Genomic DNA, 144,179 nt, shown 5'->3' with positions numbered 1-144,179 from the left:
TGCAATATAATGTGACTTTTTAAAACATACTTCAAATAAATAAAAATAATGTATTTAAATGTTTTATCACGGCGACAATGTCCTTATCCCATCGAAAATCGCTTGACTTAGCAAATGAAACTTTACGATATTCGAGCACTAGTATTTATTACTAACTATACAATTTAATTAAATTATAATATGTCACCTCATTCCAAATCCCCTTGTTATAACCCATTGCTGCCTTTGATTTGTATATTTTCTCTTAATTTCCAATCATCCCAACTATTACTATGACGAAGCAATTTTTGAGAAGTAAACTCGGTATGCACTGTTAAAATAGCTTAAATTGGGTTCATTACATTTAATTTTATGTTTTGTGAATTAGGCTTAATTGGTGGTGTAGTGATGAAGCAACTAGACACAAAAAAGGATTTCTTTGCACAAGAACTTCCATAAAAATTAGAGTGCCATTTTAAACCTCTGCGCCTATCCTTAAAGGCTGAGTTGAATGGAATCAATGGTATCTTCCGTGTATATTTTTACCTTCAATTGCGCGGGAGGTTTAAAAATGACACCGAGGGTAGACAAACTCATCAAAGACGCGCAACAGCCATGAAAAGCATTTAATCGATGAGTTTGTTTGGTTCACTAAGAGGTGTCTTCCTATCTTCCAAGCAGTACAACTTCCTTCTACTTAAGTTTGAAAGACGCTTTAGCGATAGCTTCCACCAAGTTTTTAATAATGAGGTGTTTTAAATGCAATAGAAGTCGACACCTAAAAACATGACGGCAGTTTCCAAATGGCTGAACTCAAAATGCTAACCCATTGTGAAAAGCGATTGTAGTGTACGATAATTGCGTGCTTATTCAAAATCATAGATTGCCTTTCACAGGCCCAGAAAAACAAAATGTGTATAATTTTTGTTACGCTGTGCACCCGACAAATTTTTTTGCTTTGCAGTAAAAGCAGGTACTAATTCCCCATTACTTTATCACATATATTAGCATAACAAAAAACGCCTTTAAAGTGTCACAAATTAGGTTGATTATGCAAAGCGTTTGTAGAAATGTCCTTGAAACGCTTTTAAATGAATTTATTTAAAGGCCAGAAGGTGTGTTTGCTAGCAGGGTTGGCTTTATGCTGAAATTAAAAGTCTTGATAAATAACACAGAGGTATCATTTGTCCGGAAAAATATACCTCATTGTATTGTCTAAGGGAGAACATGCTTACTAGATCAATAAATGTTCCAGGTCCTCTAAAAAAATGTTAATTGCTCCAATTTTTCCAAGTAAATAAAATTGTTGTCCTTAAGCAACAATTATGATTGCAGGATCACCGGGCACGATCAGGTTTTAGCTAATGTATATTCCTCCAAAGTGAGGATAAAGAGAGTTTGAAATCTTTCCGAAAATTATAACGTTACCTCAGGACACATAAGTTAATATCGAGTAAAAAGCACGTCATATAATAACTACGAGGCGGGATTTTGATGGAGTGCGTGTGTGTCAACCTTCCATCAAAAATTGAACATTAACAAAACAAGGTCCCATCGCTTTCTTGTTTATAGTCTACGTCCATATATGAGGCGTGGAGAGTGGTGATCATGGCATTCAGGTAGCCAATAATTCCTATCTACAAAAAACTATACACAGCAATAAACAAATGCTTACAGTACGAGAGATTAACGAAAAACTGACAAAAAACCGTATGCATGAGTGGCTGTGCCGCCAACTCCAGCATCTATTTGTAAAATTCTGTTTTCCGTATTGAATCATATGCTACACAAAACAATAAGAGTAAAGTTAAAGCTCCATTAAATAACCCTATTGGCCTCTGTTATTTTACATAGGCAGAAAGTAGGTGTCTTTTCCAACTATCTTCCCAATGTTTTCATATGCATTGCTCTCAAGGCTTTGTTAAGATTTTTATCATAGCACAATTGCTCCGGACTAAAATCGCTCAGAAATGCTAACAACACAAAAACTACTAATAAAATAATAGTATTTGCGGGTTTCGCTGAATAAAAGCATTTCAAATTTTTCGGAATAAAAACACAATGCACTTTATTTGGAATGAATGCCTTTACACCAAGAACACGTGAAATTTTTCCGTATAACTAGAGTGCGCAATCACGATAATTTTCATACTTTAGGGCGATGACAACTATTCAAAGTTGATTTTTTAGTATAAACAGGGCTCCTAAAATGTGCACCAATGTATATGTCAATGTTACTGTAAAATAAAATCTGCAGTCTCCCTACTGATGTAGAAAGCCTTGTCGAAGTGCCAAAAATTCCTGAATGTGCTCTACCTGATTAGGCAATCAATAAAGGAAATAGGTGGGAATACTGTGGTTTTACCTCACAGATTGGAATGGAACTTTTAAAGGATGTATGCAAATTCTTTAATACTTTAAAATTGTGAACTAGACAGAATTAATCTGATGTTATATAGGCCCCGAGTCCTTCCTGAAAATATAAGGAAAGAAAATGTTTTACGCATCCTTTTTACCAGGCACCTTTTGGTCAAAATGTCTACCCTTGTTATATGTATGAATAATTGAACGAAGGAGATTCCTTCAGCAACCAGAAGGTACTTCCACAGTCCTCATTTTATAGGCAGGAATATCTCCTCTTTATTTGAGTAAGCTTGAGAATGCAGTGAAATATTTTAAAAAGAGTCAAAATCCAAGTGACTGACTGGGTAAAATTTTAAGCATCATAATTCGCTGACTCCCTTTTGCTTTGTGCAACCTTGGCTTCTGCCCATTAGAAGTCTACTAGGTTCATATCTAATCTTCAAAAGTTTTTTTTCAAAAGACCGAAGTAATAAGAACCTTATGCCTAAATCTCCTGGATATTTTTGCAAATTACTTTCGATGCGCCATTTTCACCACAAAATTTTGCTCCCTTGACGCCTTCATTGAGCGCCAAAGCATTGCGCATCCTTGCGTATTGTTCCATTTTATTGTACAATTATTTAAATCTATTGGCTACCTACAATGCTACCTATTCGACTTCTTGACTTTTTTCACGGTTACAAGATCAGGTTGATCCTTATATGAAACATTTTCAGTTTTATTTTGAAGGCAAATTTAGACGATTCGGTGTCAAATCAAACCTTTAGCATTCCAGGGGTTTGATTTGACAGCTGAAACTTGAATACGTAATGTTCTTATTGATGCATTCGAACTGTAGAGTGATGTTTAGCATGACTAAGCATGTCGTAATTCCATTAGGATAGAGTTTCTGAGTGTGCCCGCTTTCAAGAAGTGATTAAGTGCAATGTACTTTTCGAAATAATGAAATACATCTTAGTCATAATTGTTCTGTTTTACTAATATTTAGCATAGGAACACATTTAAAAAAATCAGGCTTGGTCAAGTAGTTGGGGTTCTTTCAAGTGTAACAAAATAAAAGTTAATAGTGCATGAGCTGGCTTTATGTTCTTCCATTTCCTGCTAATGTGGTTGCATTGTATCGAATCATGTAATATTGGTATTATGAAGCTCAAATGCTCACAGCGGGATAATTTGTTATTTTAATATGCATGAATGACTTTTGGATCAAAAGGCTGTATCTTTTAAGTGAAAGCTTTGAAAAGTATTCTAGAACAACCCGCTACTACGATTGTTACCTATATGGACATACGCGGATTTCCGTCATCATTTTCACAGTAAAGAAAAATTATGAGTCTTGAATAAGCTTATTAGCATTCTCCTTTTCTATTTTAATTTAGATAGTAGCATTAATTTCCGTAACCTTCATTCTTCTATCAACAATTGGATTGTCGCTGAATTCACTAGCAATGACTCAAGAATTCCAAAACTACACAGTGGCGGCACCTATTATCACAAACAGGACATGCTGCTTAAAAGAACATCAGCATAGCATCCTTGAGGCTAATGGGAACACCCAATACCATTTGGACAATCTGGAGCTGGTCTGTATTATCTGGTTCACTATTGAATATCTTGTTCGATTCATTGTGGCCCCCTACAAATACCGCTTCTTAAAAAGTCCTATGAACATAATAGACATGATTGCCATTCTTCCCTACTACGTTTCAAAAGCTTTGGACTCCCTCACTGCCATCAGCAAGGTTGTTCAAGTCTTTCGACTGCTGCGCGTCCTCAGAGTTCTCAAACTGGCACGACATTCTATTGGCTTGCAGGCACTAGGATATACCGTTCGTAGATCCTACAAAGAACTTGGCCTCCTGATGATGTTCGTAGCCATGGGTGTTCTCATATTCTCTAGTCTTGCCTACTTTGCCGAGAAAGACGAACGGGAGACCAAGTTTGAAAGCATTCCAGCCACATTTTGGTGGGCAATAATCACCATGACAACAGTTGGATATGGCGATATGAGTCCAACAACCACATGGGGCAAAGTAATTGGTTCCGGTTGTGCTCTTTGTGGAGTGCTTGTGCTCGCCATGCCGATTCCCATAATTGTGAACAACTTTGCCGAATTCTACAAGGACCAGATGCGGCGAGAGAAGGCGGTTCGTCGACAGGAGGAAATGCAACGGGCTCGACAATGCGGAAGTTTAGGTTCGGACAGTCTAGAAATGGAACGAAGTTTAATGGAAGATGGTGCATCGAGAAATATGGGCGAAAACACGATGAGGAACTATAAAACCGCCGTATTTCACGGCGGTTCGGAAAAACGACACAGAGAATGCCATGTCGACATGGAACGGACCTTGAGTGAACCGTTGGATCTTGGAGGTTCATTCAACCATCCTGTAATGAAAAGTCTTACCTCCTCCTTTGATGACTTAAACATTCGAAAGCATTTTTTGGACGTTGCAGTACAGGTTCACAGTTATACAGAACCTAGCGCACCAACTTAGGATGGTTAGTTCGACACATTAGCCAATTTAAAAAACCGGCAAATGCTACAGAGCACTCAGTGCCATTTTATTGCCTTTTTAGTACCTATTCGTGGATCACAACATCAGTCAAATCTATTTTTGATAGAGTCAAACAACCATCAGAGTCCAGTGAATTCGCACTGAGGCTGAGTACTTATGCATCTGTGGTATGCGGTGAAGGTGATTAAAGTTTGTTTTGGTCTGCAAAGTGAATACATCTAGTCATTTCCTTATGATGCTGCATTTATTAACAAAGAATTATTTTGCGCATACGTATTTTTTCGAGGGCTTCCACATATCCGCGCAAAGTATGAGCTTCCGTTTATTCTGTTAACAAAGTATGCGCTAGAGACCAGCAAATGTGCGGCAAGAAGCTAGTGAGTCTAAATTTGACGTCCGCCACGTCCCACCAAATAAGAGGTTTTATTTATAACGCATTTAAGCGCTACTTTGTGATCATTATCAGCATTGATTTAAAAACAAAATGTTAGTTTTTTTCCTAGCCACGCAGCAGCGCTTTATTCGCACTATCAAGTAAGCGTTTTGAAATAATATGAAGGCCCGATTTCCTTATTTAGTGTACCAAGGCAATTCAAACAAATAAAAGTATACGAGTCCGATCTAAAATCAATACAAATTTCCGGTTCAACAATATTTGAGTGGATCATAGCTGCATCTGAAGTAGAAACTAATTATCTATTAAAGTTTTTATAAAAGTGCGTGTGGTTAAATGAAATTCATTCATTTGCTTATTCTCAAGAACGTCTATTTCTGGGAGTAACTAATTTTTTGTTGAATTGTGCGTTAACAAAATACCCAGGTAAATTTTGCGATTCGCGGTTTTCTAAATAAATAAGAGTTGCTGGCCACTCCCGAACTTGAAAAATCTATCTTAAATAATGCTGCAAATCATCAGGTTTCAGTGTGACTACAAAAGAGTAATAGCTAAACTTATTTGATTTAATCCGACTAATTTTAGGTAGGAAGATGATAATATGCCTCACCTATACATGAAACTTCTCATAGAAGTTTTGAGTAAGTCCGGTTTTAACATAAAATAATAAGTACTTGTAAATCTGCTTAATTTTGGAGAGTGTTTGAGCAACCGAAAATATATAAATTTAAGCAAATACTGGCATAAAAATCATGAAGTCATTTCACTTAAGTTTATTTGTAAATCAAGCACTTACACGCATTGTACATACATTTGCAAATACGCTCCATTTCCATGTTTATGTGAGCAATTTACTTTAAGCTTGAATGAACACTGCGAATCTCTCATTAAGTCACTGATCTGGCCACCATTGTTGCCTACATAACATGTACTTGTTTCAGTGATCTGTAACATGAGTAGCGATGATTGTCAAGCAAAATTTAGAACCCTTCTTTTCAATAAAATCGTTACTTAAATAGCTAACCTTTAACAACCCTTGATTCGGCGGTTTCGGTATAATAAGTATTACAAAAAGGCACACCTCGCCCACCAAAGCAAAGGCAAGTACACAAGAAAAGGTTGTGAAAATTTAAAGTTTTTTCAATAGCTTAGAGACTTTTATTCGGACCTACTTCCATAGCAGCTACAAAGCGCCATCTTAAACGAGTTTTTCAACAAAAGCTGAAATTTTTTGACTGTCGAAATGTAAGCTGAGAACAGAATTTGTCAAAATCTGTGCTTCTCATTTACTTTTGCATTAAAAGTGACTACTAAAACATGTAAAAATAGGCAAACAACCGAAATGTTTTTAAAATGTCAAAATGTCATAATACAGCTACATTACCGACGCCATGAATGATTAGCAGCTGTTGATAAAAAGTCATATAGATATTGACACCGCAACAGTTTGACAAATTGCTAGACATTTTGTGCGAAAAATACTTCAGGCATATGGTAAAGAGCATCCACGCCCTGAATTCTGGCTCTTAACAAAGATAAGAATAGTAGCGTTCCGGGCGGCTGTTTCAAAAGTGACCAACTTTCAGTGCCTATATAATAGATCCACTTGATTCCATGAAATTGGTCGCCGAATTTGAATGCAGCGGTGTACAACCAATCGTAAATTTGAATGTTTAAGCAATTCCTTCATTTATCTGAAATGTTAGTGCATTGCAGTTTGCAAATCAGTTTTTTAGTCTAGAAAGACAAATGTGGCCATTTATAGCAGAATCGCAGTCTGAAAGATTTGTAGAATTAGGCAATAAAGGTTATGCTTCATTTTAAAAGAGTCTGGCAAGCTATTTAAAAATAAGGCGGAAGCAAGGCTTAAATCGCCATTTGCCCTCACCAAACACATTTTTGCAATATTTTCTTAAATTGTGACATTCAATTTATGCTAATATTTAACGTACAAAAAGTATAGCCAAGAAAAGTTATCACAACAAAGCGTACTTGTAATGCATTGGTTGTTTAACTCTCGGTTTTGTTAAAAGGCCACTTTGGGTTTCCGCCATTGTACCTTCGTCGGGTGGTCTGGATTCCGCGCCAAGCCGGCGGCTCCAAGCCCTTCTGGGGACCGAATATATACATATTTAAGCCAAATATTGTGCCTTTTTTGTCTTCAGGGCGGTATTAGGGTACTACAAACTCGATTGATAAACCAGAAAATGATTTAAATAGTTTAAAATCCAAAGGAAAATTGCAAACCTAGATTTCTTTTTGTGCGTTTAACTTCGTTCATGTCGCGTAATGTTCGCCTAGTTGTTTAAAATCAGGTGTTCCGTTAAGGCACTTAATTTCTGGCATGCTTTCCTTTTGTCTCGTGGGAGTGTTTTCCACTGTTATTAATAGTGTATGGCACATTTTTCATGTAGATTATAAACTGCTTTATGGAATTTGGGAAGCACTTTCATCAGTTTTGGAGGTCTGAATGGGAATTGCCTAAGTGTTTTGAAGACCATAGTTCGCTAGTCATACTGTAAAAGAGAGGTTTAAGTGCTATTCAGTAAGGGTTGCGCAATTTCATATTGCCTTACATAGTAGCCATGTTTATAATCTCTTCTACCTTAATTTGGTCTAGCGTAGCATTTGGTGAAAAGGATTAAGCCAGCTTTTGAAAAACAAATGAGATATATTCTAGCAGACCAATTTGCAGGAACTAGATTTTAGGCACCGTTCCATGCAATTTGAATTTAACTCTTGAAGCATTACACTTTGCGTACACTTTGGATTGTCGTTAGAATTGTCCTATCTGCACTAAATGCTTTACACCACTAGCGCAAGCTTCTGATATGATGCATGCAGAAATGAAAGCGAACAATAGCTTTTATGCCGAATTCGCAAAAGTCATAGCTAATTTACACGTTGAAATAGGTTGAACTTTTTGTATTACCAAAACCACTAATTTTTTATTGTGAAACTTTGTACTGCAAAATTTATCAGGGTTCTTCTATTCTCGAATAAAAAATGCTTATTACTTATGCATCTTTTTCGTCTATTTGTCAGCAAAATCACTTAATGGTTTGTAATGCGAGATTTGGATAAGCCGAATTCCCACACGAAACGGTTTTGTTGCGGATTCTTGGTGTGTATGAACATGTAGTAGAAGTCGTCTTTGTCTGTTCTCGACTGCTTTTCATTGCCCCTTTTTCATTGTTGTGATGAGACCGTTCTCTCAAAAATTTGAGAGGACATATTGAACTCAATGTTCTTCCCGGTGATCTTTATTTTATTTGGTCTAACCTTTTGAATCGACGTGGTGAATCAATTGGTCAGTTTCTTGCGACTTAAGCTTTTATTTATCGGTTTTAACGTTACAGTGGATCATTAAGTATTCGTGCATCACCGATGTCGGGTAAAGCGCTGGCATGCTTTACCCTCCCCCCCCATGCTCAAAATGTGTTTATTGAAGGCGAATACGATATGGCAATCTTATTTAAGTGGAGGCACGATAAAATTCACTGATGGTTTGTCCGGAATCGTCGCTATTTTGCCTATCAGTCTCTTTTGGGGGGTGGTTTCGATGTTGCTGATGTATATTGTGTTCCGGTGCTTTTTGCGTACGTTCTTTGTGTCTAGGAAGATTGTGTATTCGGTCGATGGCGGTATGCAAGTTTCTAATCGTGAGGCACTTTTGCACAGCGGATCTTCCCTATCTCCTCTCCTTCTAGTTAATATTGATACTTACTAATTTCATTAAGCCATACAGCACCTAATCCTAACGTCCCGAATCTCAATACTCTGCATAGGTAATGTACTGGTTTTGACTACTTCACACATCTGTCAACAATAAATTTAATGTGTTACTTTATCTTGACCTTCTTTTGCATGCAACATAGACCACCTTGACTGATAATTGGAGATTTATGACTAATGAGCTGATAAAAGTGGGGAAGCACTGCTAATATTTGTGCTGTGAATGCGCACCTATTATTCTTGAAAACCATATATCTCATTTTACACCATAAAGAGACGTTGTCTACATGCAGGCAGATTCCACTCTGATTCCGCACTTGGAGACGATCAGGTGATCAAAATCAATATTCATTAAGCGGCAGTCTACGCGTCTCGGTACTAACAGCAAGTTCCAATTTTTATATGCAGTTCCTTGACAATCTTTGGCACCTTGTTCTCTTGGGTCTCTGTGTCGCTGGTACCCTGATTCTTCTCTCAGTGGACAGAATCGAGAAGAGCGGTATCTTTGGCAGCAAACTCGAGGTTGTCGATGAGGTTTTTAACGGTGGACGACGCTGGATCACTCGTAACGTTATTACCGTCGCCCTAGCGACGTCGTGTACATTGTCACCGAGCATCATCTCCGAGGCTATTTACCTCTGCAGTGTTAATTCGCTTTGTTTATTCGCCGCAAGGACAGCTAGCTTGCTGCTATGCGTTTGGCTGTGGCACAAAATTGCCCAGCTGGGCCTGGGTAGCATGACTGCTTTTATGGCCTTTCGTTTTAACAATAAGTTAGCCCTATTCCTATACCACATCAATTCTATCTTTGGATTTATCTACATCCTACTCATCTACAACGGAACTCTACTTTATAGTCAGCTGGAGTATTTTAAGCTGAATGTAGATGGATTCCTACTGTTCATCGGCTTCATGCTGTTATGCAGCTTTGGTGGGATGCGTATCGTCCTACCGTTGTGCTCTATTCTCAGTGTAATGGAAATCTGCGGAGGCATCATGCTCCTGGCAAGGATTGAAGGATTCAACAAGACCATGAAAGAGGCGGGCCGCAACCACTGCAGCAGTCACAACCCCCTTCACCTACTGGGCACAGTCTTCCCCCTCCTCCTGACAGCACAGCCACTATACCAACTCTACTACCACATCGGTCCCCAGTGGAGGGCAACGACAGCTATAACCATAGGATACTGCGTTTTTATCCTAAAGTTCCTCCTCGCCTTCTTTGCTGCACAACCCATTAGGATACACGGAAGGAACCTAAGTATACCAATTGGTCGAGACTTCCATACAACCTTCTTCGGTACCACAGAACAGCACAACCTAAAGCGCCAGTTGGAAGGTATCCTTCATGGTGGGGATCTAAGCGACTATGCAATCCGAGTCAGTGTTCTCAGTAAATTGGACGGCTTTACGCTCAACTGTCTTGTCTATGGTCCCATGGCCGCTTTCTACAGTCTCCGACTTTGCCAAATTGTAGGTGAACTGAGCGAAAAATTTATCTCACACCTCCAGATAACGTCGGTAAAACTGACCGGAGGTGAGATGCAGCATATCTATTGTTCTCTCTATAGCCTCATAGCCTGTTTCGTGTTTGTGAGCCTGCTTAGCGCAGATAGAAATATCCTAATGCCTGAATACCGCCATGTCTCTCTGTATGTCCCTCATATTACGAACTTCTTCATGCTCAGCGTCACGACGATGATTGTGTTCGGCGCAGTGGCGCCTCTTGTGCGACTCGTCCACATTCTCTCTGCATGGGGCCTGACTACCCTCCTTACCGCCGTGCCAATGTGCACAATCCTCTGGAGTGGTTACAGTGCGACCATCAGTGAGGCAGTGGTTGATTGGGAGATGCCCATCGACGACATCTGGCTATGCCTCGGTGTGTGGACTAACTTTGGGTGTTTCCTGATCAACATCCTCCTTGTTGTACTACTAGTGTGCCATTTCAAGGAAAGGGGGACATCGATTTCCGAAGAAAACATTCATCAGGCCCAACGCACCAACCGGGTTTCTCCAGGCCACTCACGAGCAGATCACTTACCCGCAGAAATTCGGTCTTGAGTCGGAGTCAAAGAGCCTAACGTTGACAATAATATACATAGCGTCCTCGATGAAAAAGAAATAAAACAACAACGACGGACATTCGGGCCAGTGTGGATAAAGGGCATACTAACCATCGCGTGCTAATTTGTCGCACAGAAGCAAATTTCCAAAATAAACTGACAATCACAAATGTGCGGAACAAATGTATGAAACACTAAGGAACGTTATTTAATTAAACCAAAAAGTGGTTTCAGATTCTAAGCTTCCGAAAATCGAAAATCAAACTAGCTTTAAAATGCTTTTATCATTAGTATACTTTTTCGGCAAAGGTTCAAAACATGGTAATATACAGAAACGAAAAACCACTCAACGTCGAGAACCACGAGCTTTTGGCGACCTGGATCTGCGGTGACCTCCAGAACGGGACCGAGACCTTCTGCGTCTAGAACTTCCACCGTAACGACGTTTACTGCGATTGTAGAGTTTGCGACATAGTTCACGGGATATGGGCTTCAAATGCATAAAGTTGCAGAAACCACCACGCGTGCATTCCCTAACCACAAGATAAAACATAGCAACCAGCGAAAATAGACAACTCATGCTACAAAAGCGTGATGGGTTGTAAAGATCGTGTAAAAGTCATGAATTCGACTATTTAAACATACCACAATTTGCTGAATAATCATTTGACAAACAAAAAACAGCCCGCGTAACAGTAGGCAACAGCTGAATTAACGCAGTGAAAGCTAGTATCCAGAATAAATTTAGCCGGTCATCAGAAATGACTAGAATCATTCTAATAAGACCAGTAAAACAACCACAGCCATCACGAGAGGGAAATGGGGGGGGGGGGTGAAAGAGGCATCCGACGCACCCCAGCTCGTATTGTCGGCAACAAGCCTCGCGAAAATCAGTGACGGGAGAAAGTTCCGCGTGAACAGGTCTTCCACCAAACCAACGTTGGTTTAACATTTTAACCGCCTTTTCAGCGTCTTCTTCTCTACGAAACTTATAAAATTTGTGCTAATTTACGGTAGCCAACCTTAATATATACATTGCCGACCAGATGATCGCCCAGATTATCACAAACATTCATTTCTTCAATCTCACCGTACTTTGATTCGCATTCAACAAAAACCTCCTCAAAGAATTCATCGAAGATTTCCTGAGCTTGAACTTCAGTCATGTTTGCAACATTCTAGGAATGCACTCAAAAGACGGAGAAAACTTGCCTGATTGGCATTGTTATGCGGAGCGATATATAGGTTTTGAAGCAATATCGTCTAAACACACTCAAAGAAAGAAGAACCATCTACCTGGCTGAATGTAGGCTTATTGTGCAGCCTCGAGCATTGTTCTCCATGTCGACATGCGCCGATCTTGAAATAAAAGGAGCAATTAACTCTGGAAATCATGCAACATGACTAAAAATTACTTGTCCTTCTCAGTTCCGAAAATTGATGCTAGGTACTCAGCCATCACCAGACATGTAAGCGACCGCACGTACCGCACTAGGGTGGCCTAGTAAAACAAATACATTAGTAGCATCAAAGAAGGAGATTGAAGTAAGTATTCTGCTTCTTAAAAAATAATAATTTTTTATTTAATTTTGTTGATTTAAAAGCTGTTACTTTTTGCAACCACACTGCATGAGCCTACTAATGTAATTAGGTAAGTTGCTATTTCAGTGAAATTTTAGAAAAGTATTTCCCTTTATTGCAATGAATTTTCAGTAAGCAACAGTGGCAGAGTAACAAGTGCAATCCTTTAAAATACAAGTAGTTATAAACCAGTGAATTAATTAATGAGTAAATGGTCCATTCTTGCAAAGTACTGAGATGCAGTAGCTAATCTCTAAGTTGATTAAACCTACATTAATGGTGCATGCCAAGAGATTTTTTGCATGATATCATTGAGTTTTTTATGTCTTCAAACAAGGAAAACTTTGTTATATTCCACATAATTTATTTAATGAAAAATTGCATGTAACGCAAAAATGCTTTAGTGGAATCATTTCAGACGGGCCACCATTTGCTTGACCTGTTCGATGTGTGGGCCAACGACAGAATCAACCATTTCTCCGTTTTTAAACGCCATGAATGTGGGCATAGCGACGATCGAATAATCAGATGGAGCGTCCTACGGGCAACAAAATCATAAATGCATTTGCTATAGTGTAAATCGTCTTAAAATAACAGGGCTAAAATGGAATTGTACTTATAAAGAGCAGTAAAAAGCTGGAAAATTTTGGTCTAAAAATGTTATTATTTTTAATTGGTGCTTTAACAGCGAAAATTGTGATGTGTTTATCAATAGTTTGCTAGGACCTGGTCATCAAAATGATTTCCTAGTTGCCCGCGATTCAAAAATTTTCAGCCCATTGCTTTAATCAATTGATTTTGGAATAATTTCAGTTAGCCTGTAGTATTACGGTCATATCTTCCCCCAACTTTAAATAATTTTGAATTTCCTGAGTTTCATTAACCTCATAAACATCGATGTCAAGCTTCGCGAACTTGACACTGGTTTCATGTTCGGCGAGTTTCTCGTAGGCGACTTTCACGGATTTGCAAGGACCACACCAGGTTGCGAAGAAGTCGACGATCACCAGGCACTTGTGGCTCATTTCCTTTAGGCTTTCCATATCATTCTACGACCAAGGGAGATCACAGTTTACAAAAAAATTGACATTAATAGGTAAACGTGCACCATACTTTAATAGAATGGCATAGAATAGGATTTAGTACAATTTAAATCGCAGCAATGATAAGAGCATATTGCTGCCACGTACATAGGCGTGAATGCGATATTATGGAATATATAACATCAAAGATTCCCTTGTTTAATTGAGCAACCTTATAACACGCGAATTTTGCGAATAATGCTTACTCTAGTAAGTAAGTAATAATTAAGTTACTGCAGTAAAAACAACAGAATGAAATAAATATATATCGGGAATTCTCTTCATAGTCTGACAGGAATTAATCTCATTAGCTAAACATAAATTTTCCAGTCGAATAGCGCGTCGTATGTAATAATCTAGACCGCCATACAATCCGGAATACCCCTCTTTTTTATTCACACTGATGCTTCGGTAGAATTCTGTCGCAGGATTGGAGATTTCAAAGTATTTGTCAAATTTTGGCTAAAAAAATAACGGTCTTAAAAGGTGTTAATAGAAATTTGCTTGTAACCGCTTTGTGTACTCATTCAGTTACTTCAGAACTGTAGCGTTGTCTGCACTTTGAGTGGCTAAATATTTTCCACATTTACTTTTCTGCCATGAAAATATTGCATTTACTGCCATCTTTTTAATCTGTTTAAGGGAAAATCGTAGTAAACGCCAGTAATCCAGCGAATTCGAATGCAAGAACAGTGTAGTGGAGAGGATTATTGTGATTTGGTCGATAAGTACGGCAAAACAAAGTGTCATGATTACATTTTACAATTTAATAGCGTCGTTATTGCGTAAAGGGCAATACCTTCGGTATTTTTGGGTGAAACACTAAAATACATTGAATTCCTTGCATTGCTTAGAATGAGTAGATCACAAGTAAGGTTAGTCTATGAGTTGCATCACTGAAGAGCCCATGACAGTTACAGCCAAATTTTGAATAACATTGCAAATAGTGATAAACCTAATGGGAAAGCAATTTTCAACAAATAACATATTTAAAATATCAAATTCTCCACTTGGCAGCATTTAAATCCTGCTTACCTCATCGTTTATTACCGTGATCAGAGGTGGTACCTCAGCATCCTTCGCTTCCATCTCGTTTCCACTGCAGCTTCAAATGAAGATGCATCTAATTCGACCTAATCCCTTAATACATAACGTCAACGCCCCTGCAACTAAAACATTGGACGAGTAATTAGACCTGCCTTGGAAATGAAATGGGTGATTAAATGTCGGACTAATGCTTCGGTTACTTTATCTTAAGGTGTGGTGAAGTTAAGCCCCCGTGTATTTTCAACTGCCTGCTTAAATGGAAATTGTGACTTCGCCCTGGGCATTAGGAGTGGTCGCGGGAGTGTCTACCCAGTAACTTTACTTTACTGTTTGTAAATCCATTAAAAGCTAGTCTTATCAATTAAGAAGTGAATGAAACAGTTGGACTTTCCGTGATGTAAACACACGTATCTTGAGGCGTGAGAAATGAATTTTTCGTTCTATTAAAAACTATAGAAGAGCCTAAGGGTAGAAATTCCTTCAAAAGTCTGGTTAGTTATATCAAAGCATATACACGACCTTTTTTACTGAGCTAAAATACAAATAAAAAACGTTCTATTACTTCGATCAAAGTAAAAGCATTTCTACGAAGTCCATTGGGCATTGTTAAATCTATATGACAAATTATTCAGCGTTACCTGTTTACAAAAAGTTAAAACATTGCATAAATTCTGATGTGTTTAAAATATGTTTCATTCAAACGGTCGGAAACAAATCGAACAAAAACACAGCCGGTGGTGCAAAAGTAGTATCAGACTACTACCACTACTTCTGTTGTTTATAGTGTTGACTATGTAGAAACCTTTTATATAATCCTACTTTAATAAGGGATGCAAATAATATGTCGCTTTAAAATATATTCGTTAGACGCGGTGGATCGTTAGTTCGATTCTGCAAATGGGTAAATGCGGGCGTTGTAAACATTGGAAGGTATTTAACACTTAAGATGTTTCACATACAAAATCCATATTTTATATTGGGTTTCCATTGGCTCGCTTTCATCTTAGACGAAGCATAGTTTTAGAATCATTATTCTTTACCCTGAAGACCCGTCGTATCTATCGGATCCCATCTTCGTTTTACAAAAGCCCTTATATGTCTAAGTAAATAAATTGAAACGAATTGAAATCAATTATTCATAAAGAAAATACCAAATTTTGTTGTTAATACAAACCGTAATACTCTAAATAACATCGACTGAGTGATTACTGTAAAATACATGAGTCAGTTTAAAAACGCCTAAACAGGATGCTTTGTAAAAACAAAGATGACATTTTTGACCCACACACATTAATATGCTGCAGTGTTTAAGGATAGAGGATGAATTTGAAGACGGTCATAAAGACAAGTAGTGCTTTGATAGATAGTTTAACTCTGAGTTTGATTACGCAATCCCAGGGCATGGCCTGAGGGCATGCAGTAACCTCAGCTCTTTTGGAAAAACTAAAGTGTACACGTGCATTTTGAAGATGCAACGAAACACAAAAAAATCGAAAGAACAAATAACTTTTCATGGTATATTTCATTGTGCGACCGCTTTAACGCAAACACATACATAATTGAACAACGAAGAGGAGTTCACTTGTTGACCTTACTTTATGACGGGAGATCAGAAATGTCAATAATGCGAATAAGGAAAAGAAACACTGCCTTGATGCCATCTATTCAATTTCTTTCATACGCTTAAATTTGCGAATGCAAGTGCGCAATTTGGCATAGTCACCTCCAACTTGCGTTCCGATTTCCTCATGGTTCTTGAAGAAATAGAAGGAAGGAACAGCGTACAGGCTGTAGAAGGGTATCAAATCCTGTAAATAATGCCATCACACGGTTAATGTTAAAATTGAAAATGAACAACTAATGGGCTGAACAGATGACAAATAACCAGTGCTACTTTAATAGTAAAAGTAACGAAATTGCTCAAACAAAGATTTCCACACGCTACGTAAATTTGTCAGATCTCGCGCCGTTAACTGGCAGCTTCTTAGGGACTTTTTTAAAAAGCAAACCTATGATTATTTCTTTTAGTATTTCCACTTAATACTGACGCTCTTTTGAGGTACAACTACAGTTGGATGTAGAATCAAAGTCAGAACACACTTGGGCATCATCGATGTCAATAATGACAAGAACAACATGCTGATCCTCTTTTGCTAGCGATTCCAGATGCGCTTTGAGTTCTAGGGAATGTGGGCACCATTCGGCTATAAAAATGAAGACAACCAACTTTTTTGCATGCGCTCCTAAGAGAGTGTGGCATTCTTCCTAAAACCAGATGGAAATCTAATTTACATTTTGAATTTCAAATAAGCTTAATAAACATCTTATGTGCACAAGTAAAATGTTCCATGTAGAGAAAATGTGGACTTCGGTCTTGCATTAATAAGCAATAAAATTAAAAGCAACTTGTTATTTGACGCAGGTTTTGCTTCAGTCAAAAAATAGGAATTATCGAGCATATCCACTAATGCTCTATTTAATTTGTGAAAAACTGAGGACCGTAAATAACTTAGCAGCAAAAATATTCAGCAGCTAGATATTTTTAAGTTTTACTTTGTTAAGTCCTTCATTGTTGGAGGTTAATTGCAGAATTACCATGCTCTATTGAGAACTATCGCATATCTCTTAGGTCCCACACTAAGCGCAGTAGTTTTGTGACGATTTTGAATGTAACGACGAAAGAAAATCTTTAGTTGCCTAGAGTCATATACAAAAAGCGATATATTTGTCATCCTGCTGCAAAAGTAAAAAACTTTCAATTTTTTGAGTAATGCCTATTTACTTTTACTATAAGAGAACGGGGAAATCAATGTATTGGCTGACGGATTAATTAATACACGCCAAATTGAGTTTCATTTGCAAAATGTGTTCCTGATTCAGCGTAACTGAGAGGAATATGTCAATTTCTCGTATAATGCCTTAGCTAATTTTACGTTTTTATTATTTCAAATAAATCATTAAATTGGTGAAGAACCCACATAAATGAACAATTGATTATTGGCGTACTCTTGAAATTAGTTAAGACAAATATTCTGAGCAATTGTGAAAGCTTATGACTAAATATTCAACATTCCCTTTTGTTGTATTATAAATATCAGATTGAACAATATGTGCTGATATAAGGAACCGTTTGGAACTTATTCATCTCTATCACCTGAATAAGACTAATATTTTTAGGGCATGGTTAAGACGTCTAATCAACAAAAACTAAGACTTGAGGAAAATTTAAATACGCTTCAACTATGCAAATACATTTCCACAAGCTTATGACAGTACATTGATGCAAAATTTTAAGTTGTAAAAGCCATTGATCAAAGCAATTTATTTGTAGAAAGGAAAATGACCATCTCTATACGTACTTTTGTGGAGGCATAGTGAAGTTGATGCTGTAGATTAAGACTGCTTCGTCTAGGGCTTCTTTTTGGGGGCATGCCCGACTTTTACAGAACAAACTGTGTAGTTGCAAGAGCTTAAATAAGGAACCTTCCAATCCATATTCGGTAACCATTGGATGGCGCCTGTTTTGTTGACGTCGTTCTAGTAACTCTCGTATTTTTGTCCCATTAAGCTTTGAAACTACTTAATGGCATTAATGCAACAAACTTTAAAGCCAAATAAACAATATTTCAGTTTTGGGATATGACAATTCAGCTACACTTTAACATTTCAAATCAACCTGCGTGTCAGATTACGTCAGTACTACCACACATCTTAATGAACAGTTTGAACAGGCAAGAGTGATGATTTTGCATCTAGGTAATGTTTTACTGCATATGTTTGTGTATTTTTAAGCCCTTCCTGCACTAGCGGATTTCAAATTTGGTTGGTTTTCGATACCAAATCACCTTTGTGCTTCCATCTTTAAACAAATATTCGCAGTGATAAAAATAACCCTGCCTTACCATAGACCATAAGTTGTGTCTCGTACAAGTTATTCGATTTTATTACATCATCTAGAAATTCGAAGATTTGCTAACAATTAATTAGTTCCTGTAAGTGAATAATTTGTGCATCAACGATTAGCAACAAGATACTGTCTATATCAATTTTAAATGGCAACATTGTTTTCGATCCATTTATTCGGCTTTTGAATAAAGTTTGATGCTATGGGTAAGTAATCAAAGTCCACAATTCTTTAGCGTTTAAGCCATTCAAAGATATGCGGGAGAATAGAACCTTGGGGCGTGAAAGTACCTATTTTCTGTCGGTCAAGCACTTAATCTGACATAAAATTAAAGACTTTAACTATTTGATGCATTTGTACTTTTGGCGTACATTTTTAACATCACACTTGCTCTTCAATTCTTATTTGAGCGTACTTTGCTGGGGGCTTGCAATTGTTTAAGCACATGATTGCTTCTTACATAAAGTATGCAATGCCGTATTTGCTATTCGGGAATCACTACTTTCACAAGCACAACTGGTAATTTAGAAACGTGACAGGCCAACATTAATTGCATTTATGCTAAAAAAAACGCAAATAACACCCTGTCTAATATATTGAAATGCTGTGGATCTTTTAATCATAAAATAAAGGTTTAACCTTATTTATTTAATAGCAAAATAGCTAATTAGGGAACATAAACCATGATTCGAACTTTTACATGGTAAAGAGGCAGTATAATGCTGCCAAAATTAATTCGCACAATTTATGCAGATGGTTGTTGCCACGCTTTAGTAATAATTCAAAAAACGTGTAAATCGTAAGATTTTGTACACACTTTTTGATAATTTAGACTTCACTGTCCTCCTGTTTTATTAAGTAGATGAAGTTATTTCACTTTTTAAAAAGGGAGGCCTAATATTTTCTTTTACAATAGATCCTCATGTTTTCGACGTCTTGGAAGCAGTTTAGAAGGCGATAAAATTACTCCAATAACATAAATTAGTGCTCCACAAACCAAACATGACATTGATTACCACTCCAGGAGGCCTCGATGGGCGTCCCAACCTCATCATGTTTATTCATAGGTAACCTTTTCATTGGGATTTATTCACCAGTCAAATGTACACTTTTACAGAACTTGACTTATATTTTTAAGGCTCAAACAAGGTAAATAAATAAAAATTAAGTTAACTTTTTGTTTAATTTTATTAACACAGGAAATTACTAGCTTTAACACAGATGGCTATAGTGCTAAGGACCAAGTGCTACTACTGTCATTGTTTATTTTAGAAGATTTTTTTCTTGCATTTGTTTGACAGATTAAATGTGCGTTATTGTATTCCTACAGAAAGGAGTAGTCCCCTTTTGATTCAAGCCGTTCATTGTTATAAACGTCAATCATTTGGTGCCTGCAGCTTTACCTTTACTAAAAACATGTTTTAACGCAATTACGGGCCCAAAGTGAAACCACTAAGATGTTGTGCAGCCCAAAGTGCGCAGAAAGCCAAAGGGTTTAAATTACAAAGGGTTTAAATTAATTAGGAAATTTGCAGAAGATCAATTGTTGAGCTGGATCTCTTCTTGCTTCTAAGTCATTTATTTGCAAAAATCCCTATGGATGGTTGCATTGAATGGATGTACAAAAATGAGACCGGCGGGAGAGCTTGTGAGTCATGGGACCTCTTAACACAAACACACTCACAGACAAATCAAAGTGACAAGCTCATTCGCGCTCCTGAGGGCAGGCGATGAAGGTTTTCGAATACTTCTCAACATCCTTCTTGAGCTTGGTCGGCTTGGTGGTCACGCGTCTACCGAGCTGTGACAACAAAACAACATGATTAATTCCATTACCAGGCTTAATTTTGCATTATATACGAGGACCTTGGTACCTAAGCTACTTACAAGAGTACGCTTTCGGAAGAAGAGAAATGTCGGACAGGCGGTAACGTTTAGATCACGCGCAAGTTGCTGGAGAAGAAGGAATAGAAGAACGACGATTTTTCTTCATATTCGAGGAAACCAATGAAGGGCATGTAAAGAGAAGTAACTCACAAGATTTCTTGTAGCGTCGACTGCGAGGATAATGAGCTTTTTGAAGTCCTTGCTAATTTCCTGAAGTGTGGCCATAAGGTTCTCGAAATCCTCATCGTTAAATTTTACGAAAGCCACCATGATTAGTCTCGCCTTGGCCTCATCAAGACACTCGTCAAATGACATGTTAATCTAAAGAAGTTTGGAAGAAAATTTGATGTTTAGCCGTGAAAATTGAAATGGATATATATAGTCACCAGTGTACCTCACAAAGACCGGACATTATTTTTTCCTAAGAAGAAAAAAAACAAATACATTATTAGAATTCCTGTGGAAATGGAGTGTGAAGTTGTCTGCTCTAGGTTGCAAATACTTACAGTTAATACAGTTGTTAGGTAATCCAACAAACTGGCGCTCTCAAATGATTGACTTTGTGAATCCGTAAGTATTTAAGTCGCTGAAAGGTAGTTGAATGCACACCGCTAGGGGCAATCTGATTGGGTTCTCAACTTCACCTCACCTATCTAAACACTTACCACCTACGTGATGGAGAAAATGCCTAGGTAGTGTCAGCGGAATTTAGACTCTATTCTTGGCTCACGGTGCCCGCTATTTCAGAGTCTTAGTCATCCACTCACGAGGCAATCTATGGCGTAGTCGAAGAACCTAAGAACTACGGTCGCAGAAATTAATTTAAATATGTCACCTGATGTTTAAAAAGTCATGTTAGTCAGTACCTCAATAATCATGATGATCTGAATTCAATAGAAGAATCACTTTAAAACCTCTCCTTTAAATATATATTTATGGACAAAAAGCTACCTCCAAAAATTAGTGATGTATTTTGATGCAGACACTACTTTCTTACACCCTACAGGTCTTTAAAATTTCTATTAGTCAGCCATACAACCTTAATGACCCAGATTATTAGTAAATATCACTGGATGCTATGAGAAAGAACATTCAAGAAGCATATTGAGAGTAATAGATAATTAGCTGTGTTTAAAACAAAACTTCGGTAAATAAAGTGAAACGCACCAACTATGTAAAGCAGGGCTTCGTGCGTAGTAATAAGGTGCTGAAGAGATCGCAAACACCTTATCAGATCTGATGAATAAGACGGAATAGTCAGCACAGTTAATTAAGCTAATTTAAAAGTTGCTGTGTAAGCAGTTATAAAAGGCAAACTTGTTAAGAATGAGGAAGAAAAATGATTTTCTACATCGATTCCCTGTCGGCCTTTACGAATGATGTAGGTATCTACAAGATTTGAGGCAAATAGATGATTTGCTCCACTTGGATCGCAAATTTTAATTGCTACTTTATGTTCGCTTTTAATAGATCATATTGTTTTCATAAGTTATTTTCAGTTTTTCCATGAAAAGGGAGTAAAATTAACCTAATTTGTGATCTCTTTCCAACAGTCGCTTGCAATGATTCGTTTCTTAATTGCAATGTCTGTAGCTTTCACACTGACAAATTCAAAGCTTAAACTGAGGAAAGGTTTGGAATCAATATTTTCCAGCATTTCGATACTTCAAATGCCCCTACGATTAAAAAAGAGGATTGGTTTTGTTCGTTTAACCGGAAGGTCACAGTTCAGGTGTTGGCGTTCGATGTGAGAGGCATTTGTGTAGAAGCAGTGAGAGTACATTGCGTCACAACATTATTCACTCTCTGTGAGTTGCAACTGCTTACATAAGCTCCTTTAAGTCACATTGAATAGGAAAATCTGGGTGTGACAATTACACCCGAAGAATTATCTTGCCAATTTCATCCTGACTTTTTGAATCCTTGGTGGGAAAACAGTAGAAAGCAAATAACACCTGCTAGTACAGGGCAAAGTTAAATGTTAAATGCAAAATTCCTCTCTGGTTAAGCCCAAAAACATTGCAAAATATAAAGCAAGGATGATTAATGCGAGCCAACGCATACAAACTTGGCTAAAGGGGTCAATAATTCTGGTTGACACAGAACTGATACATTTATTCATTGTTTTGTTGGAAGGCCCAACACGATAAATGTGCCATTAGTAAAACACGTGAAAGTGTTATCCACGATATGATTCTAGTATAAATTTGCCAAGTTGCGCTATTCATTAAATTCGAGCGTGCACCAAAAATTACATACGCTTAAAAATTTTAGCTCGTGTTTTTGGTTAAGTAATCTCTTAAATTATCCATTTTGAATAACCTTATTAGGAGGAAATTATGTGAACCAAAATAATCACCAAATCATTAAGCAGATGTTACATCTTAATAGGTGTATACAACTTGTGGATTAAAACTCGTGTATGGTACGTCAGTATAAATCTTCAAGTTCTAATGACACAATAACCTGTTAAGTAGCTCTTATTTAGGTCAATTTTACGATTTAAAACACTGTTCAACGTTATATCACCCTACTTTTCTCCGTGAGAGTGCGCAAGTTTTTTTGGCGATGTAGTATTTTTTTGTCTCCGTCGACTAGCATCAATTGCACACAAGGTCGGTGCCAATGCGAAGTGATGTCTGGCAGAGTATGAGTGCTTCGGTGATGAATAATTTGAATTGCGACAGGGGTGTGGGCCTCGACTGATCTTCTCATCACTAATAGCACGCAAGCACAAAGACAATGCCATGCTGGCATTGGTTAAAAAAGGCAAAATAAGAAAAGTACGTTGATTTGATTATTGAAAATGCATTCTAGTGTTAGACATCGGAGAATGAGTTTAACCCAATCAATGGAAGGAATACCACACTATTTGTAACAAGTTCGTCCGATATCACAGAATAATTTATTCCTTGGTAAATTTTGTTTTCAGAATGCAGTTCCAACTGTATCAGCACATTACTTCTTAAAACTTCTGATATATTTGAAAGTGAGGTGTCACGCAATTACAACCGGTAGACGAATGCTCCACAATAGTGAAAAGCACTAGAACTTTGCAAATAGAAACATGATAAGGTGATAAGTGATACGTAATTATAGACAATTAATATGAGGTTAGTTTAAAGCCGGATGTTTCTAAGTGTATCTCAAGTGTCACTGGAGCAATAAAATCCTAGCATTTATAGTTTTGTAAAATATATTTTTAGATTTAGAATATTTCTTGGGATAACAGGGATTTACGTTTAATCCACTTTCCTTCCGAGGTTTTATTTCGCGTTTCCGGCATCAACAATGATATTTATGCAGAGGGTTCAAAAAGCTCATATAATTTAACAATAAAGGAAAAATAGTTATAATAAGTCATTAGTAGAGGTCCAGCTACTAGAAATGGTAAAATATTTACGCTTTGGCTATCTGAATTTTTAGCTGCTACAAAGTATTTTGAAACTTCGTTTAACACCGCGTTTGATGATGTAGGCACTGAAGTCTGGGTAAATTGTACCTCCACTCAGCGGCATGGCCTCAGGACCATTCCAGTAGTCCCGACTCTTCTATGGGTCAGTAATTTATCTTCTTACGAATTCAGAAAAGACGCGGAACGCTAAACTGGTGACAGTGGCAAGTGAATCCGATCCTAAAAGTCAACTACCTTTAATCCTATTGTTGATAGACAAACCTTTGCGTTACGAAAGAAGGGCAGTTGTCAACAATGGTAGAACCTGTATAGACTTTTAACAGAAGATTTAAAACCAACTTCAACCTTCGATAACTATCCCAGTCCCGTGTTCTGCGAGAATGTCTTTAAAATCTGAAGCGATATTAGAAGTGAACCATTTAGAAAGTTTCGTTCAGGGGCTCTCCACGGTACCTCTCTAAAGATGTCGCTTAAGTGAACACGCGATACCTCCTCCACCTCTTTACTGTCTAAGTAGAAGCCAAAGAGGTGGGGCTAGACAGCACTGAAGAGAGAACAAAATGGTAAGGGGGAGTGGAGGCGGAAAATTATCCTCCTAAATCTATTTTGAACTAGGTCTTTTATTAAACGATTCCGCTTTTAGGGCACTGTTCGTAAGACTGGAGATGGGTAGAGTGTCTAACCAGTCTCCAGTGGTATGAGGATAGTGCATTCCTTTGCTCCCCATTACAGTTCTCAAATAAAACGAAACTTTAAAACTAATGGAATTGTCAAGATGGATTAGTGCCATTGGTATCGAGTAAACCCTCTTTTGCACTCAAATTTGAAGACCAGCGCTGCTGGTTTGTGGGTTTTTTAAAGCACCGAGTGTGTTTTGATGACTGAAGTGGGAAGTTGACTAAAGGGTGCACTATACTAAATGATCTAACTCAGTTCTTCTGTACTTCACTAGTAGATAGTCTGCCTTACTGCCCACGACTTCTCACGACTTCTGTGACAAATTAGAACGCGGCATAAAAAGGAAGTAAAATTCAAACGATTTTTAAGTAGATTTCCTATTACAAAAAATACTAATCCTACAATTTAAAAGAAATACTTAAACTAGTGTAAAGGATAAATGTCTGAGAAAGGCAATTAAATCATTTGTGGATTTTTATCATAACCATGCTTTTATAATAATGAATAAACTTTTCGGTGCTTTAAAGTCAATTATTCTATGTATATTGCGTCGAATCGATGTCAGCAAATAATGCTTCAAGGTATTAAGTAGTGATCACGTCAGCTAACCTCCTTGACTGGAACCCGATTCAACGGCGTAACTTCACTTAAATTGTAACTGCTGCTGCCATTCAAAATCATCCAGAATTACACGGATAAGTTAAATGGTAACTAAATTGACAGTAAAATTGACTACAATTGGATGACTCTACTCTAACTAAAGTGACTTTCTATAAGTCACCACTACTACAAGCTAGAGGATTTTTATTTACAATGATATTCATAACTTAAATTTCCTCGACTCTAGAAGCATTGTTGATGTCTTACAGACCTGATGCGTTTAATCTCTAGGTGTTCTGTGATATTTGAGGTGGATTTAGCCCAACATGCACTTACATTTACTACTTTTGCTACTCAGAACAATCAATCGAGAATGCCATTTTTCATATGGAGTACAATTAGCTGCAATTTTTAGTGAAATTGGGTGAGGTGACTAACGAATCAGGAGCTCTTCTGAGTCACGATTGCAAGCACCGCGTGGATGTTGCTGCGGTAATTGATTTGCGTAATCTGCACAATTCTCGGTTTACCTCTTTTTGCTAAGTTCAAAGCGGCATTTAAAAAAATTACCTAACCTGATCATAATCATATATATATATATATATATATATATATGCTCCTTTTTATTCAACACTTTGCTTACGCTGAAAGACAATCTATCAAAGAGCGAAATTTGTTTATTCGTCTTACTGACAGCGTTTAAATAAATTTGATTTAATGTCTTATTTATTCTGGAATATATGATTGCAAACTTCATTGGCATACCTCCAATTACACTATGACATTTGTAATGTACATACCGACACATCTTGCATGTTGCGTTAGTGTGTTGGCTTATTATTTTCACATGAGATACTTTCATTCTCATAGTTCCTCTCTCTATGGAAAGCATCAAGCGCCACGGCACATAAGCATCCTTCAAAATATCATAAGGAGTTCCATTTGCGCATACCAGGCCCTGAATGGTTATTGTGATATGGCTCCAAAAGCGAAAATGGCACTCAGATTGCTTAATTTGTAAAGGGGTAAGACTTATACCAAATTGCCCAAATAATTTAGAAATTTAACTAAGAAACCCCTGTTAGGGAGTTGCCTTTATAATATATAACAACAGCAACCTAGTCTCAGCTATCAAAAACGGAGATATCACCAGCTAGATTGCCGGTTTTTTGAAGCAGTCTAATTTTAGTGAGCTTGATCACTCTCGTTAAGGTCCCTTTAATATCACAGTTGTTTTAGGTGTTAAAAAAGTTCATTCTTTGGTAATGCTGTTTGCACTACAGCTTCCTAGTTTTTTTTATGCAGTATAACAATTGTTTTTCTCAAGGGTATCATATCGGCGTAGACGATGAATCAGTCTGGTTCATCTTCAAAATATCTTGACACATTTGCGGAAGGTTCCAACGATAACCGTCCTGAAAGTGGCCCTTATCCGTCTTCCTGTTTTATAGATTACATGGTCTCTCATAAGGTGACTGCAATGATAATATTCATCCTAAGTTAATCCAACTAAACATTAAACGCTTATTCGGAATTATGGAGGATATTGTCAAAGTACTTTTTACAGTTTAGCCGGATGTTAGCAATTTTATAGAGGAAGTCAAGGATATATTATTAAAGTCATTAATTCTATATTTTACAGGATATACTGAGCCAGTGGCTAATTTCCAAGTAAATTTAAAAAAGAATACATAAAGCGTACACTCCTAACGCAATAAAATTATTGTTCTATCACATAACGATACGAACAGATTCATTTTTACGATAGAAGTGCGTTATTTTAGAGCTCCAATGTTTCCCTGAAAACGTGCCAACACAGAGGAGTGTTGTTGGTGTACAAAAGGGCCGGGAAGTTTAGCCTGCGCAGATTGAAGAGCCAGGTGGTTTATTGTGAGCTAAAACAAATATTAAACTACTGAGCTCGGGTGATTTTCATATTTATGGGTTCAAAAAATTACTCATGTAATTTGGTTTTTGGAAGCAAAGAAAACTGAAATTCGAGCGGAAGAAACCAAATTTCTTATGCAGTTCAAACGATTCTGGAAAAATAACTTCAGAATATTTCAAATATTTTCGCTTAATATATTTCTAGTAGAGTTCAAAACTCACACAAGTAACCTACCTATTTTCAATTTCACAAAAAATTAAAGATGGTATATTGTGTTGGGAATTTCTGACCAAAACGTTATTGTTAATTAACAGGAATATTCTCCCACCTATTGTTGAGTCAATTTTTAATGATGCGAAGATTTTTGTGATTTCCAAAAAATATCCTTTATTTTGATTCGGAGAACTCCAAATTATAAACTCGACCCGTAAAATTGGGTCACTGAGGATTTTAAAATGTTACTCTTTTTATTCAAGTGGTGAAAAACCAAATAACAGCTCTATTTATGCCCTAATTTTTAGCAATTTAACGTGTAATATGTGTCGCCTTAAGACTTCCCTTAGAACGAAAGAAGACATAACATTTTAACAGATTGTGTATTGTCGACGTACAGCAGGGCTTGCAGCTACTAGCACAGCCAAGAGGCATTTTAATTATAAAAATCATGTTCAGTAGATTTCAAAATTGGGATCCCACTAGACCCTTTATCTCAATTGGTTCATGTCGCATAAAATACAGCAGCCGAATGAAATTTTAAAATTGCGAAAATAGTTGCCGAATAGTCTCGATTCATCGTTGAAACTCAGGCGCCTTCACACAAGCGCCTCGCGCATCAGTGCTTATTCGTGCCAGCCCATGCACACGTAAATCATTGCACCACATTTTTTGTGGTTCTGGTATACTCCTTTATCTAAAGTGTGCCCTAATGCCAAGGGTGCATCATGCGCCTTAATGTACACCTAACTGTCATCTTGATGATAGCCATACAGACTTACTACTTTACTCATACTAACTAGCAATTATTTGTTAATATTAACATGACTTTTAAGATGATTTTTAAGTCAACGGAGTCCACTATTAGCTAGTTAATGATGATTTTTCCCCTAAACTTTTGTCCTTTTATTCGTATTTTCCTTTATTTACATGAAGACACTTAATTGGTTTGCACTGATTTTTATAACCAGATGTGTTGGTGCTTAATGAGCAAAATAGTATTTGGCCATCAATCCATTATTGTGAACAACTGCAAACTTTAAAAAGGATGCAGTTTATCGCTCTGTTGGCCTTGAATTTAATGTTTAAGTGACGATTGGAGATGTCCCACTACGCATAAAAATAGCAACAGTGACTTGGGAAATGAGAAGGTAATATAAGAACATTCCAGGTTTTTCATTTTACTTTTGCTCATAAACAACAAAAAATTTAAATATCACTTCAAGCCGGAAAGGTATTAGCAATAAATACATTTATTTGAAATATATAATGAGTAACTCCAGATTTTCATCAGTTATGCACAAATGAGATTGTAACTCAAGCTTGCAAATCAAGTAGTTGGACATAACTGCAGCGCCCCGAGGCATTCCTGAATTCATAAGAAGTCATAGCAGGGTGGGAGAGGATATACCACTGACGTACAGAAGAGACGAGTTTACCAGGGTGACTCGAAGGTCATGACACCGAGGAGAAGTACACTGTGCGGGGACTTAAGTGTTCACGTAGTCAAACTGAGTGTTAACCAAGCTATCAAACGCTGCATTCAATCCTGAGTGGATTTTTTAAAAAAGCATTTCCAGAGAAGAATGAAGTGAAGGATTGGCTACACCCAATAAAAAATTCAATGTGTATTAATATTTAATCCAGTTACATTTTCATATTATATATTTTGATCAAGATCTCATTTTATATAACAAGACTCACATTTTTGATGCTTCTCTGAGAATCAGTCTATGAGTGATTTGGGTAAAATTCATGATAACACTAATTAAATTATTAAAGTGAGATTCTTAGAAATTGAAAATTATGCGGGAATAATGGGATCACTTAGACCATATAACGGAAATATAATGATAATGATGCTTCTTTTCCGACCTTGGAATTACCAGTCAACCTGGACTGCCACGATAACTGCTGTTAAATGCATTCCGTATGCCAAGTACTCTTCATTTGAACTAGGAAACCACACTGGTAGTAACCATATAGAAATGCAAACCGTTATAATGTTATTAGAGGTTCAAATGCCATGGGTAATCAGGAAAATAGCGCTTCTGAGTATTTGAATATTTTTTGTTGCATACACTGCGTATTGTGCGGCTGCGGTGCACCAGATCGGGGTTTTAGAATCAATAACTTTGGTTTGATTTGTAGGCGTAAGCTTGAGTCTGGCATTTTTCAGTGGGAATGGTCCTGATATCTGCATTATTTTTTTGCCTGTTTTACACTACTAATGCACTTAAAATGGGTTAAGTGAGATCGCTGTTTCCACGGCGTACCCCCACCCCCCCACGCTTATTAATGGGGCTGTCGAAAGCCTTGTTTGTCGTTGTCAGAGCTTGCATGATTCAAGGGAAAATTTGTGGAAGTTGCTCTTGCAATTCAATGCAGTCTTGCACTGCTGTGAGCCGAACGACCTAAGAGTTGATGCGAGTTTGGAGGGCGAGAGTTCATTCTTAATCTGAAGTCGGTATCTTAGAGCACTAGGGTCGCAAATGTCGTTTTAATAAATAATATTAAGAAAGCAACTGGGTATACTCATGGCGAATTGAACTGTCAGACAGTAGGATGTTAGCAGTGATCTTGCCATGACTCATGAATGCTTCCTATTTACAGTCAAAAGTCTTCTGCGTAGTTGTCATAGTTACTCCATTTAATTAATTGGAAGTGCGATGAGTTCATTGTGTAGCTCATGGTTTTGGTAAAGAGGCCATTTTGGGCCTCCTTTATCGTGCCTTCTCCGTATGGGCCGGCCTCCAGGTCATGCCAGTAGCCCCAAGTCCTACTGTATGCTGAGAATTCATATTTCGTTCGAATAGTACGCCTTCTTTTCGTCTTCTGTTAAGTCTCGGGGCACTACAGAGTAAATGTATTTGCAAAAATCAAGGCTGATTAATAGCCATTAAAATCGATGGGGAATTGAGGTGGAGCACTTTGTAGGTTACTTATACTATGTAAAGACGAAGTTATCACCTATTAATAATGCACAATCATCTAGCTCTACGTAAGTTAGCATTTTTTAAGAAATAACAAGAAAAGGTACACTTACTTCACTTACAAATGAAAATAGAGTGCTGTTATACGTTAATAATTTGTTTAACCCTTGGTTTCGGTAACGGGCCCACTTAGAGACTTCATCGTCGTACCGTTGCGGGGCGGCTCGGCCTCTGGGTCATAGCGATAGCATAATCCATTCTGCACTTCGACAATGCATGTTCTACCTAGGTGTTATTTCTTCCTTTATCTTCAGGGAGGTTTTTCCGGCGCTACGGTGCTCCATGTAACTTAGGCAATCAACAAATTATTTATAATACGAAATAATCTAGTATAATCCAAATATGTCAATATCGCATCATTGCTTTACCTTATATTGTGCAGTTAATTGTGTGTTTTTTAAAACGATTTTTAAGTGTACGCCTAAATTTGAGCTTGTTTCGGTACCAATATGAAGATTTGGTGTTTGCCTCAACGTGTGTTTAGCTGTGGCATGATATTTCAGTTATGTCTAGAGCTTCAGGTTTCTATTATAAGTTAGTAATCTCTTCCATACTGGCATGGCTTTTACAACATCAAAGGACGGCTAGAGACTCCACACTATGATACTGATTAAAAACTCATGCCCCTCTTAAAGATGTTTATCAGAACACTTCGTTTTCAACTAGTTGGTGAAAGTATCTGAAGCGCAGTATCTATCTGACCGAAAAATTGAAGAAAATTAGACTTTATGATATCTAAAAAAGCCAATGGACCACTAGTCGAGGTGGTAGAAATGGAGAGGCAAATCACTGCACTGTGGAAAAAAATCACCTCTATGCAAACAAATAAAATAGTGCAGGTATTTATTTTTTCCAACGTATGCTCGGGTTTTATTGTATAAATGATGTATAGACTATATCATTTATGCTATCTAAGAAATTCAGTGGCAAAGCCGCGACTGCTATGGATGATTCATAGGGTTTGCTGTAGCGAGTAGTTTTTAAAGATCTGTTTGGAACAATTTTAAACAGAAACATCGTATTAGCGTTTTATATTTTGACTTAAAATGAACTTAACAATTTTAAAATGAATTTAGTAGAAGGTACTCCTCGTGGTCGCATTTTGATATTAGATTACAATTCACGCTAAGTCGAATGCCACTTGCAGTTAAGGGTAGGTAAGCAAGAGCGCTTTCAAGCTTATCAAGATCTATTAAGTCACCCCTGATTTTGCTTATTTCCATAAAATTCTTCTACGAAGACATTCAGATTTATTTTACTTTTAATGATCCGGCCTTTGTATTTCGCATACTTAATTGTTGACAGTCATGGATCAAAACCCACTTAAAGGTGGGGAGTCACCACTGGAGCTCCAACCTTCTCTACCTTCCTCTACATCTTCCTCCTCGCCGTCATCATCATCATCTTCTTCTTCGAATTCCTCAACTTTGAGGCCATCTCGCTTATCAAGGATTGGAGAGTAGTAAACTCACACAGGCGACAAAGTAACGGGTCTAGTTTTAACTGGTAAATTCTGTTTCAGATGTTTTTTAAATAGCTAATTTTACCTACTAAATAATTTCTAGCCTATTTTAAAATTACCGTATGTTTGCACGATTATTATGCTTAGGAGTACATGGTAATCTATCACCTTGTATTTAAATAATTACTAAATATCGGAACTCTGGTAATTAATTTCTAATTCTAGTTCTTAATTTGCTGTTCTAATTTTGAAATACACATTAAACGATGCGTCTTAAATCCCAGCCTTAAATCCCAGTTTACCCACTTATGGCTACTTTAGCCAAAACGATGCACCAAAGCTCGCGAAAGGGTGAGCAGCAACAGCAGCAGAAAGGAACCTTACAACGAAGACGTCCAGGCGAGAAGAAAGAGAAAGGCCAATCATCGGGGTCGAATGCAAACACGCGCAATGATTTCTCCGATCGAAGCAGAATATGTCGCATTTGTCCGATCTTACGACTCCATGCACCAAGTGATACTTTAAAACCTATTTTAAGTCATCAATTGTACGCAGAAGAAGCTGCTTAAGAGCACTAGTTGTCAAGCCTTATCTCTAGTCTGATACCGTGAACTTTAATATTAGCGACTGTTTCCAAATTGTGGCAGAAATTTGCTGGTTGGTATTAAAAGGCGGCTTTGTACTAGAGTACGATTCTAATATGATAATGACTTCAATCTAGGGCGCGAAATACTGATTTGCTTTGATATTAATATTAAAATGTATTTTTTAGCGCTTCGTAGTCCCAGACGTCAGCAAACACCATTAACAACAGAGCAAATGGAAGACTTGAAGGAAGCTTTTTTTGCAAGCTGGCTCAGACACAACGATTATCTATGATTCATGTCAGAATGCAGTTCCGTCGGGCTCGGAAAGAAGAAAATGAATAGTAGATGAAATGGCGTTTTTTCAACCAATGTAGAAAAATTTTATTAATTTGTTAATATACTTTGTGAAGTGAAGAAAAATAAGCAATAAGCTAAGGACCTTGTCCTCGTACCTCAGAAGCATCACAATTCGGGGATACAAAAATAGGTCATTATTGAAAAGTGGCAGCTTTGCCTCTATCCCAAGAAGTGTACTGGCAAAAGTGGTTTATCTAAACAAAACATTGAGTAATTTATTCTAGATCAGAGTATATTCTTATAAATCCGATACAGGCAACGAGTCACGTTTTCCATACTTTTTTGTTTTAGCGGTGTAACAAAGAACAGTAGCATTTTATGTGAATAAACTCATTTTGAAACCTCATTACATTCATTTCTGCTTATCACATATACGTATTCCTTAGTTCACTTTTAAACTATCTGTTCATATTCAGAACATTTGTCAAAGTAACGTTGGACAAACTGCAAACGCAAACTCCAATGAAAATGGTTTAATTTCTTCTATGAGCTCAACGTGGAGACGCAATTTGGTTAATGCGGAGACAAAAAATGTGAACGCCGCTTGATACCATCTTGTCCAATACGTAAGAGGTTCTCGCCTTCTCGGTGATGTACTTTGTCACGATCTGTTTGGACCGTATTACATAGCCATCAGTAGATAATTGTTAATTTTTGATCCTTTCCACCTTGAACGTCGGTATTTGCACGTGACGAAATAATGAAATAAAGTACAGTATGCTAACATTGCTAAATTTGTCCCATGCATTCATTCTTGGCCGGCATAGATTGCCATTCAGTCTAAGATAGTGGAATAAGTGAAGAATCATTACTGCTATCCCAGCTAACAGATACTGAACTTATTGTTACCCTACCATATGGAGAATAAATGGTATGATCATTTGTTCGGCTCCGACACGAGACGTTAATAATTCAGAGAAAGGATGAACTCAGTATAGTTGCCGTAAAACTCGTTTGAGACACTTTTGTTGAATATTCTTTACCTAGAAGAAGGATTTAACCATTTCTCTGAAGGTTCTTGCCAGTAATCAGTCGTAAACCATATTATTTTACCAAAAACTACTTAATTTTTAGCATTTTTGTAACTGACTAGGGATCTGCCCAAGATTATTTGGATAGTACGAGGCACATTCCTCAGTCTGGTTCTTATGTTTTCTATCCCACCATATTATTTATTGCTGTATTTCAGTTAAGCATTTCCCTTTTATTGTTCAACTAACCCCGATTTTATTAGCTATCTTACGCTTGACTGCGGTATCTGCATCAATAAAAAAGAATGAGGCTTAGGAGCATGTGAAGTTAGGGCTGAACTCAATGCAACTCATTTTGAGATCTGTCTTCGTCCAACTTAAAGGAATATGAAGCGGACAATTTTCCTTAGCCTGTTGTATGAATTGAGCCGAAAATGATCACAAGTTAGCTCCCAGTTTCATCAAAGTAAGCAGATTAAAGTGTAGTTCTTCTAGGATTATGAGCCGAGTAAGCAGTTAGCTTTCGACATAACTTAAAGCTATAAATTTACTACATATTATGCTAGTAGTGGTAGCTTTCATTGTTCTTGTCTGCCGGCGTACTTGTGAGTATCCCTAAAGTTACCGAGAACTTTGAACACAACTACGAAGCCCCATGGGGCGTTGATTTTATACGTTTCATTTACTTCCTGTCGGAGGCTCTGATTTTCTATTTCCCATATCATCATAACGATAACTCATTCGATATTACACATTTCCACTTTGTACGGAACCGAAGAGTGGATGAAGTATGCTCGTACCCATTCAAAGTCGGACTTAGTAATTACACTACACTGAAATTTACAAGTAAAATGCTTTATATTTTCATTTTAATCCGATTGATCCTTCCCTTATTTGCCTCAATGCAGGCAACATAGGATCGGTATGAGTCTAAGTAGGCTCTAATTGGTTGAACCGTCGAGCCACCAGAGTGATTTGTTGGTCGTAAACCGCGCCTGCGGGCCTAACCTGCAGCCAATAGGGTACACTCAAGTGTGTATATCGCCTCATCACTAAACATAGCCATTCACTGACGGCCCTGTCATGGCTACGCGACCTGGTGTGTGAATCCTGTTCTCTTTTCTATAGGTGTTACGTAATTATCGCTTTCATTTCTAGCATAGCTTGGCTTGTAAGTGCCAAGTATAGTCCCTAAATCCATGTTAATCGTTATAATTTTTAACATTTGTACGGATTTTAGGCAGATTTTTCGACTACTACACCAATTCGAATGTAAATGAAAATGGTAAAACTTCCGTCCAAACGAATCAGTCGTACTTAACGAGTAGCGAAGATCATCGAATTGTACCTTGTACCGGTGACTCACATTCTGATTACCGTCATGAGGTGAGTATAACTGACTCTTGGACGCAGAGAGCTGACATTGTCAACGACGTGAGGCCCTTCAACACTGCGCACCAAATTGAAGAGATTTGTACGCACCAGACCACGAAAAAATGTGATCTCTATGATCATTTGCGGTCATCACCTGACGATCACAATAACAGATGCTTCCCCAAGTTTCTCCAGCCGAATGAAGCGAAAAGTAGTCAAGGCGAACCTAGCAACACGCAAGCGCTTTCGTATGGCCTAGACCAATCCCCCTGCTACGTAAGGTACATGCTCTACGTGTTGGAGCACAATCCATCCGACCCCCATAACACAGAAGCAAACCAAATGACTCGACCAGAAGACACGCAAGCGCTGTCCCTACTGGAAACCACTGGCGACGTTCGTGCAGTCGATTTTGAACAACTTAACAGAGAAATCTGTTTTCAAAAAGGATGAAATTTTCTAAGGACATTAATGTGTGTAAATACATTTTTAAAATAAAGCACACTTTTCCAACAAACGTCTCGAATACTTAGTCGGGTGCTACAGTCCTAGACTTGTCTCATAGTCCGAAGCAGCGAGAAGACGTCTCAACAGTAAAGTAACGTGTTATTGATTGACCAATAGATGCTACCGATGTGGCAGAATTTTTCCTATGTTTTAAGTAGTAATAAGGTCAAATGTAAGCACAGAGTGGACGCATTTATTTGACGAGGAGATTTACAAAGATATCACGAAACCAGATTCATCGAAGCACATTTCTTCGCTGTTGACTTTCGCCGCTTCTTTCGATTTCGCAATACCTTCAGCTTCCGTTTTTTCGAGGCTGACATCGGTGTTGCCACTGAAGTTTTGTGACCTGTACTAAAATTCATTGTCGTAGATTTCTGTTTGCCTTTTTCTAAGGAGGGCACAAACTGAGTTTTTTCTAATTCTAGCAGGCTTGTAGGATCGGCCAGGTTTGCAGGGGTTGGGGCAATGGTGATGCTATATGTCTTTGCGATGCTATCGAGGTGGGCTGCATCGTCGCCACCAGCCACAAAGCTAATGGCCAAGCCGCGACGACCGAAACGACCAGACCGGCCGATCCGATGGAGGTAGACTGCTGCTGTCTGCGGCAGATCATAATTCACCACCAGGCCTACCGTCTGTACATCAATTCCACGCGCCCAGATGTCCGTGGTGACGAGAACACGACTGAAAATGGGGATTTATTTGCAAAAAGTAAAAATTCCATTATAAAAATTAGAAAAATGGGCGCGACGAAGTTGAAAATCGAACCGTGGGCGCAAACTAAACAGAATTTAGCACTGACAATAACAAACGTTACCTTTGAGCCTAAACTGATAACGCATACGTCTAAACCCTCTGTGCTTCAATAAGAGGATTAATGATACTTTATACTTTTGCAAGTAACTTAATTGATTACTTTGAGACTGGGCATTAACGAAAAATAACTTATGAGTTAGGGATAGTGTGACGTTAATAAAAGATTTGGCAATTCCGATTATGCAATGGCAATTACAAGCCATCGCTTGCCTATAAGCTGTCTAATTTAACGCCGTAAAGACTGCAAATAATTCTTATTTATTTAAGCACCAAATTCAAGGTTAGCGAGACTGGGAATCCATTTGCGACTTGTTTGGCCCTCGAAGAATTCGTAAACTTGAAATATTTTTATAATGTTCGGTGAAAGGTATTTCTGATCAACGATGATTAATCAAATTTTCACCACTCAAAAAACTTCCTTCAAATTGCATTGGTAGTCAGTAACGCAAGAGTATCAGGGAGAAAGATACATTTCAAACTTTCTGCTTTGTTACTGACATTAAAACAGGGGTTTGAATTCGATGCAACTTCGGATCAACAGTGAGAATGAAGCTTAGTGGTGGTGGAAATCATCTTAAAACCGAAAATAGGTAGTAGTTGTTACAAGAACACATTCAAGATTGAAATTGCTTCAATTGTTGATAGTCTGAAGATAATGGATTCGTTATATCGCTGAAGTAAGCAACCGTTGTTTCGATAAATTCATTGCATTTTTTGATAATCGCAGCAATGCAACCAGATAATTCAGGGAACACAACCCTGAAGAAAAACACCAAGTGATTTTAAAACTAGGCTTAAATGACTTGGGAAAAATAGCACTGCAGTTAAGTGAAGCACTGTGAATGAATATCAAGATCATCTAAGTATATACGTCCACGGTATTACGCGTTTCAAGGCCCCAAGTACCAAGATTGACCCAGATCAAATGATTTTACAACTTTTATGGCTATGGGTGGCGTGCCCCACTAAGAACACGAAGTTGACGAAAAGATAAGGCCACTAGTTGGACCTGCTGAGCGTCTGCGGGTGGGTGGATGCGAGATAACGATATGCATGTATATGCAGTCAAAAGTCCCACCCACATATTCGCCACACCCCTGACTATCGCTGACCTCGAATGCTGGCGCCAGGTGTCCTGAGGACACCAGGATAGGTAAAGACAATAATGTATAAACTCCCCTTTACATGGCCTCAGACATACACACGCGACATTTGACCTTTGGGGCTATCTCGCCTGAGTAAACAGATGTATGAGTGAACGAGACTCATTATGAGTCATCATCAAACCAACTCCGCACCTGGGTTTAGCCTGACGGTGTGAACAGTGCCTGGCGCGGATACATCCTCATCCTATTTAAAATTGGGATGACATATAACATTAATGAAAAGAAATAATTCGTTCTCGGTTGACTAGTTCAGAAAAAAACAAGCAGAAGTTGGTCTATCACGTAAACACGTAGTGTTAATGGCTTTTGGTGTTTTTTGAGCACCAATACATCGCGCAGGTGACCTACTTTAATGATTGATAAAGTCAGTGAATCAATTCCACCTAAATCCATTTCGAATTTTTGCCTATTTTCGTTTCTCATCCGAACCACATAACACAACACAATCTAACTTGACAGTGTGAAAAAGGACGCTGCGTAGATGTCGTATGACCACAATGGAGGGAAAAAAGATTGGACAAAGGAGGAAACCACCATGCGCTAGTTTGAGCTGGTGCTGGTATCTTATTCGGGCGTAATCGTCATGGTAACGCCCTATGGTACTGGAACTTACTGGAACATTAGGGCAGGTAGAAACGAACTTAGAAGGGGGATCCGGCTTAACGATCAAAACGGATGGCCGTTGATGATGCGAGAGTTTGATGACAACTTACTTATCATCTGATCAATTTTTAACAAATGAAATATTTCCTCAACGTCCTTCTAATACTAATTTTTTTTAGAATCTAAATAGGATTCAGCGCGTTCAGTTGAAGAGTGGGCACATACATTTCTTGAACAGCTTAAAGATTAAAGTTTGAATGAATACGAATTAACAGCTTCCCCAAAGTAGAAATAATGTTTCATCGACATTGTTTGAAGTACTTTTAATCGGATGACATCAAAATGATGCATGCATTTTTGCAAATGGAGGGGCAGGCTTTTAAGATCACTTTATCGCATATGGTGCCCTTTTGGGTGGATACTCAAAACATCTATTTATATACATCCCAGGTTCGTTAATCACTCTAATCCCTTTAAACATACCATGCAGAAAATGAGTAATCAGGCAGGAATAAACACTTGGTTCGATTGTGAGTCAAATCTTTGTAGAATTTCAGATGATATGCATAGCCGGTTGGTTTGCCCAACCAAAAGCGAGCTGCAACTTTTATGATCAGTGTGGGAAACTCTACTGTCACAAAACAGGTAAAAGCAACCGTATCATAGATTAAGGTCGATCTTATCCCATAGAATTAGGCATTTTATTGCTCAAGTCATGCCATTCAAAAGAAGTGCAAGAACCCAAAGTCAAATCATTTGACTTTCCACTTGATCGATAAAATGGGGAATCTAGAACATACTATTAAACCCCAATGCTGTGATAGGGGGAACTTTTGATGGAGTAACCAACGATGATAAATACATATAACAAAAAAGGAACTATGTGGATGCCCAATAGCAGCTGCACATGATTAACCAAGTAATTTTGAACGGACAAACAAACACTGCATTGTTTGCCATAAACGAAGACAGGCACGAACCTTCTACCTGCCCGAAACGCATTCATTACACGATCTCTTGTTGCCTGATCGAGATCGCCGTGAGCAGCAGTCGCCGTAAAGCCGTCTACGCACAGTCGCCCCGATAACCAGTCCGCCTTATGTCGGGTGTTCACAAAAATTACTGTCTGCGGGACGCATATTGAGGCGAAGATGTCGGTAAGTGTCTCGAATTTCCACTCCTCACTAGCTGTGTCGATGTAATACTGCGTTATGCCCGACAGACTCAACTCATCCCTAAAAAGCATGGCCATTTTCAAACATGGACGTCTATAAAACAATAATTTCTATTTATAGTAAGTGCAAAATACTGAGGGACGAGTAAGCAGACGGGGTTTCCGAGGAAATGTTCCATCACATCTCGACACCCAGATGTCCATGTAGCAGAAACCACGACTCTTTGCATTGGAGACTTCACAACACCCTGAGAAGGCTCCACTTCCGCGTTCCTTGTCTTAGCGGGAAGATACTTGAAAATCAGCTCGAGTTGCTCTCGAAGACCCCGGTTTAGCATCTCATCTGCTTCATCTATAACAGTGATCCGCAGATTGGACGGTTTCAGAAAGCCACTTCGAAGGAGATCTACCCAGCGGAAGCACACAGTGCAATTAAATTGATAATTATTCAAAATAAACTCATCAGTTTAGCGGATTAAATTAGCATAATGTGTGGAAGAACAGAGATATAAATATGGCTCTATTATTGAAAAATGAAGACAAATTTTACTTCGAGTTATTGAAATCGCTGTTACATCAAAACAGAAATTTGCCGAAATGCGGGGAATTACAGACCAAAATGCTCATCTTTTACTTTTAAACACGAAACACAGCCTCACCGATGAAGAACTAAAATGAACAACCTGCACAAATCCTACTAAAACGAAATAAAAACACCAAAAAGTTGAAAACTTGCACCTTTGCTGATGAACGAGAACGTTAATCCCTTACACAGTATACATATTAGAAAGGAGACAAATAAATAGTTAAAGGAATGCTGAAATAACACCAGCCAAACTGCTGTAAAAATTGTTCGAAAGATAATTTAGTCGAGTCTCCATTCGGCAAGCACAAACTGACAATTGTCATAATATTATTTCTACTTAGCTTTATTAGTAAAAATGTTTATAATTTAGGCATTCAGAAAAGGTCTACGCGGATCACCAAACTGCTGTGACCGTGATTGTTCAAATGACAAAATCACACAAGAAGCCATCCCTACATTCACTAGTACACACCTTATTTACAGTAAATCATCATATGTTATCAGAACAATGTAAAAATTCGTTCACATCGGTGCCTACCCAGGTCAAATTGGACCCGTTGAGATCTGCGGTAGAGCAGAACAAACTTAGGGTACGTAGGCATGAAAAAGGGTTGGATGGCTCAGTGAACAATCTCGACGTGTAAGTCGGATAAAATACTCATAGGATTAAGAGCCTAATGCTTTATTAATATCCCAATTTTTCAGATATGTACTCACTCAACGAATGCGCTGCGAATTAAAAAATGCTAGTTCTATGCTTCTTCTATCAGTAAACTTAAATTTACAAATATGGAGCATTGAATAAACCGCAATGAAATCCACTGGGCATGTGGTAAATTACTCATGATATTCCAACTTTAATCTTGGCACGTTTAGATTTAATGAGTCAATCAATAGAAATAGTTGTTGTTCGATTGATATTTAATAAGTACGTAAATATTTATCTGCTTCATTAACGACTTTATCAACGATTTCGTACCTTACAATACCACCAGCCTTAATGAGCAGGGAAAATGTAACCCTAGCACAAACTAACAGGGCTGCTAGATGCGAGAAAGAACGGTGAAACATCACCTCGGATACAAGTGAAGAGTATGGTTCCATTATTAGAGGGATTTACACCCTATCTGGTAAGCATAATCTGACCTTAATTATTTAAACTGATGATATTTGAATAAGTATTCAACGAAAGTCAAAATTCCGTGTGTCAGCATTTACAAAAAACATAACCCAGTGCAGACTAATGCTGATGTTTAAGGTCGAGATTTAATGTTAAAATCTGTCGATTCAATGACAATTTAATTTGGGATAATACCGAAAAGGGACCATTTGGTGTCTGCATCAGTGACAAGGGATAACTGTTAGATTAAAAAAATAACAAGATGCCGATGAAATTTGAAGCAAAACCTTTTATCACTTAAATATGACCAATAGGCAAAAAATATTTACAGGACATCACACATGTATGAAGAAAATATGAATTTTGCTCTTCGAGTAAACGAAATTAAAGACGCAAACTATACCCAAAATACGACCGGGGGTACCGACAACAATCTGATAGCCCAGGCCCAGACTTTTGCTCATCTGACCGACATTATTCCTCCCACCGCAACATAGCACGCATTTGATAGAGAGGTGGTCTGCCAGTGCCGTGACTACCTTGAGGTACAGGGAGAAAAATTATTTAAATGGGGATGTTCGACGACTCAAGAGAAAATGTCGAAAACATCTTATAGATCATCAACATCACGCTTTTAAAAAGGCGTGTCCAAGAGATTCGCCAGTTGAAAAATAAACAATTGCACAATCATAAAATACACTCTCCAAGTCAATGTTACAAATTTTAATTAGGAAGGTTCAATTTATTGATTTCCTTGTCATTTTATGAAAAATAAACATAAACCCTAATGTAATGGTCGTGTGCTGTCGAACTCATACCATAACCAAAAGGATAAGCAAAATACACAACTTATTAAGCAAAATGAAGTCACGTAAGCGCAACTGACAAACCCGATGAACTTGTGAGGCCAATTCCCGAGTAGGAGCGAGAAACAAGGCTTGCGTTTCCCTTCGAGAGGGATCCAGCAGTTGAAGCGTGCCAATGCAAAAAGTTGCCGTCTTACCAGTTCCGCTCTGGGCTTGAACCACGACGTCACGACCTCGTATGATTTGACTGATGGCGCGTTGTTGAACTAAAGACGGTCTCTCGTAACCTAAATTTATTAACCGAAGTGTAAAACAGTATAGTTTTTGGTCTGTCTATCCATGGGTAATGTTGAATACAAAGAGCAATAAGAAACGAAAACCCGACAAATCCGCACAGCCCATGTAACAAACAGCAAGGATGATGGGCAAAATTTTGCGAAAATTATACAACGATAAACAGTGATACCATAGTCGTAGATTCCACGGAGAAGATCTGATTTGAGACCCATCTCCTTAAAAGAAGTTATAACCGGAACATTTTCAGAAAGTGCTATATCCTCACGGTTCTCAGAACTGGCTTTCAGATTTTCAAGCATTTCTAAAAGTAGAAAGTAGAAGAAACCAAGGTTTACCCAAAAGTAACTAAATGTCGTACATAGCTGAGTCCAGATTCCAGCATGACGATGGAAACCGTACGAGTTGCGACAAAAAACTTAATGGTCAAGAATGTGAAACGATAACACTAAAAAACCGTAAAGAAAGGAGTTTGCATCAAGCTTTGGTGGACTAAAACCCTGCATAACTCGAAGAACTAACCGCAAACACCACGATGCGTGCGAACACCGCGAAGGTTAAAAAAAAGCGCTGTGGTTGCGAATTAGTGTTAACACGATTCCATTTCAATCATTGTTATTAAAGGCATAAAATGGCAAGAAAAAGCTACTTATGGCAGCAGTAGACAGTATATTTAAAAAGGGTCTAAGCAGTCTACGTTTAACGAACATTCCATCATTATTTATTTAGACTAATCTGATTCCTGAAAATCAGGTACATGGCTAGACTCAAGAGGATTAATGGAGCTCTTCCTTTACTTTAATATGCAAAACTACCTAGTATTAAAATTGGTAGAGTAAATAGTGTTAAATATTTTGTTTGGATGGCCCCAGACAGTGAGCAAATTTCACTTTGAGTTAGGTCCATTGCCTATCAGCTATTTTATAATGGATGACCTTGGGGTGGCTTTAAACTACTCAATAAATAGCGCTTTAGGCAAAGTATTCCGTCTATATCAGTTTATGGCCTTTACGTTTGCTTTGCATGCTTGCACAAGAACTGCTCGCCTATGTTATTAAATTCATTCGTTCTTCTATTTTTCCGTGAGTTTGTTACTCTTCTCTCCCAGAGTTGTAGCTGCCTTACCTTTCCCTTCTGTCATCATTGTTATCAAGTAATTTGAATATGTTAAGTAAACCAGTGCACAGTTATGTGGTTCTTTTACGCCTAAAACATGTATTAGAATGCAGTGTATTAATTTGTGGGTTCTGATTGCACAACAGGATACTCGAGTACATTTACCTATTCAATAGCTTATGAATAACAAGATGGTAATGAGAACCTACAGATTGAGATTTTACGCAGTAATTTAAGTGCTACAATGCATAGATTTTGTGACACGGATTCGCTGATATGCCATGCGTTAAGTTCTCTGAACCCCTTAGATTCTTTTTGTAGCTTACTTTGCCAGAGGCCTCAACTGTTATGTATGTAACTCCTCCGTTGATCCTGGATGTCTCGACAGCGGATTTCAAGCTCATATAATTAACTCAGACGTGCAACCTTTGCCGTGCAACGTTCGTGACGCCCAGTTCTGCATAAAAACTACTACCGTATACGGAGGCAAATCTCTCTTGCATACAAAAGGTTCTGCTCGTTTTGAGTTATGCACTGACTTAATTAATTTTCTTTTAGCTATCATGGGTACAACGCGATTCTGCAGCAGCAAGTCTCTCGGTGACCAATGTCAATATGTCGACTTTCCCGATCACGATAGAATTTATCAAGCGTGTGTTTTTACCTGTGAAGAGGATGCCTGTAACACATCAAGTAGTCGCTTCCAAGATTTAGACGTTTGCTCAATGTTTTTCATTATTATGGTACCTTTGTTAGACGCAGGGCTCCTCCTTTTATAGAACAAAAGCGGATTTTTATTTACTATCTGCATACATATGCCACAGTATTGATCGCTGTACTAGTACTGTTGGGTCACGTTGTTCAACCTGCAATACCGAAAGAGAAAATAAATATGTTAATAAATCTGTGACTATGGTTTGCTAAAAAGACAGTAGACTATCCTTAAAGATATACCATAGCATGGCTATTGTGTCGGATGTAAGGCTGACGTGTGAACATGCAATCAGGTAAACTTAATACATAAGTCTTACTAATAAACGCATAAGAAAAAGGCAAATTCCTAAACAGAAATGGGTGAATCTTGGTACCAGTAGGCAACCAATCACCATTTGACCCAAGGCAAAATTGACGTTCCAAAGTTATATGTCTTCCATACTTACTCTAGTCGCTTACGTGGGATTTTCAGCCGTAGTCTCTTCCAGTCGATGTACTAACACCTGGTGCTTTAGAACAGCCATTTCATCTGCGAACTCCTAAGAAATTAGAGGTTATTTATGGAAGTGATGTCAAAATAATACTGTCCTTAAATATAGTTGGTGAAATTTGAGCTTCAACACCTAAGTGGACAGGTGTTTAATGCTTCACCAACTGAAATAAGCATTGAGGAATTTGTACAAATGCGTTTGAAGATATCCCTAAGCAGCTAATTTAAATATTGCATATTTTTGGCCATTAACTTACCATACATCACGCTCAATATAGCGGTGTGATTACTTTAATCCAAATTATTTGTGTATTTTAAAGGCACTGTAGTTTCTAATCCCACTTTCGATAGACATGTTTTAATGCATAACTAACAGGTAAAAGCAATCCTACTTTGAAGCAGTAGTGGCAAATTTTTGCAACTGTGCTCCTGTCAAGCGCCACGGCAACATGAGGTGGCAGGAGTCGTTGCAACGGGTGGTCGTAGAGTATTACTGGAGTAGTAGAATTCGGCGAATATCTGTTGACTAGGGCAGATAACTGTGGATGCTGTTGTTGCTGCTGTTGTGCGTGCACATTTGAGTGTGTCTTTGTCGTCGCCATTCTTACGTCCCTTGTTTGAGATTTCGATTCAGCAATGGCCTGTATAGGAGGATGAAACACAACTGGGAGAGGATTTTTAATTGGGCAGATGCGCATTTGGAACGAGGTGGGAAGATCAAAATTTTTTACCTCGATTCAGACTCACTAAATAAGAACCGCTTGGCACAAATACGTGCTTAAATATGCCGAAGACATTACAATTTTTTAACACAAAGCTTAGCTGATGCCGTAAGTAATATGCAGACCCTAATATTTAACTTGAATTTTTTAATCGCCGTTGTTTTTACCATTTTCTAAAGTCACCTCGTTATTGCTTGACACATTTGGAAAACATCTAATAATATTCATTATTTGGATTGGTCTGGTTAGTTGGAGCTGCTTTACAACGCGTGTATCGCTTTGTTTTGGCCTTTACAACTATATGAAATCAATGGTTCTTAACCGGATTAAAACTGCCATCATTTCATTACGCGCATCAATGATTCATGGCGGTACTGTAATGTTCACGAAAATCAGACTTCAGAAAAAATTCATTTCTGATTTTTGTTAAATTTTTGCCGCAAAATCCACTTCAAAGGCATATTTTTTCATACCTATTGATAGAAATATTAACGAAGGGAACTTTTTGACAAAATTTATTCTTAAACAAAAACATTTCATTAACGATAAAATCTTAAAAGTTGGCATTAAAAGTGCACTTGAAACACTATTGATGCGCCTTCACATAAAAGAAATAAACAACAACCGAAAAACAATACAAATTTTGTAAAGTTGGACGCGCAATATCCCTTAAAAGCTGGAGAATCCATACATAAAGTCCTGATCGATAAGCTGTCTATATGTGAACAGTTGTTGTGTTTAAGTTATTCTGCAATTATTAACCTGAGACAATTTTTCGCCACCGTCGTTGCCTACGAATTCCTTGTAGTCCATGACTTTCCAATTCTGTGAAGCAGAACCGGGGAAGAGTGTCGAGTGAGTGGAGAGAAGGAGGTCGCTGACGAGAATAGATGCAATCACTGGATCGATAAGCTGTTGAGGACTCTTGAAGTTCCCTGTTGTTGTTGCTAATGCCGTCGCTGATGGCGGTGGTGATGGCAATAAGGGCTGCGGTAGGGAGGGGAAGACTACATTTCCCGGACACCTTTGTAGATGAACCACAGCTACGTGCGAAGCAAATATGGTCTGGTTGCTGAACCACATGCCACAAATGTTGCACACCACAATAATTTGCATATGAAAATTCTCAAAGTGGTTCTGTTAATAAAGAAAAAAGGAAATCATTAATAGATCGGATGAGTGGGGGGATGTGTAAACGACATATTCCCTTTATGTAACTCATTCAAGGTGAACAGATTTGCACTAAGGCACCTAGATAAATCTAGGTGTAAATACATTACTCGAGGATATTCTTTTCATTACATACATTATTAAACTAGCTGTTTCTTATCCCCTCCTCTTCTAATCGCATTTTTGCAGCAAAAATGTTTTCCTTAAAAATCAGTGATATACTTTCATTTGCATTCATATGTTTACCTGTTAACTACCTATCGTAAGGGAAGAATGGTGAAAATGGTCTTGGTAGCTAAGATGAAATTCCGGTGAAAATAGGAAACAAATTCTGCACCAGTAAAATCGATAGCAGTAAAAATAAACATAGCTTGCATCCGTATCAACGTTTATCAGCCTTAGGATATGCTTTCTATTTGAGTAAAATGAGCGGCAAAGCCCCTACTGCAAGAAATAACTGATGTACAAAAGTGCAGTGATACATTAAGCAGATCATTCTTGACATCAAGGAGAAAAGAATGAGTGGTTGAGGTGTTACTTCGATAATTCCAATAACTCAAAATCCTCTTTTAATTTCTTGTATTCTAATATTTTTAGCAAAAATTAATCAGGTTATCGTAAAAATCATTTTCCCCTCCCTTTATTTAACTTTTGGAAGTCCATCTGGCGTATTACAGTCATATAGTTGCAATTTTTACTGGATATCTGCTTGGGAAATTTCGAATTTTATGCTTAGCATGCATAAGTGATTTTGACTGGTAGGCATGAATTTCAATTACATATACTATAAAACGCTTTAGCTTAACATTTAGGCTCAGCCCAAAGGCCTCAAATAATCTAAAGACTCCATTTTCCTGTACGCAACAAGGGGAAGCGGATACACCCTAGGTATCTTTTGATTTTATGTTGTCTCTTTCCGTCAACTTTTTAAAATATCCGTGATTGATGTGTTTATGATAAACAAATTATCACTGCAGATTTCTTCAGCGTCAGAAAACCGCGCGACTAACGTTCCTTCCGCTTGGTTCATTTTCGAATAATCTAGAAACATTCGCCGTCCACGCTCTAGTTGACTTCCTGTCTGGCCAGCATTGCTTCCGGGTGTACTTTACATGCGTTAGTACTCCCTTTTGCCCTAAGGTCATTCAAAGAGAAAAATATGCTGGAGCTGTGGACTCTGTTTACCTCAATATCTCAGGAGTATACGTGCTGTACTACATGTAGGATATTGGGTTGTGGTAGTACAGACCTCTACTTTGAAGTTCTTGTCTACTTAGGTCCTCCAACGTACATTAGCCGATCACATTCGTTCTCACATATTAGCAGTTCATAACATTTATTAAATAATGATTCATACGAATCAACCTGTGTACCACCGCAAGTTTTTGTTGTTCTGAACTTAACCAGTAGTTCAGCAAGAGAAGCTAGAAAAGCTCACCACCGCCGCTTGGATGCCAGAAATCCGTTGGAATGCCGGACATGCCGGACAGTGAAAGCTAACCTGTCCCTCCTCTTCCACGGAACCAGTTGCAGCTGGTTGTTCATCACTACGTGTTGTGGCTATAGAAGAAACTCGTTTCGAATCGCGGTGTCGCTTTCGACCACTTCGGAGGAGTTTTAAACGACGACTACTTTTGAGAAGAGAGGATCTTGCCAATAAAAGGCAGGAACGATCACACGATGCTAATGGTGATTTCCTCCACCGATGCGTTGTCATGTGGTCTAAAAAGTGGTCAAGGGTGAGCTGCTCTTCGCTGCAGACCGGGCAGATGTAGATACTAGCCGAAGGTGGTGTCTGCATACTGGGTGGAAGAGACTTTCGTTGAAGAGTCAGATCGATGGGAAGGACGTCTTCGTCTATCATGACCTTCTCGCTGCTGGCATTTCGAGATGAATCTGCCAAAATTTTGACAATGAATTATAACTAGGACTGTTTTGCGCCTAAGTCAATTTAAATGAGGCTAGTCATAAAAATGACTTCAACATAGGTTTCAATGAATTGTGACAACATATCACAATTCATATAGGCAATGTTATTTTTTGTACTAAAATTAAGTCATACATGATCTAAAAATCAGCATTGAATTATCGGAATGTATAGCATCAGAAAAATAGTTAATAGATATTTAAATTTGTAATTAGAACACAAGCTAACCGGTAAGTTTAGTAAATTGCAGTCAAAGGAAAACATGAGTATCAGCGTAGGCTGTGTGAGAAATTTGCGCCTTAACCACCAACGATAGGACCGCTCTTCCTAATCTTAAGACCAGAAAATCAGAGTTTTCTATCTCGCTCTCAAGCAGTATCACGATTTCCCCAGAGATGGTGAGAGAGGAAGGAGAGAGGAAGAAACAAGCCTTTATGAGGGAACGGAAAGATGCTGAAATTGTGCTTCCCTTAAAGATCTGTTCTTTACTCAGATTCCCATTTACACTTAGCCGGAACTAGAGAAGAGAGGCAAGGTGTGCAGTCTATGGTGTGAACCAAAACCACAGCACCAACGACAAGTACTAACGCCACTACGTCTAATACTGCTGCTTTGATCCCTAGGGAAATCTTCACTCACGCTAACGCATCTCCACTCCAACTTTCTCGCTATCCCAGGGGAGCACCCATGTTCACCTTCGCGAGTTGTCTTTTCCCTCTCCTCCCTTTCCCTTCATCCCCCCACCACTACCACCACCTCCTTACCGTCCCCATGAGAATTTAGGTGTTTCCAAAGGGCTTCGCTCCACCGCTCGATAATCCAAAACCACCATACTTTCTCGATTTTCTTTCACTTCCAGTTGGATCTTACAATACATTAGAAAGCACTCTTAAACCCCTATTATCCTGCATTTCTTTCAGCCAAACTCAGATGCATCGATTGCATACGCGTCACTAACAAACACCATTACAAACTGTCTGCACTAATAATAACAATAAACAGGAATTTTCCGTTAATCTGCGTGAACTCTGATAAATAGAGTTATTTACATAAGATAGTAATAAACCGATATTCATACATTTTTACACTACTGATATATTTCCCCAAAATTTAACATTAAACAAACGATTTTCATCCACTTAATGCTTCGAAGTTTCATGATTTATAAATTAGCATTCTAGCAAATTGCCTTTGTCTGGATCTGTGCATCCTACGTTTAATAAACTGCCAAACATTTATGAGTGATGTGTAGTAAGAGCAAACAATGGGTTTACCTCATTAAGCAAACATAATTTTGTTTAACATAAAGCATTTTACAGTAAATTTCTGTTGGAATTTGTAAAAGTGCTCATAGTTGTAACATTTTACTAAAAGTTCCACTGAGTGACAGGCAGAGGTTGACAATATCAATGGTTTCAAAGTGTTTTCATTTTACTGATCGTCATGATTACTTTTAAGTGCAATCCAAAACTATCCGAGGTAATTTGCGCAGATTAAAAAGTAATTTTAGTCTGAAGAATAAATGTCACACACATCATTAACAATAGTTTTCAGAAGGCTGGGGTTTGCTAATATGCATCTCGAAGACGGAAGTTTCGGTGTTAGTAACGTATTCACAGAAATTTGTCACTGAAGACTCATCCTCTAATCATATTACCATCTGCGAGGAATTTGTGAAAGTAATTAAATAATAGAATAAAGGGATTTTGCATGAAATCTCTGAGGGGTGCTCTCATGGGGAACAAGTATGGTATGGTTTCATGTGAAGCTTTAGTAAACAACACTCTCTCATGGAATGTAAGGCATTGCTTTACAAACAATAAGCATGTAGACCTTCATTTATCGGGAGTAGGGCCTAAAAATAAGCAGACCAGTTTTTATAACATAGTACATAATAAAGCATTAAAGTGCCACTATTTTTAATCAATCTCTATTGATTAAACGAACGAACTTAGGAAAGTCTTGCCAACGATTGTGTCCCATTGGGAAAATTACAATGAAAAGCGCAACATCTAACAAAGCTTTTAAGTTATCCTTGGTAAATGATGCTTATCTGTGGCGTGAGTTCCAGGCTTCAAATCTTTTCCTGTGAACAAGCAGTTGACAGTAAAAAAGCAAAAATAGGAAAAAAATTTACACGAGTCAAAATAGTGAGAATTTTGCCCTTTAGATTAATCATTGCTTAACTTTATGTGTTTCAAAGTGTGATAACTTCTGCAGACTTTCCACAATGGTTATACACTTTGAACCAATGGATTAAAGAGATATCGTGTATATAAACAACAAATCAATTGATTTTACTCAGCAAAAAAAGCTATTAATTTACTAGCATCTCTTCTTGGACATGACTAAAAATGGAGATCAGAAGCAGGAAAATTGTCACCTGTGAAGAAAAAGTGCTGCTGCTGATTTAAAATTCTATGTTCAGTCGTTTGTTGCTAGAGCAACTGGTACTAGGACGAGTTGCAGTTAATCCCTCAATGATACCCATTGTCACATTTTTAAAAACCTTTACACAATTTCCAAATTTTGTTCAAACAACCTTCAATGATACCATCAAAGTAAGGATCATTACAAAATACCATAAAACTATGCAGATTTTGCAAACTATTTAATGAAATCAACGCATTATGAAAAACAGTGTCCAAAAGATAAATTTAAAGGAATAAATCCACTGAGAAAAAAAGCAATCAATATAGTTGTGACAGCAGGCGCAAGCTGTTCAGAATTAAATGCCTACCACTTTTGCTGGCACATACATACCACTAGATTTATCTGAAACGTTTTATTTACTCTAAATTTTTGAATCCTATAAGCCAGTACATATTATCCAATATTACAGGCAAATCCTATGTAAAACGTAATCGCCTGCTGCTTCTGCTTGGAAAAATATAGTCAATTAAAGTTTCCACTCAAATGATTATTATTTACATTAATATTTACCCAATTATACAAAGCAGGTGTACTGCGGTTGGATTTGCATTCGGACTTCTAAAATATATTTCATACAATCCTATGATCATATCTGACACACCAGAACCGATGCTGAATTCATGATCGAAATTTGTGCTGTGCTTTTTACTTAGAATGATCGCGAATTTTGCGAACAAGTGTGGTTAAATCTTAAATTAACTTATGGAAAAATCTAATATATCATGTAAAAATAATTCGCGTGGGACGAAATTTGCTATTTTCTTTGCAAATGGTAGCATGAAAGTAGTCAACTACATAAATCCGCAAGTTTCATAGGTGAATTATCATCTAACGATAATATTGTCTCACTTATCAACATTTGTTTGGCTGCTGGTAGTTGAATATCCTCAAGTGGTTCAGCTGGAATTTCGCGTATTTCCAGCACAGACCACAAGCCATCGTTCAAAGCCCAGTGCAAAAAAACTGCATTTCAAGTTTTCGAAGTTGCAAAATTCTACAGCATTAAAACTATCTTGTTGCTAAACAAATTGCTTCGTTTGAGAATCCAATTTAACTGAAAAGTCGAAACGATTCATAGGATATTTTAGAAAGAACCCTGATTATAATCGGTGAGGCAACCACAGATGACTTACATTGGGTAGAGTCGGATAAAACCGCTCGTTGGGGCACTCTTCTCTCAACCGAGGCCATGGAAGGCAATCTATGATGACTGTATGCTCGAGTGAGTAGCCTTCAGTGTTTACACATCCCCCAGCATGGGCTTCCGCGCGCATGTATGCGGGAATGTGGTTGGACAGGCATCAGGTGATGCAACAGCCAATGATGACGTGCCTAGAGCAAAATTTTCGAGTGATCAGAACGCTGAGTTCGCATCTTCGGTTTTATTAAAATATGCTATTTTCGTCATAATGTAGCTAAAATTCGATTAAACAAATAAACTTCGAAGAGTGAGTTGCACGACCACTTAAAATTTGCATTATGAAGGAACGAATGGCAGTCAAATAACAAAAATTAAATAATTTTTGACCTTCATTTTTCTTAAAGGGTTAAGATGATTTCCGTAGGGTAGAAGTAGAACAACTTCAGAGGCTTTTCGAGGCTTCTCTTGTTAATCCCCGACTTCGACCAAATGGATTGAAAAGCTGCTTGGTAGAAAGCGCAGCGTATTATGTAAGGAAGTACTGATTTGCAGAAAAGGGAATAAAGTTTGCAAGAAACTGAGCTTGAGGGAAAGACAGCACCAATGAAATCATGGGATTTTTCAGGCTGGTAGAATTGTAATCTAGAAGAATAGCAAAATAGGGATGCATAAAATTTTACAGCTTGCTCGCATTGACGAAATACTAAAGTACTTTTAAAATAGTGTAGGATTCCTAATTAGTCCAAATTAAAGGCTAACTTGTATTCCTCTGCACTAATCAACATCCTTTTATTGAATCTGTTCAGCGCAGTGCTCATTCATGCAAATTCTTGAAGTTCTTCCAATGTAATAAGCAAGTTAGTTAAGCTCATAGGTGGGGATACCTAAATAGCCAACTGCTGTATAGATATTTAATTTTGGAGATTCCTGATCAAAATGAGGTTTTTCGTACCCACAAAAGTTAAATTAATGATCATCTCATAATCTGCTCTCTCGTTCAATCTCTACAGTAGGTGTAAACCGACTCGATTCATGTGCGGCTAATTGATAAGAATACCAAAATTAGATTGTGTCAGGGTAAGGGAAGTCGATTTGTAATATGGGAATTAGCCGAGCGTTGCGGCCTCGAGCGAATCAGCTCGGCACAAACCTCTTTTAGGGCTTGACGACCATCAATTTCCCAGAGGGTTTGCCTGAACCGATACCCATGGGACGGGTCGGGTACTCCCTCGTTGATTATACGCCGGCGTAGGTGGCGCAAGGAACCAGCTGAACATCACTGCAACTCCTAGGGGTGTGTGCGGGTCAGGCAAGGGGAGAAATGGGGTAAAAGCTAGGGGATACGCAAACGGACGGAAGATCACTCGTCTTTCTCGTACCCCAGAGAATTCGGTCTTAAAATTAAGCACAATTTACCTCACGTACCCACTCCGCACGATCTCAGAGCCGCTCTGTCTGCAAATGGTTGGAAATAAAGTGACTACTGAAATGATACTCTAGAGTGCTCTGTCCATTTGTAAATTACAAAGGCAAATCTTTAAGTGTTGCTCAACGGCTTGTATGCAGGATGTCGTAACGAAGGTTGCGTAAAAAGGTACAGCTACGAAGTAAGAGCTAATGAAATGGGCCATAACTACATTTTACGAGGGAGTTAGACAACCTTGGTAACTCTAACATTGGAAATATAAGCAGAATTGGTGAATTCTTAGAGGAAATTTAAGTGACTAAATCACTTATTTTGTTAGGTACTTAAAGCAAAAATCAACTAAAAGTCGTTATAACAATTTAAAGGGTGACATGTTTTGATGATTGAAAAACAACTCTATGGGCTTAAGGAAGTTAAGAGCTATTAGAATTAACATGGTGGAATAAAACAGATATTCAGTAATAGAACTACTAGATAGACAGCAAAACGATAAGGAGTGGTTAGCACTTAGTGTAAATGCACTAATGAATTTGAGATGTTTGCCCTAAGTGGCAAAATCCTAGTCATAAAAGGAAAAAGAGTTGCATATATGAAGTAGTACATACCAATTCCACCTATTTTTTCATGCGTGATTTTATTTGCAAATTATAGTTACTAAAACAGTTTAAGCAGCTTTACATTTCCTTTTGTCATTGCTACAAAGTTGAAGACTCGTAAACAATATGGGATGTTCCACTTTATAATTCACTCCAACACGCTCAGAGTACCAGTTGCAAATGCAACATACCAGTACGTAACTTACTATCACAACTCAAAATGCAGAATAACCTCACTCGGGTACGATAAAATGGTTAGTTTTGTAAGGTAGTGTAACACGCTTAGCAGAAATTGTTTCCAGTTAAAATTTCTGTGGTTTCCGAAACTAGTTATGGCGCTGCAGCGTTGCCATGTTTATTGTACGTGCTTAGGATGGGGGACCATGAGTTCCAGAGATTGCAATTCTGCTAGGGACGCTGCCATCCGGCCGTGACCATAGTTCTCCTCTTTTATGTGGTAATAACTGGCCTATTTCCATACCCTTAGGGCCTACTACGACTTCAGTGAGGACTCGTGATGCTGCATTGGTGGCAGCAGTAACAGGAAGCGATTGATGTTGAGTACAATTCTAATTTTTTTAGTCGGTCACCGTATGAGCGTTACAGGCGAAAGGTATTTACTGTGATGATCCGAAGCTCAGAAGCCTCACTACAGAAGGGTCAAAAATCTCACTTATGATCAATCAACACTTCTTTTGTCAGATCTAACAATCATCGTGTGGGGCAAAATTTCAACAAATTGCAAATTGTCTCAAAAAAAGGGCTGGCTCTACATCATTTTTCAAAATGGTTTTTTTTTAGGATCTGTAGCCACCGACAGCTAAATGTTCGTTGTAAACAACACCCAGCATTTAGGATCATCACCGAGTAAATTTTCTCCCAATAGAATTCGCTCAGCTGGCTAGGCGTTACTTAAAAACCTAGACGGCCAGATGTACAGTGCGTACTACGGCGAATAACATTCTCCCTCCGTTGCGAATTCAATACTCCATCTTTGACCCTGTCTACTTAGTTGCAATCCACTTTAAAATTAGTTACAGCCACGGGGCGTGACGAGCTATGTTCGAACTGATGTGCAGTGGTGTCACACATTATGAAACCGTATGGTTAAGTAGGCGGACACTTCAAAATCCACGGATTTTAATTCTACTCGCAGCCTGTCTCAACAGGAGTGCTGCAAAGGCCATCTAGCTGAATATACAGCCAAACAAAATATAAATTTAAAATAAAATTTTTGATTTAAAAATTATCTGTGCGTCAGCAATAAACTGTTCAGTTTATAGAATAAGCTCACACAAAATATGTCCTGGTATTTACAAATTTGGATCTCAAGGCCACCATCATAGATGCCGGAAATTTATTTGGGTGTGTATGGTACGATTTCTCCGTGCATATTTGTTTTTATTTCTTTCTTAGATAGGAGATCTGAAAAATGTGGGGTTTTTACCACTAAAATAAACGTTTACGTGTTACCGCTTTGTGTCCTGTCATACGTGTGACGATTTGGATCGTTTAATTACTTCTTGCTAGTCTATCTACGTCGTGTACGTATTTCGTAGCATTTAAAATAATTTAAATTGTGCTTTTAAATGACACTCACCATGTAATATTATTAGGATGGTACGAATTTAGCAGATACTAAGTTTACCACAACTTACTAGCACCATATTTATCCAATGCGCTTTTGTTTGTTCATCCCCGCTTGATCATGTTTGTTTATTCGAACTTCAACTGTTACCAAACTTTTTTATCTAGATATTAGCATGATTGCTTCAAAGTCATCTTGTGGTATCGCGACATCTTTCATTCGTTCCAACTTGTTGCGCCTTCGTTGCTTCGATCCGTCTTACTCAACCAATTCTTCGTTAAACATGCAAGTGTACACCAATCCTGTCTCGAACCTTGTTGTGGGTGTTAAATTATTTTCTCTTACATCGAGTGGCCTCGTTCTTGCTGCTCAACCTTTCCTCTTTTCAAAGTTTGCTACCATGGCAAGTTTCGCACCGTTTCTCATTTCTAGTCTCTCATTTGCTGCCCTTACCCCTGCCATTCTTCACGTATTAACTCGTTCCTGTGTTTTCAAAATCAACTACAATTCTCAAACAGGCCGATTCACGGCTTACACGAAGACCATTTTCCTTCGGCCCAAAAAGGTTGAATTCAGTCTGGAAGAGGTCTCCTATTCTGTCGCCAGTCTGTGCTTTGCCAATATGACTGTAAATAAGAAGACTACCCTCCTAGTACTTGAATCTGGTTTCAGTGACCCTGAAATGAAGAACCAACTTTTTGGTCTTGACAGACCCATCAAGTTCCAATAAACTGTTTTACGAACTCTTGCCATTTTCTACTTGTGTTTCTGAAAGCAGTTATCAGATTAAACGTATGCTTTGTTTACCTTCTAGAGCACATGGTTCTGCTTGCATACACTTTGGTACTCTCTCGCTCCTTATCAACGGCCGGTGTTAGTGTTTATTTGAAGGCGAAAGCACGAGCTTCGGGATATACGGTTTGCAAATTTTCTTGATCTTTATATGAGCCACTGCTTTAGCTGCGTCCCTTTGTCGATATGAAACAGGTTGTAGTGCACGCGGGTAAGGGGGGTGATGGTTGTATTGCCTTTGATCGTTACTTCTGCAACCCTTACAGCGGTCCGAGTGGTGGAGATGGTGGAAACGGAGGTCATGTGATATTTCAAGGTTGCTACTTATTAAAAGCTTAGTAGAAAGTATATTCGATAGCTGCGCTATAAACATTTCCCTTTTCATCTTTGCAGCTGACCCAGAAGTGGTCGACTTCTCCAACGTGAATTCGGTACTTAGGGCTGCTAATGGAAGCAAAGGGTTGGGGGGCAATCGTCATGGTTCCAATGGCAAAAATCTCGTTGTTAAAGTTAGTTGGATTCCCGTTGTCGTCCGAGGTACCTGCATATCAGATATGTCAAATGTCACCAACAGACGATTTTTCCAATCCAGCATTCATTGGAACTGTTTTTAATCCAGACTTAAACCTGCCGCATTTATAAGACAAGATTTCTTCCCGCTTTTTGTTCATGCTTTGAGTTTTAACGCATTTGTCTGTTAGTCTAAGATATGTCATTTATTATTTCTGAATCCGTTCAAATTAGCGAGTTACTATAAAATTTAACACTGTAATTTCTTTTCTTGAGTCACTTTTCGTGGTGCGTTTTTTGCCATGCTCTCTTAAACGACACTGCTAAACTATATGAAAGTGCGAGTGCTATTAATATTTGTCATCCTGTCTGGAATTGAGTTGCATCGTCAACATAAATGTGATTTGTGGCTTCGGATTTTCTAAAAAAACGCACAGAAACATGAAGTTACTTTGACTACTGAATTGAGGAGGGACATTTTCGACATTATGGCTGTTCTCAGATTTTGAGTTTGAAAATTTCTTAATTAACTACTCTGCACGTCCTCTCCTCAAAATATGAACATAGAGGAAATTTTTGCATTTGTTAAGATAATGTACGCTGTAGAATCAGTTTATCAGTGTGCAAAGGTGCGTTTGTTGGAAATGTGAATAGTAAATTCATAATACGTTTGTTGATGGTCAGAACAGTTTGATTTCCTCCATTCCGAGCTTTGTGGATACCGTTGGGCTATAGTGGAAATGGGTACAGCTCCACTTGCGAAAGCTAGAATACGACATTGATAGGTAGAGAGGTTTGAATGGATTCTGTCTGGATCGAATTGGTGATCGCTTCTTGCTGTCGCACTTTTGTTGCATATGGTTTAAATTTTGTTTAGTTTTCATGGTGTTTTAGTGGGTTATTATTTGTTGGCCACTTAAAATGTAATTGAAGGCCGGAGTACGTATCAGACATAATGGCGGTAAAATACCTGGCTGTCATTGGTAATTTCGGCTCAATAGTTTGTTCTTTCTACTTTCCAAACTCTGCTTAAACCTTCCGATTTGGCCATGTCTACTGACCTAATACATCAATACCTCATACCTGTACTACTGCATGAAAATTTGATTGGCTCCAATTTGTAGATTTAATTCAATTTTCTGAACCAATTAAACTTCTTTGGATTCATTTTATGATTTTTAAACAAGTAAGTTGTTCTAGATTTGTAGTGTTCTGCCCAATTGTGGTATTGGATGCTTAGCTGTTGATTTGGATACTGAAAAATAAATTCACTTTTTATTTGTGTGCTTTTTACGTTTTCCTCTCTCGACCAGATGGGTATGAACCGATCACATATTCTCGAATCGAAAAGTCTTTTAAGCCTAGAAGCTTTCTGTGCTTCAATCAGGTGTGATTTTTTCCTTCTTTAGTACAAAAATTTATTTTTTTATGTCTTCTAAAGAGCGGGAATTGTATATCTGGATTGCCGTTAAAACCAATCAAACTTTCCTCCTCGCAGTAAATAGACTTGATGTTAAGGGTTAGATTTTATTGCTGTGACCTCAGGTGAGCAGTTTTCTTCTAAAATGCACCGTTCACTTCTTTAAGGCGAAATTTGGAATTCACTTCTGACAGCCTCTGAAAACTATAGTGAATGAAATTATACCTGTATTTTCTGAAGTTTAGTTACTGTTATGACCTCTATTAATCATATTGCAAAATAAACGTCAAAATTACGCTTGCATTAAATGTTTTCGTTCTTTTTAAAATTGGGAATACTTTCTTGTCAATATTTAAGGTGGGGTAAAATCGGTACTGCTAAGAGAAGTTAGTCTCTTCCTGCATCGTTGCTTTTTGGAATATTGGAATACCGTTTGGACAATCTTGAGGCCACGTAATTTGCAAAATACTATTCAGGCCTTATTGATGACTAGATTAAGTGGACTTTTATCGATAAACACTGAAAAAGTAAATTGATGATGTACAAATTATCAATACATGTCCGAAACCAAGTGAAATTTACCAAATTCGCCTGATAAACTAAATGTAAGAAATTCATCCCCTTAGGTAGCCGTGACTTGAATTTGTAATGCAAGGAAACCTAGTAAGTCATCCTTAAACCGTGGGCTTTGGTCGAATATACCCAAATTCTTACTTTCTTAGGTGCCTTTAGACACGCAGGTCCATTTGTTAGCCTCGAAGGAAGACTCAACCATATCTGCCCACCGTACCGATACTTCGAGTCTTCTGTGGACCCTCGTTGCACCCTCTGAGACTCTGATTGCCGCTCGTGGTGGTGCAGGTGGTCGTGGCAACGCATTTCTTGCTTCCGCCAACCAAAGTAGGAGTGTAGAGGTCCTGCCACGAATTGGCGAGGCTGCCCTGCGGTTTGCTGAGCGCGGTGCTATGGGCCAGTCACGACGGTTGCTGCTACGACTCACCAATTTCACTGACGTAGGGTTGGTGGGTGGTCCTAACTCGGGCAAGTCGACCCTCCTGCGCCGTCTGACTCGAGCTCGACCTCGAGTCGCGCCACATCCCTTCACCACCCTCCAACCACACGTCGGCACTCTCAAAATCCTTCATCGAAATAATGACAAAGGCGGCAACGACAGTGTCAAACTGTTGAGTGCGTTTCTCGTGCTGAACCTTGTTAAGTGACTACCCTGGTTACTAAATGTGGGAAATGATATGGAGCCAAAATCATCTCTGAAAATTCAATGAGGCATACTCATCTGGCGACAAGCACACTGCTGGTGTACTGCTAGATCCGGAGACCACAAGTGTCAAAAACAAAACGAGCTATTTGAATGAAGTTCCCTGAATATGAGCCCTATGCGACCATCGCTGGATAAAAGGGCATTTATGCATGTATGGAACTGTATATTTCGCCACACAGGTGTAATTTAGGGACCACAGACGTGTTACCATTTTTGGGCTCTTCATGAACGTACCTGTAAAATAAGCACATTGACCTTCACAATACACGGCAGTCTACTAAGAAGCTGTTTTGTTGGATTTGGCTCAAAACCGATATAAGGAGGCTGAGTTAGGTACCTGTCAGTCGTTATATTCTAAATTTATACAGAACAATTTCTAGCAGTTCGAGTACAACGTGTATTTTGACACAATTTAGTAGAAAGAGCAAGAAATTCGAGGATAACATCATAAACAGGGCACAATGCTGACACCAAAAGCTTATGACTGGCATGACTAAGAGAAAAGCTGTAGTGCCAAATTCTTTTACTGGTGATGAAATTCAGGTCCGGGTTGTACCACCCAAACGGATCCCAAATGAAATGATATTGGCTAATGGGGGCTGTCGGATAAAGAGCTGAATTGGAATTGGGGACATTGAATGAAATAGGTGTTCATTTGACATTTTTACCATGCGGTGACGCAGTTCCAACTGTGAGTGGATAATAGGAATGCTAAAACATGGTTCATCGCGTCATTTTCACTTTTGCAGTAATATCATTCTAGAATCTTGGTGGGAATGGAACTGTAGTGTCCTATTTTTTATGCAAGATTAATTAAATTAACTTTAAATTAAAATCTCTAAAATGAAATGGGGTTGTGCAAGACGTTTCGTCATTTTTAGTGAACTTGGGCAGCTAATAACTATAAAATTTGAGGTGTTATTACTGATCTACTTCATGTTTGTTATGACTGCTTTTTATTAGAAATTTCGAGGAACCTAATTGTATACTCAAAAGTTCTTAGCAAGACGTATTGAGTTCTAGTTTATTCCGCACATTTCCAACATCCTCGATATTTTTTAGTTTATTCTTAAAGGGCTCATATGATACCTTGTATGCGTTCCACCTGTACTACACCTTGACAGCTTATTTCTCCTCATTAGGATGTACCAAACTGATGACTTAATTAAAGACTCAAACCGTCCATCACTTACTCAGTATTTCCTTCTTTCCTTACAATCATATTTTTTATTTCCAGTTGCAGATTTGCCCGGTCTTATTGAGGGCGCAGCAGAACGCAACGCGGGTTTAGGTGCTCAGTTTCTCAGTCTCATCGAGGGCTGTCGCGTTCTTGTCTATCTAGTCGATGTTGGTACTTTTCTAACTAACGGTTCAAGAGCCTTCTCATTAGCTGAGATCACGGCTCACTTTGCTTGCCAACTGGAAGTGCTCTACCATGAGTTGAAGCTATTTAATCCTCGTCTTGTGAATGATACTGGGAGAACTTCTCTCGTCATTGGCACAAAAATCGATCTCGTCGTTCCGCCTTCATCGGGACAAGAGACTCTCCACAAACTCTCCACCTGTCTATCCGATGCTGCTACACAGGCGGGTTTGCTGTCTCCAAAAGTGCTGCTTATCTCGGCACGGCGAGGTGACAATGTTGAGCAGTTGGTAGAGATACTTGGAAATATGGGATTTGATGATAAATAGAAGCGCTCATAGGGATTCCGTGGTTTCTGGGTTTCATTAGGTTTAAAAACTATCCGATTAATTTAAGTATTTAAGGGTCGGCAAGTAATGATCACTAGATGTTTTGCTTTTTTTCTGGGATTTTGTGGGCTTGATTATAAATAGTGGAATGCCAGTTAAGCATGTGATGGGTTAAGTTTAGCGTAGATCTGTCCTTTCACATAAGTTTGTAAAATATGTTAGTACCATCGCAGTTCAACTTTCGAGTAAACGGCATATCATTTTGGGAAAAAGAAGCTTAATTTTTACCTGCTGCTGTAGATTACCGAGTTTACATATTTATCATATACTCGGAAACACGTTAGTTGTGAAAATGTTTTTAAAACTTATGGAGCAGATTCCTGGCACCTAATTTTCCGAGTTTGCCGAAATCCAGCCTTTACTGACCGAGTGAAGTGCTGCACAAGCAGATGATTTAAGGCCGACACTAATCTTTTTATTGGAACAACGTGAATTTCGATAGTCAAGGGAGAGGTTTGGAATGGTTAGGGGGCCAGCGAAATTACTATTATATGTAGGAGCTGGCAAGTATTTTACGTTCTTTGGTGTTTGATTTTGTTTGTTGATTCTTTTCACTTGTAGCAGTACTAAGATGGAAAGCATCTTACAAGTTTCTTAAGAGTCCCTCGGAGAAAGTATCAGATTTGACCTCTTGGCCATTGGCTGAAAGTAAGGCTTTGATCGGCCATACATGACCACATGCAATAAGTTTAAGTGAAAAGAATGGTTACTTATGCTTTGTTGAAGTATTGAGCTTAGAGGTTAGGTATTTAGCTTAATAACTCAATTATTTGATTTCTTTTGTATAGAAAACGATTTTGACGAAAGTCTTACTTATGGTTTATGCATAATCATTTTTTAATAATTTTGCAGTTATGCGGTAACGGCTTCATAGTGCTGAAATGCCTTGAGAACAACGTAAAGTGATGAGTGGGCAGCAACCACATGAGGTTTGTATAAATAATTAACTCAGAATAATTGGGCTTATCGAAATTTGACAAAAACTTAGGTGGATCAATGGATCCATTTAACCAATGCGTCCTCAGCTATTGTAGAATACAAGTGCTCCAAAAGTATAAGCTTCGAATGGAAGGAGGTCATAGCAGAAGAGTGCTTATTGATATGTGTTTCCCTATTATTGATCCGGAGTGGAGATAGGCATCTACTAAGCAAAGTTGGAAAAAAAATTGCAAAAAAGTTACGGTGGATATAGATATTTAATACGATGAAGAACTTCCGCAGAGTGGAGAATCGTATTCGTCTTAAACCATAGGAGACAAAATTTGCCCTATTGATTTTTTTTTTGGACGACCTTGCATTTACTGCATTGGGAATCTATCATTTATTGTTACATAAAAGCAGCAGAGTCGACATTCGCATTTTTGGGTCGATCAGCTAATTCTGCTTTCGCCCTATTTGACCTCTGGTTTTAATTGGAGCCGCAAATTTTTCGGTTTTCGAACAAAATTCGGGGATTTGCGCTTCAAAAAATAATATTGTGCTGGGTATTTCCTTCCGACTAGAATATACGATTTTTAACCAAGTCCTGAAGAGATTACACATTTGTGTACTACTTTATGACTTTGAAAAGCATTGTCTTAGGTGGTTTGCATAAATATGATTGGATTGAGGTGTTCTTGCGAAACCCAATTCACCTTCAGGTACAATTTCTGCGACTATATGTAGTTTCTTCAAAATTTTAAACTCCTATGAAGGTTGCAATGGGATATTTACAATAAATTGCGAGGAAAAACCAGACTTCAAAAAATACTCACCCAGGGCTGCTCTTGGAGTGAAGATGGGGTCGAAATAACAGGAGGCTCTGCTCATCTCGTTACGGCTCCTGTTCCTCATTTTGACGATGCAAGCTTCGACAAGTAATCATAGTCCAAAAAACAACACACCGGAAATAAAATATTTAGTTAGAATCAAGGACTGGGTTTGACAGGCGTTTGGGGTCGTTTGGCCCTCATAAAGGCCTTTTGGTTAGAGCCGTCCTCTATTATCGCCTAATCAACACTAAAATTTTCTAGTTTCTACATTAACTTTGGGTTTTTGGCACAAAGTTGATTTTACAAACCTTATCAAGTTTAGGATCTAGTTTGATAGGGGGGAATGTCGATAAAATGGAGTGCACTAGTTTAAACAAATACTGTTGTAAGTCCGTATTAGCTACCGGGAGTGTTTTTACAATGGTAGAATTATTTCCTAACACCGCTAAGGCTCAAATGAAACGCTTTTTACGTTAATAATTTTAGACTCAAAACTCCCTATTTTTAGAACATTTGCCTTCAAAATCAACAGAATCATAATTTACATGTTCTTGAAGCTTATCTTTGATTAATTTCTAATAATTCTAATAAGTTATCATTCTCTTTAACAACCCCACGAAAATCCCTCTTAGAGACTACTCCCACCTTGATGCAAGAGCTACACTTTGTAGAGTTGGTAGCGGTTGGCTAAACTTGCATCCCCATTAATAATGCTGTCACTTCAGTACGTGGGGAGGCGCCACCATTACACTTTGGGCAAGAGATAGTGAGCAATTAGCCTTGTTATGTCTAGTCTTACATGCATAATAAATTTTATCTAAAAAACTTGCATTTCAGTTTCAATAAAAGTTTAGTGAAAAAATTGTACCAAAAAACGACTGTAAAAGAGGGGAAAAGTTCTGCGAAATAAATCGTAGAATTTACTAGAAGAATGTTAGACTAAGTCGCTGTTTAATTTTGCATTCGAAATTTATGAAACCCTTTGTATTTAAAATTTAAATTCGAATCAAAATTGCTAAAATCTCGCTTGAACACACCTGGGTAATTCATGTTTGTGTGGTAATCAGGGGAAATATGCGCGTATTTCTCATTATTAGAAAATTACTTTGGAGCTTTGACCAAAATTAAAAAGAAATGAAACACCTGACAGTGAATTTACAAAACTCTCGCCTTGACTTGATACATTGACCGTGAAGCTAAATCGTGCCCAAACCCATGAAGAAATCGGAACCTTAAACAAAACAAGATTTTATAACTGCCTAGAGAAATGTTTGAAAGGCAAAAAATAGCTGAACTCTCTGCTTCAGTTGTGTTTAATTGTGTAACACTTTAACCTATTAAATTTAAGTGTAAACAGTTCAAGCTTGCCCCCAAATCCTTCATAAATGTTGCATTGAATTTTGCCATTTTTACAGAAAATCTGAATTTTTTGCAACAGTTGGCGGATCCTTCACGGATTGTAGATGAATATGAGATACTCTCGTGAAATATTATTCTAGATTTGTGTTCTCTATCAGTCGAAATAAATGCAGTCTACTAAGCATTAAGAAGTGCAGGTGGGAACCGGGCAGCAAAGTTGGGCTCATGTTGTAATTGACACGTTACGATGATAAGCCACTTATATTCTTTAAAGAGGTTAAATTATCCATATATATGTAGTTATAAATAATAGCTTTCTTTTAAGTATTCTTTCAGTGTCAATGGTGGAAGCAATAACACTAACCACTGCCAAGTTAAAGAATTTCTTTTTCGGATGATTTTCACTTTAACGTGCCAGACATTCACCACAATTACACGGAGTTAATAATTCAGTTGGCGTTATCTCCTACCGCTGCAGTCGTACTTGACCAATAGCGAGGTCAGAAAACATTGTGGTTGGCCGCTCTACAGGCATATAAACAATAAGGTGAGAGGCGAGGAAGTCAGACAGGTTTCTTGCTTACTATGGAGGACAGCATGCGTACATGCAAGCCAACACTGCTCTTCATGGCTTTCGTCTGTGCCATCGCATTCGTGGCTATGCCTGCTAGATCAGCCAGTGTCTATGTAAATATCCCCGTTTAGCCCATTTTTCTTTTAACTGAGATATTTCCCAGTTCAGAGAAGGATTATTTTCTATTTCCTTATGTGATAAAATGTTTGCATTTAGTTTTGGTTCACTTTCCTTACTAGGTTTCTGACTATTTTATGTTGTATCTTAGGAGGGCAGAAACATAGATGAGGTGTCTAATAAAAGGTTTTAAAAATGCCACTCAGGTAAAATAAAGCTACTGAGAGGCTTTCTCATTATTTTCAACAGGAAGGCACCGAACAAATTTTTGAGAATGATGAGATGATGGAGATCCCTTACAGGCTGATGAAAAAGTGGACGGATTTCAAAAAGCGTTCAATCCCAAGGCGAACTCTTATACCTCATTTTGAGTAATCAAATTACAATGTAATGCATCGAACAGCAAAAGGTTTTCATTCACTTGACGTACTTGGCATCACCTATTCATCAGTAAATAACTTCTGTCTGCCAATGTTTGCATCTTATGGGACATATATCCTGGACCACTCTATTTGCATTTCAAATAATTTACGGGTGAGCGGTGCATCGGCAAGCAATATGTAGTCAACTCAAGCCCAAGTGACATAGTGCAAAGGATTAGACCTAGTGTTGACTGCTGCATTTACATTAGTTTATCTAGGCTTACAATGATTATAAATGGTTGTGAAACCTATTTTACCTATAAGTGGAGAATTTGCAGAGTGGATCGAACGGAACTAAGTAGTCTGTTTGTAATATACAATGTTCCAATCAACGAATGTACAATTTGCCTAAAATTTAAGCGATCTTAACGATTTCACAATGATTTTCACATAATATACTGAGGAATTCAATTTCCATTAAAGGTGGTAATTTGTCGAAAACCGGGAAATGATCAAAGAAGCAACATTTTGAAAGTAATTGTCATTGCTTCAAGCGGACCAAAAACAGTAATAGTACCTTTAAGCCGGTTATTATAAACTCCAATGTACTGTTGTGAGCAATGTATACATAAATCACACTAGTTTCTACTTTCGTCATTTAAAAGCCGAATCCGCCTTAAACCAAAATACTTAGTCGTTAACTGTGCTTTGTTTGCTTTAACAAGTCCGTTCTCAAACCCGAAGAAATTTTCACTCTGAGAAAAACCGGCTGATGGAACTTCGTGATGCGCGAACATCAAGTAGCAATAGGATCTAAGTACTACGCAGACGATTCAAATTTAAATTGTGCTATTATTTTGGTTAAAGTTATACCCACATCAATTTGTCATCTAGTGCGTGCGCGCTGAAAATCGTATATAGGCTTCAGATGAATAACAATCGGGCTTTAGAAAATCCCTCAAAATTGTTTCCTGCTAAATGATTTTAAGTCTGCTTAACCTATAAATAACTATGGGTCCAGAACCACTAAAAAGTGTTGTATGAGGCCATTAATTTCTACCACGCTGTAAAAAGACCATTTAGAACATTCCCCTTTTCTAAGGTAATTCACGAGTTCTTTTTATTAGGTTAAAATATAGCATCAAGAGTGAGCACCTCTTGAAGACTAATGCTGAACTAGTTTATTCAGATCAACTTAACCGTTATTTTTACCAAAGACGTACTTATTAGAAACTCCCTACTGAGTTGTTAGATTGTAGATAGTAAAGGTTCATAGTTCTTTAGAAATTTCCACGCTGAAAAATAAGTCATTTTAAAACCAAGACCCAAAGCAGAAATGAGAACTACATTCGCACGAATCAGTGAATGACTTTTTTGAATAAAGCAGTTTTCGCGAAGACGTAAAAGGTCATGCTAATGGGGTGATTTCAGGTAAAGCATGAAAAGGAAACCGGGTAGCGAACCGGTCTCTTTGACGTGAACTCTTGCCTCAAGAAGGAAGACCAAAAAGTGCCAATTATGTGTAAAAGTTACCAAAGGAGACGAGTTTAGTGCTGCTTCTCAGATATGCTGAAAATGTCTATTAAAAAGCAGTGGTAGCGAAAGTAAAAGAAGCGTGCATGGCAAGTAATTACGCAGGTAAGTGAAAAGAGTTTCCACGTTGTTGCATTCGGACTATTGCAACCGAATTCGGTCGGGATCATCAGTGTGTTAGTTGGGATATAGCTAATATTTCAGATGTATTTAAGGTACCCAAATAATCCAGTGATGATTATTTCAAACTGAATCTAAATCAAATTTTCCCAAAGACGCAAATTTTCATCACTGAAAACGGAGTACGATTTTATGCTCATCTTCTAAAACTTAGTCCACCACTTTTTTCGAAGAATTCCTTTTCCTGTGGACGAACACCCATAAAATATTCCAAATAAAGAAAGGTCAAAACGGAAAAAGATGTGAACTTGTATATTGAATAACGAGGGTTCAGAGCCTAACTATCCTTGAACCATGCCCATTGCTATTTTTTATTTTATGTTCATTTCGAAAAACAAGGACCAAAGAATACTAAGATGTTTTACCATAGTGTCTAAATGCCGTATACAATACGTTGATAATTCATTCTAGCCGCTGATTTTCTTGAGCAAAATCTTTTTAAAATTCTGCCAACTTACGTTATTATTAAGTTTTAAATATCTGTAGAATTCACTGGTAAGTTCGTATATCATTAGTTAAACTTCTTTAACCCAAAAATTCAGGATGGATTAAAAGAATTTCCGCTAATGCTAACTATAGAAAAAGGTGTTACTGCTTAGCCATTTGGAGGTACATAGCAAAGAACACTGCAAAGGACACTGGGAGTTTCGACAAATCATATCCAGCCCGTGGAAATCGCAGGCTCAAATTAGAAATAGGTTTTCCCAATAAAAGTTGATACACTAATGAAATTACAAGAGTGAAAAGAGACCAAACTTTGAAAAGTTTATCTCAGTAAAGCCTTGCAAACAAAAATGTTGGTGGGTTAGACATCTAGTAGCTGGATTTCAGAACCCAAATTTGCATTTTTTGGTTATTAAGGTTAGCTAAGTTACGAATTGAGCAAGTATATGTCGGCCTTTCGAGAAAAGGGATTTAACAGTTCATAAAAATCAACCTACTCTTTTAACGGGAATGTGGCATAATTTGGATTACAGTTACTAGCAAAACTTTTCCTTTAACTCCTATCAGATTGGAGAAGTTTGAATGTAATCCTACTTTACACACCTTTCTTAAAAAAATTAAACAGGCAAACAGTGCATGTACATGAAAGTCAGTTTCCCAACAATCATGTACATTATGTTTGCATGTTTGCACCTAGATCGGTATTTAAAAAAAAAAACAATTACCTTCTTCCCGCTCCCCACCCCTTAAGTTGGTGTAAGCATGCTGGGTCATCAAGGTTTTGATGCCGATACAGGTAGATTACATCCACGTCAAGTGACCACAACTGGAATAGCACAGCAGCTATGTGGGATAAAATGACAGTTCCGGTTGGTAACAACAGCATTGAAAGGATTGAAAACATTGCAAGTGATTTCGTTTAACGTTTAAAAGGGATAGATACAAACGAATTGCAAAAATCGTTTTAATAACCAAAAAACAATCCACAAAAGATGCTCAGAGCGGTTGTAACCTAAAAAACACTCATTTTCGACTGTTTTAAGTAAAAATAATAAATTCACAATTGGTAGCATACACAAACCCGTTTGGTCTCAGATTTAAATGGCAATGTTCCAAGTAGAACAAAGTGGGGTCACCCTCTTTAAAAAGCCTTAAGGAAATAACTATTTCCCACTGAGCCACTCAGGCAAGTCCCAGCGTTTGCTAACCTCAAATTAAAGTATACCCTAATTTACCAAAAAAATGAAGCTTAACAAATCCTTCTACAGAGGGACATCGAGTAAACGAGTGCCCTTACTAAAATACTTACGACAAAGCACAAAGCACACAAGCCATTGTAAACACTTGAAGAGCGCAAGTACAAAATTTGGTATCCCAGCTTTTCGGCAGCCTTCCAGGCTTCCAGAACGCAATATATACAGCTACTTCATATCACAATGCCTCAAGAAGGCTGAGGAGAAGTCTCAAGAAGCGTCAGTTCCCATAGTTTTGCAGTAGTTTATTACTTGTTTAACTCTTGGTTTTGGGTACGCGGAGCTTAGGCCTCCGGTTTTTCCATCCAGTAGTTGACATGGTCTCCAGGACATGCTAGTAGCTCCTTCAGCCCTTTTTTGTTCCCTGTTCTAGAATTAAGGCTATTTTCGTTTTCACAGAAGGCTTGGAGCACTACAGGCATTGCTCTGTTCGTTGAACCAATAGTATTTAATAAGGCTTCAGCATAAAAAATCTCAAACCAAAACCAACAGACAAAATAGCATTGGATCTATTTTCAATTCTGCCTGTTCTCTTGCTTTAAATGGTATACCGACTCGCTGTTACTAGTCGGTTTGTACTAATGGTTACTCTATTTTTCGGATTATATCCCACTATATTACTTTAAATAGTTGGTGGCATTAACATCAAACAATTGCCTTATTTTTAGGCAAAAAATTTTGCTTTTGAATTTGGGATGATTTTGCTAAAGCTTTACAGCTTGCTGTGGTCTGATTTTAATCATTTAACCAAGCAAATTTGTTTTAGTGAGCTGTCCGGGTAGTCCTTTACTGTTTTTCGCCATTTTTCGTTGGGTATGAGTAAGCGAGCTTATCTGTGCATCACCGATGGGAGTGGTACGCGTAGCCATTGTAAGTGATGGCTTTTAGAGTCAAAAACTAACGATCCGAGCGCATGGGCCATCGTTAGGCCTCGAAAGCGTCGTAGCCGCTGGTCCAACGCAAATGATGACAAAACGTACGTACCTGGGATGCCTACACAATTGCCTCCAAACCTGACTCCAGCTCAAGAGAAAATGTATATCTGTAAGTAGAACTTTATCCACATTCTTCCTTCAAGTGCAACTTCAAATAGAAGATATTACAAGACGCCTAAAGACTGGTGATTTGGGCATTCCGGCAAATCCTGAGGATAGGTACGTTGTTAGTTCCGTTTGCTTTTAGTATATAATCTTTTATCGACAGCAATGCGTTAAACTAATTTGTCTTTTCACGTATAGGCGAGCGATAAGATATGGGACGTTAGCTTTTTTGGGTAAACTCTTATACTAATACCTAATCCTATTTTAGTAGAGCTCCATCTGTTAGATCAAAGCGCTGGTAGATTTCACACGAGATTGCATTTGCGTAAGGTATGGAATTTAACGCATTGCTTTTCAGGAATCCCATTTAGCACTTGCTCTATCCACTTTTTTATTTTAAGGTCCCCCTCACCTGAGCCGGTTTACAGCAGTGATGGGAAACGGTTAAACACCCGTGAATATAGAACCCGTAAAACAATGGAGGAGAATCGGCACAATTTTATTCAGCAAATGTTGGAGCTAAATCCCGATTACAAACCCCCAATAGACTACAGGTGCTTCCTCGTTTTGTGTTTCATTTCTAGAGCGCCACAAAACAAAATCACGGACAAGATATTCATACCGCAAGAAGATCACCCCCACATTAATTTCGTGGGATTGCTTATTGGACCGCGAGGGAATACGCTTAAAGCTTTAGAAAAGGAGGTAGCGTCCCGTTTATTATCATTAATTTAGATGAGGCGTTGTAGGCGCTCGTTTGCGTCCAATGAGCCTTATTAGTCGTTCTTGGTGTGTAGTTTGCTCTCTTAGTTGAGTAGTCTTAGAAACACTAATCAAGCATTCCTGGTTTCACAAAGGCTTTGATTATTGCTCGCCAAATGTCGACTTTTATAAGCTTATTCATTTTTGTTTACGCTATATTTGCAATTATCGTTTTGACGTAAAACTATTTCTCAACAAATTTGTGCGCAGACTGGAGCGAAGATTATTATTCGTGGTAAAGGTTCCGTCAAAGACGGGAAATTGATTCGCCGAGATGGAATGCCTATTCCCGGTGAAGATGAACCTCTTCATGCTTTCGTTTCTGCTGCTACTCCAGAGTCGTGCCAAAAGGCTGTGGAGAAGATTCAAAGCATCATCCGCCAGGGTATTGAGGTTCCTGAGGGTGAAAATGACCTGCGAAAGTCGCAGCTTCGTGAGCTGGCACTCCTCAACGGCACTCTGCGTGAACACGAGGGTTTAGCGCGTCTGAGGGCAATGGCGGAGGCGCAGAATATTGCTACGAATAAGATCCAGTGCTCCATGTGTGGTGGTAGGTCACTGTCTCTGACATTTGTGACTTGCTGCCTGGCATCTGTGAACGTCTGTGCTCTGTTGTGCGTTGTCAGGTTTCGGTCATCTTGCGTCAGACTGTAAACTACGCGATCCTTCGGTCACCATGGAACATATGGGCATCAATCCGATGGAAAGGGCTAAAATGGACAGTGAATATACTGCGCTTATGGCGGAGTTAGGCGTTGGTTATGGTGGTGGTGCCGCCACTTTGCCCCCAGGAGTTGGTAGGTCCTTATAAGTTTGTTTGGAACCACTTTGTTTTGTCTCAGTGTTCAAACAGGTAGGATCATCGCCACTGTTTATATCGTGTAGAATTTTCACGGGGATTAACTGCATCTTGACATGACGTCTACACCTGTGGTTGTTAATTTAGCTATACGAACATTGCATTCCTATTAAAAAAGCGGATATAATTTTAGCGCCCGGCATGCGATCCGCACGATCAGGCCCACCGAAGCAGCCTCCCCCACCGGGCGTAGCTCCCGCGCCAGAAGAGGAGGGAGAGGACAAAAGTAGTGGAACTCCTACTTCGACAGCTGCGTCGGTACTCCCGCCGCCTCCACAAATGCCATCTCATCCAGCCGCCTGGGGATACATGGGAGTCCCAAACCCCGGTGCTGCCTACCCTCCTGCCATGCCACCGACTGGGCCGCCCGCCACTTACGTGGCTGGTCACTACCCCCCACCCCCGCCGCCCCCACCACCTCCGGGGCATCGTGGATACCAAGGCTGGTACGGACCTGGCCCAACTGGGCCTTGGCCTCATCCCGGCGGTCCAGGTAAACTTTGGTGTTCGGGTCTACTTCCGAAATCTTGATACAGTTTTCGGGATCGTTATACTGCCTGGTAAGTCCTACGTGAACACGTAGATCAGAACGTGTACTCCTTCCTTAGGAATGCCGCCGCGCCATATGGGCTATAGTGGTGATGGGAATGGTGGTGACTACTGCGCACCAGGATATTATGCAGCTGTGCGATGATTACAATATCGACACTAATGAGTACTTTTTTGATCGACATCCGCAGACCTTCGGTTGTATCCTAAATATGTATCGGACGGGCCGTCTTCATACGATGGATGATATTTGTATCCTTGCATACCGCAGCGATCTTATCTACTGGGGCATCGAAGACCACAACATGGACCCCTGCTGCTTAAGCAGGTACTATCAGAAGAAGGAGCATGTTGAGGATGAGATGAAAAAGGTGAACGAGATTTTTATGCAGGAGATGGACGAAGAGTATTTTGGAAATGATAAATGCGCTGTTTATCGTAAGAAGTTATGGGACATTCTTGAAAAGCCTCAAACTTCTTCAGCCGCTAGAGTAAGCCAGTATTTTTGCACGGCCTCTCTTATTTTATTTAAACAAACCCTTTGAAACTAATGCTAGGTAAATGAACAACTCCTTAATTATTGCTTTTTAAATTGTACACTCACTCTGCATCTTTTTGTCATGATCATTAACAAATAAGCAATAAGCGAACTTCAAACGAGGCCTAATTACCCTCACAAAATTCTACACATGATTGAGTGTTATCTCACGTTAGATTGCTTTAGGCATTGGTTCGAATGTAAACTTTGATTAAATATTTAAAACGCTATTACTTTTAAAACACAATAAAATTACATAATTCTTGTATGCGCTTAGCACTTTAAAAGGAGCCTGGTTTTTACCATGCTAGACCTAGAGAACATGGTTGGAGTCGTAGCTATTTTGAATTAGACTTATACTCACAGCTGTGTCTTGTGAAGTTCGCGTAGGCATTAATTTCATTATTGAATTTGTACTATTTTTAAACAGTACGAATTTACCTTTTTACTGTCATTTGAGAGAAGAGTTCTGGATTTCCACTACTCGAAAACCAGTGAAGTTGAGGGCTGGAAGAAATAGAGCAAAAAGCGAGTGTTATTAGATGCGTCTTGATGCCAAACATCATTGACGTTTGTGTAAGAGTCCATTATTCGTGAATTAGGTTACGAGAAGCTCACTCATTATATAGGCTTATGGGATCAAAATAAATATTCTAATTTGCCCATAATGGTACAGAAAGGCTTAATTAGTGAATAATTAGGCCGATTTAGACTAGGCTTAATTTGGTAAAGCCCCAAATGAAAACCAGCAGTTAGTACATTTTTTTACGTGAGAAAATACATTCGGGCATGTAGCCCTAGCCATCTGCTCGACAGGTGTTCATATCGATAAGCATTCACCAATCATTCGTTGAATTTTGTCATTCAACGCATTTTTACTTCAAAAGTGGCATTATAAGTGGTTCAGTACTTCTCACTTTCACTTCCAATTTTGGCCTTTCAAACAGAAAGTGTGTAAAAGATGGCATTTATATTTGATAAGTGATATGGAGTTCTGCATGTTATCAAAGTTATCGAGGCTCGTTTATTTTGGGGTTAAAAGCGTCCACTCCATTACATGGCTAACTCAAAGCAACCGCTTCTCATCTGATAGAGACACTCAAACAAACACGTATTACAGCATAAAGTAGTCACTAAATATAATTATAAAGTGTAGTCATATATTTCTTAACAAACCATGCTTTCTGTTAAAAAAATATCACTATTTTTACTCGTCACTTAAGGATAGCTACTTTCTCCGTGGAGTTTAAATCCACTTTTAGAAAACACGTCAATATTCAAAAAGTTGCATGCGTTAAAACCAATCACATTATTCAGCCTATGCGTCAATTTCTTGCTGTGGTAAGCTTAGGACTTTCCGAAAGACGGCTTTTTATACATGATTATGCAGTGCCTATTAGTGTTTTATCGATGATAAGATTAATTGAAATATTTAACAAACTGGAATTGTTTAGTAAGGCGCACTTTCATTACTCAACCTGATCGTTTCGAAAAATGCATGTAATCCAGTGTGAACTTGATAAACCTGGTCGAATACTGGTTAATTAAAAGAGATGCACTTTATCCATAATATATCAAGAAATTACCTGCAAACAGTAGTGAATGCTGAATTAATCCATGATATTCCAGCTCTTATTTGCCGTATTTTTACACAGTTAAGTGCTTTAGTGCAATATAATGTGACTTTTTAAAACATACTTCAAATAAATAAAAATAATGTATTTAAATGTTTTATCACGGCGACAATGTCCTTATCCCATCGAAAATCGCTTGACTTAGCAAATGAAACTTTACGATATTCGAGCACTAGTATTTATTACTAACTATACAATTTAATTAAATTATAATATGTCACCTCATTCCAAATCCCCTTGTTATAACCCATTGCTGCCTTTGATTTGTATATTTTCTCTTAATTTCCAATCATCCCAACTATTACTATGACGAAGCAATTTTTGAGAAGTAAACTCGGTATGCACTGTTAAAATAGCTTAAATTGGGTTCATTACATTTAATTTTATGTTTTGTGAATTAGGCTTAATTGGTGGTGTAGTGATGAAGCAACTAGACACAAAAAAGGATTTCTTTGCACAAGAACTTCCATAAAAATTAGAGTGCCATTTTAAACCTCTGCGCCTATCCTTAAAGGCTGAGTTGAATGGAATCAATGGTATCTTCCGTGTATATTTTTACCTTCAATTGCGCGGGAGGTTTAAAAATGACACCGAGGGTAGACAAACTCATCAAAGACGCGCAACAGCCATGAAAAGCATTTAATCGATGAGTTTGTTTGGTTCACTAAGAGGTGTCTTCCTATCTTCCAAGCAGTACAACTTCCTTCTACTTAAGTTTGAAAGACGCTTTAGCGATAGCTTCCACCAAGTTTTTAATAATGAGGTGTTTTAAATGCAATAGAAGTCGACACCTAAAAACATGACGGCAGTTTCCAAATGGCTGAACTCAAAATGCTAACCCATTGTGAAAAGCGATTGTAGTGTACGATAATTGCGTGCTTATTCAAAATCATAGATTGCCTTTCACAGGCCCAGAAAAACAAAATGTGTATAATTTTTGTTACGCTGTGCACCCGACAAATTTTTTTGCTTTGCAGTAAAAGCAGGTACTAATTCCCCATTACTTTATCACATATATTAGCATAACAAAAAACGCCTTTAAAGTGTCACAAATTAGGTTGATTATGCAAAGCGTTTGTAGAAATGTCCTTGAAACGCTTTTAAATGAATTTATTTAAAGGCCAGAAGGTGTGTTTGCTAGCAGGGTTGGCTTTATGCTGAAATTAAAAGTCTTGATAAATAACACAGAGGTATCATTTGTCCGGAAAAATATACCTCATTGTATTGTCTAAGGGAGAACATGCTTACTAGATCAATAAATGTTCCAGGTCCTCTAAAAAAATGTTAATTGCTCCAATTTTTCCAAGTAAATAAAATTGTTGTCCTTAAGCAACAATTATGATTGCAGGATCACCGGGCACGATCAGGTTTTAGCTAATGTATATTCCTCCAAAGTGAGGATAAAGAGAGTTTGAAATCTTTCCGAAAATTATAACGTTACCTCAGGACACATAAGTTAATATCGAGTAAAAAGCACGTCATATAATAACTACGAGGCGGGATTTTGATGGAGTGCGTGTGTGTCAACCTTCCATCAAAAATTGAACATTAACAAAACAAGGTCCCATCGCTTTCTTGTTTATAGTCTACGTCCATATATGAGGCGTGGAGAGTGGTGATCATGGCATTCAGGTAGCCAATAATTCCTATCTACAAAAAACTATACACAGCAATAAACAAATGCTTACAGTACGAGAGATTAACGAAAAACTGACAAAAAACCGTATGCATGAGTGGCTGTGCCGCCAACTCCAGCATCTATTTGTAAAATTCTGTTTTCCGTATTGAATCATATGCTACACAAAACAATAAGAGTAAAGTTAAAGCTCCATTAAATAACCCTATTGGCCTCTGTTATTTTACATAGGCAGAAAGTAGGTGTCTTTTCCAACTATCTTCCCAATGTTTTCATATGCATTGCTCTCAAGGCTTTGTTAAGATTTTTATCATAGCACAATTGCTCCGGACTAAAATCGCTCAGAAATGCTAACAACACAAAAACTACTAATAAAATAATAGTATTTGCGGGTTTCGCTGAATAAAAGCATTTCAAATTTTTCGGAATAAAAACACAATGCACTTTATTTGGAATGAATGCCTTTACACCAAGAACACGTGAAATTTTTCCGTATAACTAGAGTGCGCAATCACGATAATTTTCATACTTTAGGGCGATGACAACTATTCAAAGTTGATTTTTTAGTATAAACAGGGCTCCTAAAATGTGCACCAATGTATATGTCAATGTTACTGTAAAATAAAATCTGCAGTCTCCCTACTGATGTAGAAAGCCTTGTCGAAGTGCCAAAAATTCCTGAATGTGCTCTACCTGATTAGGCAATCAATAAAGGAAATAGGTGGGAATACTGTGGTTTTACCTCACAGATTGGAATGGAACTTTTAAAGGATGTATGCAAATTCTTTAATACTTTAAAATTGTGAACTAGACAGAATTAATCTGATGTTATATAGGCCCCGAGTCCTTCCTGAAAATATAAGGAAAGAAAATGTTTTACGCATCCTTTTTACCAGGCACCTTTTGGTCAAAATGTCTACCCTTGTTATATGTATGAATAATTGAACGAAGGAGATTCCTTCAGCAACCAGAAGGTACTTCCACAGTCCTCATTTTATAGGCAGGAATATCTCCTCTTTATTTGAGTAAGCTTGAGAATGCAGTGAAATATTTTAAAAAGAGTCAAAATCCAAGTGACTGACTGGGTAAAATTTTAAGCATCATAATTCGCTGACTCCCTTTTGCTTTGTGCAACCTTGGCTTCTGCCCATTAGAAGTCTACTAGGTTCATATCTAATCTTCAAAAGTTTTTTTTCAAAAGACCGAAGTAATAAGAACCTTATGCCTAAATCTCCTGGATATTTTTGCAAATTACTTTCGATGCGCCATTTTCACCACAAAATTTTGCTCCCTTGACGCCTTCATTGAGCGCCAAAGCATTGCGCATCCTTGCGTATTGTTCCATTTTATTGTACAATTATTTAAATCTATTGGCTACCTACAATGCTACCTATTCGACTTCTTGACTTTTTTCACGGTTACAAGATCAGGTTGATCCTTATATGAAACATTTTCAGTTTTATTTTGAAGGCAAATTTAGACGATTCGGTGTCAAATCAAACCTTTAGCATTCCAGGGGTTTGATTTGACAGCTGAAACTTGAATACGTAATGTTCTTATTGATGCATTCGAACTGTAGAGTGATGTTTAGCATGACTAAGCATGTCGTAATTCCATTAGGATAGAGTTTCTGAGTGTGCCCGCTTTCAAGAAGTGATTAAGTGCAATGTACTTTTCGAAATAATGAAATACATCTTAGTCATAATTGTTCTGTTTTACTAATATTTAGCATAGGAACACATTTAAAAAAATCAGGCTTGGTCAAGTAGTTGGGGTTCTTTCAAGTGTAACAAAATAAAAGTTAATAGTGCATGAGCTGGCTTTATGTTCTTCCATTTCCTGCTAATGTGGTTGCATTGTATCGAATCATGTAATATTGGTATTATGAAGCTCAAATGCTCACAGCGGGATAATTTGTTATTTTAATATGCATGAATGACTTTTGGATCAAAAGGCTGTATCTTTTAAGTGAAAGCTTTGAAAAGTATTCTAGAACAACCCGCTACTACGATTGTTACCTATATGGACATACGCGGATTTCCGTCATCATTTTCACAGTAAAGAAAAATTATGAGTCTTGAATAAGCTTATTAGCATTCTCCTTTTCTATTTTAATTTAGATAGTAGCATTAATTTCCGTAACCTTCATTCTTCTATCAACAATTGGATTGTCGCTGAATTCACTAGCAATGACTCAAGAATTCCAAAACTACACAGTGGCGGCACCTATTATCACAAACAGGACATGCTGCTTAAAAGAACATCAGCATAGCATCCTTGAGGCTAATGGGAACACCCAATACCATTTGGACAATCTGGAGCTGGTCTGTATTATCTGGTTCACTATTGAATATCTTGTTCGATTCATTGTGGCCCCCTACAAATACCGCTTCTTAAAAAGTCCTATGAACATAATAGACATGATTGCCATTCTTCCCTACTACGTTTCAAAAGCTTTGGACTCCCTCACTGCCATCAGCAAGGTTGTTCAAGTCTTTCGACTGCTGCGCGTCCTCAGAGTTCTCAAACTGGCACGACATTCTATTGGCTTGCAGGCACTAGGATATACCGTTCGTAGATCCTACAAAGAACTTGGCCTCCTGATGATGTTCGTAGCCATGGGTGTTCTCATATTCTCTAGTCTTGCCTACTTTGCCGAGAAAGACGAACGGGAGACCAAGTTTGAAAGCATTCCAGCCACATTTTGGTGGGCAATAATCACCATGACAACAGTTGGATATGGCGATATGAGTCCAACAACCACATGGGGCAAAGTAATTGGTTCCGGTTGTGCTCTTTGTGGAGTGCTTGTGCTCGCCATGCCGATTCCCATAATTGTGAACAACTTTGCCGAATTCTACAAGGACCAGATGCGGCGAGAGAAGGCGGTTCGTCGACAGGAGGAAATGCAACGGGCTCGACAATGCGGAAGTTTAGGTTCGGACAGTCTAGAAATGGAACGAAGTTTAATGGAAGATGGTGCATCGAGAAATATGGGCGAAAACACGATGAGGAACTATAAAACCGCCGTATTTCACGGCGGTTCGGAAAAACGACACAGAGAATGCCATGTCGACATGGAACGGACCTTGAGTGAACCGTTGGATCTTGGAGGTTCATTCAACCATCCTGTAATGAAAAGTCTTACCTCCTCCTTTGATGACTTAAACATTCGAAAGCATTTTTTGGACGTTGCAGTACAGGTTCACAGTTATACAGAACCTAGCGCACCAACTTAGGATGGTTAGTTCGACACATTAGCCAATTTAAAAAACCGGCAAATGCTACAGAGCACTCAGTGCCATTTTATTGCCTTTTTAGTACCTATTCGTGGATCACAACATCAGTCAAATCTATTTTTGATAGAGTCAAACAACCATCAGAGTCCAGTGAATTCGCACTGAGGCTGAGTACTTATGCATCTGTGGTATGCGGTGAAGGTGATTAAAGTTTGTTTTGGTCTGCAAAGTGAATACATCTAGTCATTTCCTTATGATGCTGCATTTATTAACAAAGAATTATTTTGCGCATACGTATTTTTTCGAGGGCTTCCACATATCCGCGCAAAGTATGAGCTTCCGTTTATTCTGTTAACAAAGTATGCGCTAGAGACCAGCAAATGTGCGGCAAGAAGCTAGTGAGTCTAAATTTGACGTCCGCCACGTCCCACCAAATAAGAGGTTTTATTTATAACGCATTTAAGCGCTACTTTGTGATCATTATCAGCATTGATTTAAAAACAAAATGTTAGTTTTTTTCCTAGCCACGCAGCAGCGCTTTATTCGCACTATCAAGTAAGCGTTTTGAAATAATATGAAGGCCCGATTTCCTTATTTAGTGTACCAAGGCAATTCAAACAAATAAAAGTATACGAGTCCGATCTAAAATCAATACAAATTTCCGGTTCAACAATATTTGAGTGGATCATAGCTGCATCTGAAGTAGAAACTAATTATCTATTAAAGTTTTTATAAAAGTGCGTGTGGTTAAATGAAATTCATTCATTTGCTTATTCTCAAGAACGTCTATTTCTGGGAGTAACTAATTTTTTGTTGAATTGTGCGTTAACAAAATACCCAGGTAAATTTTGCGATTCGCGGTTTTCTAAATAAATAAGAGTTGCTGGCCACTCCCGAACTTGAAAAATCTATCTTAAATAATGCTGCAAATCATCAGGTTTCAGTGTGACTACAAAAGAGTAATAGCTAAACTTATTTGATTTAATCCGACTAATTTTAGGTAGGAAGATGATAATATGCCTCACCTATACATGAAACTTCTCATAGAAGTTTTGAGTAAGTCCGGTTTTAACATAAAATAATAAGTACTTGTAAATCTGCTTAATTTTGGAGAGTGTTTGAGCAACCGAAAATATATAAATTTAAGCAAATACTGGCATAAAAATCATGAAGTCATTTCACTTAAGTTTATTTGTAAATCAAGCACTTACACGCATTGTACATACATTTGCAAATACGCTCCATTTCCATGTTTATGTGAGCAATTTACTTTAAGCTTGAATGAACACTGCGAATCTCTCATTAAGTCACTGATCTGGCCACCATTGTTGCCTACATAACATGTACTTGTTTCAGTGATCTGTAACATGAGTAGCGATGATTGTCAAGCAAAATTTAGAACCCTTCTTTTCAATAAAATCGTTACTTAAATAGCTAACCTTTAACAACCCTTGATTCGGCGGTTTCGGTATAATAAGTATTACAAAAAGGCACACCTCGCCCACCAAAGCAAAGGCAAGTACACAAGAAAAGGTTGTGAAAATTTAAAGTTTTTTCAATAGCTTAGAGACTTTTATTCGGACCTACTTCCATAGCAGCTACAAAGCGCCATCTTAAACGAGTTTTTCAACAAAAGCTGAAATTTTTTGACTGTCGAAATGTAAGCTGAGAACAGAATTTGTCAAAATCTGTGCTTCTCATTTACTTTTGCATTAAAAGTGACTACTAAAACATGTAAAAATAGGCAAACAACCGAAATGTTTTTAAAATGTCAAAATGTCATAATACAGCTACATTACCGACGCCATGAATGATTAGCAGCTGTTGATAAAAAGTCATATAGATATTGACACCGCAACAGTTTGACAAATTGCTAGACATTTTGTGCGAAAAATACTTCAGGCATATGGTAAAGAGCATCCACGCCCTGAATTCTGGCTCTTAACAAAGATAAGAATAGTAGCGTTCCGGGCGGCTGTTTCAAAAGTGACCAACTTTCAGTGCCTATATAATAGATCCACTTGATTCCATGAAATTGGTCGCCGAATTTGAATGCAGCGGTGTACAACCAATCGTAAATTTGAATGTTTAAGCAATTCCTTCATTTATCTGAAATGTTAGTGCATTGCAGTTTGCAAATCAGTTTTTTAGTCTAGAAAGACAAATGTGGCCATTTATAGCAGAATCGCAGTCTGAAAGATTTGTAGAATTAGGCAATAAAGGTTATGCTTCATTTTAAAAGAGTCTGGCAAGCTATTTAAAAATAAGGCGGAAGCAAGGCTTAAATCGCCATTTGCCCTCACCAAACACATTTTTGCAATATTTTCTTAAATTGTGACATTCAATTTATGCTAATATTTAACGTACAAAAAGTATAGCCAAGAAAAGTTATCACAACAAAGCGTACTTGTAATGCATTGGTTGTTTAACTCTCGGTTTTGTTAAAAGGCCACTTTGGGTTTCCGCCATTGTACCTTCGTCGGGTGGTCTGGATTCCGCGCCAAGCCGGCGGCTCCAAGCCCTTCTGGGGACCGAATATATACATATTTAAGCCAAATATTGTGCCTTTTTTGTCTTCAGGGCGGTATTAGGGTACTACAAACTCGATTGATAAACCAGAAAATGATTTAAATAGTTTAAAATCCAAAGGAAAATTGCAAACCTAGATTTCTTTTTGTGCGTTTAACTTCGTTCATGTCGCGTAATGTTCGCCTAGTTGTTTAAAATCAGGTGTTCCGTTAAGGCACTTAATTTCTGGCATGCTTTCCTTTTGTCTCGTGGGAGTGTTTTCCACTGTTATTAATAGTGTATGGCACATTTTTCATGTAGATTATAAACTGCTTTATGGAATTTGGGAAGCACTTTCATCAGTTTTGGAGGTCTGAATGGGAATTGCCTAAGTGTTTTGAAGACCATAGTTCGCTAGTCATACTGTAAAAGAGAGGTTTAAGTGCTATTCAGTAAGGGTTGCGCAATTTCATATTGCCTTACATAGTAGCCATGTTTATAATCTCTTCTACCTTAATTTGGTCTAGCGTAGCATTTGGTGAAAAGGATTAAGCCAGCTTTTGAAAAACAAATGAGATATATTCTAGCAGACCAATTTGCAGGAACTAGATTTTAGGCACCGTTCCATGCAATTTGAATTTAACTCTTGAAGCATTACACTTTGCGTACACTTTGGATTGTCGTTAGAATTGTCCTATCTGCACTAAATGCTTTACACCACTAGCGCAAGCTTCTGATATGATGCATGCAGAAATGAAAGCGAACAATAGCTTTTATGCCGAATTCGCAAAAGTCATAGCTAATTTACACGTTGAAATAGGTTGAACTTTTTGTATTACCAAAACCACTAATTTTTTATTGTGAAACTTTGTACTGCAAAATTTATCAGGGTTCTTCTATTCTCGAATAAAAAATGCTTATTACTTATGCATCTTTTTCGTCTATTTGTCAGCAAAATCACTTAATGGTTTGTAATGCGAGATTTGGATAAGCCGAATTCCCACACGAAACGGTTTTGTTGCGGATTCTTGGTGTGTATGAACATGTAGTAGAAGTCGTCTTTGTCTGTTCTCGACTGCTTTTCATTGCCCCTTTTTCATTGTTGTGATGAGACCGTTCTCTCAAAAATTTGAGAGGACATATTGAACTCAATGTTCTTCCCGGTGATCTTTATTTTATTTGGTCTAACCTTTTGAATCGACGTGGTGAATCAATTGGTCAGTTTCTTGCGACTTAAGCTTTTATTTATCGGTTTTAACGTTACAGTGGATCATTAAGTATTCGTGCATCACCGATGTCGGGTAAAGCGCTGGCATGCTTTACCCTCCCCCCCCATGCTCAAAATGTGTTTATTGAAGGCGAATACGATATGGCAATCTTATTTAAGTGGAGGCACGATAAAATTCACTGATGGTTTGTCCGGAATCGTCGCTATTTTGCCTATCAGTCTCTTTTGGGGGGTGGTTTCGATGTTGCTGATGTATATTGTGTTCCGGTGCTTTTTGCGTACGTTCTTTGTGTCTAGGAAGATTGTGTATTCGGTCGATGGCGGTATGCAAGTTTCTAATCGTGAGGCACTTTTGCACAGCGGATCTTCCCTATCTCCTCTCCTTCTAGTTAATATTGATACTTACTAATTTCATTAAGCCATACAGCACCTAATCCTAACGTCCCGAATCTCAATACTCTGCATAGGTAATGTACTGGTTTTGACTACTTCACACATCTGTCAACAATAAATTTAATGTGTTACTTTATCTTGACCTTCTTTTGCATGCAACATAGACCACCTTGACTGATAATTGGAGATTTATGACTAATGAGCTGATAAAAGTGGGGAAGCACTGCTAATATTTGTGCTGTGAATGCGCACCTATTATTCTTGAAAACCATATATCTCATTTTACACCATAAAGAGACGTTGTCTACATGCAGGCAGATTCCACTCTGATTCCGCACTTGGAGACGATCAGGTGATCAAAATCAATATTCATTAAGCGGCAGTCTACGCGTCTCGGTACTAACAGCAAGTTCCAATTTTTATATGCAGTTCCTTGACAATCTTTGGCACCTTGTTCTCTTGGGTCTCTGTGTCGCTGGTACCCTGATTCTTCTCTCAGTGGACAGAATCGAGAAGAGCGGTATCTTTGGCAGCAAACTCGAGGTTGTCGATGAGGTTTTTAACGGTGGACGACGCTGGATCACTCGTAACGTTATTACCGTCGCCCTAGCGACGTCGTGTACATTGTCACCGAGCATCATCTCCGAGGCTATTTACCTCTGCAGTGTTAATTCGCTTTGTTTATTCGCCGCAAGGACAGCTAGCTTGCTGCTATGCGTTTGGCTGTGGCACAAAATTGCCCAGCTGGGCCTGGGTAGCATGACTGCTTTTATGGCCTTTCGTTTTAACAATAAGTTAGCCCTATTCCTATACCACATCAATTCTATCTTTGGATTTATCTACATCCTACTCATCTACAACGGAACTCTACTTTATAGTCAGCTGGAGTATTTTAAGCTGAATGTAGATGGATTCCTACTGTTCATCGGCTTCATGCTGTTATGCAGCTTTGGTGGGATGCGTATCGTCCTACCGTTGTGCTCTATTCTCAGTGTAATGGAAATCTGCGGAGGCATCATGCTCCTGGCAAGGATTGAAGGATTCAACAAGACCATGAAAGAGGCGGGCCGCAACCACTGCAGCAGTCACAACCCCCTTCACCTACTGGGCACAGTCTTCCCCCTCCTCCTGACAGCACAGCCACTATACCAACTCTACTACCACATCGGTCCCCAGTGGAGGGCAACGACAGCTATAACCATAGGATACTGCGTTTTTATCCTAAAGTTCCTCCTCGCCTTCTTTGCTGCACAACCCATTAGGATACACGGAAGGAACCTAAGTATACCAATTGGTCGAGACTTCCATACAACCTTCTTCGGTACCACAGAACAGCACAACCTAAAGCGCCAGTTGGAAGGTATCCTTCATGGTGGGGATCTAAGCGACTATGCAATCCGAGTCAGTGTTCTCAGTAAATTGGACGGCTTTACGCTCAACTGTCTTGTCTATGGTCCCATGGCCGCTTTCTACAGTCTCCGACTTTGCCAAATTGTAGGTGAACTGAGCGAAAAATTTATCTCACACCTCCAGATAACGTCGGTAAAACTGACCGGAGGTGAGATGCAGCATATCTATTGTTCTCTCTATAGCCTCATAGCCTGTTTCGTGTTTGTGAGCCTGCTTAGCGCAGATAGAAATATCCTAATGCCTGAATACCGCCATGTCTCTCTGTATGTCCCTCATATTACGAACTTCTTCATGCTCAGCGTCACGACGATGATTGTGTTCGGCGCAGTGGCGCCTCTTGTGCGACTCGTCCACATTCTCTCTGCATGGGGCCTGACTACCCTCCTTACCGCCGTGCCAATGTGCACAATCCTCTGGAGTGGTTACAGTGCGACCATCAGTGAGGCAGTGGTTGATTGGGAGATGCCCATCGACGACATCTGGCTATGCCTCGGTGTGTGGACTAACTTTGGGTGTTTCCTGATCAACATCCTCCTTGTTGTACTACTAGTGTGCCATTTCAAGGAAAGGGGGACATCGATTTCCGAAGAAAACATTCATCAGGCCCAACGCACCAACCGGGTTTCTCCAGGCCACTCACGAGCAGATCACTTACCCGCAGAAATTCGGTCTTGAGTCGGAGTCAAAGAGCCTAACGTTGACAATAATATACATAGCGTCCTCGATGAAAAAGAAATAAAACAACAACGACGGACATTCGGGCCAGTGTGGATAAAGGGCATACTAACCATCGCGTGCTAATTTGTCGCACAGAAGCAAATTTCCAAAATAAACTGACAATCACAAATGTGCGGAACAAATGTATGAAACACTAAGGAACGTTATTTAATTAAACCAAAAAGTGGTTTCAGATTCTAAGCTTCCGAAAATCGAAAATCAAACTAGCTTTAAAATGCTTTTATCATTAGTATACTTTTTCGGCAAAGGTTCAAAACATGGTAATATACAGAAACGAAAAACCACTCAACGTCGAGAACCACGAGCTTTTGGCGACCTGGATCTGCGGTGACCTCCAGAACGGGACCGAGACCTTCTGCGTCTAGAACTTCCACCGTAACGACGTTTACTGCGATTGTAGAGTTTGCGACATAGTTCACGGGATATGGGCTTCAAATGCATAAAGTTGCAGAAACCACCACGCGTGCATTCCCTAACCACAAGATAAAACATAGCAACCAGCGAAAATAGACAACTCATGCTACAAAAGCGTGATGGGTTGTAAAGATCGTGTAAAAGTCATGAATTCGACTATTTAAACATACCACAATTTGCTGAATAATCATTTGACAAACAAAAAACAGCCCGCGTAACAGTAGGCAACAGCTGAATTAACGCAGTGAAAGCTAGTATCCAGAATAAATTTAGCCGGTCATCAGAAATGACTAGAATCATTCTAATAAGACCAGTAAAACAACCACAGCCATCACGAGAGGGAAATGGGGGGGGGGGGTGAAAGAGGCATCCGACGCACCCCAGCTCGTATTGTCGGCAACAAGCCTCGCGAAAATCAGTGACGGGAGAAAGTTCCGCGTGAACAGGTCTTCCACCAAACCAACGTTGGTTTAACATTTTAACCGCCTTTTCAGCGTCTTCTTCTCTACGAAACTTATAAAATTTGTGCTAATTTACGGTAGCCAACCTTAATATATACATTGCCGACCAGATGATCGCCCAGATTATCACAAACATTCATTTCTTCAATCTCACCGTACTTTGATTCGCATTCAACAAAAACCTCCTCAAAGAATTCATCGAAGATTTCCTGAGCTTGAACTTCAGTCATGTTTGCAACATTCTAGGAATGCACTCAAAAGACGGAGAAAACTTGCCTGATTGGCATTGTTATGCGGAGCGATATATAGGTTTTGAAGCAATATCGTCTAAACACACTCAAAGAAAGAAGAACCATCTACCTGGCTGAATGTAGGCTTATTGTGCAGCCTCGAGCATTGTTCTCCATGTCGACATGCGCCGATCTTGAAATAAAAGGAGCAATTAACTCTGGAAATCATGCAACATGACTAAAAATTACTTGTCCTTCTCAGTTCCGAAAATTGATGCTAGGTACTCAGCCATCACCAGACATGTAAGCGACCGCACGTACCGCACTAGGGTGGCCTAGTAAAACAAATACATTAGTAGCATCAAAGAAGGAGATTGAAGTAAGTATTCTGCTTCTTAAAAAATAATAATTTTTTATTTAATTTTGTTGATTTAAAAGCTGTTACTTTTTGCAACCACACTGCATGAGCCTACTAATGTAATTAGGTAAGTTGCTATTTCAGTGAAATTTTAGAAAAGTATTTCCCTTTATTGCAATGAATTTTCAGTAAGCAACAGTGGCAGAGTAACAAGTGCAATCCTTTAAAATACAAGTAGTTATAAACCAGTGAATTAATTAATGAGTAAATGGTCCATTCTTGCAAAGTACTGAGATGCAGTAGCTAATCTCTAAGTTGATTAAACCTACATTAATGGTGCATGCCAAGAGATTTTTTGCATGATATCATTGAGTTTTTTATGTCTTCAAACAAGGAAAACTTTGTTATATTCCACATAATTTATTTAATGAAAAATTGCATGTAACGCAAAAATGCTTTAGTGGAATCATTTCAGACGGGCCACCATTTGCTTGACCTGTTCGATGTGTGGGCCAACGACAGAATCAACCATTTCTCCGTTTTTAAACGCCATGAATGTGGGCATAGCGACGATCGAATAATCAGATGGAGCGTCCTACGGGCAACAAAATCATAAATGCATTTGCTATAGTGTAAATCGTCTTAAAATAACAGGGCTAAAATGGAATTGTACTTATAAAGAGCAGTAAAAAGCTGGAAAATTTTGGTCTAAAAATGTTATTATTTTTAATTGGTGCTTTAACAGCGAAAATTGTGATGTGTTTATCAATAGTTTGCTAGGACCTGGTCATCAAAATGATTTCCTAGTTGCCCGCGATTCAAAAATTTTCAGCCCATTGCTTTAATCAATTGATTTTGGAATAATTTCAGTTAGCCTGTAGTATTACGGTCATATCTTCCCCCAACTTTAAATAATTTTGAATTTCCTGAGTTTCATTAACCTCATAAACATCGATGTCAAGCTTCGCGAACTTGACACTGGTTTCATGTTCGGCGAGTTTCTCGTAGGCGACTTTCACGGATTTGCAAGGACCACACCAGGTTGCGAAGAAGTCGACGATCACCAGGCACTTGTGGCTCATTTCCTTTAGGCTTTCCATATCATTCTACGACCAAGGGAGATCACAGTTTACAAAAAAATTGACATTAATAGGTAAACGTGCACCATACTTTAATAGAATGGCATAGAATAGGATTTAGTACAATTTAAATCGCAGCAATGATAAGAGCATATTGCTGCCACGTACATAGGCGTGAATGCGATATTATGGAATATATAACATCAAAGATTCCCTTGTTTAATTGAGCAACCTTATAACACGCGAATTTTGCGAATAATGCTTACTCTAGTAAGTAAGTAATAATTAAGTTACTGCAGTAAAAACAACAGAATGAAATAAATATATATCGGGAATTCTCTTCATAGTCTGACAGGAATTAATCTCATTAGCTAAACATAAATTTTCCAGTCGAATAGCGCGTCGTATGTAATAATCTAGACCGCCATACAATCCGGAATACCCCTCTTTTTTATTCACACTGATGCTTCGGTAGAATTCTGTCGCAGGATTGGAGATTTCAAAGTATTTGTCAAATTTTGGCTAAAAAAATAACGGTCTTAAAAGGTGTTAATAGAAATTTGCTTGTAACCGCTTTGTGTACTCATTCAGTTACTTCAGAACTGTAGCGTTGTCTGCACTTTGAGTGGCTAAATATTTTCCACATTTACTTTTCTGCCATGAAAATATTGCATTTACTGCCATCTTTTTAATCTGTTTAAGGGAAAATCGTAGTAAACGCCAGTAATCCAGCGAATTCGAATGCAAGAACAGTGTAGTGGAGAGGATTATTGTGATTTGGTCGATAAGTACGGCAAAACAAAGTGTCATGATTACATTTTACAATTTAATAGCGTCGTTATTGCGTAAAGGGCAATACCTTCGGTATTTTTGGGTGAAACACTAAAATACATTGAATTCCTTGCATTGCTTAGAATGAGTAGATCACAAGTAAGGTTAGTCTATGAGTTGCATCACTGAAGAGCCCATGACAGTTACAGCCAAATTTTGAATAACATTGCAAATAGTGATAAACCTAATGGGAAAGCAATTTTCAACAAATAACATATTTAAAATATCAAATTCTCCACTTGGCAGCATTTAAATCCTGCTTACCTCATCGTTTATTACCGTGATCAGAGGTGGTACCTCAGCATCCTTCGCTTCCATCTCGTTTCCACTGCAGCTTCAAATGAAGATGCATCTAATTCGACCTAATCCCTTAATACATAACGTCAACGCCCCTGCAACTAAAACATTGGACGAGTAATTAGACCTGCCTTGGAAATGAAATGGGTGATTAAATGTCGGACTAATGCTTCGGTTACTTTATCTTAAGGTGTGGTGAAGTTAAGCCCCCGTGTATTTTCAACTGCCTGCTTAAATGGAAATTGTGACTTCGCCCTGGGCATTAGGAGTGGTCGCGGGAGTGTCTACCCAGTAACTTTACTTTACTGTTTGTAAATCCATTAAAAGCTAGTCTTATCAATTAAGAAGTGAATGAAACAGTTGGACTTTCCGTGATGTAAACACACGTATCTTGAGGCGTGAGAAATGAATTTTTCGTTCTATTAAAAACTATAGAAGAGCCTAAGGGTAGAAATTCCTTCAAAAGTCTGGTTAGTTATATCAAAGCATATACACGACCTTTTTTACTGAGCTAAAATACAAATAAAAAACGTTCTATTACTTCGATCAAAGTAAAAGCATTTCTACGAAGTCCATTGGGCATTGTTAAATCTATATGACAAATTATTCAGCGTTACCTGTTTACAAAAAGTTAAAACATTGCATAAATTCTGATGTGTTTAAAATATGTTTCATTCAAACGGTCGGAAACAAATCGAACAAAAACACAGCCGGTGGTGCAAAAGTAGTATCAGACTACTACCACTACTTCTGTTGTTTATAGTGTTGACTATGTAGAAACCTTTTATATAATCCTACTTTAATAAGGGATGCAAATAATATGTCGCTTTAAAATATATTCGTTAGACGCGGTGGATCGTTAGTTCGATTCTGCAAATGGGTAAATGCGGGCGTTGTAAACATTGGAAGGTATTTAACACTTAAGATGTTTCACATACAAAATCCATATTTTATATTGGGTTTCCATTGGCTCGCTTTCATCTTAGACGAAGCATAGTTTTAGAATCATTATTCTTTACCCTGAAGACCCGTCGTATCTATCGGATCCCATCTTCGTTTTACAAAAGCCCTTATATGTCTAAGTAAATAAATTGAAACGAATTGAAATCAATTATTCATAAAGAAAATACCAAATTTTGTTGTTAATACAAACCGTAATACTCTAAATAACATCGACTGAGTGATTACTGTAAAATACATGAGTCAGTTTAAAAACGCCTAAACAGGATGCTTTGTAAAAACAAAGATGACATTTTTGACCCACACACATTAATATGCTGCAGTGTTTAAGGATAGAGGATGAATTTGAAGACGGTCATAAAGACAAGTAGTGCTTTGATAGATAGTTTAACTCTGAGTTTGATTACGCAATCCCAGGGCATGGCCTGAGGGCATGCAGTAACCTCAGCTCTTTTGGAAAAACTAAAGTGTACACGTGCATTTTGAAGATGCAACGAAACACAAAAAAATCGAAAGAACAAATAACTTTTCATGGTATATTTCATTGTGCGACCGCTTTAACGCAAACACATACATAATTGAACAACGAAGAGGAGTTCACTTGTTGACCTTACTTTATGACGGGAGATCAGAAATGTCAATAATGCGAATAAGGAAAAGAAACACTGCCTTGATGCCATCTATTCAATTTCTTTCATACGCTTAAATTTGCGAATGCAAGTGCGCAATTTGGCATAGTCACCTCCAACTTGCGTTCCGATTTCCTCATGGTTCTTGAAGAAATAGAAGGAAGGAACAGCGTACAGGCTGTAGAAGGGTATCAAATCCTGTAAATAATGCCATCACACGGTTAATGTTAAAATTGAAAATGAACAACTAATGGGCTGAACAGATGACAAATAACCAGTGCTACTTTAATAGTAAAAGTAACGAAATTGCTCAAACAAAGATTTCCACACGCTACGTAAATTTGTCAGATCTCGCGCCGTTAACTGGCAGCTTCTTAGGGACTTTTTTAAAAAGCAAACCTATGATTATTTCTTTTAGTATTTCCACTTAATACTGACGCTCTTTTGAGGTACAACTACAGTTGGATGTAGAATCAAAGTCAGAACACACTTGGGCATCATCGATGTCAATAATGACAAGAACAACATGCTGATCCTCTTTTGCTAGCGATTCCAGATGCGCTTTGAGTTCTAGGGAATGTGGGCACCATTCGGCTATAAAAATGAAGACAACCAACTTTTTTGCATGCGCTCCTAAGAGAGTGTGGCATTCTTCCTAAAACCAGATGGAAATCTAATTTACATTTTGAATTTCAAATAAGCTTAATAAACATCTTATGTGCACAAGTAAAATGTTCCATGTAGAGAAAATGTGGACTTCGGTCTTGCATTAATAAGCAATAAAATTAAAAGCAACTTGTTATTTGACGCAGGTTTTGCTTCAGTCAAAAAATAGGAATTATCGAGCATATCCACTAATGCTCTATTTAATTTGTGAAAAACTGAGGACCGTAAATAACTTAGCAGCAAAAATATTCAGCAGCTAGATATTTTTAAGTTTTACTTTGTTAAGTCCTTCATTGTTGGAGGTTAATTGCAGAATTACCATGCTCTATTGAGAACTATCGCATATCTCTTAGGTCCCACACTAAGCGCAGTAGTTTTGTGACGATTTTGAATGTAACGACGAAAGAAAATCTTTAGTTGCCTAGAGTCATATACAAAAAGCGATATATTTGTCATCCTGCTGCAAAAGTAAAAAACTTTCAATTTTTTGAGTAATGCCTATTTACTTTTACTATAAGAGAACGGGGAAATCAATGTATTGGCTGACGGATTAATTAATACACGCCAAATTGAGTTTCATTTGCAAAATGTGTTCCTGATTCAGCGTAACTGAGAGGAATATGTCAATTTCTCGTATAATGCCTTAGCTAATTTTACGTTTTTATTATTTCAAATAAATCATTAAATTGGTGAAGAACCCACATAAATGAACAATTGATTATTGGCGTACTCTTGAAATTAGTTAAGACAAATATTCTGAGCAATTGTGAAAGCTTATGACTAAATATTCAACATTCCCTTTTGTTGTATTATAAATATCAGATTGAACAATATGTGCTGATATAAGGAACCGTTTGGAACTTATTCATCTCTATCACCTGAATAAGACTAATATTTTTAGGGCATGGTTAAGACGTCTAATCAACAAAAACTAAGACTTGAGGAAAATTTAAATACGCTTCAACTATGCAAATACATTTCCACAAGCTTATGACAGTACATTGATGCAAAATTTTAAGTTGTAAAAGCCATTGATCAAAGCAATTTATTTGTAGAAAGGAAAATGACCATCTCTATACGTACTTTTGTGGAGGCATAGTGAAGTTGATGCTGTAGATTAAGACTGCTTCGTCTAGGGCTTCTTTTTGGGGGCATGCCCGACTTTTACAGAACAAACTGTGTAGTTGCAAGAGCTTAAATAAGGAACCTTCCAATCCATATTCGGTAACCATTGGATGGCGCCTGTTTTGTTGACGTCGTTCTAGTAACTCTCGTATTTTTGTCCCATTAAGCTTTGAAACTACTTAATGGCATTAATGCAACAAACTTTAAAGCCAAATAAACAATATTTCAGTTTTGGGATATGACAATTCAGCTACACTTTAACATTTCAAATCAACCTGCGTGTCAGATTACGTCAGTACTACCACACATCTTAATGAACAGTTTGAACAGGCAAGAGTGATGATTTTGCATCTAGGTAATGTTTTACTGCATATGTTTGTGTATTTTTAAGCCCTTCCTGCACTAGCGGATTTCAAATTTGGTTGGTTTTCGATACCAAATCACCTTTGTGCTTCCATCTTTAAACAAATATTCGCAGTGATAAAAATAACCCTGCCTTACCATAGACCATAAGTTGTGTCTCGTACAAGTTATTCGATTTTATTACATCATCTAGAAATTCGAAGATTTGCTAACAATTAATTAGTTCCTGTAAGTGAATAATTTGTGCATCAACGATTAGCAACAAGATACTGTCTATATCAATTTTAAATGGCAACATTGTTTTCGATCCATTTATTCGGCTTTTGAATAAAGTTTGATGCTATGGGTAAGTAATCAAAGTCCACAATTCTTTAGCGTTTAAGCCATTCAAAGATATGCGGGAGAATAGAACCTTGGGGCGTGAAAGTACCTATTTTCTGTCGGTCAAGCACTTAATCTGACATAAAATTAAAGACTTTAACTATTTGATGCATTTGTACTTTTGGCGTACATTTTTAACATCACACTTGCTCTTCAATTCTTATTTGAGCGTACTTTGCTGGGGGCTTGCAATTGTTTAAGCACATGATTGCTTCTTACATAAAGTATGCAATGCCGTATTTGCTATTCGGGAATCACTACTTTCACAAGCACAACTGGTAATTTAGAAACGTGACAGGCCAACATTAATTGCATTTATGCTAAAAAAAACGCAAATAACACCCTGTCTAATATATTGAAATGCTGTGGATCTTTTAATCATAAAATAAAGGTTTAACCTTATTTATTTAATAGCAAAATAGCTAATTAGGGAACATAAACCATGATTCGAACTTTTACATGGTAAAGAGGCAGTATAATGCTGCCAAAATTAATTCGCACAATTTATGCAGATGGTTGTTGCCACGCTTTAGTAATAATTCAAAAAACGTGTAAATCGTAAGATTTTGTACACACTTTTTGATAATTTAGACTTCACTGTCCTCCTGTTTTATTAAGTAGATGAAGTTATTTCACTTTTTAAAAAGGGAGGCCTAATATTTTCTTTTACAATAGATCCTCATGTTTTCGACGTCTTGGAAGCAGTTTAGAAGGCGATAAAATTACTCCAATAACATAAATTAGTGCTCCACAAACCAAACATGACATTGATTACCACTCCAGGAGGCCTCGATGGGCGTCCCAACCTCATCATGTTTATTCATAGGTAACCTTTTCATTGGGATTTATTCACCAGTCAAATGTACACTTTTACAGAACTTGACTTATATTTTTAAGGCTCAAACAAGGTAAATAAATAAAAATTAAGTTAACTTTTTGTTTAATTTTATTAACACAGGAAATTACTAGCTTTAACACAGATGGCTATAGTGCTAAGGACCAAGTGCTACTACTGTCATTGTTTATTTTAGAAGATTTTTTTCTTGCATTTGTTTGACAGATTAAATGTGCGTTATTGTATTCCTACAGAAAGGAGTAGTCCCCTTTTGATTCAAGCCGTTCATTGTTATAAACGTCAATCATTTGGTGCCTGCAGCTTTACCTTTACTAAAAACATGTTTTAACGCAATTACGGGCCCAAAGTGAAACCACTAAGATGTTGTGCAGCCCAAAGTGCGCAGAAAGCCAAAGGGTTTAAATTACAAAGGGTTTAAATTAATTAGGAAATTTGCAGAAGATCAATTGTTGAGCTGGATCTCTTCTTGCTTCTAAGTCATTTATTTGCAAAAATCCCTATGGATGGTTGCATTGAATGGATGTACAAAAATGAGACCGGCGGGAGAGCTTGTGAGTCATGGGACCTCTTAACACAAACACACTCACAGACAAATCAAAGTGACAAGCTCATTCGCGCTCCTGAGGGCAGGCGATGAAGGTTTTCGAATACTTCTCAACATCCTTCTTGAGCTTGGTCGGCTTGGTGGTCACGCGTCTACCGAGCTGTGACAACAAAACAACATGATTAATTCCATTACCAGGCTTAATTTTGCATTATATACGAGGACCTTGGTACCTAAGCTACTTACAAGAGTACGCTTTCGGAAGAAGAGAAATGTCGGACAGGCGGTAACGTTTAGATCACGCGCAAGTTGCTGGAGAAGAAGGAATAGAAGAACGACGATTTTTCTTCATATTCGAGGAAACCAATGAAGGGCATGTAAAGAGAAGTAACTCACAAGATTTCTTGTAGCGTCGACTGCGAGGATAATGAGCTTTTTGAAGTCCTTGCTAATTTCCTGAAGTGTGGCCATAAGGTTCTCGAAATCCTCATCGTTAAATTTTACGAAAGCCACCATGATTAGTCTCGCCTTGGCCTCATCAAGACACTCGTCAAATGACATGTTAATCTAAAGAAGTTTGGAAGAAAATTTGATGTTTAGCCGTGAAAATTGAAATGGATATATATAGTCACCAGTGTACCTCACAAAGACCGGACATTATTTTTTCCTAAGAAGAAAAAAAACAAATACATTATTAGAATTCCTGTGGAAATGGAGTGTGAAGTTGTCTGCTCTAGGTTGCAAATACTTACAGTTAATACAGTTGTTAGGTAATCCAACAAACTGGCGCTCTCAAATGATTGACTTTGTGAATCCGTAAGTATTTAAGTCGCTGAAAGGTAGTTGAATGCACACCGCTAGGGGCAATCTGATTGGGTTCTCAACTTCACCTCACCTATCTAAACACTTACCACCTACGTGATGGAGAAAATGCCTAGGTAGTGTCAGCGGAATTTAGACTCTATTCTTGGCTCACGGTGCCCGCTATTTCAGAGTCTTAGTCATCCACTCACGAGGCAATCTATGGCGTAGTCGAAGAACCTAAGAACTACGGTCGCAGAAATTAATTTAAATATGTCACCTGATGTTTAAAAAGTCATGTTAGTCAGTACCTCAATAATCATGATGATCTGAATTCAATAGAAGAATCACTTTAAAACCTCTCCTTTAAATATATATTTATGGACAAAAAGCTACCTCCAAAAATTAGTGATGTATTTTGATGCAGACACTACTTTCTTACACCCTACAGGTCTTTAAAATTTCTATTAGTCAGCCATACAACCTTAATGACCCAGATTATTAGTAAATATCACTGGATGCTATGAGAAAGAACATTCAAGAAGCATATTGAGAGTAATAGATAATTAGCTGTGTTTAAAACAAAACTTCGGTAAATAAAGTGAAACGCACCAACTATGTAAAGCAGGGCTTCGTGCGTAGTAATAAGGTGCTGAAGAGATCGCAAACACCTTATCAGATCTGATGAATAAGACGGAATAGTCAGCACAGTTAATTAAGCTAATTTAAAAGTTGCTGTGTAAGCAGTTATAAAAGGCAAACTTGTTAAGAATGAGGAAGAAAAATGATTTTCTACATCGATTCCCTGTCGGCCTTTACGAATGATGTAGGTATCTACAAGATTTGAGGCAAATAGATGATTTGCTCCACTTGGATCGCAAATTTTAATTGCTACTTTATGTTCGCTTTTAATAGATCATATTGTTTTCATAAGTTATTTTCAGTTTTTCCATGAAAAGGGAGTAAAATTAACCTAATTTGTGATCTCTTTCCAACAGTCGCTTGCAATGATTCGTTTCTTAATTGCAATGTCTGTAGCTTTCACACTGACAAATTCAAAGCTTAAACTGAGGAAAGGTTTGGAATCAATATTTTCCAGCATTTCGATACTTCAAATGCCCCTACGATTAAAAAAGAGGATTGGTTTTGTTCGTTTAACCGGAAGGTCACAGTTCAGGTGTTGGCGTTCGATGTGAGAGGCATTTGTGTAGAAGCAGTGAGAGTACATTGCGTCACAACATTATTCACTCTCTGTGAGTTGCAACTGCTTACATAAGCTCCTTTAAGTCACATTGAATAGGAAAATCTGGGTGTGACAATTACACCCGAAGAATTATCTTGCCAATTTCATCCTGACTTTTTGAATCCTTGGTGGGAAAACAGTAGAAAGCAAATAACACCTGCTAGTACAGGGCAAAGTTAAATGTTAAATGCAAAATTCCTCTCTGGTTAAGCCCAAAAACATTGCAAAATATAAAGCAAGGATGATTAATGCGAGCCAACGCATACAAACTTGGCTAAAGGGGTCAATAATTCTGGTTGACACAGAACTGATACATTTATTCATTGTTTTGTTGGAAGGCCCAACACGATAAATGTGCCATTAGTAAAACACGTGAAAGTGTTATCCACGATATGATTCTAGTATAAATTTGCCAAGTTGCGCTATTCATTAAATTCGAGCGTGCACCAAAAATTACATACGCTTAAAAATTTTAGCTCGTGTTTTTGGTTAAGTAATCTCTTAAATTATCCATTTTGAATAACCTTATTAGGAGGAAATTATGTGAACCAAAATAATCACCAAATCATTAAGCAGATGTTACATCTTAATAGGTGTATACAACTTGTGGATTAAAACTCGTGTATGGTACGTCAGTATAAATCTTCAAGTTCTAATGACACAATAACCTGTTAAGTAGCTCTTATTTAGGTCAATTTTACGATTTAAAACACTGTTCAACGTTATATCACCCTACTTTTCTCCGTGAGAGTGCGCAAGTTTTTTTGGCGATGTAGTATTTTTTTGTCTCCGTCGACTAGCATCAATTGCACACAAGGTCGGTGCCAATGCGAAGTGATGTCTGGCAGAGTATGAGTGCTTCGGTGATGAATAATTTGAATTGCGACAGGGGTGTGGGCCTCGACTGATCTTCTCATCACTAATAGCACGCAAGCACAAAGACAATGCCATGCTGGCATTGGTTAAAAAAGGCAAAATAAGAAAAGTACGTTGATTTGATTATTGAAAATGCATTCTAGTGTTAGACATCGGAGAATGAGTTTAACCCAATCAATGGAAGGAATACCACACTATTTGTAACAAGTTCGTCCGATATCACAGAATAATTTATTCCTTGGTAAATTTTGTTTTCAGAATGCAGTTCCAACTGTATCAGCACATTACTTCTTAAAACTTCTGATATATTTGAAAGTGAGGTGTCACGCAATTACAACCGGTAGACGAATGCTCCACAATAGTGAAAAGCACTAGAACTTTGCAAATAGAAACATGATAAGGTGATAAGTGATACGTAATTATAGACAATTAATATGAGGTTAGTTTAAAGCCGGATGTTTCTAAGTGTATCTCAAGTGTCACTGGAGCAATAAAATCCTAGCATTTATAGTTTTGTAAAATATATTTTTAGATTTAGAATATTTCTTGGGATAACAGGGATTTACGTTTAATCCACTTTCCTTCCGAGGTTTTATTTCGCGTTTCCGGCATCAACAATGATATTTATGCAGAGGGTTCAAAAAGCTCATATAATTTAACAATAAAGGAAAAATAGTTATAATAAGTCATTAGTAGAGGTCCAGCTACTAGAAATGGTAAAATATTTACGCTTTGGCTATCTGAATTTTTAGCTGCTACAAAGTATTTTGAAACTTCGTTTAACACCGCGTTTGATGATGTAGGCACTGAAGTCTGGGTAAATTGTACCTCCACTCAGCGGCATGGCCTCAGGACCATTCCAGTAGTCCCGACTCTTCTATGGGTCAGTAATTTATCTTCTTACGAATTCAGAAAAGACGCGGAACGCTAAACTGGTGACAGTGGCAAGTGAATCCGATCCTAAAAGTCAACTACCTTTAATCCTATTGTTGATAGACAAACCTTTGCGTTACGAAAGAAGGGCAGTTGTCAACAATGGTAGAACCTGTATAGACTTTTAACAGAAGATTTAAAACCAACTTCAACCTTCGATAACTATCCCAGTCCCGTGTTCTGCGAGAATGTCTTTAAAATCTGAAGCGATATTAGAAGTGAACCATTTAGAAAGTTTCGTTCAGGGGCTCTCCACGGTACCTCTCTAAAGATGTCGCTTAAGTGAACACGCGATACCTCCTCCACCTCTTTACTGTCTAAGTAGAAGCCAAAGAGGTGGGGCTAGACAGCACTGAAGAGAGAACAAAATGGTAAGGGGGAGTGGAGGCGGAAAATTATCCTCCTAAATCTATTTTGAACTAGGTCTTTTATTAAACGATTCCGCTTTTAGGGCACTGTTCGTAAGACTGGAGATGGGTAGAGTGTCTAACCAGTCTCCAGTGGTATGAGGATAGTGCATTCCTTTGCTCCCCATTACAGTTCTCAAATAAAACGAAACTTTAAAACTAATGGAATTGTCAAGATGGATTAGTGCCATTGGTATCGAGTAAACCCTCTTTTGCACTCAAATTTGAAGACCAGCGCTGCTGGTTTGTGGGTTTTTTAAAGCACCGAGTGTGTTTTGATGACTGAAGTGGGAAGTTGACTAAAGGGTGCACTATACTAAATGATCTAACTCAGTTCTTCTGTACTTCACTAGTAGATAGTCTGCCTTACTGCCCACGACTTCTCACGACTTCTGTGACAAATTAGAACGCGGCATAAAAAGGAAGTAAAATTCAAACGATTTTTAAGTAGATTTCCTATTACAAAAAATACTAATCCTACAATTTAAAAGAAATACTTAAACTAGTGTAAAGGATAAATGTCTGAGAAAGGCAATTAAATCATTTGTGGATTTTTATCATAACCATGCTTTTATAATAATGAATAAACTTTTCGGTGCTTTAAAGTCAATTATTCTATGTATATTGCGTCGAATCGATGTCAGCAAATAATGCTTCAAGGTATTAAGTAGTGATCACGTCAGCTAACCTCCTTGACTGGAACCCGATTCAACGGCGTAACTTCACTTAAATTGTAACTGCTGCTGCCATTCAAAATCATCCAGAATTACACGGATAAGTTAAATGGTAACTAAATTGACAGTAAAATTGACTACAATTGGATGACTCTACTCTAACTAAAGTGACTTTCTATAAGTCACCACTACTACAAGCTAGAGGATTTTTATTTACAATGATATTCATAACTTAAATTTCCTCGACTCTAGAAGCATTGTTGATGTCTTACAGACCTGATGCGTTTAATCTCTAGGTGTTCTGTGATATTTGAGGTGGATTTAGCCCAACATGCACTTACATTTACTACTTTTGCTACTCAGAACAATCAATCGAGAATGCCATTTTTCATATGGAGTACAATTAGCTGCAATTTTTAGTGAAATTGGGTGAGGTGACTAACGAATCAGGAGCTCTTCTGAGTCACGATTGCAAGCACCGCGTGGATGTTGCTGCGGTAATTGATTTGCGTAATCTGCACAATTCTCGGTTTACCTCTTTTTGCTAAGTTCAAAGCGGCATTTAAAAAAATTACCTAACCTGATCATAATCATATATATATATATATATATATATATATGCTCCTTTTTATTCAACACTTTGCTTACGCTGAAAGACAATCTATCAAAGAGCGAAATTTGTTTATTCGTCTTACTGACAGCGTTTAAATAAATTTGATTTAATGTCTTATTTATTCTGGAATATATGATTGCAAACTTCATTGGCATACCTCCAATTACACTATGACATTTGTAATGTACATACCGACACATCTTGCATGTTGCGTTAGTGTGTTGGCTTATTATTTTCACATGAGATACTTTCATTCTCATAGTTCCTCTCTCTATGGAAAGCATCAAGCGCCACGGCACATAAGCATCCTTCAAAATATCATAAGGAGTTCCATTTGCGCATACCAGGCCCTGAATGGTTATTGTGATATGGCTCCAAAAGCGAAAATGGCACTCAGATTGCTTAATTTGTAAAGGGGTAAGACTTATACCAAATTGCCCAAATAATTTAGAAATTTAACTAAGAAACCCCTGTTAGGGAGTTGCCTTTATAATATATAACAACAGCAACCTAGTCTCAGCTATCAAAAACGGAGATATCACCAGCTAGATTGCCGGTTTTTTGAAGCAGTCTAATTTTAGTGAGCTTGATCACTCTCGTTAAGGTCCCTTTAATATCACAGTTGTTTTAGGTGTTAAAAAAGTTCATTCTTTGGTAATGCTGTTTGCACTACAGCTTCCTAGTTTTTTTTATGCAGTATAACAATTGTTTTTCTCAAGGGTATCATATCGGCGTAGACGATGAATCAGTCTGGTTCATCTTCAAAATATCTTGACACATTTGCGGAAGGTTCCAACGATAACCGTCCTGAAAGTGGCCCTTATCCGTCTTCCTGTTTTATAGATTACATGGTCTCTCATAAGGTGACTGCAATGATAATATTCATCCTAAGTTAATCCAACTAAACATTAAACGCTTATTCGGAATTATGGAGGATATTGTCAAAGTACTTTTTACAGTTTAGCCGGATGTTAGCAATTTTATAGAGGAAGTCAAGGATATATTATTAAAGTCATTAATTCTATATTTTACAGGATATACTGAGCCAGTGGCTAATTTCCAAGTAAATTTAAAAAAGAATACATAAAGCGTACACTCCTAACGCAATAAAATTATTGTTCTATCACATAACGATACGAACAGATTCATTTTTACGATAGAAGTGCGTTATTTTAGAGCTCCAATGTTTCCCTGAAAACGTGCCAACACAGAGGAGTGTTGTTGGTGTACAAAAGGGCCGGGAAGTTTAGCCTGCGCAGATTGAAGAGCCAGGTGGTTTATTGTGAGCTAAAACAAATATTAAACTACTGAGCTCGGGTGATTTTCATATTTATGGGTTCAAAAAATTACTCATGTAATTTGGTTTTTGGAAGCAAAGAAAACTGAAATTCGAGCGGAAGAAACCAAATTTCTTATGCAGTTCAAACGATTCTGGAAAAATAACTTCAGAATATTTCAAATATTTTCGCTTAATATATTTCTAGTAGAGTTCAAAACTCACACAAGTAACCTACCTATTTTCAATTTCACAAAAAATTAAAGATGGTATATTGTGTTGGGAATTTCTGACCAAAACGTTATTGTTAATTAACAGGAATATTCTCCCACCTATTGTTGAGTCAATTTTTAATGATGCGAAGATTTTTGTGATTTCCAAAAAATATCCTTTATTTTGATTCGGAGAACTCCAAATTATAAACTCGACCCGTAAAATTGGGTCACTGAGGATTTTAAAATGTTACTCTTTTTATTCAAGTGGTGAAAAACCAAATAACAGCTCTATTTATGCCCTAATTTTTAGCAATTTAACGTGTAATATGTGTCGCCTTAAGACTTCCCTTAGAACGAAAGAAGACATAACATTTTAACAGATTGTGTATTGTCGACGTACAGCAGGGCTTGCAGCTACTAGCACAGCCAAGAGGCATTTTAATTATAAAAATCATGTTCAGTAGATTTCAAAATTGGGATCCCACTAGACCCTTTATCTCAATTGGTTCATGTCGCATAAAATACAGCAGCCGAATGAAATTTTAAAATTGCGAAAATAGTTGCCGAATAGTCTCGATTCATCGTTGAAACTCAGGCGCCTTCACACAAGCGCCTCGCGCATCAGTGCTTATTCGTGCCAGCCCATGCACACGTAAATCATTGCACCACATTTTTTGTGGTTCTGGTATACTCCTTTATCTAAAGTGTGCCCTAATGCCAAGGGTGCATCATGCGCCTTAATGTACACCTAACTGTCATCTTGATGATAGCCATACAGACTTACTACTTTACTCATACTAACTAGCAATTATTTGTTAATATTAACATGACTTTTAAGATGATTTTTAAGTCAACGGAGTCCACTATTAGCTAGTTAATGATGATTTTTCCCCTAAACTTTTGTCCTTTTATTCGTATTTTCCTTTATTTACATGAAGACACTTAATTGGTTTGCACTGATTTTTATAACCAGATGTGTTGGTGCTTAATGAGCAAAATAGTATTTGGCCATCAATCCATTATTGTGAACAACTGCAAACTTTAAAAAGGATGCAGTTTATCGCTCTGTTGGCCTTGAATTTAATGTTTAAGTGACGATTGGAGATGTCCCACTACGCATAAAAATAGCAACAGTGACTTGGGAAATGAGAAGGTAATATAAGAACATTCCAGGTTTTTCATTTTACTTTTGCTCATAAACAACAAAAAATTTAAATATCACTTCAAGCCGGAAAGGTATTAGCAATAAATACATTTATTTGAAATATATAATGAGTAACTCCAGATTTTCATCAGTTATGCACAAATGAGATTGTAACTCAAGCTTGCAAATCAAGTAGTTGGACATAACTGCAGCGCCCCGAGGCATTCCTGAATTCATAAGAAGTCATAGCAGGGTGGGAGAGGATATACCACTGACGTACAGAAGAGACGAGTTTACCAGGGTGACTCGAAGGTCATGACACCGAGGAGAAGTACACTGTGCGGGGACTTAAGTGTTCACGTAGTCAAACTGAGTGTTAACCAAGCTATCAAACGCTGCATTCAATCCTGAGTGGATTTTTTAAAAAAGCATTTCCAGAGAAGAATGAAGTGAAGGATTGGCTACACCCAATAAAAAATTCAATGTGTATTAATATTTAATCCAGTTACATTTTCATATTATATATTTTGATCAAGATCTCATTTTATATAACAAGACTCACATTTTTGATGCTTCTCTGAGAATCAGTCTATGAGTGATTTGGGTAAAATTCATGATAACACTAATTAAATTATTAAAGTGAGATTCTTAGAAATTGAAAATTATGCGGGAATAATGGGATCACTTAGACCATATAACGGAAATATAATGATAATGATGCTTCTTTTCCGACCTTGGAATTACCAGTCAACCTGGACTGCCACGATAACTGCTGTTAAATGCATTCCGTATGCCAAGTACTCTTCATTTGAACTAGGAAACCACACTGGTAGTAACCATATAGAAATGCAAACCGTTATAATGTTATTAGAGGTTCAAATGCCATGGGTAATCAGGAAAATAGCGCTTCTGAGTATTTGAATATTTTTTGTTGCATACACTGCGTATTGTGCGGCTGCGGTGCACCAGATCGGGGTTTTAGAATCAATAACTTTGGTTTGATTTGTAGGCGTAAGCTTGAGTCTGGCATTTTTCAGTGGGAATGGTCCTGATATCTGCATTATTTTTTTGCCTGTTTTACACTACTAATGCACTTAAAATGGGTTAAGTGAGATCGCTGTTTCCACGGCGTACCCCCACCCCCCCACGCTTATTAATGGGGCTGTCGAAAGCCTTGTTTGTCGTTGTCAGAGCTTGCATGATTCAAGGGAAAATTTGTGGAAGTTGCTCTTGCAATTCAATGCAGTCTTGCACTGCTGTGAGCCGAACGACCTAAGAGTTGATGCGAGTTTGGAGGGCGAGAGTTCATTCTTAATCTGAAGTCGGTATCTTAGAGCACTAGGGTCGCAAATGTCGTTTTAATAAATAATATTAAGAAAGCAACTGGGTATACTCATGGCGAATTGAACTGTCAGACAGTAGGATGTTAGCAGTGATCTTGCCATGACTCATGAATGCTTCCTATTTACAGTCAAAAGTCTTCTGCGTAGTTGTCATAGTTACTCCATTTAATTAATTGGAAGTGCGATGAGTTCATTGTGTAGCTCATGGTTTTGGTAAAGAGGCCATTTTGGGCCTCCTTTATCGTGCCTTCTCCGTATGGGCCGGCCTCCAGGTCATGCCAGTAGCCCCAAGTCCTACTGTATGCTGAGAATTCATATTTCGTTCGAATAGTACGCCTTCTTTTCGTCTTCTGTTAAGTCTCGGGGCACTACAGAGTAAATGTATTTGCAAAAATCAAGGCTGATTAATAGCCATTAAAATCGATGGGGAATTGAGGTGGAGCACTTTGTAGGTTACTTATACTATGTAAAGACGAAGTTATCACCTATTAATAATGCACAATCATCTAGCTCTACGTAAGTTAGCATTTTTTAAGAAATAACAAGAAAAGGTACACTTACTTCACTTACAAATGAAAATAGAGTGCTGTTATACGTTAATAATTTGTTTAACCCTTGGTTTCGGTAACGGGCCCACTTAGAGACTTCATCGTCGTACCGTTGCGGGGCGGCTCGGCCTCTGGGTCATAGCGATAGCATAATCCATTCTGCACTTCGACAATGCATGTTCTACCTAGGTGTTATTTCTTCCTTTATCTTCAGGGAGGTTTTTCCGGCGCTACGGTGCTCCATGTAACTTAGGCAATCAACAAATTATTTATAATACGAAATAATCTAGTATAATCCAAATATGTCAATATCGCATCATTGCTTTACCTTATATTGTGCAGTTAATTGTGTGTTTTTTAAAACGATTTTTAAGTGTACGCCTAAATTTGAGCTTGTTTCGGTACCAATATGAAGATTTGGTGTTTGCCTCAACGTGTGTTTAGCTGTGGCATGATATTTCAGTTATGTCTAGAGCTTCAGGTTTCTATTATAAGTTAGTAATCTCTTCCATACTGGCATGGCTTTTACAACATCAAAGGACGGCTAGAGACTCCACACTATGATACTGATTAAAAACTCATGCCCCTCTTAAAGATGTTTATCAGAACACTTCGTTTTCAACTAGTTGGTGAAAGTATCTGAAGCGCAGTATCTATCTGACCGAAAAATTGAAGAAAATTAGACTTTATGATATCTAAAAAAGCCAATGGACCACTAGTCGAGGTGGTAGAAATGGAGAGGCAAATCACTGCACTGTGGAAAAAAATCACCTCTATGCAAACAAATAAAATAGTGCAGGTATTTATTTTTTCCAACGTATGCTCGGGTTTTATTGTATAAATGATGTATAGACTATATCATTTATGCTATCTAAGAAATTCAGTGGCAAAGCCGCGACTGCTATGGATGATTCATAGGGTTTGCTGTAGCGAGTAGTTTTTAAAGATCTGTTTGGAACAATTTTAAACAGAAACATCGTATTAGCGTTTTATATTTTGACTTAAAATGAACTTAACAATTTTAAAATGAATTTAGTAGAAGGTACTCCTCGTGGTCGCATTTTGATATTAGATTACAATTCACGCTAAGTCGAATGCCACTTGCAGTTAAGGGTAGGTAAGCAAGAGCGCTTTCAAGCTTATCAAGATCTATTAAGTCACCCCTGATTTTGCTTATTTCCATAAAATTCTTCTACGAAGACATTCAGATTTATTTTACTTTTAATGATCCGGCCTTTGTATTTCGCATACTTAATTGTTGACAGTCATGGATCAAAACCCACTTAAAGGTGGGGAGTCACCACTGGAGCTCCAACCTTCTCTACCTTCCTCTACATCTTCCTCCTCGCCGTCATCATCATCATCTTCTTCTTCGAATTCCTCAACTTTGAGGCCATCTCGCTTATCAAGGATTGGAGAGTAGTAAACTCACACAGGCGACAAAGTAACGGGTCTAGTTTTAACTGGTAAATTCTGTTTCAGATGTTTTTTAAATAGCTAATTTTACCTACTAAATAATTTCTAGCCTATTTTAAAATTACCGTATGTTTGCACGATTATTATGCTTAGGAGTACATGGTAATCTATCACCTTGTATTTAAATAATTACTAAATATCGGAACTCTGGTAATTAATTTCTAATTCTAGTTCTTAATTTGCTGTTCTAATTTTGAAATACACATTAAACGATGCGTCTTAAATCCCAGCCTTAAATCCCAGTTTACCCACTTATGGCTACTTTAGCCAAAACGATGCACCAAAGCTCGCGAAAGGGTGAGCAGCAACAGCAGCAGAAAGGAACCTTACAACGAAGACGTCCAGGCGAGAAGAAAGAGAAAGGCCAATCATCGGGGTCGAATGCAAACACGCGCAATGATTTCTCCGATCGAAGCAGAATATGTCGCATTTGTCCGATCTTACGACTCCATGCACCAAGTGATACTTTAAAACCTATTTTAAGTCATCAATTGTACGCAGAAGAAGCTGCTTAAGAGCACTAGTTGTCAAGCCTTATCTCTAGTCTGATACCGTGAACTTTAATATTAGCGACTGTTTCCAAATTGTGGCAGAAATTTGCTGGTTGGTATTAAAAGGCGGCTTTGTACTAGAGTACGATTCTAATATGATAATGACTTCAATCTAGGGCGCGAAATACTGATTTGCTTTGATATTAATATTAAAATGTATTTTTTAGCGCTTCGTAGTCCCAGACGTCAGCAAACACCATTAACAACAGAGCAAATGGAAGACTTGAAGGAAGCTTTTTTTGCAAGCTGGCTCAGACACAACGATTATCTATGATTCATGTCAGAATGCAGTTCCGTCGGGCTCGGAAAGAAGAAAATGAATAGTAGATGAAATGGCGTTTTTTCAACCAATGTAGAAAAATTTTATTAATTTGTTAATATACTTTGTGAAGTGAAGAAAAATAAGCAATAAGCTAAGGACCTTGTCCTCGTACCTCAGAAGCATCACAATTCGGGGATACAAAAATAGGTCATTATTGAAAAGTGGCAGCTTTGCCTCTATCCCAAGAAGTGTACTGGCAAAAGTGGTTTATCTAAACAAAACATTGAGTAATTTATTCTAGATCAGAGTATATTCTTATAAATCCGATACAGGCAACGAGTCACGTTTTCCATACTTTTTTGTTTTAGCGGTGTAACAAAGAACAGTAGCATTTTATGTGAATAAACTCATTTTGAAACCTCATTACATTCATTTCTGCTTATCACATATACGTATTCCTTAGTTCACTTTTAAACTATCTGTTCATATTCAGAACATTTGTCAAAGTAACGTTGGACAAACTGCAAACGCAAACTCCAATGAAAATGGTTTAATTTCTTCTATGAGCTCAACGTGGAGACGCAATTTGGTTAATGCGGAGACAAAAAATGTGAACGCCGCTTGATACCATCTTGTCCAATACGTAAGAGGTTCTCGCCTTCTCGGTGATGTACTTTGTCACGATCTGTTTGGACCGTATTACATAGCCATCAGTAGATAATTGTTAATTTTTGATCCTTTCCACCTTGAACGTCGGTATTTGCACGTGACGAAATAATGAAATAAAGTACAGTATGCTAACATTGCTAAATTTGTCCCATGCATTCATTCTTGGCCGGCATAGATTGCCATTCAGTCTAAGATAGTGGAATAAGTGAAGAATCATTACTGCTATCCCAGCTAACAGATACTGAACTTATTGTTACCCTACCATATGGAGAATAAATGGTATGATCATTTGTTCGGCTCCGACACGAGACGTTAATAATTCAGAGAAAGGATGAACTCAGTATAGTTGCCGTAAAACTCGTTTGAGACACTTTTGTTGAATATTCTTTACCTAGAAGAAGGATTTAACCATTTCTCTGAAGGTTCTTGCCAGTAATCAGTCGTAAACCATATTATTTTACCAAAAACTACTTAATTTTTAGCATTTTTGTAACTGACTAGGGATCTGCCCAAGATTATTTGGATAGTACGAGGCACATTCCTCAGTCTGGTTCTTATGTTTTCTATCCCACCATATTATTTATTGCTGTATTTCAGTTAAGCATTTCCCTTTTATTGTTCAACTAACCCCGATTTTATTAGCTATCTTACGCTTGACTGCGGTATCTGCATCAATAAAAAAGAATGAGGCTTAGGAGCATGTGAAGTTAGGGCTGAACTCAATGCAACTCATTTTGAGATCTGTCTTCGTCCAACTTAAAGGAATATGAAGCGGACAATTTTCCTTAGCCTGTTGTATGAATTGAGCCGAAAATGATCACAAGTTAGCTCCCAGTTTCATCAAAGTAAGCAGATTAAAGTGTAGTTCTTCTAGGATTATGAGCCGAGTAAGCAGTTAGCTTTCGACATAACTTAAAGCTATAAATTTACTACATATTATGCTAGTAGTGGTAGCTTTCATTGTTCTTGTCTGCCGGCGTACTTGTGAGTATCCCTAAAGTTACCGAGAACTTTGAACACAACTACGAAGCCCCATGGGGCGTTGATTTTATACGTTTCATTTACTTCCTGTCGGAGGCTCTGATTTTCTATTTCCCATATCATCATAACGATAACTCATTCGATATTACACATTTCCACTTTGTACGGAACCGAAGAGTGGATGAAGTATGCTCGTACCCATTCAAAGTCGGACTTAGTAATTACACTACACTGAAATTTACAAGTAAAATGCTTTATATTTTCATTTTAATCCGATTGATCCTTCCCTTATTTGCCTCAATGCAGGCAACATAGGATCGGTATGAGTCTAAGTAGGCTCTAATTGGTTGAACCGTCGAGCCACCAGAGTGATTTGTTGGTCGTAAACCGCGCCTGCGGGCCTAACCTGCAGCCAATAGGGTACACTCAAGTGTGTATATCGCCTCATCACTAAACATAGCCATTCACTGACGGCCCTGTCATGGCTACGCGACCTGGTGTGTGAATCCTGTTCTCTTTTCTATAGGTGTTACGTAATTATCGCTTTCATTTCTAGCATAGCTTGGCTTGTAAGTGCCAAGTATAGTCCCTAAATCCATGTTAATCGTTATAATTTTTAACATTTGTACGGATTTTAGGCAGATTTTTCGACTACTACACCAATTCGAATGTAAATGAAAATGGTAAAACTTCCGTCCAAACGAATCAGTCGTACTTAACGAGTAGCGAAGATCATCGAATTGTACCTTGTACCGGTGACTCACATTCTGATTACCGTCATGAGGTGAGTATAACTGACTCTTGGACGCAGAGAGCTGACATTGTCAACGACGTGAGGCCCTTCAACACTGCGCACCAAATTGAAGAGATTTGTACGCACCAGACCACGAAAAAATGTGATCTCTATGATCATTTGCGGTCATCACCTGACGATCACAATAACAGATGCTTCCCCAAGTTTCTCCAGCCGAATGAAGCGAAAAGTAGTCAAGGCGAACCTAGCAACACGCAAGCGCTTTCGTATGGCCTAGACCAATCCCCCTGCTACGTAAGGTACATGCTCTACGTGTTGGAGCACAATCCATCCGACCCCCATAACACAGAAGCAAACCAAATGACTCGACCAGAAGACACGCAAGCGCTGTCCCTACTGGAAACCACTGGCGACGTTCGTGCAGTCGATTTTGAACAACTTAACAGAGAAATCTGTTTTCAAAAAGGATGAAATTTTCTAAGGACATTAATGTGTGTAAATACATTTTTAAAATAAAGCACACTTTTCCAACAAACGTCTCGAATACTTAGTCGGGTGCTACAGTCCTAGACTTGTCTCATAGTCCGAAGCAGCGAGAAGACGTCTCAACAGTAAAGTAACGTGTTATTGATTGACCAATAGATGCTACCGATGTGGCAGAATTTTTCCTATGTTTTAAGTAGTAATAAGGTCAAATGTAAGCACAGAGTGGACGCATTTATTTGACGAGGAGATTTACAAAGATATCACGAAACCAGATTCATCGAAGCACATTTCTTCGCTGTTGACTTTCGCCGCTTCTTTCGATTTCGCAATACCTTCAGCTTCCGTTTTTTCGAGGCTGACATCGGTGTTGCCACTGAAGTTTTGTGACCTGTACTAAAATTCATTGTCGTAGATTTCTGTTTGCCTTTTTCTAAGGAGGGCACAAACTGAGTTTTTTCTAATTCTAGCAGGCTTGTAGGATCGGCCAGGTTTGCAGGGGTTGGGGCAATGGTGATGCTATATGTCTTTGCGATGCTATCGAGGTGGGCTGCATCGTCGCCACCAGCCACAAAGCTAATGGCCAAGCCGCGACGACCGAAACGACCAGACCGGCCGATCCGATGGAGGTAGACTGCTGCTGTCTGCGGCAGATCATAATTCACCACCAGGCCTACCGTCTGTACATCAATTCCACGCGCCCAGATGTCCGTGGTGACGAGAACACGACTGAAAATGGGGATTTATTTGCAAAAAGTAAAAATTCCATTATAAAAATTAGAAAAATGGGCGCGACGAAGTTGAAAATCGAACCGTGGGCGCAAACTAAACAGAATTTAGCACTGACAATAACAAACGTTACCTTTGAGCCTAAACTGATAACGCATACGTCTAAACCCTCTGTGCTTCAATAAGAGGATTAATGATACTTTATACTTTTGCAAGTAACTTAATTGATTACTTTGAGACTGGGCATTAACGAAAAATAACTTATGAGTTAGGGATAGTGTGACGTTAATAAAAGATTTGGCAATTCCGATTATGCAATGGCAATTACAAGCCATCGCTTGCCTATAAGCTGTCTAATTTAACGCCGTAAAGACTGCAAATAATTCTTATTTATTTAAGCACCAAATTCAAGGTTAGCGAGACTGGGAATCCATTTGCGACTTGTTTGGCCCTCGAAGAATTCGTAAACTTGAAATATTTTTATAATGTTCGGTGAAAGGTATTTCTGATCAACGATGATTAATCAAATTTTCACCACTCAAAAAACTTCCTTCAAATTGCATTGGTAGTCAGTAACGCAAGAGTATCAGGGAGAAAGATACATTTCAAACTTTCTGCTTTGTTACTGACATTAAAACAGGGGTTTGAATTCGATGCAACTTCGGATCAACAGTGAGAATGAAGCTTAGTGGTGGTGGAAATCATCTTAAAACCGAAAATAGGTAGTAGTTGTTACAAGAACACATTCAAGATTGAAATTGCTTCAATTGTTGATAGTCTGAAGATAATGGATTCGTTATATCGCTGAAGTAAGCAACCGTTGTTTCGATAAATTCATTGCATTTTTTGATAATCGCAGCAATGCAACCAGATAATTCAGGGAACACAACCCTGAAGAAAAACACCAAGTGATTTTAAAACTAGGCTTAAATGACTTGGGAAAAATAGCACTGCAGTTAAGTGAAGCACTGTGAATGAATATCAAGATCATCTAAGTATATACGTCCACGGTATTACGCGTTTCAAGGCCCCAAGTACCAAGATTGACCCAGATCAAATGATTTTACAACTTTTATGGCTATGGGTGGCGTGCCCCACTAAGAACACGAAGTTGACGAAAAGATAAGGCCACTAGTTGGACCTGCTGAGCGTCTGCGGGTGGGTGGATGCGAGATAACGATATGCATGTATATGCAGTCAAAAGTCCCACCCACATATTCGCCACACCCCTGACTATCGCTGACCTCGAATGCTGGCGCCAGGTGTCCTGAGGACACCAGGATAGGTAAAGACAATAATGTATAAACTCCCCTTTACATGGCCTCAGACATACACACGCGACATTTGACCTTTGGGGCTATCTCGCCTGAGTAAACAGATGTATGAGTGAACGAGACTCATTATGAGTCATCATCAAACCAACTCCGCACCTGGGTTTAGCCTGACGGTGTGAACAGTGCCTGGCGCGGATACATCCTCATCCTATTTAAAATTGGGATGACATATAACATTAATGAAAAGAAATAATTCGTTCTCGGTTGACTAGTTCAGAAAAAAACAAGCAGAAGTTGGTCTATCACGTAAACACGTAGTGTTAATGGCTTTTGGTGTTTTTTGAGCACCAATACATCGCGCAGGTGACCTACTTTAATGATTGATAAAGTCAGTGAATCAATTCCACCTAAATCCATTTCGAATTTTTGCCTATTTTCGTTTCTCATCCGAACCACATAACACAACACAATCTAACTTGACAGTGTGAAAAAGGACGCTGCGTAGATGTCGTATGACCACAATGGAGGGAAAAAAGATTGGACAAAGGAGGAAACCACCATGCGCTAGTTTGAGCTGGTGCTGGTATCTTATTCGGGCGTAATCGTCATGGTAACGCCCTATGGTACTGGAACTTACTGGAACATTAGGGCAGGTAGAAACGAACTTAGAAGGGGGATCCGGCTTAACGATCAAAACGGATGGCCGTTGATGATGCGAGAGTTTGATGACAACTTACTTATCATCTGATCAATTTTTAACAAATGAAATATTTCCTCAACGTCCTTCTAATACTAATTTTTTTTAGAATCTAAATAGGATTCAGCGCGTTCAGTTGAAGAGTGGGCACATACATTTCTTGAACAGCTTAAAGATTAAAGTTTGAATGAATACGAATTAACAGCTTCCCCAAAGTAGAAATAATGTTTCATCGACATTGTTTGAAGTACTTTTAATCGGATGACATCAAAATGATGCATGCATTTTTGCAAATGGAGGGGCAGGCTTTTAAGATCACTTTATCGCATATGGTGCCCTTTTGGGTGGATACTCAAAACATCTATTTATATACATCCCAGGTTCGTTAATCACTCTAATCCCTTTAAACATACCATGCAGAAAATGAGTAATCAGGCAGGAATAAACACTTGGTTCGATTGTGAGTCAAATCTTTGTAGAATTTCAGATGATATGCATAGCCGGTTGGTTTGCCCAACCAAAAGCGAGCTGCAACTTTTATGATCAGTGTGGGAAACTCTACTGTCACAAAACAGGTAAAAGCAACCGTATCATAGATTAAGGTCGATCTTATCCCATAGAATTAGGCATTTTATTGCTCAAGTCATGCCATTCAAAAGAAGTGCAAGAACCCAAAGTCAAATCATTTGACTTTCCACTTGATCGATAAAATGGGGAATCTAGAACATACTATTAAACCCCAATGCTGTGATAGGGGGAACTTTTGATGGAGTAACCAACGATGATAAATACATATAACAAAAAAGGAACTATGTGGATGCCCAATAGCAGCTGCACATGATTAACCAAGTAATTTTGAACGGACAAACAAACACTGCATTGTTTGCCATAAACGAAGACAGGCACGAACCTTCTACCTGCCCGAAACGCATTCATTACACGATCTCTTGTTGCCTGATCGAGATCGCCGTGAGCAGCAGTCGCCGTAAAGCCGTCTACGCACAGTCGCCCCGATAACCAGTCCGCCTTATGTCGGGTGTTCACAAAAATTACTGTCTGCGGGACGCATATTGAGGCGAAGATGTCGGTAAGTGTCTCGAATTTCCACTCCTCACTAGCTGTGTCGATGTAATACTGCGTTATGCCCGACAGACTCAACTCATCCCTAAAAAGCATGGCCATTTTCAAACATGGACGTCTATAAAACAATAATTTCTATTTATAGTAAGTGCAAAATACTGAGGGACGAGTAAGCAGACGGGGTTTCCGAGGAAATGTTCCATCACATCTCGACACCCAGATGTCCATGTAGCAGAAACCACGACTCTTTGCATTGGAGACTTCACAACACCCTGAGAAGGCTCCACTTCCGCGTTCCTTGTCTTAGCGGGAAGATACTTGAAAATCAGCTCGAGTTGCTCTCGAAGACCCCGGTTTAGCATCTCATCTGCTTCATCTATAACAGTGATCCGCAGATTGGACGGTTTCAGAAAGCCACTTCGAAGGAGATCTACCCAGCGGAAGCACACAGTGCAATTAAATTGATAATTATTCAAAATAAACTCATCAGTTTAGCGGATTAAATTAGCATAATGTGTGGAAGAACAGAGATATAAATATGGCTCTATTATTGAAAAATGAAGACAAATTTTACTTCGAGTTATTGAAATCGCTGTTACATCAAAACAGAAATTTGCCGAAATGCGGGGAATTACAGACCAAAATGCTCATCTTTTACTTTTAAACACGAAACACAGCCTCACCGATGAAGAACTAAAATGAACAACCTGCACAAATCCTACTAAAACGAAATAAAAACACCAAAAAGTTGAAAACTTGCACCTTTGCTGATGAACGAGAACGTTAATCCCTTACACAGTATACATATTAGAAAGGAGACAAATAAATAGTTAAAGGAATGCTGAAATAACACCAGCCAAACTGCTGTAAAAATTGTTCGAAAGATAATTTAGTCGAGTCTCCATTCGGCAAGCACAAACTGACAATTGTCATAATATTATTTCTACTTAGCTTTATTAGTAAAAATGTTTATAATTTAGGCATTCAGAAAAGGTCTACGCGGATCACCAAACTGCTGTGACCGTGATTGTTCAAATGACAAAATCACACAAGAAGCCATCCCTACATTCACTAGTACACACCTTATTTACAGTAAATCATCATATGTTATCAGAACAATGTAAAAATTCGTTCACATCGGTGCCTACCCAGGTCAAATTGGACCCGTTGAGATCTGCGGTAGAGCAGAACAAACTTAGGGTACGTAGGCATGAAAAAGGGTTGGATGGCTCAGTGAACAATCTCGACGTGTAAGTCGGATAAAATACTCATAGGATTAAGAGCCTAATGCTTTATTAATATCCCAATTTTTCAGATATGTACTCACTCAACGAATGCGCTGCGAATTAAAAAATGCTAGTTCTATGCTTCTTCTATCAGTAAACTTAAATTTACAAATATGGAGCATTGAATAAACCGCAATGAAATCCACTGGGCATGTGGTAAATTACTCATGATATTCCAACTTTAATCTTGGCACGTTTAGATTTAATGAGTCAATCAATAGAAATAGTTGTTGTTCGATTGATATTTAATAAGTACGTAAATATTTATCTGCTTCATTAACGACTTTATCAACGATTTCGTACCTTACAATACCACCAGCCTTAATGAGCAGGGAAAATGTAACCCTAGCACAAACTAACAGGGCTGCTAGATGCGAGAAAGAACGGTGAAACATCACCTCGGATACAAGTGAAGAGTATGGTTCCATTATTAGAGGGATTTACACCCTATCTGGTAAGCATAATCTGACCTTAATTATTTAAACTGATGATATTTGAATAAGTATTCAACGAAAGTCAAAATTCCGTGTGTCAGCATTTACAAAAAACATAACCCAGTGCAGACTAATGCTGATGTTTAAGGTCGAGATTTAATGTTAAAATCTGTCGATTCAATGACAATTTAATTTGGGATAATACCGAAAAGGGACCATTTGGTGTCTGCATCAGTGACAAGGGATAACTGTTAGATTAAAAAAATAACAAGATGCCGATGAAATTTGAAGCAAAACCTTTTATCACTTAAATATGACCAATAGGCAAAAAATATTTACAGGACATCACACATGTATGAAGAAAATATGAATTTTGCTCTTCGAGTAAACGAAATTAAAGACGCAAACTATACCCAAAATACGACCGGGGGTACCGACAACAATCTGATAGCCCAGGCCCAGACTTTTGCTCATCTGACCGACATTATTCCTCCCACCGCAACATAGCACGCATTTGATAGAGAGGTGGTCTGCCAGTGCCGTGACTACCTTGAGGTACAGGGAGAAAAATTATTTAAATGGGGATGTTCGACGACTCAAGAGAAAATGTCGAAAACATCTTATAGATCATCAACATCACGCTTTTAAAAAGGCGTGTCCAAGAGATTCGCCAGTTGAAAAATAAACAATTGCACAATCATAAAATACACTCTCCAAGTCAATGTTACAAATTTTAATTAGGAAGGTTCAATTTATTGATTTCCTTGTCATTTTATGAAAAATAAACATAAACCCTAATGTAATGGTCGTGTGCTGTCGAACTCATACCATAACCAAAAGGATAAGCAAAATACACAACTTATTAAGCAAAATGAAGTCACGTAAGCGCAACTGACAAACCCGATGAACTTGTGAGGCCAATTCCCGAGTAGGAGCGAGAAACAAGGCTTGCGTTTCCCTTCGAGAGGGATCCAGCAGTTGAAGCGTGCCAATGCAAAAAGTTGCCGTCTTACCAGTTCCGCTCTGGGCTTGAACCACGACGTCACGACCTCGTATGATTTGACTGATGGCGCGTTGTTGAACTAAAGACGGTCTCTCGTAACCTAAATTTATTAACCGAAGTGTAAAACAGTATAGTTTTTGGTCTGTCTATCCATGGGTAATGTTGAATACAAAGAGCAATAAGAAACGAAAACCCGACAAATCCGCACAGCCCATGTAACAAACAGCAAGGATGATGGGCAAAATTTTGCGAAAATTATACAACGATAAACAGTGATACCATAGTCGTAGATTCCACGGAGAAGATCTGATTTGAGACCCATCTCCTTAAAAGAAGTTATAACCGGAACATTTTCAGAAAGTGCTATATCCTCACGGTTCTCAGAACTGGCTTTCAGATTTTCAAGCATTTCTAAAAGTAGAAAGTAGAAGAAACCAAGGTTTACCCAAAAGTAACTAAATGTCGTACATAGCTGAGTCCAGATTCCAGCATGACGATGGAAACCGTACGAGTTGCGACAAAAAACTTAATGGTCAAGAATGTGAAACGATAACACTAAAAAACCGTAAAGAAAGGAGTTTGCATCAAGCTTTGGTGGACTAAAACCCTGCATAACTCGAAGAACTAACCGCAAACACCACGATGCGTGCGAACACCGCGAAGGTTAAAAAAAAGCGCTGTGGTTGCGAATTAGTGTTAACACGATTCCATTTCAATCATTGTTATTAAAGGCATAAAATGGCAAGAAAAAGCTACTTATGGCAGCAGTAGACAGTATATTTAAAAAGGGTCTAAGCAGTCTACGTTTAACGAACATTCCATCATTATTTATTTAGACTAATCTGATTCCTGAAAATCAGGTACATGGCTAGACTCAAGAGGATTAATGGAGCTCTTCCTTTACTTTAATATGCAAAACTACCTAGTATTAAAATTGGTAGAGTAAATAGTGTTAAATATTTTGTTTGGATGGCCCCAGACAGTGAGCAAATTTCACTTTGAGTTAGGTCCATTGCCTATCAGCTATTTTATAATGGATGACCTTGGGGTGGCTTTAAACTACTCAATAAATAGCGCTTTAGGCAAAGTATTCCGTCTATATCAGTTTATGGCCTTTACGTTTGCTTTGCATGCTTGCACAAGAACTGCTCGCCTATGTTATTAAATTCATTCGTTCTTCTATTTTTCCGTGAGTTTGTTACTCTTCTCTCCCAGAGTTGTAGCTGCCTTACCTTTCCCTTCTGTCATCATTGTTATCAAGTAATTTGAATATGTTAAGTAAACCAGTGCACAGTTATGTGGTTCTTTTACGCCTAAAACATGTATTAGAATGCAGTGTATTAATTTGTGGGTTCTGATTGCACAACAGGATACTCGAGTACATTTACCTATTCAATAGCTTATGAATAACAAGATGGTAATGAGAACCTACAGATTGAGATTTTACGCAGTAATTTAAGTGCTACAATGCATAGATTTTGTGACACGGATTCGCTGATATGCCATGCGTTAAGTTCTCTGAACCCCTTAGATTCTTTTTGTAGCTTACTTTGCCAGAGGCCTCAACTGTTATGTATGTAACTCCTCCGTTGATCCTGGATGTCTCGACAGCGGATTTCAAGCTCATATAATTAACTCAGACGTGCAACCTTTGCCGTGCAACGTTCGTGACGCCCAGTTCTGCATAAAAACTACTACCGTATACGGAGGCAAATCTCTCTTGCATACAAAAGGTTCTGCTCGTTTTGAGTTATGCACTGACTTAATTAATTTTCTTTTAGCTATCATGGGTACAACGCGATTCTGCAGCAGCAAGTCTCTCGGTGACCAATGTCAATATGTCGACTTTCCCGATCACGATAGAATTTATCAAGCGTGTGTTTTTACCTGTGAAGAGGATGCCTGTAACACATCAAGTAGTCGCTTCCAAGATTTAGACGTTTGCTCAATGTTTTTCATTATTATGGTACCTTTGTTAGACGCAGGGCTCCTCCTTTTATAGAACAAAAGCGGATTTTTATTTACTATCTGCATACATATGCCACAGTATTGATCGCTGTACTAGTACTGTTGGGTCACGTTGTTCAACCTGCAATACCGAAAGAGAAAATAAATATGTTAATAAATCTGTGACTATGGTTTGCTAAAAAGACAGTAGACTATCCTTAAAGATATACCATAGCATGGCTATTGTGTCGGATGTAAGGCTGACGTGTGAACATGCAATCAGGTAAACTTAATACATAAGTCTTACTAATAAACGCATAAGAAAAAGGCAAATTCCTAAACAGAAATGGGTGAATCTTGGTACCAGTAGGCAACCAATCACCATTTGACCCAAGGCAAAATTGACGTTCCAAAGTTATATGTCTTCCATACTTACTCTAGTCGCTTACGTGGGATTTTCAGCCGTAGTCTCTTCCAGTCGATGTACTAACACCTGGTGCTTTAGAACAGCCATTTCATCTGCGAACTCCTAAGAAATTAGAGGTTATTTATGGAAGTGATGTCAAAATAATACTGTCCTTAAATATAGTTGGTGAAATTTGAGCTTCAACACCTAAGTGGACAGGTGTTTAATGCTTCACCAACTGAAATAAGCATTGAGGAATTTGTACAAATGCGTTTGAAGATATCCCTAAGCAGCTAATTTAAATATTGCATATTTTTGGCCATTAACTTACCATACATCACGCTCAATATAGCGGTGTGATTACTTTAATCCAAATTATTTGTGTATTTTAAAGGCACTGTAGTTTCTAATCCCACTTTCGATAGACATGTTTTAATGCATAACTAACAGGTAAAAGCAATCCTACTTTGAAGCAGTAGTGGCAAATTTTTGCAACTGTGCTCCTGTCAAGCGCCACGGCAACATGAGGTGGCAGGAGTCGTTGCAACGGGTGGTCGTAGAGTATTACTGGAGTAGTAGAATTCGGCGAATATCTGTTGACTAGGGCAGATAACTGTGGATGCTGTTGTTGCTGCTGTTGTGCGTGCACATTTGAGTGTGTCTTTGTCGTCGCCATTCTTACGTCCCTTGTTTGAGATTTCGATTCAGCAATGGCCTGTATAGGAGGATGAAACACAACTGGGAGAGGATTTTTAATTGGGCAGATGCGCATTTGGAACGAGGTGGGAAGATCAAAATTTTTTACCTCGATTCAGACTCACTAAATAAGAACCGCTTGGCACAAATACGTGCTTAAATATGCCGAAGACATTACAATTTTTTAACACAAAGCTTAGCTGATGCCGTAAGTAATATGCAGACCCTAATATTTAACTTGAATTTTTTAATCGCCGTTGTTTTTACCATTTTCTAAAGTCACCTCGTTATTGCTTGACACATTTGGAAAACATCTAATAATATTCATTATTTGGATTGGTCTGGTTAGTTGGAGCTGCTTTACAACGCGTGTATCGCTTTGTTTTGGCCTTTACAACTATATGAAATCAATGGTTCTTAACCGGATTAAAACTGCCATCATTTCATTACGCGCATCAATGATTCATGGCGGTACTGTAATGTTCACGAAAATCAGACTTCAGAAAAAATTCATTTCTGATTTTTGTTAAATTTTTGCCGCAAAATCCACTTCAAAGGCATATTTTTTCATACCTATTGATAGAAATATTAACGAAGGGAACTTTTTGACAAAATTTATTCTTAAACAAAAACATTTCATTAACGATAAAATCTTAAAAGTTGGCATTAAAAGTGCACTTGAAACACTATTGATGCGCCTTCACATAAAAGAAATAAACAACAACCGAAAAACAATACAAATTTTGTAAAGTTGGACGCGCAATATCCCTTAAAAGCTGGAGAATCCATACATAAAGTCCTGATCGATAAGCTGTCTATATGTGAACAGTTGTTGTGTTTAAGTTATTCTGCAATTATTAACCTGAGACAATTTTTCGCCACCGTCGTTGCCTACGAATTCCTTGTAGTCCATGACTTTCCAATTCTGTGAAGCAGAACCGGGGAAGAGTGTCGAGTGAGTGGAGAGAAGGAGGTCGCTGACGAGAATAGATGCAATCACTGGATCGATAAGCTGTTGAGGACTCTTGAAGTTCCCTGTTGTTGTTGCTAATGCCGTCGCTGATGGCGGTGGTGATGGCAATAAGGGCTGCGGTAGGGAGGGGAAGACTACATTTCCCGGACACCTTTGTAGATGAACCACAGCTACGTGCGAAGCAAATATGGTCTGGTTGCTGAACCACATGCCACAAATGTTGCACACCACAATAATTTGCATATGAAAATTCTCAAAGTGGTTCTGTTAATAAAGAAAAAAGGAAATCATTAATAGATCGGATGAGTGGGGGGATGTGTAAACGACATATTCCCTTTATGTAACTCATTCAAGGTGAACAGATTTGCACTAAGGCACCTAGATAAATCTAGGTGTAAATACATTACTCGAGGATATTCTTTTCATTACATACATTATTAAACTAGCTGTTTCTTATCCCCTCCTCTTCTAATCGCATTTTTGCAGCAAAAATGTTTTCCTTAAAAATCAGTGATATACTTTCATTTGCATTCATATGTTTACCTGTTAACTACCTATCGTAAGGGAAGAATGGTGAAAATGGTCTTGGTAGCTAAGATGAAATTCCGGTGAAAATAGGAAACAAATTCTGCACCAGTAAAATCGATAGCAGTAAAAATAAACATAGCTTGCATCCGTATCAACGTTTATCAGCCTTAGGATATGCTTTCTATTTGAGTAAAATGAGCGGCAAAGCCCCTACTGCAAGAAATAACTGATGTACAAAAGTGCAGTGATACATTAAGCAGATCATTCTTGACATCAAGGAGAAAAGAATGAGTGGTTGAGGTGTTACTTCGATAATTCCAATAACTCAAAATCCTCTTTTAATTTCTTGTATTCTAATATTTTTAGCAAAAATTAATCAGGTTATCGTAAAAATCATTTTCCCCTCCCTTTATTTAACTTTTGGAAGTCCATCTGGCGTATTACAGTCATATAGTTGCAATTTTTACTGGATATCTGCTTGGGAAATTTCGAATTTTATGCTTAGCATGCATAAGTGATTTTGACTGGTAGGCATGAATTTCAATTACATATACTATAAAACGCTTTAGCTTAACATTTAGGCTCAGCCCAAAGGCCTCAAATAATCTAAAGACTCCATTTTCCTGTACGCAACAAGGGGAAGCGGATACACCCTAGGTATCTTTTGATTTTATGTTGTCTCTTTCCGTCAACTTTTTAAAATATCCGTGATTGATGTGTTTATGATAAACAAATTATCACTGCAGATTTCTTCAGCGTCAGAAAACCGCGCGACTAACGTTCCTTCCGCTTGGTTCATTTTCGAATAATCTAGAAACATTCGCCGTCCACGCTCTAGTTGACTTCCTGTCTGGCCAGCATTGCTTCCGGGTGTACTTTACATGCGTTAGTACTCCCTTTTGCCCTAAGGTCATTCAAAGAGAAAAATATGCTGGAGCTGTGGACTCTGTTTACCTCAATATCTCAGGAGTATACGTGCTGTACTACATGTAGGATATTGGGTTGTGGTAGTACAGACCTCTACTTTGAAGTTCTTGTCTACTTAGGTCCTCCAACGTACATTAGCCGATCACATTCGTTCTCACATATTAGCAGTTCATAACATTTATTAAATAATGATTCATACGAATCAACCTGTGTACCACCGCAAGTTTTTGTTGTTCTGAACTTAACCAGTAGTTCAGCAAGAGAAGCTAGAAAAGCTCACCACCGCCGCTTGGATGCCAGAAATCCGTTGGAATGCCGGACATGCCGGACAGTGAAAGCTAACCTGTCCCTCCTCTTCCACGGAACCAGTTGCAGCTGGTTGTTCATCACTACGTGTTGTGGCTATAGAAGAAACTCGTTTCGAATCGCGGTGTCGCTTTCGACCACTTCGGAGGAGTTTTAAACGACGACTACTTTTGAGAAGAGAGGATCTTGCCAATAAAAGGCAGGAACGATCACACGATGCTAATGGTGATTTCCTCCACCGATGCGTTGTCATGTGGTCTAAAAAGTGGTCAAGGGTGAGCTGCTCTTCGCTGCAGACCGGGCAGATGTAGATACTAGCCGAAGGTGGTGTCTGCATACTGGGTGGAAGAGACTTTCGTTGAAGAGTCAGATCGATGGGAAGGACGTCTTCGTCTATCATGACCTTCTCGCTGCTGGCATTTCGAGATGAATCTGCCAAAATTTTGACAATGAATTATAACTAGGACTGTTTTGCGCCTAAGTCAATTTAAATGAGGCTAGTCATAAAAATGACTTCAACATAGGTTTCAATGAATTGTGACAACATATCACAATTCATATAGGCAATGTTATTTTTTGTACTAAAATTAAGTCATACATGATCTAAAAATCAGCATTGAATTATCGGAATGTATAGCATCAGAAAAATAGTTAATAGATATTTAAATTTGTAATTAGAACACAAGCTAACCGGTAAGTTTAGTAAATTGCAGTCAAAGGAAAACATGAGTATCAGCGTAGGCTGTGTGAGAAATTTGCGCCTTAACCACCAACGATAGGACCGCTCTTCCTAATCTTAAGACCAGAAAATCAGAGTTTTCTATCTCGCTCTCAAGCAGTATCACGATTTCCCCAGAGATGGTGAGAGAGGAAGGAGAGAGGAAGAAACAAGCCTTTATGAGGGAACGGAAAGATGCTGAAATTGTGCTTCCCTTAAAGATCTGTTCTTTACTCAGATTCCCATTTACACTTAGCCGGAACTAGAGAAGAGAGGCAAGGTGTGCAGTCTATGGTGTGAACCAAAACCACAGCACCAACGACAAGTACTAACGCCACTACGTCTAATACTGCTGCTTTGATCCCTAGGGAAATCTTCACTCACGCTAACGCATCTCCACTCCAACTTTCTCGCTATCCCAGGGGAGCACCCATGTTCACCTTCGCGAGTTGTCTTTTCCCTCTCCTCCCTTTCCCTTCATCCCCCCACCACTACCACCACCTCCTTACCGTCCCCATGAGAATTTAGGTGTTTCCAAAGGGCTTCGCTCCACCGCTCGATAATCCAAAACCACCATACTTTCTCGATTTTCTTTCACTTCCAGTTGGATCTTACAATACATTAGAAAGCACTCTTAAACCCCTATTATCCTGCATTTCTTTCAGCCAAACTCAGATGCATCGATTGCATACGCGTCACTAACAAACACCATTACAAACTGTCTGCACTAATAATAACAATAAACAGGAATTTTCCGTTAATCTGCGTGAACTCTGATAAATAGAGTTATTTACATAAGATAGTAATAAACCGATATTCATACATTTTTACACTACTGATATATTTCCCCAAAATTTAACATTAAACAAACGATTTTCATCCACTTAATGCTTCGAAGTTTCATGATTTATAAATTAGCATTCTAGCAAATTGCCTTTGTCTGGATCTGTGCATCCTACGTTTAATAAACTGCCAAACATTTATGAGTGATGTGTAGTAAGAGCAAACAATGGGTTTACCTCATTAAGCAAACATAATTTTGTTTAACATAAAGCATTTTACAGTAAATTTCTGTTGGAATTTGTAAAAGTGCTCATAGTTGTAACATTTTACTAAAAGTTCCACTGAGTGACAGGCAGAGGTTGACAATATCAATGGTTTCAAAGTGTTTTCATTTTACTGATCGTCATGATTACTTTTAAGTGCAATCCAAAACTATCCGAGGTAATTTGCGCAGATTAAAAAGTAATTTTAGTCTGAAGAATAAATGTCACACACATCATTAACAATAGTTTTCAGAAGGCTGGGGTTTGCTAATATGCATCTCGAAGACGGAAGTTTCGGTGTTAGTAACGTATTCACAGAAATTTGTCACTGAAGACTCATCCTCTAATCATATTACCATCTGCGAGGAATTTGTGAAAGTAATTAAATAATAGAATAAAGGGATTTTGCATGAAATCTCTGAGGGGTGCTCTCATGGGGAACAAGTATGGTATGGTTTCATGTGAAGCTTTAGTAAACAACACTCTCTCATGGAATGTAAGGCATTGCTTTACAAACAATAAGCATGTAGACCTTCATTTATCGGGAGTAGGGCCTAAAAATAAGCAGACCAGTTTTTATAACATAGTACATAATAAAGCATTAAAGTGCCACTATTTTTAATCAATCTCTATTGATTAAACGAACGAACTTAGGAAAGTCTTGCCAACGATTGTGTCCCATTGGGAAAATTACAATGAAAAGCGCAACATCTAACAAAGCTTTTAAGTTATCCTTGGTAAATGATGCTTATCTGTGGCGTGAGTTCCAGGCTTCAAATCTTTTCCTGTGAACAAGCAGTTGACAGTAAAAAAGCAAAAATAGGAAAAAAATTTACACGAGTCAAAATAGTGAGAATTTTGCCCTTTAGATTAATCATTGCTTAACTTTATGTGTTTCAAAGTGTGATAACTTCTGCAGACTTTCCACAATGGTTATACACTTTGAACCAATGGATTAAAGAGATATCGTGTATATAAACAACAAATCAATTGATTTTACTCAGCAAAAAAAGCTATTAATTTACTAGCATCTCTTCTTGGACATGACTAAAAATGGAGATCAGAAGCAGGAAAATTGTCACCTGTGAAGAAAAAGTGCTGCTGCTGATTTAAAATTCTATGTTCAGTCGTTTGTTGCTAGAGCAACTGGTACTAGGACGAGTTGCAGTTAATCCCTCAATGATACCCATTGTCACATTTTTAAAAACCTTTACACAATTTCCAAATTTTGTTCAAACAACCTTCAATGATACCATCAAAGTAAGGATCATTACAAAATACCATAAAACTATGCAGATTTTGCAAACTATTTAATGAAATCAACGCATTATGAAAAACAGTGTCCAAAAGATAAATTTAAAGGAATAAATCCACTGAGAAAAAAAGCAATCAATATAGTTGTGACAGCAGGCGCAAGCTGTTCAGAATTAAATGCCTACCACTTTTGCTGGCACATACATACCACTAGATTTATCTGAAACGTTTTATTTACTCTAAATTTTTGAATCCTATAAGCCAGTACATATTATCCAATATTACAGGCAAATCCTATGTAAAACGTAATCGCCTGCTGCTTCTGCTTGGAAAAATATAGTCAATTAAAGTTTCCACTCAAATGATTATTATTTACATTAATATTTACCCAATTATACAAAGCAGGTGTACTGCGGTTGGATTTGCATTCGGACTTCTAAAATATATTTCATACAATCCTATGATCATATCTGACACACCAGAACCGATGCTGAATTCATGATCGAAATTTGTGCTGTGCTTTTTACTTAGAATGATCGCGAATTTTGCGAACAAGTGTGGTTAAATCTTAAATTAACTTATGGAAAAATCTAATATATCATGTAAAAATAATTCGCGTGGGACGAAATTTGCTATTTTCTTTGCAAATGGTAGCATGAAAGTAGTCAACTACATAAATCCGCAAGTTTCATAGGTGAATTATCATCTAACGATAATATTGTCTCACTTATCAACATTTGTTTGGCTGCTGGTAGTTGAATATCCTCAAGTGGTTCAGCTGGAATTTCGCGTATTTCCAGCACAGACCACAAGCCATCGTTCAAAGCCCAGTGCAAAAAAACTGCATTTCAAGTTTTCGAAGTTGCAAAATTCTACAGCATTAAAACTATCTTGTTGCTAAACAAATTGCTTCGTTTGAGAATCCAATTTAACTGAAAAGTCGAAACGATTCATAGGATATTTTAGAAAGAACCCTGATTATAATCGGTGAGGCAACCACAGATGACTTACATTGGGTAGAGTCGGATAAAACCGCTCGTTGGGGCACTCTTCTCTCAACCGAGGCCATGGAAGGCAATCTATGATGACTGTATGCTCGAGTGAGTAGCCTTCAGTGTTTACACATCCCCCAGCATGGGCTTCCGCGCGCATGTATGCGGGAATGTGGTTGGACAGGCATCAGGTGATGCAACAGCCAATGATGACGTGCCTAGAGCAAAATTTTCGAGTGATCAGAACGCTGAGTTCGCATCTTCGGTTTTATTAAAATATGCTATTTTCGTCATAATGTAGCTAAAATTCGATTAAACAAATAAACTTCGAAGAGTGAGTTGCACGACCACTTAAAATTTGCATTATGAAGGAACGAATGGCAGTCAAATAACAAAAATTAAATAATTTTTGACCTTCATTTTTCTTAAAGGGTTAAGATGATTTCCGTAGGGTAGAAGTAGAACAACTTCAGAGGCTTTTCGAGGCTTCTCTTGTTAATCCCCGACTTCGACCAAATGGATTGAAAAGCTGCTTGGTAGAAAGCGCAGCGTATTATGTAAGGAAGTACTGATTTGCAGAAAAGGGAATAAAGTTTGCAAGAAACTGAGCTTGAGGGAAAGACAGCACCAATGAAATCATGGGATTTTTCAGGCTGGTAGAATTGTAATCTAGAAGAATAGCAAAATAGGGATGCATAAAATTTTACAGCTTGCTCGCATTGACGAAATACTAAAGTACTTTTAAAATAGTGTAGGATTCCTAATTAGTCCAAATTAAAGGCTAACTTGTATTCCTCTGCACTAATCAACATCCTTTTATTGAATCTGTTCAGCGCAGTGCTCATTCATGCAAATTCTTGAAGTTCTTCCAATGTAATAAGCAAGTTAGTTAAGCTCATAGGTGGGGATACCTAAATAGCCAACTGCTGTATAGATATTTAATTTTGGAGATTCCTGATCAAAATGAGGTTTTTCGTACCCACAAAAGTTAAATTAATGATCATCTCATAATCTGCTCTCTCGTTCAATCTCTACAGTAGGTGTAAACCGACTCGATTCATGTGCGGCTAATTGATAAGAATACCAAAATTAGATTGTGTCAGGGTAAGGGAAGTCGATTTGTAATATGGGAATTAGCCGAGCGTTGCGGCCTCGAGCGAATCAGCTCGGCACAAACCTCTTTTAGGGCTTGACGACCATCAATTTCCCAGAGGGTTTGCCTGAACCGATACCCATGGGACGGGTCGGGTACTCCCTCGTTGATTATACGCCGGCGTAGGTGGCGCAAGGAACCAGCTGAACATCACTGCAACTCCTAGGGGTGTGTGCGGGTCAGGCAAGGGGAGAAATGGGGTAAAAGCTAGGGGATACGCAAACGGACGGAAGATCACTCGTCTTTCTCGTACCCCAGAGAATTCGGTCTTAAAATTAAGCACAATTTACCTCACGTACCCACTCCGCACGATCTCAGAGCCGCTCTGTCTGCAAATGGTTGGAAATAAAGTGACTACTGAAATGATACTCTAGAGTGCTCTGTCCATTTGTAAATTACAAAGGCAAATCTTTAAGTGTTGCTCAACGGCTTGTATGCAGGATGTCGTAACGAAGGTTGCGTAAAAAGGTACAGCTACGAAGTAAGAGCTAATGAAATGGGCCATAACTACATTTTACGAGGGAGTTAGACAACCTTGGTAACTCTAACATTGGAAATATAAGCAGAATTGGTGAATTCTTAGAGGAAATTTAAGTGACTAAATCACTTATTTTGTTAGGTACTTAAAGCAAAAATCAACTAAAAGTCGTTATAACAATTTAAAGGGTGACATGTTTTGATGATTGAAAAACAACTCTATGGGCTTAAGGAAGTTAAGAGCTATTAGAATTAACATGGTGGAATAAAACAGATATTCAGTAATAGAACTACTAGATAGACAGCAAAACGATAAGGAGTGGTTAGCACTTAGTGTAAATGCACTAATGAATTTGAGATGTTTGCCCTAAGTGGCAAAATCCTAGTCATAAAAGGAAAAAGAGTTGCATATATGAAGTAGTACATACCAATTCCACCTATTTTTTCATGCGTGATTTTATTTGCAAATTATAGTTACTAAAACAGTTTAAGCAGCTTTACATTTCCTTTTGTCATTGCTACAAAGTTGAAGACTCGTAAACAATATGGGATGTTCCACTTTATAATTCACTCCAACACGCTCAGAGTACCAGTTGCAAATGCAACATACCAGTACGTAACTTACTATCACAACTCAAAATGCAGAATAACCTCACTCGGGTACGATAAAATGGTTAGTTTTGTAAGGTAGTGTAACACGCTTAGCAGAAATTGTTTCCAGTTAAAATTTCTGTGGTTTCCGAAACTAGTTATGGCGCTGCAGCGTTGCCATGTTTATTGTACGTGCTTAGGATGGGGGACCATGAGTTCCAGAGATTGCAATTCTGCTAGGGACGCTGCCATCCGGCCGTGACCATAGTTCTCCTCTTTTATGTGGTAATAACTGGCCTATTTCCATACCCTTAGGGCCTACTACGACTTCAGTGAGGACTCGTGATGCTGCATTGGTGGCAGCAGTAACAGGAAGCGATTGATGTTGAGTACAATTCTAATTTTTTTAGTCGGTCACCGTATGAGCGTTACAGGCGAAAGGTATTTACTGTGATGATCCGAAGCTCAGAAGCCTCACTACAGAAGGGTCAAAAATCTCACTTATGATCAATCAACACTTCTTTTGTCAGATCTAACAATCATCGTGTGGGGCAAAATTTCAACAAATTGCAAATTGTCTCAAAAAAAGGGCTGGCTCTACATCATTTTTCAAAATGGTTTTTTTTTAGGATCTGTAGCCACCGACAGCTAAATGTTCGTTGTAAACAACACCCAGCATTTAGGATCATCACCGAGTAAATTTTCTCCCAATAGAATTCGCTCAGCTGGCTAGGCGTTACTTAAAAACCTAGACGGCCAGATGTACAGTGCGTACTACGGCGAATAACATTCTCCCTCCGTTGCGAATTCAATACTCCATCTTTGACCCTGTCTACTTAGTTGCAATCCACTTTAAAATTAGTTACAGCCACGGGGCGTGACGAGCTATGTTCGAACTGATGTGCAGTGGTGTCACACATTATGAAACCGTATGGTTAAGTAGGCGGACACTTCAAAATCCACGGATTTTAATTCTACTCGCAGCCTGTCTCAACAGGAGTGCTGCAAAGGCCATCTAGCTGAATATACAGCCAAACAAAATATAAATTTAAAATAAAATTTTTGATTTAAAAATTATCTGTGCGTCAGCAATAAACTGTTCAGTTTATAGAATAAGCTCACACAAAATATGTCCTGGTATTTACAAATTTGGATCTCAAGGCCACCATCATAGATGCCGGAAATTTATTTGGGTGTGTATGGTACGATTTCTCCGTGCATATTTGTTTTTATTTCTTTCTTAGATAGGAGATCTGAAAAATGTGGGGTTTTTACCACTAAAATAAACGTTTACGTGTTACCGCTTTGTGTCCTGTCATACGTGTGACGATTTGGATCGTTTAATTACTTCTTGCTAGTCTATCTACGTCGTGTACGTATTTCGTAGCATTTAAAATAATTTAAATTGTGCTTTTAAATGACACTCACCATGTAATATTATTAGGATGGTACGAATTTAGCAGATACTAAGTTTACCACAACTTACTAGCACCATATTTATCCAATGCGCTTTTGTTTGTTCATCCCCGCTTGATCATGTTTGTTTATTCGAACTTCAACTGTTACCAAACTTTTTTATCTAGATATTAGCATGATTGCTTCAAAGTCATCTTGTGGTATCGCGACATCTTTCATTCGTTCCAACTTGTTGCGCCTTCGTTGCTTCGATCCGTCTTACTCAACCAATTCTTCGTTAAACATGCAAGTGTACACCAATCCTGTCTCGAACCTTGTTGTGGGTGTTAAATTATTTTCTCTTACATCGAGTGGCCTCGTTCTTGCTGCTCAACCTTTCCTCTTTTCAAAGTTTGCTACCATGGCAAGTTTCGCACCGTTTCTCATTTCTAGTCTCTCATTTGCTGCCCTTACCCCTGCCATTCTTCACGTATTAACTCGTTCCTGTGTTTTCAAAATCAACTACAATTCTCAAACAGGCCGATTCACGGCTTACACGAAGACCATTTTCCTTCGGCCCAAAAAGGTTGAATTCAGTCTGGAAGAGGTCTCCTATTCTGTCGCCAGTCTGTGCTTTGCCAATATGACTGTAAATAAGAAGACTACCCTCCTAGTACTTGAATCTGGTTTCAGTGACCCTGAAATGAAGAACCAACTTTTTGGTCTTGACAGACCCATCAAGTTCCAATAAACTGTTTTACGAACTCTTGCCATTTTCTACTTGTGTTTCTGAAAGCAGTTATCAGATTAAACGTATGCTTTGTTTACCTTCTAGAGCACATGGTTCTGCTTGCATACACTTTGGTACTCTCTCGCTCCTTATCAACGGCCGGTGTTAGTGTTTATTTGAAGGCGAAAGCACGAGCTTCGGGATATACGGTTTGCAAATTTTCTTGATCTTTATATGAGCCACTGCTTTAGCTGCGTCCCTTTGTCGATATGAAACAGGTTGTAGTGCACGCGGGTAAGGGGGGTGATGGTTGTATTGCCTTTGATCGTTACTTCTGCAACCCTTACAGCGGTCCGAGTGGTGGAGATGGTGGAAACGGAGGTCATGTGATATTTCAAGGTTGCTACTTATTAAAAGCTTAGTAGAAAGTATATTCGATAGCTGCGCTATAAACATTTCCCTTTTCATCTTTGCAGCTGACCCAGAAGTGGTCGACTTCTCCAACGTGAATTCGGTACTTAGGGCTGCTAATGGAAGCAAAGGGTTGGGGGGCAATCGTCATGGTTCCAATGGCAAAAATCTCGTTGTTAAAGTTAGTTGGATTCCCGTTGTCGTCCGAGGTACCTGCATATCAGATATGTCAAATGTCACCAACAGACGATTTTTCCAATCCAGCATTCATTGGAACTGTTTTTAATCCAGACTTAAACCTGCCGCATTTATAAGACAAGATTTCTTCCCGCTTTTTGTTCATGCTTTGAGTTTTAACGCATTTGTCTGTTAGTCTAAGATATGTCATTTATTATTTCTGAATCCGTTCAAATTAGCGAGTTACTATAAAATTTAACACTGTAATTTCTTTTCTTGAGTCACTTTTCGTGGTGCGTTTTTTGCCATGCTCTCTTAAACGACACTGCTAAACTATATGAAAGTGCGAGTGCTATTAATATTTGTCATCCTGTCTGGAATTGAGTTGCATCGTCAACATAAATGTGATTTGTGGCTTCGGATTTTCTAAAAAAACGCACAGAAACATGAAGTTACTTTGACTACTGAATTGAGGAGGGACATTTTCGACATTATGGCTGTTCTCAGATTTTGAGTTTGAAAATTTCTTAATTAACTACTCTGCACGTCCTCTCCTCAAAATATGAACATAGAGGAAATTTTTGCATTTGTTAAGATAATGTACGCTGTAGAATCAGTTTATCAGTGTGCAAAGGTGCGTTTGTTGGAAATGTGAATAGTAAATTCATAATACGTTTGTTGATGGTCAGAACAGTTTGATTTCCTCCATTCCGAGCTTTGTGGATACCGTTGGGCTATAGTGGAAATGGGTACAGCTCCACTTGCGAAAGCTAGAATACGACATTGATAGGTAGAGAGGTTTGAATGGATTCTGTCTGGATCGAATTGGTGATCGCTTCTTGCTGTCGCACTTTTGTTGCATATGGTTTAAATTTTGTTTAGTTTTCATGGTGTTTTAGTGGGTTATTATTTGTTGGCCACTTAAAATGTAATTGAAGGCCGGAGTACGTATCAGACATAATGGCGGTAAAATACCTGGCTGTCATTGGTAATTTCGGCTCAATAGTTTGTTCTTTCTACTTTCCAAACTCTGCTTAAACCTTCCGATTTGGCCATGTCTACTGACCTAATACATCAATACCTCATACCTGTACTACTGCATGAAAATTTGATTGGCTCCAATTTGTAGATTTAATTCAATTTTCTGAACCAATTAAACTTCTTTGGATTCATTTTATGATTTTTAAACAAGTAAGTTGTTCTAGATTTGTAGTGTTCTGCCCAATTGTGGTATTGGATGCTTAGCTGTTGATTTGGATACTGAAAAATAAATTCACTTTTTATTTGTGTGCTTTTTACGTTTTCCTCTCTCGACCAGATGGGTATGAACCGATCACATATTCTCGAATCGAAAAGTCTTTTAAGCCTAGAAGCTTTCTGTGCTTCAATCAGGTGTGATTTTTTCCTTCTTTAGTACAAAAATTTATTTTTTTATGTCTTCTAAAGAGCGGGAATTGTATATCTGGATTGCCGTTAAAACCAATCAAACTTTCCTCCTCGCAGTAAATAGACTTGATGTTAAGGGTTAGATTTTATTGCTGTGACCTCAGGTGAGCAGTTTTCTTCTAAAATGCACCGTTCACTTCTTTAAGGCGAAATTTGGAATTCACTTCTGACAGCCTCTGAAAACTATAGTGAATGAAATTATACCTGTATTTTCTGAAGTTTAGTTACTGTTATGACCTCTATTAATCATATTGCAAAATAAACGTCAAAATTACGCTTGCATTAAATGTTTTCGTTCTTTTTAAAATTGGGAATACTTTCTTGTCAATATTTAAGGTGGGGTAAAATCGGTACTGCTAAGAGAAGTTAGTCTCTTCCTGCATCGTTGCTTTTTGGAATATTGGAATACCGTTTGGACAATCTTGAGGCCACGTAATTTGCAAAATACTATTCAGGCCTTATTGATGACTAGATTAAGTGGACTTTTATCGATAAACACTGAAAAAGTAAATTGATGATGTACAAATTATCAATACATGTCCGAAACCAAGTGAAATTTACCAAATTCGCCTGATAAACTAAATGTAAGAAATTCATCCCCTTAGGTAGCCGTGACTTGAATTTGTAATGCAAGGAAACCTAGTAAGTCATCCTTAAACCGTGGGCTTTGGTCGAATATACCCAAATTCTTACTTTCTTAGGTGCCTTTAGACACGCAGGTCCATTTGTTAGCCTCGAAGGAAGACTCAACCATATCTGCCCACCGTACCGATACTTCGAGTCTTCTGTGGACCCTCGTTGCACCCTCTGAGACTCTGATTGCCGCTCGTGGTGGTGCAGGTGGTCGTGGCAACGCATTTCTTGCTTCCGCCAACCAAAGTAGGAGTGTAGAGGTCCTGCCACGAATTGGCGAGGCTGCCCTGCGGTTTGCTGAGCGCGGTGCTATGGGCCAGTCACGACGGTTGCTGCTACGACTCACCAATTTCACTGACGTAGGGTTGGTGGGTGGTCCTAACTCGGGCAAGTCGACCCTCCTGCGCCGTCTGACTCGAGCTCGACCTCGAGTCGCGCCACATCCCTTCACCACCCTCCAACCACACGTCGGCACTCTCAAAATCCTTCATCGAAATAATGACAAAGGCGGCAACGACAGTGTCAAACTGTTGAGTGCGTTTCTCGTGCTGAACCTTGTTAAGTGACTACCCTGGTTACTAAATGTGGGAAATGATATGGAGCCAAAATCATCTCTGAAAATTCAATGAGGCATACTCATCTGGCGACAAGCACACTGCTGGTGTACTGCTAGATCCGGAGACCACAAGTGTCAAAAACAAAACGAGCTATTTGAATGAAGTTCCCTGAATATGAGCCCTATGCGACCATCGCTGGATAAAAGGGCATTTATGCATGTATGGAACTGTATATTTCGCCACACAGGTGTAATTTAGGGACCACAGACGTGTTACCATTTTTGGGCTCTTCATGAACGTACCTGTAAAATAAGCACATTGACCTTCACAATACACGGCAGTCTACTAAGAAGCTGTTTTGTTGGATTTGGCTCAAAACCGATATAAGGAGGCTGAGTTAGGTACCTGTCAGTCGTTATATTCTAAATTTATACAGAACAATTTCTAGCAGTTCGAGTACAACGTGTATTTTGACACAATTTAGTAGAAAGAGCAAGAAATTCGAGGATAACATCATAAACAGGGCACAATGCTGACACCAAAAGCTTATGACTGGCATGACTAAGAGAAAAGCTGTAGTGCCAAATTCTTTTACTGGTGATGAAATTCAGGTCCGGGTTGTACCACCCAAACGGATCCCAAATGAAATGATATTGGCTAATGGGGGCTGTCGGATAAAGAGCTGAATTGGAATTGGGGACATTGAATGAAATAGGTGTTCATTTGACATTTTTACCATGCGGTGACGCAGTTCCAACTGTGAGTGGATAATAGGAATGCTAAAACATGGTTCATCGCGTCATTTTCACTTTTGCAGTAATATCATTCTAGAATCTTGGTGGGAATGGAACTGTAGTGTCCTATTTTTTATGCAAGATTAATTAAATTAACTTTAAATTAAAATCTCTAAAATGAAATGGGGTTGTGCAAGACGTTTCGTCATTTTTAGTGAACTTGGGCAGCTAATAACTATAAAATTTGAGGTGTTATTACTGATCTACTTCATGTTTGTTATGACTGCTTTTTATTAGAAATTTCGAGGAACCTAATTGTATACTCAAAAGTTCTTAGCAAGACGTATTGAGTTCTAGTTTATTCCGCACATTTCCAACATCCTCGATATTTTTTAGTTTATTCTTAAAGGGCTCATATGATACCTTGTATGCGTTCCACCTGTACTACACCTTGACAGCTTATTTCTCCTCATTAGGATGTACCAAACTGATGACTTAATTAAAGACTCAAACCGTCCATCACTTACTCAGTATTTCCTTCTTTCCTTACAATCATATTTTTTATTTCCAGTTGCAGATTTGCCCGGTCTTATTGAGGGCGCAGCAGAACGCAACGCGGGTTTAGGTGCTCAGTTTCTCAGTCTCATCGAGGGCTGTCGCGTTCTTGTCTATCTAGTCGATGTTGGTACTTTTCTAACTAACGGTTCAAGAGCCTTCTCATTAGCTGAGATCACGGCTCACTTTGCTTGCCAACTGGAAGTGCTCTACCATGAGTTGAAGCTATTTAATCCTCGTCTTGTGAATGATACTGGGAGAACTTCTCTCGTCATTGGCACAAAAATCGATCTCGTCGTTCCGCCTTCATCGGGACAAGAGACTCTCCACAAACTCTCCACCTGTCTATCCGATGCTGCTACACAGGCGGGTTTGCTGTCTCCAAAAGTGCTGCTTATCTCGGCACGGCGAGGTGACAATGTTGAGCAGTTGGTAGAGATACTTGGAAATATGGGATTTGATGATAAATAGAAGCGCTCATAGGGATTCCGTGGTTTCTGGGTTTCATTAGGTTTAAAAACTATCCGATTAATTTAAGTATTTAAGGGTCGGCAAGTAATGATCACTAGATGTTTTGCTTTTTTTCTGGGATTTTGTGGGCTTGATTATAAATAGTGGAATGCCAGTTAAGCATGTGATGGGTTAAGTTTAGCGTAGATCTGTCCTTTCACATAAGTTTGTAAAATATGTTAGTACCATCGCAGTTCAACTTTCGAGTAAACGGCATATCATTTTGGGAAAAAGAAGCTTAATTTTTACCTGCTGCTGTAGATTACCGAGTTTACATATTTATCATATACTCGGAAACACGTTAGTTGTGAAAATGTTTTTAAAACTTATGGAGCAGATTCCTGGCACCTAATTTTCCGAGTTTGCCGAAATCCAGCCTTTACTGACCGAGTGAAGTGCTGCACAAGCAGATGATTTAAGGCCGACACTAATCTTTTTATTGGAACAACGTGAATTTCGATAGTCAAGGGAGAGGTTTGGAATGGTTAGGGGGCCAGCGAAATTACTATTATATGTAGGAGCTGGCAAGTATTTTACGTTCTTTGGTGTTTGATTTTGTTTGTTGATTCTTTTCACTTGTAGCAGTACTAAGATGGAAAGCATCTTACAAGTTTCTTAAGAGTCCCTCGGAGAAAGTATCAGATTTGACCTCTTGGCCATTGGCTGAAAGTAAGGCTTTGATCGGCCATACATGACCACATGCAATAAGTTTAAGTGAAAAGAATGGTTACTTATGCTTTGTTGAAGTATTGAGCTTAGAGGTTAGGTATTTAGCTTAATAACTCAATTATTTGATTTCTTTTGTATAGAAAACGATTTTGACGAAAGTCTTACTTATGGTTTATGCATAATCATTTTTTAATAATTTTGCAGTTATGCGGTAACGGCTTCATAGTGCTGAAATGCCTTGAGAACAACGTAAAGTGATGAGTGGGCAGCAACCACATGAGGTTTGTATAAATAATTAACTCAGAATAATTGGGCTTATCGAAATTTGACAAAAACTTAGGTGGATCAATGGATCCATTTAACCAATGCGTCCTCAGCTATTGTAGAATACAAGTGCTCCAAAAGTATAAGCTTCGAATGGAAGGAGGTCATAGCAGAAGAGTGCTTATTGATATGTGTTTCCCTATTATTGATCCGGAGTGGAGATAGGCATCTACTAAGCAAAGTTGGAAAAAAAATTGCAAAAAAGTTACGGTGGATATAGATATTTAATACGATGAAGAACTTCCGCAGAGTGGAGAATCGTATTCGTCTTAAACCATAGGAGACAAAATTTGCCCTATTGATTTTTTTTTTGGACGACCTTGCATTTACTGCATTGGGAATCTATCATTTATTGTTACATAAAAGCAGCAGAGTCGACATTCGCATTTTTGGGTCGATCAGCTAATTCTGCTTTCGCCCTATTTGACCTCTGGTTTTAATTGGAGCCGCAAATTTTTCGGTTTTCGAACAAAATTCGGGGATTTGCGCTTCAAAAAATAATATTGTGCTGGGTATTTCCTTCCGACTAGAATATACGATTTTTAACCAAGTCCTGAAGAGATTACACATTTGTGTACTACTTTATGACTTTGAAAAGCATTGTCTTAGGTGGTTTGCATAAATATGATTGGATTGAGGTGTTCTTGCGAAACCCAATTCACCTTCAGGTACAATTTCTGCGACTATATGTAGTTTCTTCAAAATTTTAAACTCCTATGAAGGTTGCAATGGGATATTTACAATAAATTGCGAGGAAAAACCAGACTTCAAAAAATACTCACCCAGGGCTGCTCTTGGAGTGAAGATGGGGTCGAAATAACAGGAGGCTCTGCTCATCTCGTTACGGCTCCTGTTCCTCATTTTGACGATGCAAGCTTCGACAAGTAATCATAGTCCAAAAAACAACACACCGGAAATAAAATATTTAGTTAGAATCAAGGACTGGGTTTGACAGGCGTTTGGGGTCGTTTGGCCCTCATAAAGGCCTTTTGGTTAGAGCCGTCCTCTATTATCGCCTAATCAACACTAAAATTTTCTAGTTTCTACATTAACTTTGGGTTTTTGGCACAAAGTTGATTTTACAAACCTTATCAAGTTTAGGATCTAGTTTGATAGGGGGGAATGTCGATAAAATGGAGTGCACTAGTTTAAACAAATACTGTTGTAAGTCCGTATTAGCTACCGGGAGTGTTTTTACAATGGTAGAATTATTTCCTAACACCGCTAAGGCTCAAATGAAACGCTTTTTACGTTAATAATTTTAGACTCAAAACTCCCTATTTTTAGAACATTTGCCTTCAAAATCAACAGAATCATAATTTACATGTTCTTGAAGCTTATCTTTGATTAATTTCTAATAATTCTAATAAGTTATCATTCTCTTTAACAACCCCACGAAAATCCCTCTTAGAGACTACTCCCACCTTGATGCAAGAGCTACACTTTGTAGAGTTGGTAGCGGTTGGCTAAACTTGCATCCCCATTAATAATGCTGTCACTTCAGTACGTGGGGAGGCGCCACCATTACACTTTGGGCAAGAGATAGTGAGCAATTAGCCTTGTTATGTCTAGTCTTACATGCATAATAAATTTTATCTAAAAAACTTGCATTTCAGTTTCAATAAAAGTTTAGTGAAAAAATTGTACCAAAAAACGACTGTAAAAGAGGGGAAAAGTTCTGCGAAATAAATCGTAGAATTTACTAGAAGAATGTTAGACTAAGTCGCTGTTTAATTTTGCATTCGAAATTTATGAAACCCTTTGTATTTAAAATTTAAATTCGAATCAAAATTGCTAAAATCTCGCTTGAACACACCTGGGTAATTCATGTTTGTGTGGTAATCAGGGGAAATATGCGCGTATTTCTCATTATTAGAAAATTACTTTGGAGCTTTGACCAAAATTAAAAAGAAATGAAACACCTGACAGTGAATTTACAAAACTCTCGCCTTGACTTGATACATTGACCGTGAAGCTAAATCGTGCCCAAACCCATGAAGAAATCGGAACCTTAAACAAAACAAGATTTTATAACTGCCTAGAGAAATGTTTGAAAGGCAAAAAATAGCTGAACTCTCTGCTTCAGTTGTGTTTAATTGTGTAACACTTTAACCTATTAAATTTAAGTGTAAACAGTTCAAGCTTGCCCCCAAATCCTTCATAAATGTTGCATTGAATTTTGCCATTTTTACAGAAAATCTGAATTTTTTGCAACAGTTGGCGGATCCTTCACGGATTGTAGATGAATATGAGATACTCTCGTGAAATATTATTCTAGATTTGTGTTCTCTATCAGTCGAAATAAATGCAGTCTACTAAGCATTAAGAAGTGCAGGTGGGAACCGGGCAGCAAAGTTGGGCTCATGTTGTAATTGACACGTTACGATGATAAGCCACTTATATTCTTTAAAGAGGTTAAATTATCCATATATATGTAGTTATAAATAATAGCTTTCTTTTAAGTATTCTTTCAGTGTCAATGGTGGAAGCAATAACACTAACCACTGCCAAGTTAAAGAATTTCTTTTTCGGATGATTTTCACTTTAACGTGCCAGACATTCACCACAATTACACGGAGTTAATAATTCAGTTGGCGTTATCTCCTACCGCTGCAGTCGTACTTGACCAATAGCGAGGTCAGAAAACATTGTGGTTGGCCGCTCTACAGGCATATAAACAATAAGGTGAGAGGCGAGGAAGTCAGACAGGTTTCTTGCTTACTATGGAGGACAGCATGCGTACATGCAAGCCAACACTGCTCTTCATGGCTTTCGTCTGTGCCATCGCATTCGTGGCTATGCCTGCTAGATCAGCCAGTGTCTATGTAAATATCCCCGTTTAGCCCATTTTTCTTTTAACTGAGATATTTCCCAGTTCAGAGAAGGATTATTTTCTATTTCCTTATGTGATAAAATGTTTGCATTTAGTTTTGGTTCACTTTCCTTACTAGGTTTCTGACTATTTTATGTTGTATCTTAGGAGGGCAGAAACATAGATGAGGTGTCTAATAAAAGGTTTTAAAAATGCCACTCAGGTAAAATAAAGCTACTGAGAGGCTTTCTCATTATTTTCAACAGGAAGGCACCGAACAAATTTTTGAGAATGATGAGATGATGGAGATCCCTTACAGGCTGATGAAAAAGTGGACGGATTTCAAAAAGCGTTCAATCCCAAGGCGAACTCTTATACCTCATTTTGAGTAATCAAATTACAATGTAATGCATCGAACAGCAAAAGGTTTTCATTCACTTGACGTACTTGGCATCACCTATTCATCAGTAAATAACTTCTGTCTGCCAATGTTTGCATCTTATGGGACATATATCCTGGACCACTCTATTTGCATTTCAAATAATTTACGGGTGAGCGGTGCATCGGCAAGCAATATGTAGTCAACTCAAGCCCAAGTGACATAGTGCAAAGGATTAGACCTAGTGTTGACTGCTGCATTTACATTAGTTTATCTAGGCTTACAATGATTATAAATGGTTGTGAAACCTATTTTACCTATAAGTGGAGAATTTGCAGAGTGGATCGAACGGAACTAAGTAGTCTGTTTGTAATATACAATGTTCCAATCAACGAATGTACAATTTGCCTAAAATTTAAGCGATCTTAACGATTTCACAATGATTTTCACATAATATACTGAGGAATTCAATTTCCATTAAAGGTGGTAATTTGTCGAAAACCGGGAAATGATCAAAGAAGCAACATTTTGAAAGTAATTGTCATTGCTTCAAGCGGACCAAAAACAGTAATAGTACCTTTAAGCCGGTTATTATAAACTCCAATGTACTGTTGTGAGCAATGTATACATAAATCACACTAGTTTCTACTTTCGTCATTTAAAAGCCGAATCCGCCTTAAACCAAAATACTTAGTCGTTAACTGTGCTTTGTTTGCTTTAACAAGTCCGTTCTCAAACCCGAAGAAATTTTCACTCTGAGAAAAACCGGCTGATGGAACTTCGTGATGCGCGAACATCAAGTAGCAATAGGATCTAAGTACTACGCAGACGATTCAAATTTAAATTGTGCTATTATTTTGGTTAAAGTTATACCCACATCAATTTGTCATCTAGTGCGTGCGCGCTGAAAATCGTATATAGGCTTCAGATGAATAACAATCGGGCTTTAGAAAATCCCTCAAAATTGTTTCCTGCTAAATGATTTTAAGTCTGCTTAACCTATAAATAACTATGGGTCCAGAACCACTAAAAAGTGTTGTATGAGGCCATTAATTTCTACCACGCTGTAAAAAGACCATTTAGAACATTCCCCTTTTCTAAGGTAATTCACGAGTTCTTTTTATTAGGTTAAAATATAGCATCAAGAGTGAGCACCTCTTGAAGACTAATGCTGAACTAGTTTATTCAGATCAACTTAACCGTTATTTTTACCAAAGACGTACTTATTAGAAACTCCCTACTGAGTTGTTAGATTGTAGATAGTAAAGGTTCATAGTTCTTTAGAAATTTCCACGCTGAAAAATAAGTCATTTTAAAACCAAGACCCAAAGCAGAAATGAGAACTACATTCGCACGAATCAGTGAATGACTTTTTTGAATAAAGCAGTTTTCGCGAAGACGTAAAAGGTCATGCTAATGGGGTGATTTCAGGTAAAGCATGAAAAGGAAACCGGGTAGCGAACCGGTCTCTTTGACGTGAACTCTTGCCTCAAGAAGGAAGACCAAAAAGTGCCAATTATGTGTAAAAGTTACCAAAGGAGACGAGTTTAGTGCTGCTTCTCAGATATGCTGAAAATGTCTATTAAAAAGCAGTGGTAGCGAAAGTAAAAGAAGCGTGCATGGCAAGTAATTACGCAGGTAAGTGAAAAGAGTTTCCACGTTGTTGCATTCGGACTATTGCAACCGAATTCGGTCGGGATCATCAGTGTGTTAGTTGGGATATAGCTAATATTTCAGATGTATTTAAGGTACCCAAATAATCCAGTGATGATTATTTCAAACTGAATCTAAATCAAATTTTCCCAAAGACGCAAATTTTCATCACTGAAAACGGAGTACGATTTTATGCTCATCTTCTAAAACTTAGTCCACCACTTTTTTCGAAGAATTCCTTTTCCTGTGGACGAACACCCATAAAATATTCCAAATAAAGAAAGGTCAAAACGGAAAAAGATGTGAACTTGTATATTGAATAACGAGGGTTCAGAGCCTAACTATCCTTGAACCATGCCCATTGCTATTTTTTATTTTATGTTCATTTCGAAAAACAAGGACCAAAGAATACTAAGATGTTTTACCATAGTGTCTAAATGCCGTATACAATACGTTGATAATTCATTCTAGCCGCTGATTTTCTTGAGCAAAATCTTTTTAAAATTCTGCCAACTTACGTTATTATTAAGTTTTAAATATCTGTAGAATTCACTGGTAAGTTCGTATATCATTAGTTAAACTTCTTTAACCCAAAAATTCAGGATGGATTAAAAGAATTTCCGCTAATGCTAACTATAGAAAAAGGTGTTACTGCTTAGCCATTTGGAGGTACATAGCAAAGAACACTGCAAAGGACACTGGGAGTTTCGACAAATCATATCCAGCCCGTGGAAATCGCAGGCTCAAATTAGAAATAGGTTTTCCCAATAAAAGTTGATACACTAATGAAATTACAAGAGTGAAAAGAGACCAAACTTTGAAAAGTTTATCTCAGTAAAGCCTTGCAAACAAAAATGTTGGTGGGTTAGACATCTAGTAGCTGGATTTCAGAACCCAAATTTGCATTTTTTGGTTATTAAGGTTAGCTAAGTTACGAATTGAGCAAGTATATGTCGGCCTTTCGAGAAAAGGGATTTAACAGTTCATAAAAATCAACCTACTCTTTTAACGGGAATGTGGCATAATTTGGATTACAGTTACTAGCAAAACTTTTCCTTTAACTCCTATCAGATTGGAGAAGTTTGAATGTAATCCTACTTTACACACCTTTCTTAAAAAAATTAAACAGGCAAACAGTGCATGTACATGAAAGTCAGTTTCCCAACAATCATGTACATTATGTTTGCATGTTTGCACCTAGATCGGTATTTAAAAAAAAAAACAATTACCTTCTTCCCGCTCCCCACCCCTTAAGTTGGTGTAAGCATGCTGGGTCATCAAGGTTTTGATGCCGATACAGGTAGATTACATCCACGTCAAGTGACCACAACTGGAATAGCACAGCAGCTATGTGGGATAAAATGACAGTTCCGGTTGGTAACAACAGCATTGAAAGGATTGAAAACATTGCAAGTGATTTCGTTTAACGTTTAAAAGGGATAGATACAAACGAATTGCAAAAATCGTTTTAATAACCAAAAAACAATCCACAAAAGATGCTCAGAGCGGTTGTAACCTAAAAAACACTCATTTTCGACTGTTTTAAGTAAAAATAATAAATTCACAATTGGTAGCATACACAAACCCGTTTGGTCTCAGATTTAAATGGCAATGTTCCAAGTAGAACAAAGTGGGGTCACCCTCTTTAAAAAGCCTTAAGGAAATAACTATTTCCCACTGAGCCACTCAGGCAAGTCCCAGCGTTTGCTAACCTCAAATTAAAGTATACCCTAATTTACCAAAAAAATGAAGCTTAACAAATCCTTCTACAGAGGGACATCGAGTAAACGAGTGCCCTTACTAAAATACTTACGACAAAGCACAAAGCACACAAGCCATTGTAAACACTTGAAGAGCGCAAGTACAAAATTTGGTATCCCAGCTTTTCGGCAGCCTTCCAGGCTTCCAGAACGCAATATATACAGCTACTTCATATCACAATGCCTCAAGAAGGCTGAGGAGAAGTCTCAAGAAGCGTCAGTTCCCATAGTTTTGCAGTAGTTTATTACTTGTTTAACTCTTGGTTTTGGGTACGCGGAGCTTAGGCCTCCGGTTTTTCCATCCAGTAGTTGACATGGTCTCCAGGACATGCTAGTAGCTCCTTCAGCCCTTTTTTGTTCCCTGTTCTAGAATTAAGGCTATTTTCGTTTTCACAGAAGGCTTGGAGCACTACAGGCATTGCTCTGTTCGTTGAACCAATAGTATTTAATAAGGCTTCAGCATAAAAAATCTCAAACCAAAACCAACAGACAAAATAGCATTGGATCTATTTTCAATTCTGCCTGTTCTCTTGCTTTAAATGGTATACCGACTCGCTGTTACTAGTCGGTTTGTACTAATGGTTACTCTATTTTTCGGATTATATCCCACTATATTACTTTAAATAGTTGGTGGCATTAACATCAAACAATTGCCTTATTTTTAGGCAAAAAATTTTGCTTTTGAATTTGGGATGATTTTGCTAAAGCTTTACAGCTTGCTGTGGTCTGATTTTAATCATTTAACCAAGCAAATTTGTTTTAGTGAGCTGTCCGGGTAGTCCTTTACTGTTTTTCGCCATTTTTCGTTGGGTATGAGTAAGCGAGCTTATCTGTGCATCACCGATGGGAGTGGTACGCGTAGCCATTGTAAGTGATGGCTTTTAGAGTCAAAAACTAACGATCCGAGCGCATGGGCCATCGTTAGGCCTCGAAAGCGTCGTAGCCGCTGGTCCAACGCAAATGATGACAAAACGTACGTACCTGGGATGCCTACACAATTGCCTCCAAACCTGACTCCAGCTCAAGAGAAAATGTATATCTGTAAGTAGAACTTTATCCACATTCTTCCTTCAAGTGCAACTTCAAATAGAAGATATTACAAGACGCCTAAAGACTGGTG

General features: G+C 38.1%; 18 protein-coding genes across 18 annotated transcripts in view; 10 read left to right on the top strand and 8 right to left on the bottom strand. All coding sequences in view use genetic code 11, as the record gives it.

Annotated features, from left to right (window-relative positions):
- Nucleotides 1–23, top strand: part of EGR_07860 (Potassium voltage-gated channel subfamily B member 2) — a gene marked incomplete at both ends in the record, with an annotated part of 1,924 nt that extends 1,901 nt beyond the window's left edge. Inside the window, one exon of the mRNA XM_024497109.1 lies at nucleotides 1–23. This exon is cut by the window's left edge and continues 117 nt beyond it. Within this exon, the coding sequence (XP_024348520.1) occupies nucleotides 1–23 (23 nt within the window).
- A 9,370-nt stretch (nucleotides 24–9,393) lies between these two features.
- Nucleotides 9,394–11,055, top strand: EGR_07859 (hypothetical protein; the record flags this gene model as incomplete). The annotated part of the gene is made up of 1 exon (XM_024497108.1): nucleotides 9,394–11,055. One exon carries the CDS (start codon nucleotides 9,394–9,396, stop codon nucleotides 11,053–11,055), a length of 1,662 nt encoding a protein of 553 aa, XP_024348519.1.
- A 348-nt stretch (nucleotides 11,056–11,403) lies between these two features.
- On the bottom strand, nucleotides 11,404–12,516 carry EGR_07858 (Splicing factor U2AF subunit; the record flags this gene model as incomplete). The annotated part of the gene is made up of 6 exons (XM_024497107.1): nucleotides 11,404–11,590; nucleotides 11,912–12,045; nucleotides 12,080–12,235; nucleotides 12,266–12,320; nucleotides 12,354–12,416; nucleotides 12,473–12,516. The coding sequence occupies 6 exons, from the start codon at nucleotides 12,514–12,516 to the stop codon at nucleotides 11,404–11,406; spliced, it is 639 nt and encodes a 212-aa protein (XP_024348518.1).
- A 405-nt stretch (nucleotides 12,517–12,921) lies between these two features.
- EGR_07857 (hypothetical protein) lies at nucleotides 12,922–13,426 on the top strand (the record flags this gene model as incomplete). Its single annotated transcript, XM_024497106.1, has 2 exons — nucleotides 12,922–13,022; nucleotides 13,327–13,426. The coding sequence occupies 2 exons, from the start codon at nucleotides 12,922–12,924 to the stop codon at nucleotides 13,424–13,426; spliced, it is 201 nt and encodes a 66-aa protein (XP_024348517.1).
- Nucleotides 13,427–19,390: 5,964 nt separating this feature from the next.
- Nucleotides 19,391–23,908, top strand: EGR_07856 (hypothetical protein; the record flags this gene model as incomplete). The annotated part of the gene is made up of 6 exons (XM_024497105.1): nucleotides 19,391–19,463; nucleotides 19,739–19,820; nucleotides 20,985–21,128; nucleotides 22,191–22,278; nucleotides 23,491–23,547; nucleotides 23,771–23,908. The coding sequence occupies 6 exons, from the start codon at nucleotides 19,391–19,393 to the stop codon at nucleotides 23,906–23,908; spliced, it is 582 nt and encodes a 193-aa protein (XP_024348516.1).
- A 14,962-nt stretch (nucleotides 23,909–38,870) lies between these two features.
- On the bottom strand, nucleotides 38,871–39,443 carry EGR_07855 (ATP-dependent RNA helicase eIF4A; the record flags this gene model as incomplete). The annotated part of the gene is made up of 2 exons (XM_024497104.1): nucleotides 38,871–38,980; nucleotides 39,179–39,443. The coding sequence occupies 2 exons, from the start codon at nucleotides 39,441–39,443 to the stop codon at nucleotides 38,871–38,873; spliced, it is 375 nt and encodes a 124-aa protein (XP_024348515.1).
- A 5,013-nt stretch (nucleotides 39,444–44,456) lies between these two features.
- EGR_07854 (hypothetical protein) lies at nucleotides 44,457–48,247 on the bottom strand (the record flags this gene model as incomplete). The annotated part of the gene is made up of 4 exons (XM_024497103.1): nucleotides 44,457–44,540; nucleotides 44,884–45,132; nucleotides 45,976–46,200; nucleotides 47,822–48,247. 4 exons carry the CDS (start codon nucleotides 48,245–48,247, stop codon nucleotides 44,457–44,459), a joined length of 984 nt encoding a protein of 327 aa, XP_024348514.1.
- A 2,483-nt stretch (nucleotides 48,248–50,730) lies between these two features.
- EGR_07853 (hypothetical protein) lies at nucleotides 50,731–51,367 on the top strand (the record flags this gene model as incomplete). The annotated part of the gene is made up of 2 exons (XM_024497102.1): nucleotides 50,731–50,871; nucleotides 51,206–51,367. The coding sequence occupies 2 exons, from the start codon at nucleotides 50,731–50,733 to the stop codon at nucleotides 51,365–51,367; spliced, it is 303 nt and encodes a 100-aa protein (XP_024348513.1).
- A 6,989-nt stretch (nucleotides 51,368–58,356) lies between these two features.
- On the bottom strand, nucleotides 58,357–59,095 carry EGR_07852 (hypothetical protein; the record flags this gene model as incomplete). Its single annotated transcript, XM_024497101.1, has 2 exons — nucleotides 58,357–58,413; nucleotides 58,931–59,095. 2 exons carry the CDS (start codon nucleotides 59,093–59,095, stop codon nucleotides 58,357–58,359), a joined length of 222 nt encoding a protein of 73 aa, XP_024348512.1.
- A 5,847-nt stretch (nucleotides 59,096–64,942) lies between these two features.
- On the top strand, nucleotides 64,943–65,423 carry EGR_07851 (hypothetical protein; the record flags this gene model as incomplete). The annotated part of the gene is made up of 2 exons (XM_024497100.1): nucleotides 64,943–65,044; nucleotides 65,298–65,423. 2 exons carry the CDS (start codon nucleotides 64,943–64,945, stop codon nucleotides 65,421–65,423), a joined length of 228 nt encoding a protein of 75 aa, XP_024348511.1.
- A 4,386-nt stretch (nucleotides 65,424–69,809) lies between these two features.
- Nucleotides 69,810–74,259, top strand: EGR_07850 (Splicing factor; the record flags this gene model as incomplete). The annotated part of the gene is made up of 8 exons (XM_024497099.1): nucleotides 69,810–69,864; nucleotides 69,899–69,981; nucleotides 70,833–71,025; nucleotides 71,249–71,369; nucleotides 72,359–72,521; nucleotides 73,516–73,602; nucleotides 73,886–74,021; nucleotides 74,120–74,259. 8 exons carry the CDS (start codon nucleotides 69,810–69,812, stop codon nucleotides 74,257–74,259), a joined length of 978 nt encoding a protein of 325 aa, XP_024348510.1.
- Nucleotides 74,260–83,629: 9,370 nt separating this feature from the next.
- On the top strand, nucleotides 83,630–85,291 carry EGR_07849 (hypothetical protein; the record flags this gene model as incomplete). Its single annotated transcript, XM_024497098.1, has 1 exon — nucleotides 83,630–85,291. One exon carries the CDS (start codon nucleotides 83,630–83,632, stop codon nucleotides 85,289–85,291), a length of 1,662 nt encoding a protein of 553 aa, XP_024348509.1.
- Nucleotides 85,292–85,639: 348 nt separating this feature from the next.
- On the bottom strand, nucleotides 85,640–86,752 carry EGR_07848 (Splicing factor U2AF subunit; the record flags this gene model as incomplete). Its single annotated transcript, XM_024497097.1, has 6 exons — nucleotides 85,640–85,826; nucleotides 86,148–86,281; nucleotides 86,316–86,471; nucleotides 86,502–86,556; nucleotides 86,590–86,652; nucleotides 86,709–86,752. 6 exons carry the CDS (start codon nucleotides 86,750–86,752, stop codon nucleotides 85,640–85,642), a joined length of 639 nt encoding a protein of 212 aa, XP_024348508.1.
- Nucleotides 86,753–87,283: 531 nt separating this feature from the next.
- On the bottom strand, nucleotides 87,284–89,045 carry EGR_07847 (Thioredoxin H-type 2; the record flags this gene model as incomplete). The annotated part of the gene is made up of 3 exons (XM_024497096.1): nucleotides 87,284–87,412; nucleotides 87,759–87,923; nucleotides 88,992–89,045. 3 exons carry the CDS (start codon nucleotides 89,043–89,045, stop codon nucleotides 87,284–87,286), a joined length of 348 nt encoding a protein of 115 aa, XP_024348507.1.
- Nucleotides 89,046–94,612: 5,567 nt separating this feature from the next.
- Nucleotides 94,613–95,109, bottom strand: EGR_07846 (hypothetical protein; the record flags this gene model as incomplete). The annotated part of the gene is made up of 3 exons (XM_024497095.1): nucleotides 94,613–94,708; nucleotides 94,795–94,860; nucleotides 94,945–95,109. 3 exons carry the CDS (start codon nucleotides 95,107–95,109, stop codon nucleotides 94,613–94,615), a joined length of 327 nt encoding a protein of 108 aa, XP_024348506.1.
- A 13,779-nt stretch (nucleotides 95,110–108,888) lies between these two features.
- On the bottom strand, nucleotides 108,889–116,709 carry EGR_07845 (ATP-dependent RNA helicase FAL1; the record flags this gene model as incomplete). Its single annotated transcript, XM_024497094.1, has 7 exons — nucleotides 108,889–108,966; nucleotides 110,133–110,526; nucleotides 113,408–113,662; nucleotides 113,737–114,007; nucleotides 115,711–115,846; nucleotides 116,198–116,400; nucleotides 116,580–116,709. The coding sequence occupies 7 exons, from the start codon at nucleotides 116,707–116,709 to the stop codon at nucleotides 108,889–108,891; spliced, it is 1,467 nt and encodes a 488-aa protein (XP_024348505.1).
- An 8,972-nt stretch (nucleotides 116,710–125,681) lies between these two features.
- EGR_07844 (Transmembrane protein 70) lies at nucleotides 125,682–136,324 on the top strand (the record flags this gene model as incomplete). The annotated part of the gene is made up of 8 exons (XM_024497093.1): nucleotides 125,682–125,751; nucleotides 129,898–130,401; nucleotides 130,442–130,522; nucleotides 132,157–132,218; nucleotides 132,273–132,382; nucleotides 132,442–132,551; nucleotides 136,045–136,131; nucleotides 136,272–136,324. The coding sequence occupies 8 exons, from the start codon at nucleotides 125,682–125,684 to the stop codon at nucleotides 136,322–136,324; spliced, it is 1,077 nt and encodes a 358-aa protein (XP_024348504.1).
- A 7,721-nt stretch (nucleotides 136,325–144,045) lies between these two features.
- The window catches only part of EGR_07843 (Splicing factor), a gene marked incomplete at both ends in the record, with an annotated part of 3,360 nt that continues 3,226 nt past the window's right edge, over nucleotides 144,046–144,179 (top strand). The window contains 2 exons of the mRNA XM_024497092.1: nucleotides 144,046–144,100; nucleotides 144,135–144,179. The exon at nucleotides 144,135–144,179 is cut by the window's right edge and continues 38 nt beyond it. Of these exons, the coding sequence (XP_024348503.1) occupies nucleotides 144,046–144,100; nucleotides 144,135–144,179 (100 nt within the window). The remainder of the gene's footprint in view (nucleotides 144,101–144,134) is intronic.

This window comes from Echinococcus granulosus (genome assembly GCF_000524195.1).
Source record: "Echinococcus granulosus chromosome Unknown EG_S00088, whole genome shotgun sequence".
In the NCBI taxonomy this organism is placed as follows: domain Eukaryota; kingdom Metazoa; phylum Platyhelminthes; class Cestoda; order Cyclophyllidea; family Taeniidae; genus Echinococcus; species Echinococcus granulosus.
The sequence above is the reverse complement of the archived record's forward strand: the minus strand, read 5'-3'. Positions and strand labels throughout refer to the sequence as shown.